Source organism: Pogonomyrmex barbatus, unplaced genomic scaffold, assembly GCF_055798465.1.
Source record: "Pogonomyrmex barbatus isolate J1 unplaced genomic scaffold, ASM5579846v1 scaffold2, whole genome shotgun sequence".
Taxonomy (NCBI): Eukaryota; Metazoa; Arthropoda; class Insecta; order Hymenoptera; family Formicidae; genus Pogonomyrmex; species Pogonomyrmex barbatus.
In genome coordinates, this window is record NW_028297116.1 from 15,683,387 (window position 1) to 15,791,321 (window position 107,935).

Here is a 107,935-nt window from a genome sequence, read left to right on the forward strand (position 1 = left end):
TGTTATTAACTTTAAAATATAATATAATACAGAGCACAGTTGTAAAAAGTTGCAAAATTTTTGATCAATCAATGCAAAATTTAATTTTGTGCGCTCAAATTAAAATATATTTTGTCACCTTTGTGCTTGTGTCCGAACTAATTTTATAACGCACAAAAACTCAGAGTAATGATGAAGAAGAGCGGGGTGATTAAATTTAATACACAATTTATATTACACATATGTTTTATTACGCATATGAGCGTTCTTTTAGAGAGACAAAATCAATCACGCTCGTACAATCGATCAATGCTTTTTTCTACTTTTATTCTCATACATGGATAACAGATTAATAGCATTCTACATTTCATTGAGCGCATCGGATGACCCACAGATTTGTTCAGTTTCGCTCAAACTTGGATACCAAAGAGGCCGTAACTCCATATATCATCAAACCCGCAAAAACCGAGTAATTAAAATTCGCGTATATATAGCAATACATATATATATAATACAGAAATTCATGATGCGGTGCAAAAAAATATTCATTACATAATAACAATCCTACAAATACATTTGTGATTAAATTAATTCGAAAAATAAATTTAGAGTATTTATTATTAATTAGCTTCGGAATCATATAATACTAACAACTTTTAATGATTTCGTCGGCATTAAAATGGAACAAAAAAAAATCTCATCCGATGATTCAAGTAAAAGTATATAAGAAATTCATGATTGTACTTATTATAATTTTCAGCAATAAACTTTCGATTTAAAAAAATTCATAAAATCTCAATATACTTTATACAATCCAATTTATACGGCATGATATTGTCGTTATTAAAAATCAATATTAAAAATATGGACGACATGAAAAATTGGCACGAAAGAAATAATCTGTCCAATATTAATTATTACGATAATTATCGCTACTGATAATTCTTCTATAAGTTTCTTCCATAAGTTACATTTTTATTTCTACCTTTGCAAACCTTTTTCTAACACACATAGTAACATCGTCAAATAAGACCAATTTAAACGAATATCACTTTTACAGTATACTATGTAACAAAAAAAAAAAAATTCTTGCAATTATACATAAATTTTGTGCTGACAACGGAATTTTTCTCCGATACATTGTCCATACTTCTGTAACTATATATCGTGCTTGATTCGGAATTATCCGAATAATTTCAGATCGTTGCTTCAAGGATATGCGCTACAATGAAACTTATATCGAGTCCAATATCGACATTTATAGTCGTGATTTTCATATTGAGATTAATTCTTTACAATTATTTACGTCTCGACACCGAGATTCGGGATCATTAACACCGCGTCTCATACAAGCCGCTGCGTCCTATATAACGGACCCATTTAATCACATCGTGATCGGAGTAATTTAATTTGGACTCGAAAACTTTCAAATAGCGCACTTTGAAACCGGACGGCGCGAACGGCACCTCGAAGTTCATCGATATCGGCGGCCTCGTCCACTTCTTTTTCGTGTCCGTCTCTAACAGATCGATTTCGGCGGACAGTTGTGTCTCCTTCATGCCGGCCATGCGCTTGATCTTCCATACAATTGCGTTCTCCGATGCTTTGTATTTCGCCTTACCCTTCAAACATATCAGCTGCACGCCGGCAGTATTTAATGGCGTCGGCACACGCACCTCTATTTTCTGCCCCAGCAATGATGGCTTAAAGTTTGATTTCAAAACCGCCTTGACTTCCATTTTCGTTCGGCCTACTTCACGCACTAACGGTATTACGCGGAAAGGCAATGATATATCCTTTGTGGTACGGTATCTGTAAAGACATTATACATATTTTTCTTACATCTGAAAATCGCGTTTATTTTCTTAATTATGTCTCACCTCATCAGCTCGAATTCACCATCCGGCGGTATAAAACTAATGGAATGTTCGGTCTCAAATTTACTAAGTTTAACGCACTGATGGAATTGGCAGTCATCAATAACGACAACCGGCTTGCCGGATCTAGCGCCAGTAGGATCATCGCCTCCACCTCCCAATCCGCCACCCCCTTTCATACCTTTCGCTTCCATAACGATCTTGTCGTTAATCCCAAATTTGCATTCCGGCATACCAGACAAGTAAGATTTCATTACCACCTAAAAAAATATTTAATAAACAAATCTGCAAAAACTGTAAAATTTAAATTTAAGAGAATTTACCTTTCCAGCAACATGTGCACTAAGAACCTGACCTTGAGGGCTCATCAATAGATTTACATATTCAAGTACATCTAAAAAGAGTTCATTGCGCCTATATTTGATACCCTCTCGTCTCCATCCAATCTGGCCTGTGACTTGCGATGTTATCTGAGCTTGTTCCTCCTTGGTGGCTGATTTCACGCCTTGTTGAGTGATAAATGTCTTCAGTACTCCTGTATCACAGTTCTGTGGATATCCAAAGTCAAGTATTTCTGTAAAAGAAAAAAAAATAATTTAATCTTAGAAAAGAAGTCATATGTAAGAAAGTTATTAAAACACAAGATTAATACTTACCATCGAGCAGCTCGTAGATAAGCACGAAATTGTTCTTGATGTTTTCTTCTGAAATCTTGCCGAAATAGGATTGCATAACATCTATGATTTTTAATAGTAACTCAAATACCATAGCTGCATTGACATTTTGTTTGGTTACAGCAGCTAACCAAATGTTAGCGCGTTTTATATGGAAAAATGATGTTCTGGCAATGTTGGTTACAGGCGAGCGCACTTGCTGTCGTGCATGAATGACATTAACTCGAAACGCATCTACTGCATTACGGCCAATATCATCTCGATACACTCGGGAAATGAGCACCTCTCCCTTATGATTATAAACAAATAAACCCCCTATCATCTTGACAGAGGGCAATGTCTAACTTTTTCAGTCAAAATCAATCTGTAACAAAGACCAAATTAAATTATAATTATAATTAATATATTAAAAATGATGAAATATTATAAAGATTTTAGTAATTCCAATAACAAAAAAATGCCAATGCAACAAAACTTCATTTTTAAATTCAGTTTTCCAAAAGTAATCACTTAATAAATTTATACAATGTTCAAAGAAACAATACACGAATTTCAGATTTCTAAAATATACTGAAATCAATAAAATATCCCAAAGCATATGTTCCAAAAATAACTCAGCTTTGCAATCGTGTATATTAAATAAAATAATTATAAACAATTTTTAGTATCCTTTCAGTGAAGAAATAGATATACAAGAAGTGTCAGCAAAAAAAGAAAGGAATTCGATGCTCTTTAATTAGACAGATAGGACAGCGTTGAAAAGATGTATGGCTTATGAGGGCATAGCGTCCAGAAAAATTTGTCGACGCATTCACGTCTATAACGAGTAACGACGGACGAAACGCCCCGTTTATCAAGTGACACTTAGATATTTGTCCGTCCGTCCGGTATGTCTTGCGAACGGTTAGTATTATCGATCGTACGTGGGACCCCCGCGTAACCCTTTATACCCGAATCACCGCCACGTCTTTCGGCTGTCGCCAAGGAACACGGGATCGAAATCTGACTTACGCATGGCTCTCTCGACAGTGATCCACTAGTTTTTCTCCTTCGTCGGCGATTCCGCTTTTTCGTTAGTCGTGACACAGTACTCTCGCCGCTCAACGCGAGCCGACGGATAGGTGACGGAAGCAACACCCACTTTCCGATATCGCCAACGAAAAATGCCACACGAACGACGTGGATGGAAAGGAGATCCTAGATCGCGCGAGAGAGAATACGAGCGCCATCTAGAATCACACGCGTTTTTGAAGTCGTACAGCAAAACCGAAATTGCCGTCGCTATCGGTAAAACATTTCGTTCTAGGCGCGCCAAAAAATAATTCTTCTTTGTCTTTTAGAGAAATATGGATTTCTAACATCTTCTTAAATCATCTTGGAAAATGCACAGTAGAGCGCTCTCCGATTTTCCTATAATTTTCTAAATTTGTGTAAATTTTCACGTATAGAATATATTCTAAGAAGAAAAATCGTCGCTAAAAACCACATTTTTTTCTTTTTTATTTCAAAGATTTTTTTGATATTTGAACTTTAATTCACGTAAAAAAATAAAAAAGGTATAAATTTTTAATCACAAAATATTCTCTGCTATAATTTAAATTATATAACAATAACATAATGTAACAATATATAATATTATATAACAATAACAATAACATAATTTGTGTTTTTAATTAATTAAAACAAAGAATGTATGATAAGTATGCAGCCATAAATTATTGAATTAATAATTATGCACATTTACACCATTTGTACATTAACGTTTGACATATTTGATGATTAAATAAATTACTATTATCTATTATATAATTTACTATTACTATTATCTTATATACATATATTCCTATCATTGAAGTACGTGATTGAAATGAATACAAGATGATATTGCAATTCTGAGCTCCATATGTATTCGTAACATTTGCAAACATTCGTAACATTTGCAACATCATCGTGCAAATGAATTATGACATATTTCAAAACACTTCAGTGATAAGAAACAGATGTATATAAGATAAAAATGTAATATTACTTTATATAAGACAATAGCAAATTTACCTGATCAGATATGTCAAATATTATTGTAAAATGATGTACATGTGTATAATTATTTGTTCAAAATCAATAGATTTGTAAAGTAAAAATTATATTAATATTTATGTTAAAAAAAGTTTTTATAAATTAATTTTTTAAAAAGGTTTAATAAACCTGCTTTTTAATATTTTGTGAATGTCTTAACAATATCAAATAAACGTAATAGTTTCATCATGTCGATTAAAAATAGTTAAACATAAATTCGATGCAAATAGAAACAAAATGCAATACATAAAATTATTAAGTTATATAAAGTTTGTACTCAGCAAACACAAAATGTGATTGCTATAAATGTAATAATTTTATACGTAATAACATACATATGATAACATATATACATATATGCAATACATAAAATTAATTTTTTTTTATATATTGTTTATATACATATATTTTATTTACTAAAAACTTGATTATTTAGATTATAAGACATAAAAGATTTATCAAAATTTATTATTTTTAATTTATCAAGCTTATAAATAGGAAATATAAATAAATATCTTAATTCTTATTATATTTTTTTCGCACATCAACAAAATTTTAATTATTGTGTTAAAAAATATATACATTAAATATCATATAAGTTTATGAAATAAAAAGTAGTAGTATAATAAAATTTTATTAAATCTTGAAACACAAATATAATATAGTAATAAAGAAAAAAAACCCATTTTTAATCATGCGTTATTTGTAAAATTAAAGATAGAGAAAACACATCTTTATAAATACGACAAGCAAAAGATAAAGATAACACATCTTTATAAATACATGCGACAAGCAACAACCATAAAGTAATGGCAATCTTTGATCAACAGTCATAAATGCAATCGCTCTTCACTTGTGTATAAAGTGTATAAAGTGTATTGTGTATAAAGTGTATAAAGTGTTCATAAGAAAAGATAAAAGTAGTACAAAACATTTTTATCTTTCAGATACGATTTTTTTCTTTATTGCAATTGTTGTCAAATTTTATTCAAGTTCGAGAACTTTTTTTTATTATATATAGGACATCTTGACATTTCAACACAAGGTATTGTGCATTTTATATAAGTTTAAATCTTTTTTACACGTAAAAAATATTTTATTATACCTTTATCGATATCTCTATCATTGTTTATAAGAACTTACATTATTTGGAAATTATATATATAATGGTTTCCTAACAGTTATTTTTTATAATAGATTTTGTTTATTAAATATTATGAACATTAAAATTTTTTTCTTTTTATACAATTGTTAAAAAAAATTTAATTCTGGCTTTAAATCACTACGTTATAAGTTTGTTAAAAAGAACGGCATGTGGTTCACGACATGAACATTTATTTGAAATATATAAATTTATATATATTTATATATATGTATATACACACACGCACAATATATAAAATGAAAGAATATTACAAGTGCCTCAAATTCTACCTGTCAAGTATTGCTATTATTTACAATATTCATATTTATATTATATATAATTTTTAAAATAAGTAATAATATAAAATATAATATAATATAATATAAAATAAGTAATAATATTAAATCTTTTTAAATCGTTTTAAATAAAAAAATATTAAAAATTAAAATTGTTCTAAGTGTTCCAGTTTTTTACGTATCAAGAGAAGAATATCTTCTGTTATAAGATTGCATATCAAGAGGAGAAAATATTTTGACGTAAGATTGTACATAGAGTAAGTCTCTCTTATGTTATAGTCATCTTATGTTAGTACTCAAATATGATTCAATAGAATAAGTTTAAATGGAAATACTCTATTACATATATTTTCTGAGTGTTACTGATTGCTAAAGTAAAAAATTAACAGCAAACAAGCTGTCATCACTGTCAATGTCACTTTGATTTCCTTCGCTTTACTTTGATTTTGATTTTGATTTTTATTATTTTTTTATCACATTGATAGTTGGATATATTATTTGCTCATTCTGATTATAACACGCTCTACTTATCATTGTAAATTGACATTATTGGATTATTTTCTGGAACGTACAATTACGATTTGATTGATTTTTAGCAAGATGATGAAGAATAATTCGAAGGTAAGTGCAAAAGTTTCCAAAAATTATTCCTTATAGACCATTTTATATGATAAAGAATAAGCTACAAATATGTGATTGATTATAAAGATCAAATATATAAAACGCAAAACTTTATAATAAACATTATAAACATGGTATAATGGTTATTTGACATTTACAGGATTTTACGGTCGAAAATGGTATTTATAAAGGTCCAATAAATCCCGATATAAACTACAAAAGTCTTGGAGAAATGATATGGTTTAACATTAAAAAGAATGGAGATAAAATTGCACATGTAAGTTGATGTTTTTACATGTGATATTAATACATAAAAGCTTCTAGAATGAAAACATGATTATTTAAAGCTTCCTATATAAGTTAAATGCAAAATGATTTTCCTTTAGATTCTGATAATTATGTACAAAAAATTTTTTATTACTATAATAATTATTTATATGATAAATTTAAAATAATACTAGATAACAGTAACAGATAGTAAAAAAGTTTGCTAGAATTACAAAATTTAAAAATAATTATGATAAAAAGAAAATTATGATGTTAACATAATTGCAAAATTAATTTGAATAGCTATAATTTATATTACTTGGTTTTACGTTGTCAAATAAACATAATAAATCTTTCTTTTTAAATTTTATTGTGGACAATAATCGCTAAGTAAATATTATAAATATTTTAAGACTATTATTTAGACAACATTATATGATATAAATTAAAGAACATTAATTTGAAACCATATCAAATATTAAATAAGAATCTAATTAATAAAAAATTGTAGTAATCTAAAGTTAATATTTTATTTAAAATTGTCTTTTTATATTTAATAAGTCTAAGTAATTTGATATCAATTTTTGTTTAATATTAGTAATAAATAAATATTTTCTAATTATAATTATATATAAGTATATAATTTTATTATATACTTATAACATAATTATAACATTAATTATAATATAATTTTTAATCATAATGTTTATTTATCCGCGATGATAATAGTGCTATAAAATAAATAATTATTTGTAATTTTAAAATGCTTAATAATAAAAATATTGCGCAGTTGGATGCGTGCACAGAAGAAACAACTACGTATACGCAACTTCAGGATAAAGTTATTCGATGTGCGTTGTGGCTGCAGAAATATGGAATTAAATCTGGTGATATTATCAGTCTATGCACGGGTAATCATATGAATTCTATCGTGCCCTGTTTATCGGCGGCATATATAAATGCAATTTTTAATACGTGGTACGAAGATATGGACTTGAGTAGGTTTATCTGCGATAATTATTATCATTTCTCCTTGCGTCACATTCGATTAGATTGATAAATTAAAAATAATATATTTCTGATATGAATATTTATTTCTTTATTAATAACAAGATTATTGCCAACAGGAAGTGCACTATACTATTTGAATCTGATTATGCCGAAAATAATTTTCTGTAGCGAGAAATCCGTACATGTCATCTTAAGCGCAGTAAAGGAGAAAAATTGCAATTCTACAGTAGTAGTTTTTGGCAAACATATTAACGCCATTTCATTCTCCGATATCTTGAAGACTGGCAGTGATGCAGAAGTGGCAAATTTTCATTATGAAGACCTTGACGATATTAGAAGGACGGCATGTATCGTACACTCCTCTGGCACCACAGGTTTGCCGAAAGGCATCGAAATATCCAATTATAATGTGATACTCACTAGCGAAAGATCAATATTGGACATGACTGATTCACCAGTATTATGGTTCTCTTGTCTTTGTTGGGTTACTGGCATAATGATGAACATGTTTTCGATTATACAGAGCTCTAAAGTAATTCTTTATCCGGAATTCGACGAGGAGATAATTTGTCAATTGATTGAAAAGTACAAAGTAATATTATTTAATTTTTAATTTTTTGTCTTATTTAAAAAAAAAAACTTTATTATCAATAACTATTATAACTGACAATTTTTAATTCTTATAATGTAGAAAGGAATAATGATTGAATTGACTGTTTGTATAGATATCTTGTTAGATTTTGTTTTACAAATAATTGTAATAACTTGGCTCTCTCATAATTTATATCTTAACATTTTGCAATTATAATAAAAAAATAAAATACCAAATAGGAATAAAATAAAATACAATTAAAAATAATATTATATTTAGGTATCATAATAATATCTACTTCGATAAATGCTGTTAAACATTGATAAAGTTGATATTTTTGAAATTTTTTATGGGAATCACGTTCAAAATTGTATTGTTATTGCATTTCTCTCTGATAAACTAAACTACAATGAAATGATAGCGTTAACATTATTTATAACACAATGATTGCAAAACACAATACAATTTTGTACTTCGAAAAAAGTTATTGTTATTTTTATCATTATTATGAATTATATAATTGTAGTCTTATATATAAATTTAATTGATTATCCTATGTGGATATAATGCATTGGAATATAAAAATAAATTTCTTTTTGATTTAGATAACAACTCTTTTTCTTAGCACAAGCATAACTAATCGACTTGTCAAAGCAGGTCATATAAAGAAATATTCATTATCATCTTTGAAAAACATAATGTTTGGTGGTGCAATGCTTAAACCGAAAATACAAGAAGAATTTAGGAATATTTTACCACATGTTGCTATATATCACGGTTATGGTAATAATATTGAACATTTACACATATACACATCATACACACATTACGTACGTGCACGTGATATAAAATTTCGAACTTATATGTATGTTTCTAGGAATGACAGAACTCAGTGGTCTCGCTGCATGTCAAAAAAAGCATCACAAAAATGGATCATGCGGAACAGTATTCGATAATGTGCAAATGAAGATCGTAGATCCAGAAAGTGGGAAAACACTTGGCCCGAATCAATCTGGAGAAATATATTTAAAATCTGCAACTTTTATGATTGGTTATTACAAAAATCCTGAGGCAACGAAAAATTCGATAGATAGTGAAGGTATAGAGATATTCTATCTATAATAATAATATAATTATATTGAAAAAATTTAATTATAAGAATTGATTAGCATCTAAACTAAATAAATTGTATTCCGTTAAATTAAAAAAAAAAGTTGTTGTGCAATATCATAAAATTCTTTATAAAAGAAGACTTGGAATTTTTTTCAGGATGGTTCCGCTCGGGTGATTTCGGTTATGTAGATGAAGACGGGGAATTATTTATTATTGGTAGATTAAAAGAGCTCATAAAATATAAAGGATACCAAGTCTCCCCTGGAGAAATTGAGAATGTCCTAATGTCGCATCCAGCAGTGCTAGAGTCTGCGGTAATAGGAATTCCTCATGAATTAGATGACGAACATCCTCTTGCATTTATCGTTAAGAAGCCTGGTGCCATGGTATTACTTTTTATTCAAAAATTACATTTACAAAGATAAAGACGCAACATAAAAATTAAATCGTATGATAAGGTAGAATTAAAATTATCAAAATATAACTCGATTTGCACGTTAATTCGAGTAAGATTAAAATACGTCAAATATTTGAGTCAGTTTAAAGTAAATAATTCAATATAAAAATGGAAGAGAGTAGAAAAAAAATAAGACGAAAGTATAGATATTGTTTTAACCAGCACTTTGAACTATAACTTTACGTGAAAAATCATAATTTGTCATAAAATCGATAGTAATAAAATTGAAAACTTTTTTTATACTATTTTTATAAAATATTTATCAATATATTATTATCTAAATGTATAGATATTTTAAGCATAAAATTAAAATTCATTATCTCTTAAATACATAAACTTCTAAATAGTAGGATATTGTATTAAATTGAGTAGTAAATTGAACAGTAAATTGAATTAGTATGTTGATAAAATATTATTATATTTATATATTACTATTTAATATAAAATAAACAATATTTTTTATGTACTAGATACCTTTCTTTCTGAAATAATTTAATTTTACTTGTGTAGGTGACTGAACAGGAATTAATAGATTTTGTGGCGAACAATATGACGGATCTCTACAAACTTCGTGCAGGAGTGATATTTGTAGACAATTTTCCTTATTTAGGTACGGGAAAAGTTTCGAAGAAAGATTTAAAAATAATGGCTAAACAAATGTTAAACTATACTGATTAATTATATTTTGTCTGCAATACAAAATTTATATATATATATATATATATATATATGTATATATTACATGCATTTACAAGTACTTGATAATTACAATAATTTGTAATTCTTTCATTAGCGAATTATATATATTATATATTATATTAGATGTGTAGAAAAGTATATTATACAAGGTGTCTTTTATTAGAAGTGGTACGGCTGTGTACATGTAAACTCTTACCAAACTCGCGAACGCGGAGCATTTGCACCTCGCTGAGCGTTTTATCGGCAAGCTGAACAGATACGCGATTATTCTGCGATTTTTTATTAATGATCCTATTTAGTAATTTGATAATTTAATAAATAATAATTATTAATTGCGAAAATTGTAAAATGATAGAGGATTTCTCTACACAGTTTGACCCATTTCTACACAAACTAACAGTTTTGCAATATCATTATTTTCTTTCTATATTAATCAAATTTCTTTTCATCTTTAATATCAGAGCACTACAAAGTGCGTTTCTTACACACGGCATTTAGTTTTGAACATATATTTTAATTGCAACAATAAACTTATCTTCTTAATTCTTAATTTTAGAAAACCCTTAACCATATTAAACTAAACTGTTAAAATTTACTATGATATCCGCTCGCGATACCAAATCAGATATTAATATACTTAAATCGAGATAACTATTACCATGAAAAAGGGTCAATAATGTATTTTATTTGATGTTATGTCTTTTCTAAGAAAGATTGGTTTATCATTTGCTAGGCATATCGTTGAGCTTTGCGAAAGTTAAATGTCGTATCTCTTTGTCAGTAAGAAAGATGTCAAATTCTCGTTGCAGAGTTTGCTTGATTTTTACAAATATTAAAGAGTCCATTCCAAGTTCGGCCAAAGATGCATATGGACTTACAACTTTCATATCTTTTATATCTACAATAAAAAATAAAAAATTATAATAATTTATATAGCGTAAAATAATTTAACGAAGAATATAATAAAGATATGTAATAAATGAATAAGTTTGTATATGTATATTACCTAATATATTGGCAACATTGTCCACCAAATTGTTAAATTTGGAAGATTTGACTTTCTTTTCAGCTACGAGCATACTGCATACAATTGGGCGGCTCTGAAGTAAAAATTTTTCAAGTTCGTCAAGGCAGCACAATATCTTTTGTTGCAACAAACCCTCCATAATCAATTCTTTATTGTTTTTCTGCATGTTGGCAACGATACCGACATCACCCACAAGACCCCATTGAATTGCCAATCCCGGTAATCTTTCTTGCACTCTTTTCTCGCATATTCTCTCCATAACGGAATTCGCCATGCCGTAATTAGTCTGTCCAGCGTATCCTCTGCCGCAGGTAGTTGAAGAGAAAACCACGAAGTGTCGCAATTTAAGACAAATTTTTCTAGAAAGTTTGTCCAACATTTGCGTTGCCCGGACTTTTGGTAGGAAAGATTCCGTAAAAGTTTCCGCGGTTTGATTTTTTAGAATGCTGTCTTTTAGTGCCACACCGAGATTAAATATTGCGTCTACTGATGCCTGTCTTTCCACAGTTTTTAAGAGATGTTCGCAATCCTTGTGGTTGTTAACATCGATATTTTTAATGATTTGTACGTTTATCCCGTACGATTTCCATAATCTTATTTTCATGCGCTGGTAACCATTTCTTATTCCAGTTCGCGAAATAAGTACAATGTTTCTGGCGCCTCGAAATACCAGCCAGTCGGCCAACTCCAAACCGAATCCACCTAGACCTCCTAGTATAATGTAACTCTTGTCTCTAACACAATAGTAGCGACGATATGCAACAATGGGCTTATCTAATGGTTCAGTTTCTTCTTGGATGCTTATAATTATCTGTAGAAATATTTATATATTAAAGAGACACTTTGTTACTTGCGATTTTTTTGTTTTTATTTGATTTTCATAAAGGAATACTTATTTTTACTATTAATTAATATTGCTCGCACCTTTTCCACATGTTTTCCACTCGTCATGTATTTAAAAGCTGCTTCAATCTCCGATTTCGGGAAAATCTTTGCTTGAATTGGTTTGATGGCTCCATTTTTAAGACCATTAGCCACCATGTTAGATAATAAAGCTTTACGCCTGCGATTGCTATTAAAGATATTATCAAGCAAGATGCCATAGAAACTAATACCTTTCTGAAATACGGACATTTCTAATGGATTATTAGAAACCATATTAACCCTGCCAATTTCTAAAAAACGACCGTTTTGCGCCAGACAGGAAATAGATGTGATTAGTTTTTCTTCCGCTAACGAATTTAACACGATGTCAACTCCTCGACCGTGCGTTTGCTGCATTATCATTTGTTCGAAACTCGTGTCTCGAGAATTTCCAATGTGTTCATCGAGAATAGTTGGAAATAATTTTTTAATAAGATCTCGCTTCTTGCGCGTGTCTGCGGTAGTAAATATGTCACATCCTTCATGGAGAGCGAGATGAATCGCTGCTTGTCCAACACTGTCGGTACCTGAATGTATAAGTATTTTATCGCTTTTCTTTATTTTCCCACAAATGTATAAAGCATAGTAAGCCATGCTGTAAACGTATGGGATTGTTGCCGCCTCCTCAAATACCCACGTATCAGGTATTTTCCAACAGAAATCTTTATCCTTATCAACTACATTTGCTATGCAACTAAAAAAATATAATTTTATTTTAATTTCAATTTTTCTGTAATATCACGCAGTATACTTACTTTTTGAAACATTACTTACTCAGTATCACGAAGTCCCATTACGCGTTGCCCGTCGGCATCAAATCCCACATATTCCATTCCAAGAGGAATATGTTGAAATAATCGCCCTTGCATCATAGCGTGATTAGATCCTAATTTACCAGTAACTAACATCAAATCTTTAAAGTTGAGAGATGAATAGATCACACGTATCAAATCTTCACGTCGAGATTCTATGGATCGATTATTCTCTATCCAACGAAATGTACTTAAGTCACCACGAATCTTTAAAAAAACATTATAATGCACATAAAACAATTTTAAATGACATGACAATAAATTTTACAAATTAAGATCACATATGTGTTACATTGATATCTATATTAAAAACGTTTGCACATACTATTTGACAAACATGAGCGGTGGGTACTAATTCTGGTTTTGGCTTTGATAGTCGTAAATGTCTGTAAGATCCCCAGGTCTTATTCGATCGTAATACATTAATAATCATATCTTTTTGTAATTGTTGTATATAAAAAGGATTTTGTAATGAAAACTTAGGCGCTTTTTCATCTTGAATGAGCACACCTCTAACAAGCTCACCACCAGGCTCTTTTTTCAAACAATTGATAAAACCCAACAAACCGCATTCAAAATCTCTTTCTCCTACAATTATAATTCTACTATTGTTTTTAATTTTATTCTCATCGCTCAGAAGTAGTTTTAAATCCTCCAGCCAATTAAAATTATGATTACTTATATAGACCGCAATTGTTTTTTCTATAAAAACTTTTCTTTTCAAAAGTACTATTGTTTCTTTATCAGTGCGTTTTTCTAAAATAACATTTAATTTATATTGCTGTAAATATTCATCAAAATCAATTGAATTGCAATTTTGACGCGTTAAAATATAACCATCTTCTTTCAAAAATGGCAAAACTCGTTTTTCTAAAGTTTGCTGTTTTAACAAAAGATTAAATCCGCAAACTATTAAAACTTTATCATTTATAGATGGTTTTGCTAAATCTCTTATTAAAATATTTGGCGGTAGATTTGCTGGATTGAAGCGATTTGGCGATGTTAATAAATTGATATTTGCTTGTATCAAGGGCATATCAGCAAAAGCTTCAATTAACGATAATAACAAAAGATCTTCTATTACGACATTATCGATATCTTCCACAAGCTCGATGATGTTTGCTTTAATGATTTGATGACTGTCAAACGCTAATTGTGCGCATATTCGTATTATTTCGTTTAACGACATCTTAGCATAATCATGATGAGCTACAAATATGTATTCTTCAATAATAGGATCTTGAGTTAATTTTTGACGAAAAATCTGAGTAGTTTTAAAACCTCGAATCTCTATTCCACCAGATATAATCGTGTCTATTTCTTTGTACAATTGTATTGGCAATTCTATAATAAAACAATTAACATAATACAATTTATTATATTAGTAATACAATATAATATTAGTAGTAACTTTTCGCATTTGTTATAAACATAATTATCCTATATAAAATTGATAATCACGTATAAAATTGTAAAATAAAAAATTGTAAAAAATAAAAAATTGTAAAAAAATAAAATTGTTCTTTAAATAATTAAATAATATTTACGTTTATCCTTTTCTGTTGTTATTTCTTGCAGTTTCTTCATGTGAAGTACAGGATTAATTACTAATTTTTGAAAACTTGTCGGAACATACAAGTCTCTCGTATCGTGTCTAATAATCTGCATCTGTAGCATGGTATCCATGAATGTTACCCAATTTTCTGCCCAAGCAACATGCCCTTTATTGCCTAAAATAGACATGCTTTTTAACCCACAAAACAAGCCGCTGTATTGATAACCGCGTAGCTTCAATTCTTTGTAGATATCTGATGTAGTCATATATTCTTCTTCATCATTGTTCTTAGGTAATAAATCTGCCGAGATCATTTCTTGTTCTGGATTCGATGTCTCGTACACTGTACCTGTCATCACAATGCTATCTTCTTTCGTCACTTCGAACTTTCCATCTGTAATATTTTCATATATTCAACCATACACATTTTTAACTTCATGCTATTTCAACATAAATCGTAATACCTTTTTGTATTGCAATTTTTAGACGTATAGTATCATCTTTCGATAATTGAATTGCACGAATATAGTTTACATCTTGGAATATTATTGGTATATTTGTATATATTTCCCGTTTAATCATGCCTATAGTTTGCCATACAAATGCAAGATAAGATGTCATGGGTAGCAAAATTCTTCCATCAATTATATAATCAGCCATATACTTGTAATTTTCATTGCTGAGAGCAATTTTGATATATCGTTCTCTAGATTTTATGTGTTTCTGTATTCCATAGGTCGGTACAAACCAATCTTCTGTATGATCCCATCTAATATGATATTAAAACGTTTGATTTCGATCATCGAATAATGTCATATAAATCATATCTTCATCATAATTATGATAACATTATATACCTGATCGATGGAGAAATCATAGGTGTTCCTCGGCTAACTGGAAAATGTACTTGCGGATATAAATTGGCAACTTGTGGCTGCAAGCCGCAATTGTAAAGTTTGCCAATTCCTTGTATAATTACATCTGTATTTTGTTTACTGCGTTGTGTTAATATGATATTTGTTATTTCTGGATGCAAAGATTTATTTAAAATGTCCTGCAGAATGCTGTCAGGTGCGATTTCGATAGTTATAGCATTATTTTGAATTAAATGCGTGGCTTGTTCAAAGAGAACAGTATTCATTATGCTATTTGTATGATATTCCGCCGATGATAACTTTGATACTGAAGTGGACCATTTGAAAAGAGGTATGGATGTACTGATCCATTTTGAACTTCGTTTTTTTGGCTGTGGTATTATTTCGTTCAACTTAAGCAAAAGCTGAGTTTTCACGGAAGAAATGTAATAACTATGATATGGTATGTTACAACAAATTTCTTTTACGTAAATATTATTATCCTGAAAATGAGAAAAAGTTATTAATATGAATATATAAAATTAAAGTATTCGAAAGGTTTAAGATAGAAGTTCAATATTTTATTTTATCAATTATCAATCAACCATTTATCAATTATAATAATTAATTATAATTTTACCTGTAATTTTGTTATAAATTCTTGAATGGATTCGGTAGGTCCGCTCACAATGTTATTGTATCGATTATTGCGGCATATTATTTGAATATTTGTTGGACACATATTTTTAAGATGTTCATAATCAAGAGAAATAATTGCCATAGAGTGACGAATTATTTTTTTGTTGGCACACATCACGCCAATAAAGTATGCTGATAAAATAGTTTGTTCAACGGTGAGGCATTTATCTGCGTACGCGCAACCGAGTTCACCAGCGGAATGACCAATCATGTAATCTGCAGTAATTCCTAAAGATGTTAAGAGGTCCACTAATCCAATCTACAAGTATTTTTAAATATATAATTTTATTATTTATTGTTGTATTAAAAATATCTTTTAGTATTATAAAAAGTAAGTAAGAATGTACTCTAAAGAAATTTAAAATGATAGATCCCAATACAATAGAATAAAATGACATAAAAACCTTTATTTTTTTTTTATCAGTAAACAATACGTAATTAATATAACGTACAAATATTGAAATATTTTACCTGAACTGCGACGATCCCAACAAATGCATGTAACTCATTTTTGTAAATGTTTTCATCTTCTTTTATCAAAATATCCGTTATACTTATATCATACGGTTTTAAAATTGTATCGCACGTTTGTATCGCATTTGCAAAGACATGATATTTCAATAAATTTTGACCTATGAACATTTGAGTTTAAAAATTATGTTATTTTTTTATTAAAATGTTTTATCATAAATGAAACATTAAATATTAAATATGTACCCATTCCGGACCATTGCGTGCCTAGGGAAGAAAATATAAACCAAACAGGCTGTTTCACTTTCTTCAATTTTTGTATTTCCTGAATTGAATCTCTCTGTTGCAGACCATTTAGTATAGTATATCCTCTCCATAAATGGTCATCTATATTGTCTGCATAGACATCGTGTAATAAACGTATATATTCTACATCTATCGAATGATTACCGATCTACAATCAAAAATATAGAGTTGTCATAAAACTAAAATGTAACATCCTTATTATATTAATTTAGTTTAATTTTAACGTTTCGAACATTTTATATTATAAAGATATAATGTTTATTGATATTAAAATTATTCTTGAACTTTACTTACATCGTTTAAAAACAATTTCACTGATTCTTCCGTTCGTCCAGACAAAATTACAAGTCTTGGCAAATCATCATTTGGTGCTCCATTGTTAATCTTCTGTTTGATGTTCCATTTTAATAACATGTGAGCAATACTGCCCCCGAAGCCAAAGGAATTTATTGCTATATATCCATTCTTAACTGGTGTTGCTTCTGTCACGACTTGAACAGTTCCATTGAATAAAGCATCTATATCTTTTCGTGGTGATGTATAGTGAATATTTGGTGGAATTAAACCGGTTTCGAATGCTATTATTACCTTAAAAAATCAAAAATTATCTTCAAGATGTAAAATAAATAAATAAATTTGAATTAATTGAATAGAAATTAGTTAGTTTTTTTGTCATTTTCAGAAATAAAGAAATCTTTTTATTAATAAACTTAGTTTCTTGTGCAACTATTACTGATTTGAATCATAAAAAAATCTTTGATTAAACATATGAATAATAATATTAGATCACTAATTTGCTTGAAAAATTTAGTTTTATATATTTAATAATAAACATAATTTTGAATCATAAGCTAATTATTTCAAAGTTTATCACACTAAACACACTAAACACATTAAATTTTGTATGATAATCGATCACCGTCAATATTATCAATACTATCAATATTCTTTGGCTAATTTGCGAGAAAAAATTTGCGGTGTCTACAAAATATTTTATAATTATGATAATGTGTAAAATAGCGATAGTTACATATTTTAGCTATTTGAACAATACCTTAGCTATTTGAACAATACCGCTAGCAGATTCAGGATGACCAAGATTAGATTTTACGGAGCCGATCATTAACGAACTTTTTCTGTTTTTGCACAAAACATTATGTATAGCGTTGACTTCCGAAGGATCATTGGCTTTGGTAGCGGTACCATGTGTTTCAATATAATCCAAGCAAGACGTCGATATTTTGCATTCATTGTAAAATTCCTTGTATAAAGTACTAAGCATAAATGTCGATGGAAACAATATTCCTTCTTCTATGTAGCCATTGTTATTTATTTTAATATTTGAACATGTGGCATAAATTCTTTTCGCATTTTTAGCTTTCTGGAGGTATATCACACCTACTGTTTCACTACGAACAAAACCGTTTGCAGCAATATCAAAAGGTCTGCAGTAATCATCGAATGACAAAACACCTAAAATTATACGTAAGTTTGTGTTTGTATGTATATAATTTATTGGTTCATGCTTCAAAAAATTAAAAAGATGATATTGCATTTACAAAAATAAGCGATGTGTTTAAATCTAATAAGTATTTTTTTTATCGTAAATATCTTTACTAAAATTATATTAATTTGTTTAAATTGTGCTTGTTTTAATATATAATATATATAATAATATATATAATAAAAATATAATATATATATATATAATATATATAATAATATATATAAAAATATAAAATATATAATATATATAATAATATATATAATAAAAATATAATAATTCTTTAATTTTTATATATATTATGAGAAAAATTAATTTCAATAGCAATACCAAGACCAGCGATTTGCATATTCAAGAATGGATGTAAGCATAGGTGTGCAGTTCCAATAATTGCATCTTCGCATATGCCCGACATAATGCAATAAAAACCAAGAGCTACAGCATATAAACTAGAACTACAGGACGTATCAACTGTATAAGATGGTCCTTTCAGATCCAAGTAACATGAAATCATATTTGCTGTTGCAAATGTGCTACATCCAACGATATTCACTCCACCTATCTAATTATAAAACGTCAGCGATTATAAATTTTAGCATTCGTATAATACATTTAATAATTATTACACATTAATTTATCAATAATTTTCTCTACCTGAAGATCCTCATAAAGAAATTTTGCTTGTGTTTCAAGTATAGTTATTCCCGTAATTACAGCAGTATTCTTTCCTCGCAATTGCTTCGGATTGATTCCCGCATCGATAATTGCTTCGTAAGAACGTTCCAGTAACATTCTTGTCTCAGGTGACAATACATGTGCTTCTTGGGAAGGGAATCCAAAAAAATCCGCATCAAATTTTTTTACATTTTTTATTGTTCCCAAGTACCTTGGTAAGTTCGAATTTTCTAAAAAAAATATAATTTTACGTAAAATATTATATAAATCTTTTGAGTTTATTTAAACATTTATAATCCACACAATACAAAGTTAAAAACTTAACTTTGTATTATATGGATTATAAATGTATCTTAAATACATAAGATGTCTTAAAAATGATTTGTAATTTAATTTTGTACTTTATGTTGTCTAGAATATATTCAGATTTATTAATCACTTATGCTAGTATATCTGAAGTATTTTTAATGTACAATAAAAATATTAACTTTGTTAGTTTTTTTAATGCATATAAATTAATTACCTATTTTCCAACGATCATGGTCTGGTCTAACAAGATTTACTTTGTTGAATAGATTTTCTCGTAATTGATTCATGTTGTCTGAATCTGGAAATTTCCCAGCGATTCCAGAAATGACGATTTCATCTCCAGAATTAATATCAGACTGTGATCCATATGTTTTTTTGTCATCCATATTTTCAATTATTTTCTTAACTAATTTAAAAAAAAGTATTATGTGTATTATATATTAATTTATTTTTATTTATAATGCTGCCAGCTATAGTATTTGATGTATAATGCTTGTAGTATTATTGTAGTATTGTTTAAGTTGTAGATGAGAAATGAGCTGAAGATGAAGTCATTTTAGATTAAATATTTATGCAGGAGAGAGCGTAAAATAGATATACAATATACATTATAATATACTATTTCTTTCTTTCAGTAAACTACGTTCGTTCTATATACTCGAACTTTCACCTATAGGATGATTAGTAGAATTCTAGAATGCTAAATAAATTTGTGTGTTATCGTTAATCTAATGAATTATTTTAACAATACAAAAAAAATACAATTCAATACAAAACAATACAAAATGATATTTCATTTCCCCCTTCTCTTCTCTATGCATAATATATGTATATGTGATACACAAACATTAAATTGGCTCATTAGATTCAGAGTCACTAGATTGGCATTAAATTCAATCTGTAAAAAACATGAATATGAACAATGAATATTCCGGATTCTTTTTGTGAACGTGAACTGTTCAGTCTTTTTTTATTTATAAAATATTTTGAGAAAACTATTAACTTTATTGGAAAAGACAAGCGACAACTCAGTGACAGACTGCACAACCGATATTAACTAATCCAATATGCACATACGCTGTATATTATTTAACTGTATTAATATTTATTAAATATTGCGTCATATATGTGAATTGGAAATACGGATTAATATTACAATAATCCTGTGCATTTTTTTTTAATAGTAACATGTTTTTCGTATTAATTTGATTTTGTCTTAATTCGATTCAATATGAACATGTTTGAGTTAATCTATTATACTATTACACTAAAAAAAAAAAGTGACATCTATAAAATGACATCTATAAAATAAAATTTGTCTTTTTGAAAAAAAATAAAAAAGGGATATCAAATACACAGACTGGATGTTAGATGAGGATGTTGTAGAACAAAGTTTTTAAAAACTTGAAAAACTTGATATCAAAGAACTGATATCAAAAACTGACGTTAATTTATATCAGTTATCCCTAATCACATCACACTTCTCCCATATGAAGCACAAAACTGATTATTAATCTATACTTATCAAAATGTACATTTTTTAATATTCAATAATGTTTAGTTTAAATTCAATAGAACGCGTTTGTAATTTTCTATTTGTGATTTGACTTTAAGATTTCATTAAGAATCAATTATGCATTAGCAATGCTCCGGATATCCTCTTTGATTATTTAACCTTTCCTAATTTAATAATTCCTTATAAAATAATGTAGTAAAAATGTTAATTTTGTTCATGCATATGAAAAAAGTTATGCTGATTTTCAATAAAATGATTTATATATTTTATTATATATTTTATTATATAAAATAAATGTTTATTAATCCTTTTCTCTAAACATCTTGTATATTCGTCGATAACGCATACAAGCTGGTGAAATGTCGTGCTTTATTAGATATACGTGCCAACTTTATATCAATTATGAAACATTTAACGTACATATAGCACACATCACTCAATGCGATTAAGCACTCAATCAAAAGGCATATGAATTATCAAATAATCCATATACTATATAGTTTCTCGAAAGATTTGATGGATGACAATATCAGTTGTCATGAATTTAAGGTAACCTTTCATCTAAAATTTTTCCGTGCAATTCGATAAAACTGCTTTTTAATTTTAGCAGTTTCTAAAATTAGCAGAGCCAGATTTTTCAATTTAAATCAATTTAGCTCGACATATAAATAATTATAAAATATACTACATACTAAGAAGATGTTCGAATGTTTTGGCTCATTTTTGGCCAATTTTCAACAAATAAATGCTATGTGAGAAGTGAGAACACTATATAGCTAACAATTATAATTTAAAAGTAAAGTCATGTAAGCCTCATGTAAGTCTAATGACTAATTTATAAAATGCGTATGATGAATATCATTAAAACTTGCAATTCATTACGCTTTCAATTGATGTAAGATCAGCCTTTAAAATTCTGCCAGAAATTTACTAATCGAATAGTAAGTAATCGCAAGAGGATGTATTCAAAGATATTCATCATGACAGTCAATAATATTATAAATGTGATGTAAAAATAAAAATAGTAACTTATTGACTTTTATAGCATATATATATATATATATATATATATATATATATATTTTGTCTTTAATATATTCCTTTCTTTATGTAATATAAATATATATTTTGCTATATAATTATAAATTATAAAAAAGATAAAATAATTAAAATAACCACAATATCAATTGCTTTTATCTATGAAATCAGATTTGTATCGGAATGCACCAGATGAGATATATGAAATTTCTATAACCTAAATTAAAATAAGTCATTTCAGTCCTATCCATATCTAAATTTTTATCCATCTCGTAGATAACAGGAGAAATTTTTTATACTTAATATAGGTTCAATATAGAATGAGTCTAAAATAATGATTAAATAATAATTATATATTAACTATCGTCAATAGAATTTTGTCTTTAATATATTCCTTTCTTTATGTAATATAAATATATATTTTGCTATATAATTATAAATTATAAAAAAGATAAAATAATTAAAATAACCACAATATCAGTAATATCAATAATGATAACAATTATACAATGTTATAATTATATGTGGCAAATTGGACATAGTTTATATTTGTGAAAGATTTTTATATTATGAGAATTAAAGATTATTATCTCTATCGTTTTTATTTTCATCCTTATATAATAGAATTTATTACTTTATATATATATATATATATATATATATATATATATATATATATAAAGTAATAAATAAGCAAAATATATATTTATATTACATAAAGAAAGGAATATATTAAAGACAAAATTCTATTGACGATAGTTAATATATAATTATTATTTAATCATTATTTTAGACTCATTCTATATTGAACCTATATTAAGTATAAAAAATTTCTCCTGTTATCTACGAGATGGATAAAAATTTAGATATGGATAGGACTGAAATGACTTATTTTAATTTAGGTTATAGAAATTTCATATATCTCATCTGGTGCATTCCGATACAAATCTGATTTCATAGATAGAAGCAATTGTCTCTGTCTCAATAGCTCATCTGCGTTGTAAAAACAACGCCAGAAAGCATCAAAATGTTCTATATCGAGTGAATAATCCACATTCGCGTAACAAGTTTATTCATCACACTCACATATAGCTTATTTACATATAGGTACAATCGATAATCGTTTTATGAATAGTAAATTCACAAATATTTGTTTGAATTACCGTGTATGAATATTTATTTTATCGGCGACGATATTTAGGAGTCCCAGCCTAGGCCGTGTTGTAGGATGTTCTAAGGTTCATAAACCTAAATCACACTTTACTTGAATTTACTTATATGTGTGAGTAAGCACGACGTGATAAGAGGCTGATAAGTCTTAAGTTGTACTACTTGGATACACTTTTTATAACGCTTTGAAGATCTTTTAGATATTAACGCTAAACAGTAATAGATAGGAAAATTTCATCAACTGCGATTTATATAGACCTATCCGGAACTTAGTGGTCTGTTTTTCTGCCTTGACCTTAGTAATTGACCTTAGTAATTATTTCATGACGACTTTTGAGGTGAAGTGACTCTGAATTTCTACAGTGTTACTAAAGTCTAGATATGTATGTGTGCATGCAGCGTGTGTGTCTGTGTGTGATTTATAAAAGTTATCTTCCCAATTTTTACATCTCTTCAATTCTAAAATTTGTCAAATTATAATAATTAATTATTTAGTACTTTTTAATTCTTATAAATAAAATTTATTTTGTAATAAAGAGACATCAAATATAGATATATTATAAAACTAACATAAAAACAACAAAATTACTTCGACAATTCCCTTATAAAAAATCAAAAATTTTTAAAAATATATTGCAAATTAATTTTAAAATAAATTAAAAAAAAACACTATCACTAATTCTTTCTATGTAAATTTTGCATAATGACTGTCTACATTTTATATTTATGATGTATCTGCTGCTTAAGAATAGCTTTAAATATCTAAAATCTAAATATCTAACAATATCTTCTGCTAGTATTACCGATAATAACTTCTCTACTTTCCTGCATACAATGGAATTTCATCAATCTGAATAATCCTTTTCGCGCTCTTTTTTTACATATCCTTTCAATAATGAAATTAGTCTGTCCAATGTTTCCTCAGCTACAGAAAAGAACATTACACAAGTGCCGTAATTTAAAGCAGATCTTTCTAGAAAGTTTATTCAACATTTACGTTCCACAGACTTCTGATTGGAAAATGGCAAAGATTTCCACAGTTTGATTTTTTAGAACACTGTCATTCAACACTATAAGAGATTAAACATTGCGTCCACTAGACTGCTTGTCTTTCCAATTTTTAAGAAATGTTCACAATCTTTGAAATCAGTGACATTGATATTTTTGATGATAAGCATGTGTATGTCATATGATTTTCACAGTCAAATTTTCATGCATTGATAATCATTTTTTATTTCAGTTCAGTTTTCTGGCGCCATGAAATATTGGCCAATTGTCAATTCTATCGAATCCATTAAGATTTTTTAAAATTTATTAATGATTTCTCATATTCACATACTTTTGGTATTAAAAATAAAAATTTTTATAATTCAAATATTTAAAAAATTTTATGCTATATATTAAAAGAGAAAATGATTCGTTAAACATATTAATTTAGTGTTAAATATATTACTTTATGTTTCTAATAATAATATATAAACCAATAAGAAACCAATAAGAAGTTTATTTTAACTGGAATAACTCCGTAGGATTTAAACAAACTTTATTTCTTTTTTTTTTGCATTTGATAACATAAATTAATTCAGTAGGATATTCTCGCTGTTGAATGTTTATTATAGCATTTGTTATAGTTTTGATAATGTTTCAGAGAAATATAAAAATTCGGAAAAATAGATGGTATCAGATGCCATCACCGATTAATCTTAAATTTAGCGTTAATGTTTCTTTTAAATATTTAATAAATATTTTGCTGACAAAAAAAATAAAAGACTTTCGTAAAACACTAGGAAATATTCACAAATAATTTCTATTGCCAAAGCATTCGATAATTGATGTAGTGAATCAATTGATCATATTACAAAAAATACAAAAAGCAAAAGAATCAAATAATATTAGTACGGAGAAATTAAGAAAGAAAAGATTGCGGCTTTATGATAAAAAATGAAGATATATCAACAAAGCATAACATTTCTTTGAAACTATTTTGATTACGATAAAAATCCAAAGAAACAATAATTTCTGATTTTCTAATTTTAAAATAATCTTATTGAAAAAATTAATATTTAACATAAAAATATTGCAAAAATAATATAAAAATCTTATAATTTTAGTCAAAATAGTAATTTTTAATAACATTTGGTAATGAAACATTGACTCTGATTTAATTTAGAATATTTTAAACATGAAAAAAGTAAAAATGAATATCTTAAAATATATATTTCACAAATATGTTAAATATATTAAATAATAGGTACAATGAACAGATAAAATGGACAGACAATGAGAACAGCAAATAGCAGCAACTATAGTTAAGAACAATTTCTTTAATGTATATAAACATGTCACAAAAGAAAACATTTAACATATTATGTATTATACATAATATACATATTATCTATCTAACATTAGACTTATAAGTTCAATCGTTATTATTTTGTTACTGGCTTTCAATTTGATCATCATTAAATCAGTATATAAAGTACAGATTTGATAAATTTTCTTTATTAAAATTTGTTTTTGAATTCATTTGGTAAGTATCATTGCTTCTTTGTGTCAATTGTATTTCTCTTAAATACTTTAAAATATTCTTACAAAAATATCCAAAAATCTTGTTAAATTCTAAATAATTTTAAATAATTCTGAATAATTCTAATAATATTATTTAAATTTGTATGCGAAGTTTTTATTTCACAACCTTTATTTTCTTTCTTTTAAAAGATAAGTGTAATCGATAAAATTGAAATATTCTGCTTTAATATTTTTCCGAACACATCGGAAATTTTGTACAAGAATTTAAAAACAAGTTTCCTTGATATTTGATATTCTGAAAGTTATAAAAAAAGAGTTTCAATCATTGGCCGTATTTATGAGTATTAAAATTGGGCATAATTGTAATAATGTAAATATAAGTATAATAATTATTAAGTAATTATTATGTAAGTATAAGTATTATAATTATTAAGATACACATATATTATAAAATTATCACCTTGCAATATTATAACATTTATAACTGTACGAAATATTTTTTACTGTAATTGACATATTCCCGTTTCTCCTGCAGTCGATAATAATAGCTAATGACATAGATTATAACCAATTGTTGTATGTAACCGCAGATTAAAAGAAGCAGTAAATGATGATTCTAAATACACTATGGCATCTCACACTTCTATAATATATATCAAGAATATATAAGTTATATCAAATTAAATAGGAAATTAGAAAATCAGGAAAGCAAGTAGATGAATAGCATTCAAACAAGACAGGTAACTTTTTTATAAATAAAGTGTTCGACTAGTTACTTAATTAATTAAAAACAGTTTCTTAATCAGACCTTTGTATGTCTTGATCAACAGATTATCTGAACAAGAAATGGCTAACAATAACGACGAAGGAGATCAAGTTTGTCCAGAACTGAAGGAAGAAAAGCGTACGCCAGAAACAGTCAAACGCGTATCCAAAGAAGAAATAAGAGTAAAAATTCCTAAGATATTCTCTTCATTAGAAAACCCTGTTCAGTCAACTCAAGGGGATAAATTACTATTCACAATAGATGCGGAACATTCAAATCAAAGCAGACAAATTTCACTGCAGACAAATAGTGAGATCTTTAATGATGAAGATTGTAAGTGGTTATTAAAATTATTAGAAAGATTTCCACCTTATTGTTTTTGTACGACTTGCGCAAGAGATCATCTTCGAGAACTGGCTTACGAATGGGCCGAAAAATTAAAAATTTGTCCAAAATCATGGAAGAAAGAGAAACGTGCGACAGAGGAATGGTTATCCAACTTCGAAGAAGAAATAAAAGATATTTTTGAGTTATTCCCTTTTTCAGATTGCCGATCTAATTCATCAAATTCTCAATTAGCGAAACAATCACAATTTTTATCGTTTATTACGAAAGATGTAACAGATGAAAACAATTCACTGCAGACAAATAGTAAGATCTTTAATGATAAAGATTGCAAATGGTTATTGAAATTATTAACAAGATTTCCTCCACAGTGTTTTTGTACAATTTGCGCAAGAAATCGTCTTCGAGAAATGGCTTACGAATGGGCTGAAAAACAATATGTTTGTCCAAAATCATGGAAGAAAGAGAAGCGTGCGACAGAGAAATGGTTACATACCTTCGAAAAAGAAATAATAAATATTTCTAAGATATTTCCTCTTTTTAAATGCGTATCTGATTTATCAACTTCTCAAACAAGCCAATCACAATCTTTATTACCTGCAAAAAATGTTATTCAGTTACAACAAAGTACAGCAGATATAAAAAGTAAAGAAAGTAATGAATTAAAAACAGTATTAAGTAACATTACTTCTAGAAAAAGAACATGGGAAGAAACTGTAGATTTTAATGAGATACCATTGTCTAAGGTTAAAGAAAAATTTCCGAAATTTGTAAAATCTATAAAAAGTCCAGAATCATCTAATAGCTCAGAATCGTTTGACAATTCAAAATCATCTATCGAGTCAGTTCCCCAGTCATCGCAAAATATGAAAGCTAAACAAAAGTGATAAATATGATAATAAATTGGATACGGCACTACTTGATATTGACTTTGAAAATGAATTGGAAGGAGTAGATTTTTATGGAATACCATAGAAAATCCTTCATATTGAATTGACGGAATTTCAAAAATAAAAACAGAAAAGACAACGTATAAACTGTTTATCTTGAAAAAATCTTGAAATTTTATATTTTATCTATTCTCTATTTTTTAATATTTTTTATTACTTGTTTATCTAATTTACATATTATCTTTCTTTATAAACTATTTTCTATAGACCAGCACTATTCAGGATTTATAAACTGTCAGAAGTTTTTAGTGTGTGTCAACTTTGTTTAAAATGTATATTAATATAAGATACTATTTTTAACTATTTATTAGATATTATTTTTTTAATTATAATATAATTATAATATAATTTATAATAATTATTGAAAGTTAAGAATATATATAATATTACATATATATAAAAGTAAAATTTTGTATGTATGTATTTTTATATGTATTCTAAGTGCATTGTATATGAGTGTATATGTCTGATTACAATATACAATTAGATATGCCAATATACAATGCATGCCATGAGAAAACAGCATATATGTGTATATGTGTAAATATATGTATATGTGTATGTACATATATATAATTTATGTACATGTATATATAATTTATGTACATTATGTAAATTATTTATATATATAAATGTAATTTATAAATATAAATAATAATAAATTTAAAATATTTTAAATTTTATATATACTATATATTTTATATATATATATATATATATATATATAAAATTTAAAATATTCTAAGTTGTGTCTGTATTATATATTATCTATATTATAATATGTTACGTAACAATATGTTTTGAATAATTTTATCATCATAATAAGAATAATATATAATACAATAAGAAATAATATATTTTCTTATAATATATCTTATAAGAAATTGATTTCTCCATTTTATGTTAATATAATTATAACATCTTTAATAATCTCTAATAATCATTATATGTATGAAAAGTAAGTCAGCATGTTCTATTTGCATCTTCTTTGACAAATCACAAGTATACAATACTCTTTTCGATAAGATTTCTTTTCACAATTCGTAAATAGATAGCTATTCATGTTATTTTATTTTGTAAAATTAATTACAAGTCGTTTCATTCCTAAAACGCATAATATGTAGTCACTATTATTGCAACATTTACTGACAAGTTAATAAAACGCAATGACAATATTATAAAGTCTGTTATTAATCTTGTTTTATGACAATATTATAAAATCTAATTTCTTAATCAAATAATGCTAATAGAGAGTATAATTTAAACGCTGAAAGAGATTGCAATTTCTTAGTCAAAAACTGAAAGAAAAATATTTCTTTGACAATGTTCTATTTTGCAGTAAGATTCTAAAAAAATATAAAATTTTTAACTTTTATAATAAAAAATTATTTTATGGAGCAAATTATAGAGCAAATTATTTCATAGAATATTCAAGAAATGATAAGAATATTATTATTCTAGTGAGGATAATAATTTTTACGACATTTAATAATTAAACAATGATTCTCATTTAATTTAGAACATTTTAATTACATAAGAAAGATAGAAACATAATATATTCTATAATACATTTAATAGAGACGTCAAATAAATGTTACGAGTAAAATAAACAGTTAAAAATCATCAACAACTAAAGATAATTTCTATTATGTTTATAAATGTACATGCTATGTGTCTGTCTAACGTTAGACTTTTAAGTTGGACTACTTTTGACATTACTTCACTACTTGCTTTTAATAGGAGCAGTATATAGGAGCAATGTTGCGGATTTGTTAAAAACTTTTTATTAAGATCTTATGGATTTAATTAGTAAGTATCTTTGCTTTTTTTGTGTTAACTCGTAAATTTCTCTTATATTCTTAAAAATGTTTTTATAATACTATCCGAAAATCTTCTCAAATCATACAGATAATTTTAAATTAATTATTCTGAACAATTCTATTCCATTTATATTTATATGCAAAGTTTTTATTCGGAAATCTCTATTTTCTCTCTTTTCAGAAAATACGTGTAATAGACAATTGAAACATTCTGCTTTAATCTTTTTCCAAATGTGTCGGAATTTCTATCTATAAACGAATTTCCCTGATTAACAGTTTTATTTAAGAGCTTCAAAAAAGTGTTTCCATCATTTAAATATTTGGAGAAATATTTTGAAGAAATTAAAATTGTTATATGTAAATATAAGAGTATATAACGTAAGTAATAAAATATACATGCATTAAAACTATCAATTTACAGTATTATAACATTTGTTTGTAAAATATTATTATCGTTATTAACATATTTCCTTTTTTTGTAGACGATAATAAAAGCTAGAAATATGAATTATAATTTACATGATGAATATATCCACAAACTCAAAGCAGTAGTAAATAATGTCTTAAATACAGAACTGTCAAAAACTGAGGTTGCACGTCTCTATAATATAAAACGTTGTTATATAAATGCGGCCCTCCAGGAATTCGCACAATCAAGCAAGGCAATAGACGAATGGCAACCGAAACCAAGGAATCTTTTTACAAATGAAGTGTTCGACCAATTAATTCAACAATTGTTTAATTCATCATGTTGTACTTGTACGTCTTGTGTAACTCATCATCTAGAAAAAATGGCTTACGATTGGATCCAAGAAACTCGAGAAGTTTGTCCAAAATCGTGGCAAGAAAAACGTGCAGCAATAGGATTCGCATCCATTTTCGAAAGAAAAATAAAAATAAAAATTTCTGAGTTATTCCATTCTTCAAAATGTATTTCTGATTCATCAATTTCTCAATTGGCAAATCAATCACAATCCTCATTGCTTGATGTGAAAAATATTTCCCAGGTACCGCAAAATATAGAAGATATAGATAAAAGTGATAAATATAAACGTGAATCGAAAGCAACAATTAGAAAAAGAACATGGAAAGAAACTACAGATTTTAAGGTTCCATCAACTACGCTTAAGGAAAAGTTTTCGAAATTCGCAAAATCTACTAAGATTTCAAAATCTAATAACTTAGAATCACCCAACAACTCAAGATTATTTAAGGATTCAATTTCTCAGTCACCGCAAAATATAAAAAAAGAAATGTATATAAAAGATACAAGTAATAATGCAGAAGATAAAATCAAAAGTGAGGAATATCATCGTACATTAATTGCAGCACTAGTTGATGTTAACTGTGGACAAAAAACTGTGAAAGAAGCTGCGGATTATTATGGGATATCAGAAAAAACTCTTCATATTGAGTTACTGGAATTTGTTAAATAAAAACAGAAAAGACAATGTATAAACCATCCATCTTGAAAAAAATTTGGAGTTTGATTTTTCCATCACATAAGAGCCAAAATAATGTACTTCATAAAATACTGATTTCTTTAATTTACGTTAATATTTCTCTAATTATATCTCTCTTTACATATATATATATATGTATGAAAAGTAATTTTACTTACATCTTCTTTGACAATTGCAAATGTGCAACATACATTCTTTTCTACATGAACTTTTTCTAGAATTTGTAAATGAACATATTATTTATATCATTTCATTTTCTAAAATTAATAAATCATGGTTTCATTCTTACAACGTATAATATATATTATTCTAATTTATTAATTTTATTAATAAGCTAATAAAATGCCTCTATCCTTTTTTCCTTTATTCACTGTCTTCGAGATAGACGATAGATTCTATCGTCTATCCTTTTTTGTTTTCGTTCTGTCTTCTTCAACTCAATAGCAACTGAAAGATAGACGAAAGTAGGAAGGTTTAGCTTCATGAGCCAAGTTTCACACAGCTAACGTACACCAGTAATCATCATATACGAATAACGTGCTATAGGAGAAACATGTGATTTCACTTTGTGCTAAAAGGAGAGTGTATATTGAATGTTAAATTATGACTTTATATATTCTGTTATTAAAATTTTTACTTCGCTTAAGAAAATGTTGAACGTAAAAAGTTCATTAAAATTAATAATCGTTGTGAATTGACTTGACGGAACTGAAAAATTCTTTTACAAATTTCAAGTACGTATATAAAAACAAAAAAGGCAGAAGAAAATTTTATGTAACGAACGAATATAGATTAAAAATACTCATTTAATATTATTTTTTTTTGATATTGCACAAAATGATGTCTTTCTAGAAGATTTCATCCATTCATTTCCATTCAATACTTCGAAATACGGTGTGATTGAAATTTGTAATAAATAAATTATGTCGCATCAGAATTATGGCGTATCAGAATAATTTATTATAAATCAAATATATCAAGAAAAATTTACCAAGTGAAAAGAAAAGTGTACATTAAGTTCTTATATACATATTTATACATGAAAATTTATTTTAGAAAGTAATTTTTTAACATCGTGATTTATTTCAACATTTAGACATTCAGCATTAAGCAGAATTATTTTATAAAACTTTGCATGTATCGTTGCGATTTTAAGATCAACTTATGTAAGAAGGTCAACTCTTCTACTCTCAGAAAAACATTGACTTTAGATGTAAACAGGAGCAACCAAGCAAAAAAAAAATATAGGTAATGTATCGTATGTTAGCTGTCAAATTATTTAGACAGATAATTATCTGAAATAAATAATTATTTTTTCCGTGAATTTATAATGTGGAGAGCAATAATTATATTTTATATATGAAAACATCGTAGAATGTGTTAAATATTTTAATTTAATTTTGCGAGGTGATAAACTACTTGTGAATTTTATAAATGTATGTTATTTTGAAAATATATTGAAAGGTAATGATTTTCTACACTGTGTTTTTCTAACATGTAATATTATTTCATTTTTAATATATATAAAATCATGTTGAATAATTATTATATCATTTTTTGCATACATTTATTATTTTAATTTTTTATTTTTATGCAGCTGATAGCTTTTGCTAGCAATAATCCCCCATGGACCATACGATGTTACCGTAATAAAATTTTGAAGAGGAATTTAATGTTCTGAGAGTTTCTGAATTCACAAATAAACTAATTGTAATCCGTTGTAATAGTAGTTATAATAATATTAATTTTCTTCTTCTCTATCTCTAATATACGTCTGTGATTCTAATCTTTTCTAAAGACCAACGTAGGCCATAAGTGAGTAATGAAATTGTGGTTGATAAAAATTTTATTCCTTTTTAATTAATTTAATCTTATATAATAATAATATAAAATAATAATAACAATAATATAAAATAATAATCTAATATGTATTTTATTTTCTGAATCTTATCATTTTTAATTTTTTTTAGCTATTTTGTCGATAATCTGTCAGAAATGCCAGAAATATCTATTTTGCTGACTGATTTTACTGGCAATTGTGTATATTAAAAAAAATCATACACATTCAGTCACGCATTTTCGAGCATTGATGATATTAATCCATTCGAATTTAACAAAATCTCGCAAATTTTGACATATTCTGAGAATCTTGTCGCCAGTAAGTGTGATGAATTACACGTTTATAATGAATAATTTAAACCTGACAAGAAATATCGCAATTACAAGTACCATCAGAATTATTACTAATGGAGTTTACAATTTTTGGACGCACAAGGTATAACTGCATTCTTTTTATTTCAGATAAATCCTTATATCCAGAAAATGGAATTGATGGAGTAGAATGTGCTCGGCACAATGTTTTGCAAATTATCTTGAAAAATGTCTTCATTGCTCTTGCCATTATCATAAGTAATTTGTCATTCGTAACACAGTTATTGGCTATCACTGCAAGAATAAATGTACAGTTGCACTGTAAATTTCAGGCATCAATGAATATATACATTACTAATTAATCTCAAGATTAATATTACCTGAACCATAAAATTTAATAAATACCATTTTCACTTACTCTTTTCTATTAACACTCTAGTAAAAAATTACGAAGGTTTAAATGCTATTCATGTTTAATGAGAAAGTATATGCCGATGCCATAACACCCTTAATATCTCTGACAAGAAAACTTCTCTGAATCAAAATAAACCAAACTTCAGCATTCATTACTGGCAATTAAATATGATCTTGTTATATAATTGATATTTAATATTATTATATATATATATATATATTATTATTAATATTATTACATATATGATACTATTATATTTATACTTACTTATATAATTGATACAATTTATGTTTTTTCCAAAGCATCAGGACGAATTTCTGTTTCATGCTACTTAGGATACTAAAAGTTATTAATCTTCCTTAACAAAGAATAATTTAAGACAATTTATTGTATTACAATTACTATATTTTCAAATTAACAATTATAAACAAATTTATATAAAATTAAATTATTACGAACATTAAATTCATAAGTAATAAATAGTAAGCTTCTTGATGCATAAGATGTATTAGTTTATTTCTTCATTTTAAGCATACCATTTTGGCAATTGTCCTAATCGCTCACTACATACCTCTAAAATAACTGTTTCCATTTTCCATTCTTACAATTTTTCTGCATTCCAGAAATTATTGTAAAAAAAGTGTTGCAACCTTCATAGGATCGATTATACATGTTTGTTATAAAAGTTTGGAAACAACTTTCAATATTAAATTAAAAATTTTTTAAATTTATTGATAACTTGTCAAATTCATTTTTGTCATTAAAACTAAAAATTTCAATAATCCTAAATATTTGAGAAATATTTGAGAAATTTTATATTAAATAGATTTTATAGTAAAAGAAAAACATTTATTTAATACATTCATTTAGCGTATTCTTTGTGTTTCTAATAATAAAATAAATAAATGTTAAATACATTTATTTTAACTGGAATAACTTCTTAAGATTTAAATAAATTTTATTTCTTCTTTCCATTATAACATAAATTAATCTCAAGTTTAACGTTAATGTTTCTCTTAAACATTTGATAAATATTCTGATATCTGATAAATAATAATTGCTTGTGCAGAAAAAATAAATCATTTAAACAAAATATTTTAAAATAGTGCTTTAAATGCTTTCTACTATAAAAGACTTAATAATTGCAAACATAGGATTAACATAATTGCAATAATGGATCAACATTACAAAAAACACAAAAATGAGAGACTCAAATAATATTAGTATGAAGAATTTAAATGTTGAGAGAGATTACGACTTCTTAGTTAAAAGCTGAAAAGAAAATATGACATTTTTTTTGATGAAATTGTTTTATTTTGCAATAAAATTTAAAAAATTTATTATTTTATTATTTTTTTTATTAAAAAATTATCTTATTGAGCAAATTAGTTTTACAGCACACATATTTCATAAAAATATTGAAAAACTTATACAAGAACATTATTTCAGTAAAGATAATAATTTTTACAATACTTAATAATAAGACAACGATTTAATTTAGAATATTTTGATCAAATAAAAAAAGATAAATACATAACATATTCTATATGTTTCACAGAGACGTTAAATAAATGTTACAAGTAAAATAGAAAATATTGAGAACAGTAAATAACATCAACAACTAAGGACAATTTCTATGATGTTTATAAATGTATATGCTATATATCTATCTAACGTTAAATTTTAGGTTTGATAACTGTTGACATTACTTCACGTTTGCTTTCAATATGAGCAGTATATTGTGGATTTGTTAAATTGGTTTTATTAAGATCTTATTTCGAATTTATTTAGTAAGTATCTTTGCTTTTTATGTTAATTATATATCTTTTATATTCTCGAAAATGTTTTTATAATAATATATACGAGAGTCTTGTCAAATCATGTAAATAATTTTAAATCATTCTAACCAAGTCTGCTCCATTTATCCATATATTTATATGCGAAGTCTTTATTCTGAAGTCTTTACTTTCTTTCTTTTAGAAAATACGTGTAATCGACAATTAAAATATTCTGCTTTCATCTTTTTTCAAGTGCGTCGGAATTGTAATCTATAAACAAGTTTTCCGGATTAAAAATTTAATTTAAGGATTTCCAGAAAAAGTGTTTCAATCATTTGAGTATTTGGCCTATCTTTGAGAAATTAAAATTGAGTATAATTGAAAGTATAAGAATATATAATGTAAGTATTAAAATATACATGTATTGTAAAGTTATCAACTTACAATATTAAAACATTTGTTTATAACTGTACAAAATATTTTTATTATTATTGACATATTTTCTTTTTTTTTTGTAGATAACAGTAACAACTAAAAATATGGATTATAATTTACATGATGATTATATCCATAGACTCAAAGCAGCAGTAAATAATGTCTTAAATATACAATTAACAAGAACTGAGGCTGCACGTCTCTATAATATAAACCTTCGTTATATAAACTCGGCCATCCAGGAATTCACACAATCAAACAAGGCAATAGATGAATGGCAGCCGAAACCAAGGAATCTTTTTACAAATGAAGTGTTCGATCAATTAATTCAACAATTGTTTAATTCATCATGTTGTAATTGTACGTCTTGTTCGACTCATCGTCTAGAAAAAATGGCTTACGATTGGATCCAAGGAAGTCAAGAATTTTGTCCAACAACATGGCAGAAAATAGGTACAGCGGTAGGATTCGTAAACATTTTCGAAAAAAGAAGAAAAGTAAAAATGTCTGTGCTATTTCCTTCTTCAAAATGCGTTTCTGCTTTATCAGTTTCTCAATTAGAAAATCAGTTACAATCCTCAGTTTCCTCAGTTTTACCACCAAATCTCACGAATGAGGCAGTTCTATTACCTCAACAAGTACCTTCTGTATTCCCCAATATGAAAAATGTTTCGGAACAAAGCGATTCGTTGCAGACAAGCAAGATTGTTAGTGATGAAGATTGTAAATTGATGCTTACACTGTTGAAAAGATTTCCTCCACCTTGTTCTTGTACGAATTGTGCCAAAAGTCGCCTTCGAAAAATGGCTTACCTATGGGCCACAAAATTAAAAATTTGTCCAGAATCATGGCAAAAGGAAAAATGTGCAGCACAGGAATGGTTAGATACTTTCGAAAAAGAAATAAAAAATATTTCTGAGGTATTTCCTTCTTCAGAGTGCGTATTTTCCGATTCAACATCTTCTCCATCGAATCAATCACAATCCTTATTGTTTGCTACGGAAGATGTAGATAAAAGCAAATTATTGCAGACAAGTAAAGTCTTTAATGATGAAGATTGTAAATGGTTATTAACATTATTAAAAAAATTTTTATCTCGTTGTCCTTGTACGACTTGTGCAAGAAAGTGTTTACGAGAATTAGCTTACGAATGCGCTAAAAAACTACATGTTTGTCCAAAATCATGGATGAAAGAGAAACGTGCGCCAAAAAAATGGTTACACATTTTCGAAAAAGAAATTAAAAATATTTCTGAAATATTCCCTTCTTCAAAATGCGTATCTAGTTTATCAGTTTCTCAATTAGCAAGCCAATCACAGTCTTCATTGTCTGATGCACAAAATGTTTCCCAGTTATCGCAAAGTACAGATAAATCAGAATTTCATATGGAAAGAGCACTATGTGACATTGGCTATAAGTTTAAAACCATAAAAGAGGCTGCAAATTATTATGGAATACCATTGCATGAGCTTAAGTACGAAGTTGTTTTCTTCATGGATAATATGAAAACTATAGAAATTGAGACTGACGATTCTGATGACTCTAATGATTTAATTTTCGAGTCATCGAAAAATATAGAACATACAAGCAAAAGTGATGAATATAATTGTGAATTGAAAACTAAGAAAAGAACACGGAAAGAAACTGAAGAAACTTGTATTGACATTTTATCGTCTACGCAAAAGGAAAAATTTACAGAATTCGACTAAGATTCCAAAATCATCTAATAATTTATAGTCATTCAACAACTCAGGGACGTTTGAGGATTCAATTTCTCAGAATAAAAACTAAGATGTATATAAAAGATAATACAAGTAATAGCAATGATATAGAAGATATAAGCAAAAATAATGATTATGATCACGTATTGGGAGCAGCACTACTTGACATTGGTTTTGGAAGAAGAACATTAAAATGAAATACCAGAGAAAATCAATCCTACTGTTGAAATTTCTTAAATAAAAACATGAGAACAACATATGAATAACAACATATAACTCCACCTTAAAAAAAATTTAGAGTTTAATATCTTTTTTATCTCTATTTTTTAATATTTTCCATTATTTTATTATGTAATCTATTATTTATATTATTATTCATATTAATATTGTCCAGGATTTATAGATTAATACTGATAAGTTTTGAATTATGTCAATTTTATTTAAAGTATATTATTAGTATATTATTATTATTATTATAAGATATGTGTTAGTTTCTTAATATATTTATAATATATTTTTATAATAATTATCATAATAATTAGAAGCATAGGAATATATATATATATATATATATATATATATATATATATATATATATATATATATAATAACGCATATATATAAACGTAAAATTTAAATTTTATATTTTAAATGTGTTGTATATGCATATGTTTGTATCTATTATATGTATATATATATATATATATATATATATATGTTCATATATATGTATATGTATATGTGTATACATATGTATATATATATATATATATATATATATATATATATATATACAATTTATATATATATATATAATTTAAAATATTCAAGATATATACAATTATATATTATATAATATATATTATGTATATATTTTGAATTTTTTCAATAAGAGTCCAAATAATATACCTTATAAAATACTGATTTCTCCAATTTGCGTTAATATTTCTATAATTATCTCTCTATTTCTTTCCATATATATATATTCTATATATATATATATATATATATATATATATATATATATATATATGAAACGTAATTCAGTATGTATTAATTATGTCTTCTGTGACAATTGCAAATGTACGTATTTTCATAAGATAAGAGTTCTTTTCACTATTCGTGAATGAATATGCTATTTATGTTATTTCATTTTATAAAATTAATTACTAATTGTTTCACTCCTAATCACATAATATGTAATTATTATTGCTATAATATTTATTGACAAGTTAATAAAACGCACTTTATAACAACAATAATATCTGTTATTAATCCTGAAGCAATTTCTTCAGTTTTTCTATCAAATTATAAATATAATGCCCTAATTTTAAAAATTCATATATTATCATAGGTTTTATGTATTGTGATCTATTTTGATTGAGTAATTTTTGCATTAAACAAGAATGGATTAGATCTACTGAGAATACTATTTTAAAAAGAATATTTCATGCTATCTGCCACACAAGATGATATGAAAATGATACAACAATAATTTTACATAAAATTATTTGTTTTAATTAAAGAAAACAAGAAAGTCATAATTATATTTTCATAATTAGTCATTGTTACTTTCATACAATTTTCCTTCTATTGACTTAATATGCGCATCTAATAATCGTGAACACGTAGAATGCTAATGAATTGTTCCTTCGCAAGAATACACGTTTATTTGTTTCATAAATTAATAATTCATTAATTATTGCAAAACTTGCAAGATGATAACAAATTTTTTAACTCAATAGCAACGTGCTATATTTGTTCACGAGAGACAATATGATTATTACCAAATATCCTTACATAGATCAAATATTTATATATTATATATAATTTTTATTTGTTTTTTCTGAAGACAGCTAAAGTTATAATAATGTTTTAAATTTAAAGTTACAGTTAAAATATACAATTAAATGATTTTAAATATAAAATTTAATAAAAAGAGAATAAAAGAGACATAAGAGAAAATAAATATAATTATTATGAAATGTTTAAAATCATCAAATGTTTAAAATCATTAGAATAATGTTTATTGTAAAATGTAAAAAAAACTATTTAAAACTATTCAAAAATATTTAAAATTTATCTTGAAGAAGAATTTATCTTGAAGAATTTATCTTGAAGAATTAATTCATCAGATATTAATTTTAAAAAATTAATATTTTTCAATCATTATTTAAATTTTTTTTAAATAGAAATAATGACAAGAAATTGATGATATTATTATAAAAATTTAGATTATTAATAAAAGTAAATATCATAAAACTTTTTTAAAAGTCAGAATGATAATCTTTTGATTTAAAAGATTTTTAATAAGCTCTTTAAAAAGTCATCTTAAAATTCTTTCTCTCTTACTTTCTATCAATGTTGAATTGAATTCTTGAAGGAATTATCAAATATCCAAAACTAAGAAATCATTTAATAACAGATATAAAAATGATATGATATATGTCGCGATTACTATCTCGACTATTCTATTACAAACTTGACACATTTGCAAGTAATTTACATTGTAATTATTTCCTCGATCGTAACGGATGTTAGAATTTCATAATCCTTCACTATGATTTATTCTATTTTTTAAAATATGTAAGAAGAATTAATTACGATTGTTATACATTGTGTATTATATATTTTCCGATTTTTTTCTCATTAAGAACAATAATTTTGTTGAATCCTCATCAAACGACATAATTTTTGTTCGACCATATCAAATTCAAAATACAATTCACTTCCGTCAGTCCTTCGTGATTTTTAATGCAGTATAAATCCTGTTCTCCTTTCAAAGATGCAGAAAATAGTTCCTCGATGACGTTACAATGTCGCCGACCTTGATTGACGACAATGGTGAACATCTTGTTGATCATGTTTCTTAGATTCTGCTATCTATGGCGATTCAATAAAAAAATTCTCTTTGTTCGCTATTTAGTTATCGCGACGAAAAAGACACGCGCGCAAAATAATAATTGCATTACACATTTTGTCTCGAATATATTTTTATTATACATACATTAATGAAAATATATACATGGTAGACTGCAGCTTCTCGAAGCAGCGAAGTGTCAATATAATCAGCTACAGTATTCGTATGCGAATCTGTTTCATTCTGTTTCTTTTATTTTTTTTTATTTTTTTTTCTTTTGTTTTTTGTTATACGACGACGTCCTCTCGATAGCCGAGATTGTCGAGGTTGTCGGGAGGCACGTGTAGGCCGACACGTGTAGACCATGAATGCTGTTGTACGTGAGAAACGTTTTTTGGAGTTTTTTCGTTATTTCTTAAAACGGTTAATTAACGCGATCTGATCTGATTCATTCGGAATCATCGTGGGTTTGTCGTGACTATTATTAGACTGACCGCGTCGATCTGTCGACGCAGCGGATCCCAGAATACTTTCGCTGACTTCGATTAATATCTTTATCTTTATCTTTCTCTCTCTCTCTCTCTCTCTCTCTCTCTCTCTCTCTCTTTCCTCTCTCTCTCTCTCTCTCTCTCTCTCTCTCTCTCTCTCACGCACCCTCTCGCCCTTTCATTCTTTAATCTCGCATTTTCTCTCTTTCTCGCTCGCTTTCTTTTCTTCGCATCCTATTCACAGCCTTCCTATTCAGACCCTAATCAGCTTTCTCTCCTGCACAGCCAAACACTTGCTCGATCACTCGGCATCAATGCTTCGATCTCTTATCTTCTTAATTACCGTTACAACACGAGTCAACGGTGACAATTGCGGATTATTACAATTGATTAAACTGTAAGTGGCGATCATTGAAAGTGTGATGGTACATATTTCATTTTCCAATTCTTAGAAATTCAGATGGATATCGCAGTTTTTGAAAATCGTTAGAGCAAATCTCGCGCGTTTCCAGGTCAAAGGGATTCCCGACCAGGTCCTCGCGTTTCTCGCGACGGTCGAGTCGTGTCGCAGGCTTAATGCGACGCGATCGACGATGGACAATAATGCGATATATTTCCGTTCGACGGCGATTCACAACGACTTAATGTAATAGACGTCGCCGCGAATTTCCTCCGGGGGGTATCGTCGGCGCGTTGTACGCGGCTTGCCGCTCATCGACGCACGTCCGAACGCTGCGCTAGACTTCGATTCAGCCAAACATCATTCTACATTAGCGTTACAATCTGTCGTGCGGGAAATCACGCGCTCGGCAACAATTTTGAATTTACACAGATTAGATTTCGTAACATTTCAGGCACTGCGATTGACTTTTATATTTTGAGTCTAGCTCGAGCATCGGATGATGATTGAGTGCGAGCTGTCGCAGTTATCGACCGCGAAATTCATCCCAAGGTATCGATCATCTTTTCCCCTAATATGAATTCATAAAGAATGAGCAGTTTGCATTGAATTCAAGTGAAATTTTTCACTTTTTACAAGTTACACCAGGGGATAAATTTCGTGATCGTTACCCTGGGCATCGCTAAAGATTTACTTGGCGCGAAAGAATCCTTTCCTCTTCTTTAAGAGGAGAATTCACGCGGTCAAATCCCCGTGATTCGCGAGGGACAATTCCGCTCGGAGGAACTCGGAAACGCAAATACTCAGACTGAGATTCGCGAAAAGTCGGAAAGCCTTGTATGAATGCAGACAGTATGTGTGTAATGGGTATTTGTATTTTCGTGTGTGTGTGTGTGTGTGTGTGTGGGGGGGGGGGGGGAGGGGTGAGTGGGTGGGTGGATGGATAGGTATATTCTGTATCATCGCGGTTACGTCATGCGCGCATATAATCGTACATCGCTTATAATTATTAACCTGACTTCGAACGACACGTTTACAATGATCATGTTATTCCTCTAGGGATGACATGCAGCGTATAAAACATATCTTATCTATATATTTATTTACTGTTGTATCATATATCTAGGTTGCCGCATCCGTTATGCCTGTGTTACACGCTATACTTCAATATATACGCGGTATGTCTCTTACACGCTACCAAAGGATTAACAATCGATACTTCGTGTTTCTTTTTCCTCCCTTCTTTTGCTTAATGCGACGACGCGCCGTGTCGCAATACTAACCAGGTTTTACGAATCACGAATCAAAGACAGAGGAAGGAAACAAGGCGCGTTTCGCGTCTGACGGATATTGCACTTCGAAACTGGACCGCTTAAAAATTTCGCGTTTTGGTCTTCGACCAGCCATTAAAACGCGTTCAAAATGCGTCCTCGACTCCTTTAGTAAAAATCTGGCAAGGGTACGCTTCTAAAAATATAGCCAATATATGTATTAGTTGTGTGTATGTATGTGTGTATGCACGTATGTATGTATGTGTATAGCGTCTTTTATATTCAAAATAAATTTTGTCGATTCGAAAACCCAAATCCGCCGTAAAGTTTCATCGTGAAAACTTTCGGAGAAACTACGTTGTGGAATTTTTTCGTACAATTAAATGGAAAATCGTAATCCACGTATATAGGGGTTGCTCGTCTTCCCGCGGTATATTTTCTGGCTTCGGAAAGCCAGGTTTTGATATTTCACATCTTGTAATGAACTGCTCGTCTCTCTTCTTGCGGCGCTCAATGCACCTACAAAGGTTCTGCAGCGAATCGGTCGCTTCATCAAACAATATCGTGATTTAATTGAAGGATTGCGCCGATCTTATGATCGGGACTTTACAAGCACTGGGTCGAAGATTAAACGTCTTTTCTGTTTATCTGTTTGTTCTTCACCATCGGGCACATTGTCACTGTAGTCACGGAGTATCCAGGATCAATTGGCGAAGATCGCACGCGGAGATCGCCGATCCATCATTCTTCGCGATACACCCGTGGCTTCATGATACTGCCGCCATTCCATTTTTAAACCTAGGCTTAAAAAGTAAAAACTTGCCAGCGATGTTCGCCGCCAGCACGAAGTTAATCGGTGTAACACATTAACGCTTTGATTCGTTTGTCAGTCTGTGCTCTCCTAGTCCATGACAAGTTATAAAAAAAAAGACAAGTAATAAAACAGAGAAAAGAAATAGTAGAATAGACGTCCGGGCTGTCAAGGAGAAGTGGTTTACGTTTACACGGGACTCGAGGGTACGATGCACGGGCGTAAACACCGTTTGCCCGCGAATCGAATGTAAAATGCATCTTTCATGCGCCACCGCTGTAAGTTGCGCCAGTGGCGGTAGAGTCGTACGAGTCTTCAAAGACGATACTCGAGCGATCCTCCTCATGTTCTCACGTCGAGTGTCCACGATCACAATACGTTGAAAGTTTGTCGTTAAAAGTTGAATTGTGCGCCCTTAATGCGAAAGATTTCTTCTTTTTATTCTTTCTTTCTATTTCTTCTTTTTTTCTTTTTTCTTCTGCATCTTTTTCTTTTTTACGAAAGGAAAGAAATTCGTAGGTGTCGTTCGGTAATCACGTACGCGCGATCCGTTAATACTTTTAAACAGACACCGAGAAGAAACACTTTCACCGAACCGTACTTTTTCGGTACGTTATATTCGGTACGTTTATGTCTATGTTATACGATAAAACGATAGTAATATCCTAAATATTACAACGAGATTCGATTCGCGGTCGCTATATCGTATTTATTTTTTTCCTTTTTTCTTCTTTTTTTCTCATTTATCAATAACGTTATAGGCAGTGTTCGTTGAGAAACTGCTACGATTACGAAATGTGTGTCGTCGAAATGTGTGTGAAATTCGACTTCTGGATACAATTGCACACATTATTACGCTTGATTCCGTATTGCCCCTAAAACTACCGTTTTCTTCCACGCCCCATCGATAGTACGCGCGCGGATGCTCATTAAGATATTTATAAGACATTTACGCGTATCTTAAAATAAGTATCTCGTGTTTATCGAGCAACGTAAATCGATAAACTTTGTTCGCGTAGCGCTAGGAAAATACGCGTCCGAACGCTAATCAAAATAAGCTCGTACGCTCGCGTTTAAATACGCCGCTCCATATGTATTGCGAGGAGCTTGGAAAACGCGCGAGCACGTCACTTCCCGCCGCGAAAGAGAAATGCCACACGCGCTAAATGAAGATCATAGAAACGATAATATTGCTAAGGAAACCTGAGAATTTCTTTCCTTTGCAGACTAACTTCCCGCACACAATATAACTGGGATAGTGGCGATGCACTTATTATCGAGATAACGGAGTACAAATAGAAATAATAATAATAACAATAAGTGTAGTAGTAACAGCGGTAGTAGTAGTAGTAATAGTAGTTATAGTAATAGCAGCAGCAGCAGTAGCAGCGGTCATAGTGGTAATTGCAGTAGTAGCATCAGTGGCTGTGTTGATGATGGTGATGTTACTTCACTCGTTGCATGTACAGCTTGAATCGCTTTAACGATTTGCAATTGACAACGAGTTCCCGTTCTCACTTATCAACGTGTGATGGGCAACCAGAGCGCTTCTCCGGTAACCACGAGAAAGAGAGGTCCCATAATCGCCGCGGGTAGCGACCATTGATAAAGGTCCACTATAATCCCGTGGGTGTGTATGTGTATATCGGACGATTTTTACTTCGAAGTTAGAAGTTGAAGGCAAAATCACAGAATGACGCAGCACCGACAGTATCGTTGTCGCGAGGCTCCCGCGCTGGGTGGCGGAGTCGGCGGTGCGAAATACGCGTGCACCTTTAAGTTCGGTAGATGGGCCTATAAAATAGCATAAATGACAGTTTAATAATCAATGTCCGTACATCAACGACGACAGGAACAAGTTCCATCTATGATCGCCGATAACGTACAATTGCGACTTGTTCCCATTCGTCAAACTGAACGGAGGAAAAGGCGAGTCTCTTGTAGTACATTGTAGCTATCTATGGTAATGTACTGTGAGCCGCAAGTTCTTTACACGACTCATTGTTAGGCGGAAAAAGCGGTATTAATTATACCCAACCGCCGGATGCAGAATCATGATTACACGAGATTGTGCTTTTTATGGAATGCGCGATCTATAGTTCATAAATACGATTGCGTGATACGCAAACGGCGTATCGGGCTAAATATAACGCGGCCGGAAAATGCGGCCGGATCTCTTTTTCCGCGTAACGCACGAAACGTAATGTCAGAAAATACGGTATGAAAAATGAGACAATACTCTGAGTTTACGTATGCCCTCTCTGGTAATGTGTAGGCAGTCGTATAGTTCGATACGCTCAAGATTGTGACAGGCCTGCATCAGGTGGTTCAGACCGTTGTCCGAGATGTTCGGGCAGTTGTCCAGTTCTAAGACGGCTAGGTGTTCCGCCGCGCATGGCGACAACGCGATCTGTCGGAGGCCTTCGTCGGTGATCAACTCGCAGTGTGACAGACTCTGCGCTCGGAAATGATAAAATACTCTCGATAAAGAGTGCGTGCGAGTTGGGCGGGTCAGAAAAGTAATGCACGGACGCTGAACTTCGGAAGCATTACTGTAACATCTAACGCGAATGCCGTGCATTAAATCGCTACTCACTAGTTTCTCCAATCTCGGACAACCCATTGCCAGATGAGTGAGGGTGGCGTCGGTGATTAAAAGGCACTCTTCCAGATCCATCTTCTCGAGTAGTTTGCAGTTCTGAAAGTCGAAAGTCGAGTAGAGTTTCGCGGCTTTGGTCGTTTACGCGATTCAAATGCATCGCCGATCAACTCACTCTCGCGAGAGCCTGAAAACCCGTATCCGTGAAATGGGTGCATGCGACGCACTCGAGTACATTGAGGAGTGGACAGTGTTGTGCCAGGCTAATCAACGTCGCGTCCGTTAAATTGGGGCAATTCGACAGGCAAACGTAATGCAGCCGTGGACACCGTTCGCTAAGTTCTCTGACTCCGTCGTCCGTTATATTCTGCAACGAAGATTCTAAAGTGATTTTTACTTATTAATGATTCGGCCAGATCGTTTCCCAAACCATGGGAATCGCTCTCTCTCTCTCTCTCGATACAAATTTACAAAATAAAATAAATATTTAAATAAATTGCCTTTTTTTTTCTCTATTATACCAGATCTGTTGCCAACGAAATATATGTGCAGAAAATCAGGATTCTTTAATATTGATACAGGTTATCGCGAGATTTTCTTCTTTGCTTCAATATATCTCGCTTTCTATCGAGAGGTGAAAGTCTTCAACGCGAGCATGTGCTATTGAATCAAATTGCAAATATTATTGTGCACATACGGCTTCTTTCCCAACTTCCTCGATATGGGGGAAAAAAAAAGAACGTCAATTCTATTTCAACGATACGAACGAGTCTTATCTCTTTGAGAAACACAGCGATATCTCGTCAGCGACAAATCCGTCGCGACCGCAGACGACTGCGGCGTCTGAGGCGCGCAATTGTTCCTCTTTGCGTAACACGCGGATTTGCGGAGTCAATGAGATAAGTACCCTGCATTCGTGTAGATTGATCGCTTCGAGATTAGGACAGTAGCGCGCTAAGCACATGACAGCCTTATCCGTCAGCTGACGGCATCCCTTGCTTAGGAAGCTGCGGAGTTCCGGGCAACCCTTGGCGAGCGCGTCGACCCCATTGTCGGTGAGCAACTCACACCACGAGAGATTGATGTGAGTGAGCAGAGGGCAACCGGCCGCGAGATCCTTCAGGGACATGTCCGTTATCTCGGGACAGGAGTCCAGATTCAGTCGCTGGAGCTTGGGACAATGACTGCTGAGAGCCGCGCATGTCGCATCCGAGATCCTCTTGCATTGACTCAAATTGAGTTCTTCGATATTAGGACACGACTGGGCTAAAGTGCGCATGGAGTTGTTGCCGATGCTCTGGCATCCCTTGAGCGAGAGCTGCCTGAGAAATCCGCCGCAACGCCTCGAAATATTTTCTATTACTGGTCCCTACGCACAAACATTCCCGACCATCCGATGTTAATCGCGAATCTATCTTTTCTTTCTTTTTCTATTCCTTTTTTTTTTTTTTTTTTTTTTTTTTTAAGTGTATCCGGAAAGCTCCGGAACGATCGATTCTCTATTTACCTCCACGTCTCGTTGAAAATCGAAGAGATCGATCCTCTGCCAATTGGACCCATCGAGTGCCAATACGTTCCAGGCCTTGCTTACTTGGGCACAACGGCATAGCGATACGACATCGAGATACGAAAAAATTCTGTCAATCACAGAAATTCGTTAGAGTTATTTACGCGATGCCGATTTTCGCGATTGCTTGACACCTTGCGAACGAGAAGAGATGGCCGTGTGGACTCAAGTTTTTCGCGATGAGACATAACGCGCTTTCGCGTCTTGCTTACCCATAAAAGACATCTCTGTCTCGAAAACAAAAATTTTTAAAGAGCAAATGTGATTACGTCTACTTTAAATATAAACGAATCTGACGCGTGAGATAAAAACCTCTTGAAATTAGATCTGTTTTAGCATTATCAAAGATTACACTAGGAACTTGTCCCGAATTCCCGCCTCTCTTATTCTATCATCTAAACCGATTCTGTCTTATCATCCAAATCTGTTCTGATAAGTTTCTCTAATCACGACGGGGACAACTCGCTTCCGACCGTGTTAAAATTGGAGCCGCGGGAGACGCGAAGCGTAAATGCCGCGCGTAAACGTGCGCCGTACCTGAGTAGCAATTCTTTTGGCAGTTTCTTGTTAATCTGCGCCTCGTCATCGTGAAACACCCATGTTAGCTGCAACCGAGAAAGACAGGTGATTAAATACAATATAGACACGACGTAGGCCGAGCTACGTTCGCATTGTCGCTCGCGGAGCGACGAACGTTTCGCAGAGAGGAGCCGAACAATTCGCCTCCGTTGTACGCACAAGTTGACGAGGACAGGGGAAGACAGAGAGTGAGAGAGAAAAAGAGAGAGAGATAGAAAGAAGACGCACGTTAGATACACGCTTTTCATTGCGGGACATCAGAGAGGCGCGGGGGGGGAGGGGGGGATCGCGATAGTAAAGCTCTAGCATTGGCATGCCCGGACAGAGTTCTCTAGATTGACTAACCTGCATGTAGGATTGCTTCATGGTAGTGACAGGGTTGTGAGTATGCGATTGCGTGTAATAACCGCCCTGATGATGATAGTGTTGTTGATGATGATGATGTTGGTGATAATGGTGATGATAGGATGGATGCTGCTGCTTCCACCATTGTCCACCGGTACCGCCGCTTCCTTTTTCCGTCTCCTCGATCGCCAGTACCCCTTGGCCGATCCCTTGGCCCCCTCCTCCCACTCCTAATTGTTGGAGACTTACTTTTTTCTAAAAAACATATTCCAATACGTGTCATCTCCATCGCGTTGACACCGCGACGCCGGTATTCATATATATACGCGACAAACGGAATCGCGCGGCCTTCGAGCAGTGTTTCCCCCTTTCGTTTTGTAACGCTTGAAATCGAAAGATTTCACAGAAGAACGAGTTGGATCCGCAGTTGATCCGTTCACGATTATTCATAAGGTCCGTATTCGAACCACGCCAATCATGAATTATGTGTCGAGATTCTTAATTTCCAACTTACTCGCTGTCGCGTTACTTAATAATTTGTATTTATTAATTATTAAGTACTAATATATGCCGAATCTCTCCAATTCTCGTAATCTCACTTAAATTTAGAGGTATGCTAATGATAATGGTAATTTTTATTAATTATAATAACAGAGTTATTGATTATAATAAAATCGATTCGAATTGTAGTCATGTCGAATGATCTTTTTCCATTTGCTAAATCGTGGAAACACCTACGACCTCGCCGTGTTCCAGACGTACGATTTCCTTTCGCCACGTACTGAATCGCCAATTAATGATTCATCGTCGATCCCGGTGTGAACAATAGCGTATGCAAAGTCGGGATTCAAATGATTGCACGTTATTCTGGTTGGAAAGTGATACAATTGTTAATTCGAAAGTAAACATCTTCATGTTCGGATAAAAAAGCGAGCGCTACCAGTTTTAGGATCAAACGTACACATTCATCTCTACATTCATCACTAATATAGTTCGTGTTGCATAGGAATCATTATTATTATCTATATATAAAGAGAGACTTAACATACTAACTACTCTAAATACTATTATAAATTTTCCCAATGTCGTGCAATTCAATTGTCGTTGGACTTTTTTTTAAATAATTTTTTTTCCCAGACCGACAGACAGACGACGGTCTTTGTGCTACAGATACTAAATGTATCTGCTCTTATCTGATGTATCGAACTTATATCCTTTATTAATTAGCGAAAAATGAAATGCCGATTTCTTTTCGATTATTCGCGTTCAAGCTCATCGAAAAGCTGTCGTGTGACTCGAGGTCGACCGGAGTGATATTTTTTTTTTTTTTTTTTTTTTTTACGACGATCGCTCGGCTCCGCGTCTCGTTGCATTTTCAATGAGGAAAGCCCGCTCGCGAAATGCTTGATTATCAGGGAGTTAATAGAAGTGGAAACAAGCGGCGAGGAAACGATGGCGCATGCAGAATAGCATAGCGCGAAATGGAATATTTTCAAGCGCAAGTCGTTCCCAAGTAAATCCCGAATATTGTCTTTCTTTTATTATGACTTAATGCTGTTTCATCTCGGAAAATGCATGATGCAACAGCATGTGTGCTTGTGTGCGCGTATTCATAGCATGCGCATATGTATCCCCATAAATAATGAATATATTGCAACAAAATTAATGAATTACTTATATGTATGTTTAATCATCTAAACATACATATAATGTATTGATTGATGAATGATGAGTTGATTGATGATGAATTGTTGATTAATATATATATATATATATATATATATATATATATATATATATATATCTACGATTATATATATGAATTATTTTAGCTACAGAAATTAAATGAATACTTATACTTAAAAGTTGAAAAATTAAATCGGCACAATATTAATAGTAACATTATTGGTAGAATTTAGAACGCGAGTAATGATTTGAGACAATTAAATTCCATATTTTGCAAGTCTCTTGAGATGCGAAAAGATATTATTTTGCTTTAAACACATAAAATTCGTCTATAAAGATAAAAATAGAAAGCTATTATCCCGTTCTAGATAACTGCAAAAGATGGTTTTTTTTTTTATATCTTTTCAATGCGATGTTTAATGTAATGTAGATGTTTTAATCGTATTTTAAAGATGTTAAAAATAAATGAATGAATTCGTTTATGTCTACAAGATACGTATAAAAACGGTCTATACACAATGAGACAACGATTTTCTCATTCTGCATAGTCATAAGGATAACAAGTAATTGTTGTAGATTGTAATCAGGTTATGAAATTACAATTCACAATGTACTACTTTTGTAAACGTTTATTTATTTAATGCCAATTGGTGAGATGAAAATTTATATTATATCTTCAGTTTCCTTCGCAATAAATAGAAACTAAAGTAACACATAAGAATATCTACAAAAAATTTGGAATAAGGTGAATTTGGAAAATAGTAGTGTATTTTATTATAATACATATTTACAATCGTTTCCTAAAAATTTAGAAGTTTGTCATCGAATTATGTTAATAATTAACCAATAATAGTAAACCAGTATCTTTTCTTTATAAATGCAGCGAGAATCCTGGATCTGGATAAGGATACTTATAAGTTCTTGTGAACTTAATAATAAAATTATTACGCCGCGACGTATACCTATAACATAAAAGAAAATTAAACAAATGATTGCTCAAGTTGTAAATAATTTTGCAATATTAAAATAAAAATTATCATGCAGATATGCTCATGTAAAACGACATTAGAAAACTTATGGAATAATTTTTTTATGTAAATTCTCATAATTCTACAGTGTCATGATAATTTGACCTTTTCCCAAAATTTAAATCGTTAAATTTTCACAATGAAATTCAGCGATTCCCAATTAATAAGCCATAATATACACATGCAAAATGATCTCAGGTGCTTACGGACGATGTTAAACGTGCGTTTAATGGGCAAATTTCACAGACGGGCGATTTTACTAGGTACAAGCGTCCGCTATGAGTTAGAAATGATCAATTCGCCCTCGAATTTCGCGTTTGGTATTCGCGTGCGAGGTAATGCGCGAAGGGTTTATTTTACTTCGGCCATGAAATTAGGATACGTTCATTTCGTCATTGTGTGTGCCCTTGAAATAAAGTCTGGAAGCGCTTTTATCAATAATGGCCGTGTGCATAGATCGCGAGAGGGGCGGCTTCTCTTCAAACTTCCATGCCTTATCACATGAAGTATGTAAGCGTTGCATAAAATTATACAGGATAACGAAGGCGGCCTGGCCGGCGATGGCCGGCGATGACCATCGATGTGACGAAGATACGCGATTGCGTTCGACCTTAAAATACGAGCGCAGTCTCGTGAATAATTATGACTCGTATAATCCAGAACAGTTCTCGGCACGAGTAAAACAACCAAAATAACCAACGCAAAAGATCCAGTCTCCATTTTATATTCTAAACGTATTGTAATTCAAACGTTATAATTCTCTCAGTTTTCGCTCTCCAAATGAACTTTGTATCTTCAGAGACCAAAAATAACTAGAAATCTTAATTCCCGCAAGAGTAATTTTAAATAGAGTCTCACTTGTATATATTACATAAAATAGTGACCCCAGTTTAATGACCACAATGGACAAAGATTTAAAAATCTAAATCGGATTTAAAAATAATGAATATCTATCCAGAAACGTAATTTAGATAAATATACCGATAAATTTATTGCTGATGAGCTGTACTCAAGATTAGATGGTCTTTGTGTCTGCCATTCTGTAAACAAGTCAAGACACGTGCGTCGACTTTAATTGTTCGGCGTTATTGTTCACCGCAAATTTTCTTGCTGAAAGTTAATGCGCATTTACGAGTCGAGTGGGAATTAATAATTTTATTACCTCTTAACTCGAGAAACTCATTATCGATATATGTTCTCATGTTTTTGCGATGTAAATATATATGTATCATTCTGTACCGAGGACCAACACTCCGACGACCAAGATTACACACGATTGTTTTTTAACTATCGTGTGTGCGCGATACGGCGAGAGTCATTCCTATTTGGCTCCGGGTCCGTGTTGCTATTTCATCGATTTCGTTCGTGGTGCGCGTACGGCGCGGCGAATTCCGCGGATTCAAAAGCGGCAAAATAAACGGCCATCGATTCGGCATTCGCCTTAAATACGCACACGGGCGCCAGCATTACCTTCGCACCGTGCAGCATGGCACGTACGTCATGGATGCGTATTAAAACGCGGAAGACAAATAGTAAGTGCGCGATGTGCGCGGGGGATGTCGCGCGCTTGTAAACAAAAGTGCGCAAATTGCATGCGACACTGACTCGCCGATGTGACGGCGACGTCGAGAAAGAGACAGAGGGAGAAAGAGAGAGAAAGAGAAGGGGAAAGGGGAGGCGCGAGGATTCAGACCCGATACGATTGCCTCCTATTATTTCTTATCTTTATCAGGGAGACCCGCGAGCGGGTGGTATCACGGCCGCAAGCGCGAGAGATCAATGCGGTCGTCGGGAATCCCGCTCCGCTTCGCGACCGGGAGAAAAAAAAGAAACAAGGACAGTACAATAAAAGGAACTGGTAGCTCGATAATAATAAAAGAAGCCGCTGGTAACTCGATAATAATAATGAAAAAAACTGCGTCTCGTATCTTTAGGATTCTATTTGATTTCATTTAACCATCGAATTGCAGAAAATACGACCTTTTGAACAAAATTACGGAATCAAATACAATATCACTCAAGAATTGCGATAAATTTTTTCTCCGCTATATTTGTTCGGTATTCCATAGATATTAATATTTATATTTATGTATAGATATTATCTACCCATATTTATGTAGTTATATCTTTTTTTATCGTCTTTTTACGTTATAAGCTCAATAATTAGACACGGATCGCGAAGAAAAAATTCGGTTATTCTACCGTGTCTTTCATCGTAGTATTCGGCGCAGATTCTAGCGCAGCTTTCGGTAGACCTCGTTGCATCATGCGTCGAAGCAACGCGACGTCATTTCGCGCGCGATCCGCACGATTTCTTGTTTACGCATCGGCCGCGACCATCCTCGCCACGCGATTTTCTCGAAATCCCGTTCGAGCGATATCTTCTTAATACCGTTATCCAATCCTACCAATGGATTGCTCAATCTCTTGAAATCTCTTGAAATCTAACACGATCGAAAAGACGCGGAAGAAAAAAAACCTAGCAAGATGCAGCGACGCACCGTTTAACTGCATCGATCGTAAAATGCATCCTTTCAGAAATTCGAGCAGTTCCGTGTCTTGTTGCGGGATTTTCGTTGTGGAATTTCAGGTGCAATGAAACTATGCAAACTATCCGGCATGGAAAGTTAGGATATCGAGAGGAATAGCGCGTGGGTGAAATAGTTATCTTTGTGCGGAACCGTCTCGGAGAAATTTAAGACTTCGCTATTATATTTTTAAATAGAAAGCGATTGAGATTACCGTTATCGAAGAAGTTTGCAGTTCATATAAATACATACATTATTTAAATTTCCACTTCATATACACGCATATCATGTAATATGTGTACATATATTACAGATAACGTACAAGCACTTTTTAGTTGCCTCACGATTCTTGCATGATATCAAATAAGAACAAATTACAATTATAAATCTCACCCATAAAAAAATATACTACTTCTAATTCGAGTAAGTCTAATTTACACACACACACACAACACACACACACACACACACACACACACACACACACACACACACCACGTACACAATGTATACTATCCCTCTTTTTTTGTGAAACATTAAGTAACAGTTTTGCAAATTAATTAAAGTTGGCAATAAAGAAAGAAAAGTGAAACCGAAAGGTGTTCAAACACTTGTTATTTCTAAATCAATAATAAATCCAAAAAGAAAAGTATAACCAATATGCACGACCGCCATCGTATTGCATCGCGCATCGTTGATATGCCGTTACGGCTTCTTGCTCTCGCGAAAAATCGCATCGCTCACGAGGAAGAACGCGGATGAAGTGGCCTAGGCAAGTTTATCTTAGAAAGTACTCAAATATATCTATAGAATCCACCGACTAATAATAAGTCACGATAAAAACATTGCGAATAACGAATATCTCGAGAGAATATTCCTGAGAAAATTGGCATCTATCCCGATTCGTCTTACAATACTTACAGCGATTTGTACGTGAGAAAATTGAGAAGTTTTCGAGGGCTATTTCAAAGCGTAAGACGAGACAACTAATACTCGATACGTTTCGATTAGAATCGTGTATACGACGTATAGGGAAAAGATCTGTCTGTCATCCTTGTGTGAACAGCTGAAGGGGACAGGTGAAGGAAGCTAATAAATACGAATCGTTGGCGATAAATATCCGTTAACGTCCTGTATTTATTCAATTTTCCGAGGGGAAATAAGAAATTAAGCGAGATCTCGATATCATGAAAAATCTGAAAAGTCCATTCCATTCGTGTCGACGGCCGAGGGAGAATCGTTCGTGACGGGCGACACGCGCCGATGCGCGCCCGCGCGCGCGTCCTCCTCATCGCGGGATCGCAAGCGCGTATTGCTAGGAAATTAAATTGCGGAGAATTGCGAACGATGCCATTTGCATTTCGGCGACGAGTACAATCGACGACGCGCGACGTGATTATCGGCGAACGCGGCAGATCGCGTCTCCGAGCGCCGCTCCGACGAGATTAGGACCTAGACGCAAGAGAGGAATACGGAACAAAGAATTAAACGTAGAGAATTAGAAATAGAGAATTAAATTTCGGCATATGGAAAACCATGATTCGATACGCAATCAACGAATAGCAAGATGTTCTTTTCATTGGTCGAAAGTAATTTTCTGTTCCTCTAATTCTCTTTATATTTAATTCCCTATTTCCTTATTTTCGTTCGTTGCATCTGGCCTTCAGACTCTGCTAATAATGGAGGAAACAGGAATAAATATTAAATTTTGGAAATAAAAATTCGGAATAAAAATTAATCTAACGCATAATGAATATAAGAAAGTGTAAGATATAGATATTATATACTTATTTGTGTTCACGCTTACGTATAATCTTTATTCTGAATTTTTATTTTCGAATTCATATTTATTATTGTTCCTAATATTTCCTCCATTATGCATGAATATTTTTATATTTATATATCAAAAAAAATGAAGAAGAATAGATGCGATTTCTTAAGCAAGATTGGGAGTCGATTTTTTTAGTCACGACTCAATGTCGAGATCTAACTGCTCTCCTGATTGAAGATGCTTACAAGTTAGTCTTCGGAAAATAAAAAAAAAAATACAAACATCGGGACATTGTGGAATTTAAAAAGCAAAAAATTTCGCTTTAACGCTTTTATTTTAATCCTTAATATCGGAGTGACATCACTTTTAAGAGAATCGCGAAAAATAATGATCTTCCACGATATTTTCCCTCGAAGAAAATTCACTCAGAGACTCACAAGGAATAACGTTACGTATGTCCATTTTCTGCCAATTCTAGGGCACCGTGTATGGATCTGTTTCTTTTAGCCGCGTTGTGTACAATTTCCTGCAAATTTGATCCTTTCCTCCTTCTCTTACAAAGCGCGAACACGTACAGGTTTTTGTTTTGTGTATAAAAAGCACGACAAAATACAGTTAAAAAGAGCATATCAAGCTTGAAAACGTGAAGGAAAACCGATGTGGAAAGAAGCATTGCGAAAGGAAAGAAAGGGAGGGAAGGGAGAACAAGGAGATAAATCAATTTGTGGAAAAGATCTAATTACCATTGATTAAGATAGATTCAGTCGTTAAAATCTAATCTCGTAGGGTAACGCTAATGTGTATGCACATGCAATCTCCAAGCCCAAATGCAAATTCCAATCTGTCAAATATTCGTGAAATAATTTTCGTATTTTAATTATTTATACGCTTTAATATGTGCTGAAGTGCACGCGCGATAATTCAACGTTCGACATGTGGCCGAATTAAGAGGCCTGTTGCGAGCCAATAATTTTTCGCAATTTACAACTCATGAATGAAGTAATAAAAATAGTCACAAAAAACGGATTATATTTGCCGAGATTGCAATAACACGGCGTTGAAGCATTGTGATGCACGTCTTTAGTTTCGGAGGCAATGAAACAATAAGGAACTATTCAGAGATGTTTCTTTAACAAAAAATGTATATAATGTATTAGCATGCATATAAATATCCTTTCTTTACAATAGAGTGATAAATGATAACCGTACACGTATACATGCACACACACATGCGCGCAATCAATCCAATTACCACGCTTTTTAAATAATCATATACCTGTCCTTTTAAATGAAAATATTTAGTTGAAATAAATAAGTTATTTAATGATACGATGATATTTTCTTCACGATTGAAAAGTGAAATTCAATTTCATATATCGGCAGACTGCCGCGATTATATAAAGATAGGATGATAAATTATACATATGATATTCGCGCTATTTGAATATCCAACACAGTAAAGTCCCCAGTAATGTATGTCTTATCAATATGTCCGAATTATCTAATCCAAACAGCAAGATAGGAAAGCACACACACACACACACACACACACACACACACACACACACACAGTCCGCAATAAAAATACGATCCATTATTACTATTATCGTACCCTATTCCCGATGTTATTAACATCAAGCGCAATCTTTAATCGTAGGCGCGCCATGCCTGATGATGCATGACGAAAGAAAAAAAAAAAGAAAAAAGATATGAAACATAAAAATGAAAGGGAAACAGAGATATGCGCTCTCACACCAACAAATACACATATCCCGGATGGATTGTTCGAGCTGCTGTTGAAAAACAGCGAGGTGTAATGCTGCGGAAATGCGCGGTTCATTCACAGCTTCTTACTTATCGCGCTCGCAAACACACGCCCCTCGTCCAAGAGCCACGGCCACGCGCGCGTCCACCCGCTTGTTTATGCCTCTACGTTTCTGCGTTTTACTGTCGTTGTCGTTATGGTCGTCGTCGCGACGCCAAGAGAGCGACGTCCGAGGAAGCGCGCGCGCAAAGTAGAATGACGAGATTCTCAACGTCGCGTCGCGAACAACGACGCTCATTGACATTCCGCTCGCGCGCTTCAACATCATCGTCATCGTCATTCGTCCTCGTCGTTGTCGAGAATCGTTTCCGTACGCCAGAAAGCGCGAAGGGATTTTTGCGCGTCGTCGTCGTTGCTCGGACGCCGCCGGAGCGAAGAACAAAGAAGAGGATAGTAGCCAGGGCAGGGAGAGGGGGCGGCATGCATTTAACAACGAGAACGCAACGCTGGCGACGTAGCCACTGCTGGCGACCGCGAGAAGGAGAGAGAAGAGAGACAGGGGGAGAAAGAGAGAGAGCGCGCGAAAGAGAGAGGGGGAGAAAGAGAGGTGGAGTGTGAAAAAGAGAGGAGTAAAGAAAGAAAGGAAGGAAGGAAGGAAGGACGGACGGAAGAAAAGAGGAAAGACAGGACAAAGAACGAAGCTGGCTCTGGCTGGTTAGCTAACTGCTTGACTCGCCAGCTAGCTAAGCTCGTCTGCACGATTGCTTGGTTGGTCGATGAGAATAATACATATATGTAGCACGCAATAAAAAGATACGAGAAGAATGACAGCGTGTTGCCAACTAGTCTGCTATCCAGACAGCGAGCTATCCAGCCAGCCAGCTAGCCAGCCGTCCATGCATCCGTCCATCCAGCCAGCCATTCAGCCAGCTAGCCAGCCAGCCAGCCAGCTAGCCACAGTCAGTCAGCCACAATAACGAGAGAATGTCTGGCGCATGACGCCTCCACCGTCGTCGTCCTTGTCGTAGGTCATAACTGTCGTTTTGGTCACGATAGGGATGCGAAACGGCGGTGCCGAGGCTACCCGTGACGGCCGCCGCGCTTCGCGGAGGCCAGGGGAGCGAATCAGCTGTTCGCCTCGGCAATGACAACATTGAACACGCACGACCCCCCCGGACTGTGTGTGGCAGCACTTCGACGCGCGTTTCCGCGGTCGCGTACGCGACCGTGGACGGAGACGTGCATCGCCGTTGACTTACCTCGAGCCTGGTGCGCCCGGAGTGTATCATCCTTTTGCGTCGCGTTATTTTGCAAAACTTCCGGGAGTACCCGCACGGTAAGTTCGCGAAAAAAAAACCCCGTCGCGCGGCTAAGCGAGTCGCTACACTTCGCGAGAGAAATGGCCGAGTCTACTGAATGCCCGACGTGCAATCGCAATCGGGGGAGGGAGGGGTACTGAACGGTGTGCGCCGCTGCTTTCCGTCGGCGCCGGGACGCGCGGCGCGCGGATTCGCCGTCGACGGCTGACTTGACGACAGCGCGGCCAACCGGCGCGCCCGCAACCATTGTTTACACGCTTCCCATTGGATCGTTATTTTTGCAGTGGTAGGGCGATGACGTAGAGACGACGGCGACGTGCACTTTGTGTGCAACGGCGTGAGAGCGGCGCAACTCTCGCGGCCGCGCTCCGAAAACAAGGGGGACATTTCGCGAGAGAGGCTGCGCGCGCACGTGCAGTCGGTGTGCAATTTCGCGTTAACGGCAGGCAGCGTCGTTACCGACGTAGGATCCGAGCGGTTACCAAGTGCATCTGCCTCCTCCGCTCCCGCCAACCCGTCGTAAATAATAATCGCGCGCGCGCAGTCCGGAGTTCGAAGTTAAGATCGGCGCGTGTTGCTAGGTTCGCTTTGATTCGCACTTCGGCCGAAGAGAACGCGGTCGGGAAATAGCTCCGTTGACCTGGATTCAATTATGACTCGACCGAAATATTTAATTTACGTACGAGAGAGACCGGAAATGGGATAGAGGAATAGAAGCGACACGCAAGATCTCGCTGATTTGAACAATAATGGGACTGATTACTGTTCGGTCGCTTAACTCGGGATATCGATTGATTCAATGCGAACTTTTCACGCCAAGGGAAATGTTCCATGATCGCCATCCAGAAAGTTTCTTCGTGCAATAAATGAGAATAAATGGAAACATAGCGATTGAACAATGGGAGAAGATATATTTACGTTGTTGTACCGATGACGAATGATTGATGGCGCATGAGGATATTGCGTAATCGATGATGATCAATCGGATAACCATTTTACTATTGCATGTAATAATAAGATATATTTTGTGGTAGATGAATGAACAATATTTCAAAGTTGTTTTTAATGTTATTTTTGAATTAATATAACATAATAGTATCCCACATATATATGTTTTATCCGTCAGATATCCTTAGGATGTAGGGCACTTTTTGGGCGTTCTTAGGATATCCTGCGTCCTAAGGAGGTTCCTCAAATAAAGTACTGTGTGGAATATCACACAATTACTAAAATAATTATATAAATAAAATATTAGATAACTCTTCACAGAATTAATTCTATATAAAATCAATAATTGCATGAGAAAAATTGAATGTTGAATTTGAAAAAGATTTTATTAAATAATTTACCTCACATTAATAAATATAATTCCAAAGTGCTAATAAAAGAATTGAAATTAAATTTCTCATATTTTTTGAATATCCTTTAAAACCTTAAATTTGGAAATCTCTTTGAAAAAAGTGATTTCCAAGTTTTGGTGATCTTGAATTAAAAATCCTGGTGAAAGAGTAATTTTGCTGAAGCATCTAAAAGTTTTGCTAGATATAGATCTGAAAATAATTTTGTTAACTCGTCAGAATGTAGGGCGCTTACGCAAAAATTTTTGATATCTTGGCAACTGAAATTTGAACGTTCTATATAATTTTGACCCAAGAAAATATTATTTTCAGATGTATCTATGATTCGATCAAATTTTTAAATACTTCAACAAATTTGTTATTTTCATATAGCTAAATTTTTAAAAGATATATTTTTGTCTTTAGCAATTATGTATATTATTATACAATTATGCCAATTGCGTCGAATTATAAGCAAAAGTAATATCGATAAGCCATGATATCTGCGTACTTTTTAGTTGCTGAACATGTTAGTTGTATTCAATAGAAGGTCAGTGTGACATTATCATAACATTAGATCAAGACCGACAAAAGAAATAAGAATTTATGGTATGTCGCAATCGCGGATGATTTCATTCATTTCAGAAACTTTCCTAATCATTTTGATGGAATCATCCGTCCAATAAAACATCAAATATATGATCTTTTGCCATATTTAATGAAATGTTTATTACATATATACTGTAAATTTGTCGTCAATAAGAAATAAAAAATAATTATATTCATATACAAAAAGAATGATGAGAATATTTTATTGAAATATCTGTATTTGGCCAAATATTTAATTACAGATTTAAAGATATGTAATTTTATTGAGTTATCAAAATTTTATAGGACGCTTAAGAATAAAATAATACTAAAAATAAAAAATTTATTGTATTCTACCAATCTCGTTAATTTAAATATTCCATATAATTATTTTATATCAATCAATTCAAAATTTTTAGATTTGTATTTAATCAAATTTTTAGATACTTCTGCAAAATTATTCCGTGTATATTTTATATATACATATTTATATACATATTTAAAACATTTATATACATATTTACATTTATATACATTTATATACATTTATATACATATTTATAAACATTTATATACATATTTACATTTATATACATATTTAAAAAAAATAAATTTTTATCTAACGAATTAAAAAACGGAAGCTTTATTTATATCTTTGACTGCGACTCATACGATGCTTAATATGTAAATTACAATTTTGTACTCTGATAGAAATTTATAGCATCAATTCGTATTCTATCGTAATAATTTTTAATATGTAATAAAGATTTATAACATGATGATTTCAAGCGTCTTTGAATCTCTTTTAATTGGAGAACCTTGTATATTTACAAAAATTCAGACGTAGTTCATGCAATTTTATCGTTATCGATAACATAACGTCGATATTAATTTCAATTGTCAGCATTGATAAAGCAACCGAAATCGGGAAATATGTGTGTTTAATTAGACATCTTCTAAAAATAAATTTGTTTTATTCCTACAAAATAAAACGCGTATACGTATTACTTGCTTTTATGATTAACGTTTTATTATAAGATTGTTTCAAAAGTAAAAGTCAAAAAGGAGATGATTGGGGATCACCTCCTCCACAAAAACAAGAAAAAAGATGATATGAACATAGGTTCAAAAATGTTGTTTTCGAGTTATCGTTTCGAGTTATCATTTTTATGCTGAATTTTTAAATTGCTTTATTTTCAAATTTTTTTGTCAAAATTAAAAAAAAGATGGTTTGTATGAGTTTTACAACATACTTAAGGTCAAATTACAGGCTTTAACACTCAAGAGCACAACTGTAGAGTCCAGATCTTTGCCAAGGGATGCTAAGCGAGTTGTATCTTCATGTGGTTTTGAATTTTGAAATCATTTTGAAAAGATTATTATTAAATTATGTATCAATAAAAAAATTTCTTGTATATCTTAGATCTTGTTTGTTTTTATTTTGACAAATTTCATATCAATGATTGATTTGACTTTTATTTATTACTTTTTATCAGAAAACAGAGTAAAGGAGAGATTTTCGTACATCCAATCTTTAATAATAAAAATAAGTTAATCTATAATATATAATTATATAGTATATTTTCAAATTAAGCATGTATGCAGGTGCACATGTGTATCAAAATTTCATTTTATCATCTATTTTTAAAAGTCAAAAGATAAAAAGTTTTATCAAGTATATAATGCAATGATTATTGTTTTAGATTATGATTTTTATAATTATGATTTATGTTGCATAATGTTGCATTTAATTATGTATTTGTGTATGTTAACTGACATACTGACTGATTTTTTTTCTCTTCTCTTGTTTTTGTCGCAAAAATCTGTATTGCTATTCCTCCTACAAAACTTCTATTTTGACATAAGTTACTCTTTAAATTCCGCAATTTCAAAAATGCAGATATATTTGTTCGACAATATTAATCCTAAAAGATCCTAAAAGATCCTAAAAGATTTAATTTAAATCGTTCGCTTTGTGACTTCATTCTTTATTTTTATCGATGTCGTTGAGACTTCGCACGTCAACAATTATTATCATCCTGAACATTATCTGAAAACATTTTTAGATTTTAAATGATAACGCAATGTTAATGTATGGAAATATATGTATGATATATATAATATTATGCTCACCCTTCAGTAAAATTCTATGATACATTGGTATTTACACAATTTTGTTGTTAAATTCCGACAATTTTATTAAATGATTTAATCAGCTATTATCAGTATTATTTAATTAAATTGTACATAAATCTCGGCACAATCTTTCGATTTCGTTTGCGAAATAGATATATGAATTCTTTTAGGATATGATACTTCACGTAAGATATTATCAAACGATAAGATGATCGATATAAAAATCGATACGCCTATTGCAAACGTCGGTTATTGTATTTTTAACTGTCGAATGTGATACGTTTTGATATACGAAATTAATAATGAAAAGTGAGTCTTTGAAAATTCTGTGCTATCTTGATACCATGGCTAAGTAACGTGACGCGATTCAATTTTTTTTGACATTACGTGCAAAGTTTGATGTCGAATTAAATGCTAAAATGCGCCTTGTGTTATACGTGATTAAGTTTGTTTTTCTATCTTATTTTTTTCATAAATGCGACGCATCCGTTTTGAACGTGGACAAGATTTAACCATTAACTCTAAGTAAATTAAATTTCCGGTAAGAGATAGTCTTTTTATCGTCGATGTTTATTTAACGCGTATTTGCGAGAACAAGTCTTGCACTATCGTGCGGTAGCGTCCTCAATTATAAAAGCCGATAAAAGTTATTCCTTGCTAGCGAAATTAAAATGCTTTCGTGATGTTATCAAAAAATGAAAAAAATGTAAATGTATCTATGCTACAGAATTTAAACTGTCGATACTTGAAAATACATTTTCTAATTTAACAGGGTACTGTACGGTGATCGCATTAGCGATCATCGTGTCCATCGGAGTAGCAGAGAACCAAATGCCGAAGAAAGTATTTGTGAAGCAGCCTAAATGTCCTTCCTCAGGTAGCGACAGGCTGCCTCATCCGAATAAATGCACTCTGTACTACATTTGTCAAGATGGCAAGAGTGAAATTCACGAATGTCCCGAGGGTCTGCATTTCAATGTAGCCATTAAACAGTGTGACTGGCCGTCCGCGGGATGCTTCGTGGGAAGTCGACCGGAGACTCAACCTAATATCCCTGACAGCGAGGAAGCCGATATGTCTTATTGCGTCGGCACATGTCCACTTCCGGATCCAATGGACAAAACGATACATCTGCCGTACAGTGGCGATTGCAACAAATTCTGCAAATGCAGCAATGGCGTTCCGTACATTATGAACTGCCCGGCCAACTTGCACTTCGACACGAAGTGGGAAGTTTGCAATTGGCCCTGGGCAGCCAATTGTCAGTGGAAGAGATGAAAGCGCAATTCTGCCGAGTCTTCAGTATCTTCTTCGATTCGATTGTTCGTATATTGAATTGGATAAATTCGACGGAAAAAGGCATTCGGACAAACATTTATCTCTCATTTAGATTTCTTGCAAATAATGAATGTATTATACAAAATTTGAGTAGAATAAATTGAAATTTATATAACGCATTTTTGTTTGTACGTTAATTAGGCAAAAAATTTATAGTGATTTTTATTATACCGAATTGATAAACGATATCAATTGATAACATAGATCGATACTTATATCTATATCTTATATCTGATTATTAAAAAAATAATAATAAAATTAATCTAAGCATTATATTGTCATATTTTATATGTCAGCACGTTTAATCGATTGTTTCTTCATAATAGTGTTAGCACTGTTATTTCATAGTAGTCTTATAATTTATAATTTTACTCGCAAATCTTATGAAATATTCACTCGTCGCAATTTTTTAATTGTTATACATTTTTGTAACTAGGCTCAAATGTAATCGAAATAAAATAAAATTAAGTTAATTTGATTTAATAAAACTAAAACCGCATACAATATACAAGTTGAAAACTTATCGTATAAAATATACTTGATTTGTTATATAATTTTTTCAATAAATTAACAAATAAAAAAGATTACTTTTATTAATATAATAATTTATTAATTTGTTAATAAATAAGAATCATAATAAAGCAAAGTCTAGCTTTTACAAATTCAATATCGTAAGGAAAGAATGGTTTTGTTGAAGTTTCAAAAAATTTGGCCAGATACAGATAAAAAAATAATTTTATTGGATCATCAAAATAATTACATAAGATGATTAAATATAATAATATTATATATTGCAAAATATTTTTTATATCCTAATAACTACAGTATAAAGATCCTAGTCTTTACATATTATTCAAGAAAATTATTTTCAGTATTTTTATTGTTTTTTTTGTATTTGGCCAAATTTTGAAATACTTTAGTAAAAATTCTTTTATCGACAACATATCTGCACCTGTATCTACAACATACAAATATATTCGCACCTGCTTTGATATGCTTAATTGATTTTTCTAAGAGGAAGGATTTTGTCAAAATGTTAGATATGATAAGCGCTTGCTAGGCGATAACGCTCCGTGCGCTTATAAAAATCATTTCGTAGAAGCAAATTCGTCAGTTATCAGTAAGTAAAGGAATAGAATTTGGTTTTCAATTTTAAACGAATGGATTCTTCATAATGAAAGGTGAGTGTTTGTGATCGATAAAATTCCAATGTAGTGATAAAACGAAAATAAATAAGGAAACAACGAAGACATATTGAATCCAATTGTTGAGTGCTGAATAATTATTTGTGCATGTGAAAAAAGAAAAAAAAATTTGTGCAGTGCATATAGTTGTGTTTAACTGTGCGTAGATATTGATAAGAAGAAACATTAAAAATAGTGATATGTAGATATATGTACATATACGCAAGTATAAAATATTTTTAATACGTTTAATACATTAATTTTTAAATTTTTTTTGTAGTTTTTCTATATTTAATTGAATTAAATGCAAAATACTAAAAAATTTTTAGAATATATACGTATATACATAAGGTGTCTAGTAATAATTGTATCATTAAAAAGAGGAAGAACAGATTATATTGAATAGAAAAGTCCTATATTATTTTGCAATCTTTGCAATAATTAAAAGATTATTGATTTATACAGATCCATGAATGAGAATGCGATCCACTTGGTGCTACAAATACTTTGAAGTGTCTGATTGACTAATCAGAATTTTATGAATTAACCAATTAAAAAAATGTTTTGAAGTATTTGTAGCACCAAGTGGATCTTGAATGAGCATTCATGGGGGACAACCCAGCGTTATGTTTATGGTAAACGCGCGACAAGATATAATATTTGGAAGTGTATATTGTAAATGGATGCTCTATCATTTGTAGATCACATCCAAACATTATACCGCCAAGCAATCGTAAACATGCACTAAAAAAAAAAAATGAAATTGACAACTATAATTTTATATTTCTAAAATTTAAGTTTTTGCAACTAGTTTTATAAAGTAATAAAGAATTAAATTTATACTGAAAATTATAAAAATATAATAACAGCAACAACATATGTAAACTATTAATTGATAGTGATAAACTATTAATTAATAGAAATGATTAATTGGCCATTCAATTATAATTATACAATTATATAGACTTCAACAAACAAGACATAACATTTTTCTAGTTTAGATTCTAAATTCTTTTAAAATAATGCTTTGAAATAATGCCAAAATATTATCAAGATAATTTTAAAAAATACACTCTGACGACAATATATTAAATAATAATTTTAATAATTAATATATTTTTTATATTTTCATATATTATTTATTTATTATTCTTATTACAGCTTTATAATACATAGCTGAGATATTATTTATTCTCAAGTTTTTCAAAATTCAAATTAATTACTAATACGATTTTTTCCTAAATGTACGTAACACTATCCCTTCGCGCAAACATTCGCTCATTTAAATATGAAATTAATTTATTAAAATTACAAATAACTAACATATTGTTTTTATTTACAGGTATATATTTAATGATTGTTTTGTACGTGCCCACGTTGGGTATTCTTGCACTCAATGAATCACCAGTGGCTGATATTCCAACAAAATGTCCTGTGAATCCACGAAATGAAACAGTTCTTCTACCTCATGAAACTGACTGCACAAAATTCTACAATTGTCACTTGGGAAAGAAAGGGGAACCAATAAATTGTCCTTTCATGGATACTAATGGCAATAGATTGCACTTCAATCCCAGACTTCAAGTATGTGATTGGCCATGGAGTGCAGGTTGTCAATCATCATCGACATCAACAATTACGTCACCGACGATTCCGTCGCCGACTACTCCAATGCCAACTACTCCGTCACCGACTACTCCGACACCGACGACTCCGTCACCGACGACTCCGTCACCAACGACTCCGTCACCGACTACTCCGATACCGACGACTCCGTCATCGACTACTCCGACACCGACGACTCCGTCACCGACTACTCCGACACCGACGACTCCGTCACCGACTAGTCCGACCCCGACGACTCCGTCACCGACGACTCCGTCACCGACTACTCCGACACCGACGACTCCGTCATCGACTACTCCGACACCGACGACTCCGTCACCAACTACTCCGACACCGACGACTCCGTCACCGACTACTCCGACCCCGACGACTCCGACACCAACGACTCCATCACCGACTACTCCACCACCGACGACTCCGTCATCGACTACTCCGACACCGACGACTCCGTCACCAACTACTCCGACACCGACGACTCCGTCACCGACTACTCCGACACCGACGACTCCGTCACCGACTAGTCCGACCCCGACGACTCCGACACCGACGACTCCAACACCGACGACTCCGTCACCGACTACTCCGACCCCGACGACTCCGACACCAACGACTCCATCACCGACTACTCCATCACCGACTACTCCGACACCGACGACTCCATCATCGACTACTCCGACACCGACCACTCCGTCACCAACTACTCCGACACCGACGACTCCGTCACCGACTACTCCGACATTGACTACTCCGACACCGACGACTCTACCATCGAATTCTTCATCAACTACGGAAAGTACATCAACTCTACCGGGGTCTTGCGCATCCGATGGCAGACTACATATGATTCCCCATAAGAATATGTGCGATTATTATTATTTGTGCTTTAATGGCATTATAAATCCAGTCCCACGGAAATGTGATCGCGATTTACTTTTCAATCCATTGCTGCGTGTATGTGATTATCCAGAAAATGTAAATTGCCACAATATCATTCCGCCAAGTAAAAATAACGTACCATCAACCCGTTCATTAATTACAACTTCAATGCCATCATATTCGCCGTCGAATACGGTGCCAGCAAAATTGACTTCAGTAGGTCCAGCTGCTTGGACGTGCGAACGCAACGGTAGACGGTACAAAGTTCCTCATGAGAGATGGTGTAATTATTATTATTGGTGCGTAGATGGCAAATTAGGCACAGAGCCAGTGAAATGCGAAAGCTATTTATTATTTAATCCAGTGATTGGTGAATGTGATTTTCCGGAAAATGTAGATTGTAATGACAGAATTATTTCCCCAACAACACCCACACCACTTCCCACAAGACCAACTACACCATCAACAAAACTGACTACACCACCAACAAAACCAACTACACCATCAACAAAACCGACTATACCAACAAAACCGACTACACCATCAACAAAACCGACTATACCAACAAAACCGACTACACCATCAACAAAACCGACTATACCAACAAAACCGACTACACCATCAACAAAACCAACTACACCATCAACAAAACCGACTACACCATCAACAAAACTAACTACACCATCAACAAAACCGACTACACCATCAACAAAACCAACTACACCATCAACAAAACCGACTGCACCATCAACAAAACCAACTACACTGCCTACAACAACAAGAGATCCTACCAAACCTCGCGAAAAGTGTCCTCCAAAAGGATCAACGGAGAAAGCGCGACTTCCTCATCCATGTCTATGCAATCAATATTATGAATGCGTAGACGGCGAGCCAATATTAGAAACATGCCCAATCGGCGATCATTTTGATTACATTCGAGAAGTTTGCGATATGGCTTCAATAGTAAAGTGTGTTCGACCGATTCCAACTAATGATATTACAAGTGATGACTATGATGATTATGACACTATGTATACGTGTGCTCCGGAAGGCAGAGCATTTCAACATGAAACAGATTGTACCGCATATTATGTATGCTCCAAAGGTGAGAAAATCTTAAAACATTGCGTAGAAGGACTTCACTTTAATATTACTATCCAGATGTGTGATTATCCGTTGAAGAAATGCGCTCTCTCTACATCTCTGCCAATAATCAGTCTAGATGCTTGCCCTCCCATAGGTTTCGTAATGAAAGCATTATTGCCTCACGAGTGTGAATGCACACAGTATTACGAGTGCAATGATGGAAAACAAATTCTCCGGAATTGCCCAGCTGGATTGCATTATGATCACGTTCGGCAAATCTGCAACAAGCCGACCGAAGCTAAATGCACCACTTTTGTACCGATCGTTCCCACTACAATGAAAATGCCTACATCTGATCCGAGTAAGTGTTATGATGAGAATAGCAAAATGCCTCACGAATACAATTGCGGATCTTATTATACGTGCAGCAGTGGCAAGAAAATCCTAAAGACATGTCCTAAAAATTTACATTTTAATCCGATGCTTTACGTCTGTGACTATCCGGAGAATGTTAATTGCAACGCTGAATCTGAAAACGAACCTGTTGCACCGAAAGATACCAAATGTCGCACATCAACAGGAATTATCAAAATTCCTCATGAGACCGACTGTAATTTATATTACGTTTGCGAAAATGGCATCAGTACGCTTAAGAAATGCCATTCCGCAGAACTCGTTTTCAATCCTGTTCTCAAAGTCTGCGATTTCCCAGAGAATTCTTTCTGCAGTATGACACGTGTAAAGAACGACCTTAAACAAATCGATAGAGCAATGATTCCCAACCTCGATCCATCTACTTGTATCGGTACTTGTCCTGATGAAGATCCCGAGTATGCGGTGTTACTGCCAAACGACGATTGCAAAAAGTATTGTATGTGCAGCAATGGTGTAGCATGGGTCATGCCTTGCCCTGAGCCCCTTTATTTCGATTCTGTTGAGAAGATTTGTAAGCTAAAGAAAAATGCCGTATGTGGAAAACGTTCATCCGATCAAGATGGCACGATTGATAAAATCGATAATAATAATTCGATGAAATCTCTAATCAATGAAAATAATTATGAACGCAAAACATATGACAATCTCGATCCATCTACTTGTATTGGTACATGTCCTGATGAAGATCCTGAATATGCGGTGCTACTGCCAAATGACGATTGTAAAAAGTATTGTATGTGCAGCAATGGTGTAGCATGGGTCATGCCTTGCCCTGAGCCCCTTTACTTCGATTCTGTTGAGAAGATTTGTAAGCTAAAGAAAAATGCCGTATGTGGAAAACGTTCATCCGATCAAGATGACACGATTGATAAAATCGATAATGATAATTCAATGAAATCTATGACCAATGAGAACAATAATGAATACAGAACGTATGACAACCTCGATCCATCTACTTGTATTGGTACATGTCCTGATGAAGATCCTGAATATGCGGTGCTACTGCCAAATGACGATTGCAAAAAGTATTGTATGTGCAGCAATGGTGTAGCATGGGTCATGCCTTGCCCTGAGCCCCTTTATTTCGATTCTGTTGAGAAGATTTGTAAGCTAAAGAAAAATGCCGTATGTGGAAAACGTTCATCCGATCAAGATGGCACGATTGATAAAATCGATAATAATAATTCGATGAAATCTCTAATCAATGAAAATAATTATGAACGCAAAACATATGACAATCTCGATCCATCTACTTGTATTGGTACATGTCCTGATGAAGATCCTGAATATGCGATGCTACTGCCAAACGACGATTGCAAAAAGTATTGTATGTGCAGCAATGGTGTAGCATGGGTCATGCCTTGCCCTGAGCCCCTTTACTTCGATTCTGTTGAGAAGATTTGTAAGCTAAAGAAAAATGCCGTATGTGGAAAACGTTCATCCGATCAAGATGACACGATTGATAAAATCGATAATGATAATTCAATGAAATCTATGACCAATGAGAACAATAATGAATACAGAACGTATGACAACCTCGATCCATCTACTTGTATTGGTACATGTCCTGATGAAGATCCTGAATATGCGGTGCTACTGCCAAATGACGATTGCAAAAAGTATTGTATGTGCAGCAATGGTGTAGCATGGGTCATGCCTTGCCCTGAGCCCCTTTACTTCGATTCTGTTGAGAAGATTTGTAAGCTAAAGAAAAATGCCGTATGTGGAAAACGTTCATCCGATCAAGATGGCACGATTGATAAAATCGATAATAATAATTCGATGAAATCTCTAATCAATGAAAATAATTATGAACGCAAAACATATGACAATCTCGATCCATCTACTTGTATTGGTACATGTCCTGATGAAGATCCTGAATATGCGGTGCTACTGCCAAATGACGATTGTAAAAAGTATTGTATGTGCAGCAATGGTGTAGCATGGGTCATGCCTTGCCCTGAGCCCCTTTACTTCGATTCTGTTGAGAAGATTTGTAAGCTAAAGAAAAATGCCGTATGTGGGAAACGTTCATCCAATCAAGATGACATTCTCACTATTGATAATATGGTCGACAATGACAATTTAATTCTCTCGAGAAAATTTGTAAGCTAAAGAAAAATGCTGTATATGAAGTATGTTCATTCAATGAAGATGATCCGATTAATAAAATGGTTGATAATGGCAATTAGTAAAACCTTTAATCGATGAAAATAAATGGACGCGAAACATCTCCATCCATCTGTTCATATCGATATTTGTCCTGAAGAAGGTCCTGAATACATAGTATTACTATCAAATGATAACTGCCAAAAATTTCGTATGTGCAGCAACAGCATAGATTTAGTCATATTCTTAACTTCTGTATTTTGATTTTGTGAATATTCTTGATTTTAGAAGATTTGGAAGTAGGATGTGTATGCAGCATGACTGTTTAATAAAGACCGTTCTTTCATGATTGATAGAAAATGATAATTAATAAAGATAAATTTGTTATATCTTTGCGAATGAGGAACAAGGCGACAAACATGGAATAATTTTTCCATTAAATTTGAATTTATTTTGAATTTTAATTCATTATTACATTATTACTTTTTTGATAATTTAGCGTTTTCTTATGTAATAATATTAAAATTAAAGATAACATTAGAGTTTTGATTGTAATAAAAAAATTCTATTTTTTAAATAAGAAAAAATTATTTGTCGATAACTATTTATTTAAACTTTTATGATTTAATAGTATCATTACTAGTATCATTACTATAATAGTATCATTACTATAATTTATTAATTGTTTATCATTATTTTCATTTTCACATTAACATTATTATGTTATAATGAATTAGTAGATGATCTACTAATCTGTTATATCTTCTTCTGTATAGATGCTTAAGTCTATATTTCTGTCTATATTTCTTTATCTATTCCAGCATTCAGATTTTGATAGATTCTAGTACCATATAACTTCCAATTTTCTCATTAAATAATTTTGTAATAAAAAATGTTGAAAGTTTAAATAAAGTTATCTACATATTTTATAACATTAAATTTATATCCAATAAAAATATAATTTTAGAATTTATCTTTTCTATTGTCTTTTACAACTATAATTTTATTTATTTCTGTTACAAATAAATTTGACACAATCCTCTTAATCACTTTTCTATACATTTCTTAAAACAGACTTCGCTATTCAAATAATTATATATCTTTAAAAAAAATAAACATTTTCATTCAATTCAATTCAGCTTTATTATATCTTAAATATTATTAACAAAATTATCTTTATGCATAAGTTGAATTTATATCTATGCAAGATTAAATAAAATTATTTACGTAATAATACGTATTATATAAATAATAAGTAGAATTATTAATACATATTACATTTATATAATCCATATAATATTCAATCCATATTCAGTTTTTTCAGTTTTAACATCCCCACATGTGTCTCGACAAGAAATTTAAAATTTCTCCAGCATCCTGACACGTTCTTTGTCATCTTCAATATTCTGTCATATTCTCATATATTATTTTTATCTAAATGTTGCTAAAATATTCGAAAAATTACGAAAAGAAGGGAACAGAATTTAGCATTGATAAGCATTGCGAATATTCATAAGCGTGTCAAGATAATAGAGAACTTTGATTCACTTCGGGGTCGAAACAAAATTAATTATCTCGATGTTAGGAGAGGGTGAACGCCACATGAGAGTATTTTTATTGAACATCATCGTAATATTTGCCGATTACGTCCGGAAGAAAGCCAGCAATGTGTGACATGCGCTCATCGGCATCCGAGCTCGGAAAGTCGCGGAACAGGATTTGCTCTTTGTTCTGCCTGATGTTCTCTTGCCTTTGCTGTTCGTTTTGCCGTTGCGCATCTTGAATCATCTTCAGGATCTCCCAAGCAGCGTTCGACTCCGTCATCGGCGCAGCGTCACCTCGCTTGCCAAGCCTGCGAATGATTGTCAATTCTTAATTTCCGCACTAATTCGCATTAATTCTATTTTTACAGTTATGTATAGACAGATTAATCTCAACGTTCCTTCTTTTATATTTCAATATAATCTTTTATGCAATATAATTAACTATTTATTGAGACCACTAGTTTTCTCGCGTATGTATTACTTTATCATAATTACATATTATTTATTATTTTCACGTAAAACTTGTTTTGTAATTTGAGATGTTTCTAAAGCAATTAATATATACGTATGTGTACTAATTTAGTAATTATATTTAAAGCAACTTTATTACACATTGATTTATGTCACGAAAAGACATGTATTAGTGCTTCAGATGTGATCGTTACCTCGGTTTTCCAAACGTGTAATGATAATTTCTGATAAGATCGGCGTATCTCTTTAGCTGGATGTCCGAGTCGGTCTCTTCTGATCTGGTCAAACTAGCCATGGGTTCTGGCTTGGCATTAGTAGTTATCACTCCAATAAAAGTGGCAACGAGTAAACAACAGAAGGAGCGAGCCAGATTTATCCGTGTCCGCATTTCGAATGGTTTAAAATAACAATGCTGCAAAGATATGGCGAAACTTACACGATGAATTTAACTTTATTACCGTCATTATTTATTATTATGTATTATCTATCCGTATTAAAATATCACATCTTTTAATATTTTCTTATATTATGTAAAAGTATAACACGTCGGCTTTTCGCTCTTGCTCTTTTACGTATGTAAATTCTTTCCGCTTTGTATTCGTAACTTTAATTACAAATTGTTGGAAGAAAATAAAAATATTTAACTGTGACTGACAAGGAACAAAGAATGGTAATTTTAATTTGCTTATGGAATAAAATAAGTGATAAGCAAGCACAACTCATCAAAATAAATTCGTTAAAATATAAATCTGTCACGTGAAATGTGAAATAGCAAGAAAGGTCGCGAGTTCAATTAAATATATAAAATTTATTGTGTCGTATTTTACATGCGATTATATGTATAAGTTACGACAATAATGATACGAAATACGAACATTATCAAATCGTAAAATTTAATTTTTATATGCACTTTTCTATGTATTTTTACACGTTTGTCACACGTTGATTGGTCGCACAAAAAAATATATTGCACAACATTACTTGCAATGAGATTCTTAGGCTTTGTTAACAAAATTGAACCTAACTGATGAAACGTAATATCCATATATGAAATATTTATATTTGTTATGAATTATATTTGTTTTTAAAAAATTGAATTTCATTTTCCTAATATATTCTTATTACGTTCCTAGTTCTAAAACAATATTTTTTTATATTACATGTACCAAAAATGTACTGTATACTTTTAAAATCAGTCATGCACAAGTTATTGTATTAAAACGTTAAATATGTATAAAACTATCAAAAATATTCATTTTTAAATACATGTCGATAAGTTCAATTGCATCGTTGATATTAAATAATGAATTTATTTCAAGTTTTAAATCATAGCTATTTAAAAAAATTACAATATATATCAATAACTATAAATTATTATATCTCGCTATCTCAAAAAATTCATTGTTTTGTTATAATTTATTTTAGTAAACGATAATATTAAACAAATTGCAATTAAATTCTAAAATCGTTAATATACATACAAGCAAGAATAATAATTAAAATAATAATTAAGACAATAATTATAAGTTTAATAACAATTCCATGATCTAAAATAAACATTGATCTAAAAGAATATTTCAGAGTACTGTGTGATAAATTCAGTAGTTCTTTGAAATGTTGAAATCATTGTATTAGAAATTTTTCACAGGCTTTTTCAAATCAAGCAAACTTGATAACACCAAAGTTACAATTTTTTTAAATTCACTTAATAAGTCAGAACTTCGAGTATATTCTCCAATTAGTAAACAAGCCTTTGTGACAAGTTAGATAGCAAGATAGTAATACTTGAGCAATCAACAATAAATATCACACGTTAAAAAGTTTAAGTTCGATCACTGCACTTGACAATTTTTTTCTCACCCTCGCGATCTTCTGATGTATCTTCTTGATATACTGACGAACGTTTCAGTAGTTCAGATCGGCCGCTACACCGCCGATCAGGAATATATATACCTGCGAAAACACCCTCCGACGCATCCCCTTGGCTACAAACCGCAACCAATCCTCGAAGTCTAACCCCACCAGTTGTCCTATTCATTGTGACTTACGATATTGATATAAAAGGATTGTTTCCTCTCTAGTGTTGAAATATGAATAGAATGATTAGAAAATAATATGAATTTTAATTGGCTTAGTTTTAATAATTTATCGAAAAATATATATGTTTTTGTGCTTTTTTTTCTTCTTTTATCTATTTTTCGTCAATTAGAAATTTATGGACTAAAATATTTTTACAAAGATAATAAGGAGAAATTTCAGTAACTATATAAATTTCAGTAATTCTCGCTAAATAATAAAAAAATATAATGCTCTTATAATCAATTGATCAAAATCGAATATTATTACATTAAATTAAGATTAGATATAAAGAACATTTTAGATAAAAATATTAAGATTAATAGATAAAAATATTAAGATTACGTGCAAATCATGATAGCTTCATTATCTTGATAACCTACATATTATATTGTATTAAATTGATGCTTTTACGAGAAAATATATAGGAATACAGTATTAATTATTTTTCAATTATTATCAATTTAGTATGACCTAAAAAAACACAAACGCTGTAAATTTATAATAATAGAATTTATCGACAAGAATCAAGAAATCTAAAACTAAATAGTATAAAATTGGAACTGCATTGGAATAAAGCAAAGTTCAAAAATAATATTAAATGAAAAGGTTCATGATTATATACAAATTTAACGCAATGCATTATAAAAATGTTTTATTGTTATTTTTTAAGTAAAAAAATATTAATGATGTACTTGATGTACTTGCAATTTAACTCAATAATATCAATCTGCACTTTAGTAAATTATTTCCTGTTTTATCAAAAATATATAAAAAAATATTATTAATATAAATTTTATTATATTTCTCTTATTATTATTTATTATTTCAAGAATTTCTTTAGTTGATTCTTCTCAGCTGTTATCATGATTAAACATGACGATGGCGACCATTCACCATATGGTTCTACAGGTAAAGACTTACCTGATGCAGGTAAATTGAAAAGAAACGTAAGTAGATCACAGCGTCTGCTGTGATCTACTTACTGCTGTGAAAATTTATTTACCAAATTATTTTTTATGTATTATTTGTAAAAATTAATGAAATATTTTCATATAAAATAAAACCAATATTATTTTATATTAATATTAAATGTTTGATTCGTATTATTTACTTTTGCGATGTATTATATTTTGTTGTTTTACAATAAAAGTTTGAATTATTATTATGTTCATAAAAAGAAGATCAAATTTCTTTTCAGGAGACTTGATTTACATTCATTACTTAAATATCTTGCTCAATTTTATAGATAAGATAAATTTTTATTTTAAAACTTTGATTTACTATATAAAAAATCATTTAATAATAAAAAAAATTTCTTTAAAATTTATCAGTCGTCCATATTGCAAGCTTTTATAGACAAATCATTCAAGTATATATATATCTACGTATTGAAATTCTCAAGTTTTTAAGATATAGTTTCAAGCCTAGTTTTTCAAGATTGTAGCCTCAAGCTAGATCGATTTCCAACCGCATTGTTATCCCAATTATCGTTGCTGTCTAAAATTGTAAATATACGCGTAAAAGGACCATCGATGTTCATCTTCATTAATCACGATCTTGTTTATGTGGTCAAATCGCAATCGCAGGAAATATCGCTATCCCCTAATGAACATCACGAATTCGAGGAGGAATCGGGAGGAAAAAATAAAAAAAAAAAAAAGGAAATTGGAGAACTGAGATACGTAGAGAAAACACCGTCGGCGAGGTACGAGCGATCATCCGCCGGCGACCTGCGAACAGCGACGTGGTGGGGAAGACGGGCAAAACAGCCGAGGGTGAGGGAAACAACACACGGGCAGGAGAGGAAGCTAACTACAGTGATGATGCCGATGGTGGTGGTGATGATGGTAGTGGTGGCGGTAGAAGAGGGAACCTCCGCAACAGGTAGAAGGAAGAGGGGCCGTGGAGAAGGAGGAGCAGGTCGGGACGTTCCGGGCGCGCGAGGGAGACGAAGAAGAAACGGGAGAGAACGGTCATTGCCACCACCTCACCTCGAGAAGTGCCCGAACACTAGAGTCCCCGTCGGCACGAAAACCACCGGCCCCGACACGGTCTACCGTCCGCGGCTGTCCCGCAGTTTAGCCTGCCGTCGTTTGTACCTACTCGGCTTTACCTCCTACCTGTGGGAGGGGGGGTGGGGGTGGGGGGAGGGGAGGCTAACTCTTCTCTCACGAGGACGCGAACGAGCGCGCGCGCTCGGCCGATGCGTGTCGTCGTGGCCTGCCGATTCTTCGTGCAGGGGGAGCGAGCCCGCGAGCGAGCACCTGGATCGGGGGATCGGTTGATCCAGAAGTCGTGAACCGAGCAAAACCAGTTCGATAGGTGCCAGCCGTGGCGAGCAGGTCGAGCCGGCGACTGCCCGAGTCCTGAGTATATACTCCGTGAAGTAGCCTCCTCTTCCCATTCTCGAATCATTGTCGCGAAATTTGATTGTCGTCCGCGACATAGAATACCTCGTGCCTGCTGGAGTGGGTGGTCCCGAGATCTCGGCCGAAGGAGCGTTCTCCAAAGCTCGAGGAGACCGCGGGGTCATCACAGATGAGACGGGGAGGCGCCGGGCGCGGAGATACCACTCAACAGGCTTCGACCACGTGGCCGCAGCTGTTCACCGGGGATTCACGATCGGGGGTGCGAGATCTGGATCTGATTGACACCAGGTGGTCCAGGTCCATCTCGTGATCAACGCGTCGGGACTCGAAATTCGGTGGTCACATTATCGCGAACGAGGCATTATCAAGGACGACGATGCATCGCCGCGAAGTCTAACAACTTGGAGGAGCTCGGAGTAGCGATATTTTGCGGTAGAAGCAGAGGCCAACAGCAGCGGTCTGTCGAGCGGTGTCAGTCAAGGTATGCTTACGGCTCTGTCTCAAGGTCCTGAAATGTGAAGAAGCCTCGTACTTTCTTGCGCGAGTGGCCTTCGTCGAGATTACAACGGTCGATGGTCGATGGTATCGTTTTTTGTCAGGGGGCGACGCACCTTTACGCGGATAATTCGGGATAATTAAGCGTTCCGATCGCGCGACTGACGGTTCGTGCGCTGCCGCGGGGTTCCTAGTCACGACGGATGCTGAACAGGTGGTTTCCTCTGCGGTCTGTCGTCCTTGATCCTCAGAGTCAGCACCAGAACGATTAAATGTTTTTTATCGTTTCCACGGTCGGCTGAGTATTGATCGATAACTACTGATGATTGACTGACGGCAATCAGTTCTTCCTTAAACGGAAGAATATATTAATATCTTACGACATTTTGCAACATTTAATCAACTCTCACATTAACGATATCTTCAATTTTTTTTGAAATAAAAACACGACTCCGAACTGATTAACAAACTTATACATATCTAATATCTACTATTTACGTAACAGATTTGAACATTTACTCTTCTACTTAGATACATAGTTTACTACATTTACTCTTGTACTCGTTCTAACAAGGTAAATTTCAAATGAGCTGTGAAATAAAAGTTTCATTAACTCGCCTCGAAGATAGATCGGCCATGTATTAATTTTGTAAATAGATAAATCTTGTTTAATATAATAAAATTAAATAAAAGAGAGACGGAAGTGCAAAGACGCGCTGACCACACTTGGTTAAGCTTAAGCCAAGCAAAACACATGAACAACAGATTACGGTGGTTGCACTTCGGTACATACCAATATTATCCGCTTGATGAACACAGTTTATGGCGCGAATAATCAATCTGGGGATTTATTCGTGTATACGTTGTGTTGTGTGTATCGACGAGCGGCACATATTGCAAATCCGTTGTCGAAGTTAGCCGCATGTTCCTTAGAATAGCGGTATATTAGCTCGTTTCAACTGAATTTCATTCGTACACGATCGGGCACACGTGTGTGCGCGCGCGTGTATACGTGTAAACTAATGTCTGCCTCTATTTTACGCAGCTTCATGCATAATTCACGATAGTTTACCGAGAAAATTCTGATATTCTCCGAATGAATCTGTCTATTTCGCCGAGAGAGAGAGAGAGAGAGCTGTTAAAAATGGTGTTTCTTTAGGAACGATATGAATTATCGCTGAAATATTCCGGGTATACCGCGAGATTGCTCGAAAAAAAAATAGGTGGGACCGAGATGAACATAAAAGTTCCATACCATTTTTGTGATATTCGCAATAGTAATCGAGATATTAATTATTAAAAATCACCCCGTATTAGCCCGGCAAGCGATAAGACACGGTGATCATTGTTGATAGGCGCGTGAGAAATTGTTTACTTCAAGCGGCTCGTATGTAGCTATTGCCGTTTGAAGTAAACAATTTCTCACGCACCTATCAACAATGAGAAGTAATGTAGGAATGTAGTAATGTATAAGGAGTATCTTACCGCGCTCTTGCATTTGCCAGTGGGCCGGGTGATTTTTAATAATTAATATCTCGATTATTATTGCGAATATCACAAAATGGTATGAAACTTTTATGTTCATCTCGGTCCCTATCTATTTTTTTTTTACGAGCGGTGGCAGAAGTCTCGCGGAACACCCTGTATAATATAATAATTATTGTTTTTCTAGAAACATTTTTCGTATAAATCTGTTACGAGGTAATATGAAAAAAATTTACGGTTTAAAAAAGCCGTCAGAGCCGTTGAGATGCGTTTGAATATGAAAGTAATATATTTTTTAATTGGTTCCCTATGTGGAAATTCGGATTAAAATTCGGATTTATTAAATACGGCCGGATTGTTCCGTAATAATCTCGAATAATTTTTCACGGATGTGAGCTAAAAAAATACCGGTGCCGTTTGAACTTTCTGGTTTTACGCGCACTGCCATATCTAATACGCCCATAAATATTTTATACTCGTTGAAAAGAACTCATATAATATACAGCGCGGTTCGTAGCTCGTGGATTGAGACTTACGGTTTTATTTGCCCATTTGGTGTATCTCGGCGCCAACCCACATGTGTGGCTCACATTAGATACGTGAGTACAAATGAAAGTGGCAGGTACCGTTACCTGCGCGAGTGCTACGTTACGACAAAAGCTTTTTCTACGTGCGTATATGCGCCATGCACGGTACGCACGTGCGTTCTAGTCGCTTTCGTCTGCCAATTAAGATATGGCATTGTACGGCGACGTACAATGTTTTTTTTTTTTTTGAAGGAGAGCATCAATTCCATAAATATCTAAAAGTGTAATTAATGCAAATGCAAGCAAACGAACAAGGAATACTGATTGCGACAAGTTGTGTCTTAACAATCATAGTAAAGACACAAAAATGGAGACCAAAGGGATAAGTAATAATAGTAATAATGATTAGATTACATTACTAATTTTACTATAAAATTGCAAAAGTCAAAGTGAAAAAGTGAATTTTTTTATATTAAAAAAATTTCAAAAATTGTAATTAGCGCACTTCGCAGATTCTCATTTGTTCTATTTATATTAATTGTTTTTATGTTATAAATTATATTATTAATTAATGAAGAATTAAGCTTTTTCAAAAATCTTTCTCGTTTTATAAAGCATGATTATACATGTCACTTTTGCTGAAAAAGCGTGAAAAGAATTCCTGAGTCATCTAGCTTAAAAAATAAGAGTTTACTAAGTTTATTTAATGAAAAAAAAATTGAAACTCGCTTAGCATTTGTCGGATTATATACATTTGTTCTAGTCAATTAACATGGGTACCATGTGCTCGGACTTTGAGTGAAGAAAGATACTAATATACTAATTAGAAATGCATCGATTACGAGATATAATTGTCCAGCGTTTTAGAAACAGGGAGACCGGTGACCTGACCATCGACAAGCCAACGCAACTCACGTCAACATTTATTCGTTGCTTTATCCACCCGAATTCCTGCCTCTGCATAACTGTAACGGTTTTTATCACTTCCTCAAGACGTGGCGGATTCTACACTGGATGAAATCACTGCATTTCCTTCACGATCTGCCAGCGAAAGGCTAGCGACTCTAACTAGAAATATCCGATCCTCGACACATCGCGTTGCGAATCATTTTTTAAACTTTAACTTACTCATCATCGAAATAAGAATATTATATTCTATAAAATTATTTATTAATAAATTATATATCGAGAACACTGAATTATAAAAATATAAAATAAGAATAGAAGAAAAATGTGCGTATAATAATATAAAAACACACGCACAGAGTTTACTTTTAAGCGTAGCGATATAAAAATTGTCATATATACAAATAAAATATTGAACATATTGTTAAAAATAACAATTTTTTAACAAATTAAATTTTGTTCGATTAAATTCATAATTATTTGTAATAATAATCAGCTACAAACGACTGTCAATCGATTTTCAATGTAAAGAGCATTATACAAGCGGATTGACTCGATCAACGACAGATGATCACCGTTCACTGTTATGTGATTCAAGCTCGGCGAAGTATAACGTTACATCCAAATTCCTGCCTCCGAATAACTGTAACCCGATGTTCTCGCCGATTGCACGGCTACGAACGACTACACCGCCAATGATTCCCTGAATAATTAACATCGTAAGATAACCGCGAGGGAATGATGAAAGATGCGAAGAAATCTAGGGATTGAAAATGAGATCTCGACATCGTGGTCCAGAAGTGAACCAATTGAGACATACTTTTGTCGATAGGCTGAAAGGATTTCTCTTCTTCTTCTTTCTCTTCTTCATTCTTGTTGACGACAGATCTGCTAAATGAATCCATGAACATTTTTCGCAACAAGGTTATTGACCGAGCCAGAATCTCTCGCTAAATGCAAATTGTGCAAAAGGCGAGAAAAATCGTCTCTTGGAATTATTTCATCATATAGCATGCAATTAGCTGTGCATTCCATCAAAATTTTTTTTCTCTATCGAACTTCTGGACATGACCGAACGAATCCTACCTGATTATAAGAAGCATTACGTGCTCGTGAAATAATTATCTTTCTATTTTAATTCTCAATCAACCTTATGAATCATATTAATATTGAACATCTCAAATGTTCGCATTTCAAACGTGTTACACGGATAAACAAGAATATGAATTCTGAGTTAATTAAATCCGGATCTAATTTCACGCTCGACGAGCACTTGGTTCCGCCTTATCATTTATTCATTAATAGTTTTTACAACTTTGATAGCTAGTAATCGAGCTGTTACTAAAGGAATCGTGTTTAATCATCAATTAATCACAATTAATTACGTAATGTTCGCGGTTAATTCTGCACCATGAGAGGATTTTACAGTTGGCTTGACGTGTGTGATATGCACAATTGTGCTTATTTCCGTTTATTTATTTTGTTTGTTGCGAAAGATAAATGAGCTTTGCACCCTTCGGCGTAACAAGACGGCGAGTGATTCAATATCACTTTGACACCGAGGGCATTAATCTGCACCAAAATTATCCTCGTAATTGTAAGAGGTATAAATGACACGTCCGTCGAGAGAGTGGCTCGGCTAAGCAGCATCCGGTGGCGAATTGAAACGAGCCGTCTACGAGTCGCGCCGCTAAGAACGAGCGTTAAAGCGTAGTCATCAGTACACTGACGTCTCGCTATAATCAAATGCAATTATATCATGTAATTACGTCCAGACGGAGAGACGTCAGTTCCTCGCCCCGTCCATTCTTCGTGAAAATCTTCCCAGATTTATCATTGTAGCGTGAATGTCAAGGACTACGTTGTCTAAATTGCACGAAAATGGCCCTGTTTTGTAAATATTGATTGAATGAACATTGTTAATGACGAATAATGATTAGCGATGGATCAAATCAACGCGAAAGAAGAAATTGTAACTTTATAAAATTTTATTTCTCTTATCCTTATATATATCATGTTTTTCGCGAAAGAGCAAAAATCGAAATGCGGCGAAAAGGGTTGCAAATAGCAACCCTTTAGTTAAGTGTCTCGGAAAAATAAAGTCTCTATTCGAAGAATAAATCTAATCTTTTCGCATTTTCGTCTGTATTTCAGATGTGTGACCGACGGAAACAGACCTGGGCTGCCGTTTTCATCGGCAATGTGTTGATCCACACCGTTGCTATCGCCAGTCCGATCTATGTTCCTCAATTTCAACCAGGAAGTAAGTACTTTAGGTCACTCTATTATTCCCGGGAAGAGTATCAATAGTTTATTTCTAGATAACATCTGTGCAGTTGAGAGAGTTTCTCTGTAACACACGATATTTAATGATCATAATTCGCTGATTAAATTGCCGATACGTCGTCTTACGGAAATTACGTGGTGCCTCCTCCGGCGTATCGACCTCCGATTATAAGTAACTTTAATTAGATGTAATTGCGAATTAAAATCAATGGAATCAATTTGGGAGAACTAGCCGAGTTTTTTCAAAGTTGTGCCTCTTATATTCCATCGATTGAAGACGATATTAAAAGGCTATTTAAAGTTATGTTAGACTACCATATATTACCGGCAATATCTCGAGATACAAATTTATGTGACATTAATATCTTCAAGCTACATTATATTTTCAAATAAAAATCGAACGTAATAGAAACCTCGTGACTTTTTTTTTTAAATTTAATGTGGAAAAAAATATTTTATGCTCGTTTAAGAATTCGTTTTAGCGTAAATAAATTATCTTTTATCGGCATTTTTCTCAATTTTTCCGATTTTTCAGCATTGCAAAATGCACATGTTTACGACTTAAAAACGATTCAGTTGCGACAAGAATCTCAAGTCCATTCCTATAAACCTGCGACATATCCGCGCTTGTCCTCTTCTTTCACGCTCGCTGCATTTTCCTCGTGTGTCAGCTGAGTAACGGATCGGTACACAAATACCAGTAACCGGCACAGCGAGATCTACTCGTGTCCCCAGCTCGATCTACGCGTGTGCGTAAGCGCTCGCTTGTCTTCATCGCATGCAGCGGCATTGAACCTACCTTGAATTCGTGTTCGAACGGGACGTGGGCGGACTGGTCAGTTTTCTGTAGAAGTGGGTCAACCACGGTCATCGAGCCGCGTGACTTACGGCGATTTTTCCATTCCCCGATTCCGACGATTTTCGCGTGATCATTCCCATCTGCAGGGGATCCGCGAGATGATCCCCGATCGTTATCTTTTATTTTCTCGACTTATTTTTTTTCCACTCGACTTTTATTTTAATGCACGCACACAATACGCATAAGGCGTATTAGATTCGTTCAGATTCGTCTTATGTAAACCTAATATTACGACACCATTTCTGGTAGCTGCGATTGTAACGCAATTGTTATATGACAATACGATGACGTCGATCGCTTTCGACGACCCCGGTCTTCTCCTTCCCTCTACGAATCACGCGGAGACTTCCGTATCCGCGTGACGTTTGTCGCGATCAGATAAAGCACTTTCCTACAATGAGCTATGCCGCGAGTGAAATTCTTCGCGCGCGATCGCGAAGTGTAGGCGTGCACACGCACGCACACACGCTTACGCGCGTAATCTTCTATGGCGCGGCACCGCTTGAAATTCCGTCAGCTACATAAAGGCGTCGCCAACTTTCTTTCGCGTCGGTGACTAACTAAACGCGTCACTTCCGCCAGCACACATTTTCTACGCGGACGGGATGACCGAGGCCTGCGGAACTTTTTGGGCGAGCGGGTCTGACCGACTGACCCGATAGCGGGAGCACCGGGACCGCAAACAATTTTACGGTTGATTTTCACTAGCCACGAAACGTCCGTCGACCCGACGAGCCAGGCAAAAGAAAGTAAACAGTCGCGGAAAAACTATGACACTTTAACGATCCGTTCGTGCCAGTTTTTGAAGTACGGAAACACAACGGTGTGCCTGGTTGTACATTCATTGTCAATCTTCATGTCACTGCCGATTAATGATTTGCGCGTTTACGCAATTTGCAAAATTAAAATAAAGCGCAAATTGGACGTTTAATTTCACAATAGATATCTCCGAATTTCTGTTTGATATCATAACTATCTACTTTTTCTCTCTCGCACTCTTTTCGAAACACGACGTACGTAGCGTCATTCGATGTAAAGTCTCATGTTTACTATGCTAAGTGATCTGTCACTTTCTTTGATGCGGTGTACACAGAGTATACCGAGAATACCGTTCGCGGGTTTTCCATGTTTATACCGGGAACACGCCTGGTCCATCCAAGCATCTCAGGTCAGATATGCTCGTTTAATCACGCCAAGCCAGAGCACCTTGGAATGTATACGATGATTTTGTTGAGCCGAAGACCTCGGAGGAGGAGAGAAGGGAAGAGAGAAGAAGAGAGAAAGAGAGAGAGAGAGAGAGAGAGAGAGAGAGAGAGAGAGAGAGAGAGGGGGGGGGGACAGAGATGAAGCAAGAGAGGGAGATCGTGAGGTATCTTAGAGGGAAACAGGCTGTTACATTAGGCTATGACTGTGACCCACTTTTGGGTCGGGCAACTAGCTCATACATTGAAACTTAACGGTACCGAGATGCTTCGCCTCGCCTGACATCAATTCGTTCTCCGATATAATACGGCATACGCCGTATACGCATTAGCGGTGTTTTACAATCGATCGCCGATATAAAACCGCGATTGCAAATCCAAGTTGGAGTAAGTCTCGTTTCCAACGAGAATTACGATCCCGTCAGGATTTTTGATGGCCAGAGATGGCATTCGTCGCATGCAAGTTGCACGCGTTACGTTTTCTTTTTTTTTTTTATGGATTTGTTATGTCGGTGAATTTTATACATTTTATTTCATTGTCTAAGATATTGATTGATTTGATTAACTGAAATTATTACTACAATGCACGTCATATCCGTTTTTTTTTTTTTTTTTTTTATTTTCTATAATCTTAACGCAAAGATATTTTTTTATAAAATCTTGAAAGTTTTATTTCGTTTTATTTCACGGAGAGCACGCTTCCTTTATCTTCTTCTGACACTGTGCGTTGCTCTTTCGTGGCTAACTGTATCGCACGACCGTATGAATCATTGTCAAAGCAGACTTCTGTCATTCCGTTATACGCCTCTGATATTCCCGATTTTTTAAGTTTAACATGACATCTGTTTGTTTATCCACTTTCCGTTGTGTCGACACACGCAATGCGTGGAAAGACTTGGCAAAGATTCCTGTTATTCCTTATTAATGCATATGCGATTCTCAATTTTCTATCATAAGCAACAAGATTCAATCCATTCAACAACAAATTCTATCGATAAACCTGTAGTATCCAATTTCGCAGGTTGGACAAATGTCTTGTCGAGCTAATAATTTCCATATAAAATTTGATATGAAATATTACGATTGTCTACTTCACACGTCCGTCTTATATTGACACCTCGCGCCGGAGCTGTCCGTCACATTTCCAACGTATTTCCTTTTCGTGATTTCGTTTCGCAATTATACGCCGTTCCGCGCCATTATCTGCATGGCGCTCGGCAAGATTATCAAGAGGGAATTATAAGCAGATAGTGTTGACGATACGAGAGCGAAGTGTTACGGGCGGGAATGTAGAACGTATATATCGTGAATGAACAGTTATAGATACCGGGTGAAGGTTGATATACACTTCGGAGGAGATCACGGAAGCGTTTATCTAATCACCGTTGACGATCATTCAGAGGGGAATTTCACCTCAAGGCGATCACTTCGTAATGTTTTATTTCATGAATGTTTCTCCCCGCGGTGAAGAAATCTTTACTTTCGCATTAAATTGTGTGAGATAATCTCTCGAAACGGAAGAATCCTGTCTATCGCCTGGGAGAATCGCGTATCACCATGAGGTATCGCAACGACAGGTTTCCGACAAATTATGAGACATTAGATGAAAGAAACGAGAGTTATATAAAAAGACGTTGATACGACGATTTCGAGTTATATAAGTCAGAAATCGAACACCGATGATTGTACACTGTGGATGCAAAATAATATTTTTAAAGCAACGTTATTTCGACGACGTTTAAGTATAGAGAATTAATGGAGGATCGACTTCTTACTTAGACATACGTAATAATGGTTGTTTCCTCGTTCGTTTTTTGCAGGCACGGGAAGAAACATCAGGCACTTACCCTGCGTGTCACGCAGGAGCGGCGAGACCGGCGTGTGCATGTTCGCGTTTACCTGCGCGAAGGCTAATGGCACGCATCTCGGCACCTGCATCGATCGCTTCTACTTCGGTAGCTGTTGCAAGATCGACGACGAGCCGGACATCTTCCCGCAGGACAACAGCATCGACGATGGTCCACCGCCGCCAAGGCCGTTCATCACGACGCACGAACCTAGCGGGAGTAGCGGCATACCGGAATACTTCGCGAGGCCCAAGCCGACCGACGCGAAGAAACCGGCCGAAGCTTCGCAAATCACGGCAAGTAGACACGATCGCCTAATGAAGCAGCGAGCCGGCTTAGACACGTTTCGCCATGTGTCAATTCGTACGAACAGCGTGACAGCTCGAGGCTCTTAGAGTCGGTTCGATGAAGTCAAAGTCGTAACATCCTTCCAAAAATAATTATTCCGTCAAATTATCCGCAGAGAGCTTAATGTTCGATAAAGTAAATGTGGCCTGATAATAAATGATCCTCACGATCTTTTTGATAGAAGGTTAATTTAATTTTTATATTATATTTAGTCATATTTTTATATTGTCATATTGTTAATTTTTTTATTATTATATTTTTTATATTATCATATTTTTATATTGACGATAGTAGGTGACCAAAATTCTATCTTATTTAATAAATGTTAGTTTTAGAAAAAAAATGAAATTTTTAAATGACAGTGAATAATGGTGTAGAGTTACAATAGTGGAGTTTGAATTATGATACGAGAGAAAGAACGAGATATGATATTTTCTCATTCAGCTCATTCAGATATGTTATAATAACTTTCTCTGAGTGAGATCATCGAGATAAGTGCAGTAGCTCGTGTGATCTCACAATTGATTCATGGATTTAAGAAAGAAAGTTGCTCATTAAAGCACTTAATCATCGATATATCGTGTGTGTAAGAACCTAATTTACGGATGTATGAGAATCTTGCAACTTTTCATATATCATTATAATGTATAATTAACTAAATTCAGTTGAAAGAAAATCTTCATTTTTTTATTTATGTTCAAGATTCACACATAATGATAATCTTTATTCAAAATCTATTAGAATATTTGTCATAGTTTGCATTATATATAATTCGTTAAATCTTAATGTTGTTTATCAGAAAAAAACTAGGATCATTGTCTTATTTAATAAATTGTAGATAAACTAATTGATTTAATTATATAATTACTTAAAAAAAATTAGATATTTATCAAAACATTTTATGTCTATATTAATAATCAATTTAATAATTTTATAGACAACACCTATCTTTTTGAGTACGCAAAGTACTCAAACTTCGGCGAATACGATGAAAGATGCAACCAAGTTTATAACAAAGAAACCAACGATTACGACGATAGAAATGACTACGCAGACTACTCGCCTCTCAACGTTCCAAACCGTGCAAAGTACTGGCCCGAGTACAGAAGCCACGTCATTAAAAAAGACCAACAGTACTGTAAATATGCCATCAAGTATATCATCAAGTACGACAGGACAACCTACGAAGCCGTCCACTTTGGCCTCTACCCTACGACCTAACGGCGGGAATATAACAAAACTGACATCTACCACAACAGTTTCGAAACCGACAACGAAGAAACCTGTTGTTTCTACGACCACAGTGCAAAGACCAACGGCGCAAGTCTCTCAGAAACCGCTCTCTTCGACTACTCGCAAGCCGATTCTTCAATCAACCACGACTACAATAAAAAATGTTCTCGCGACTACCACGCAGAAAATAGCTCCTTCAACTAGATTTCCACCGAGAAATACGACGTCGGTCAAACCACTGACTCAGACGATCACGAGGAAACCAAGCACCAAAAGACCTAGCACCACAGTAATAACGAAACGCCCGGTGGTGACCACGAAGAAACCGACCACATTGACAAAGAGACCGTCGACTCCGTCGAAGCTTCCCACGAACTCCAGTTTTGGCACTACTCTGCCAGTAACGACCAAGCCTCACTCAACCTCCAGTTTGTTCAGCAGCGTGGGATCTTCCAGTGCGAACGTCACGGAGAGTACTTTAGCTTCTACCGGGATTAAACCATTAACGACGACGACGAGTGCAACTAGTGAAAAAACCACCACTACGACAAAGAATACAGATCAGAAGACGACCACCACAAAAACGACAACGCCAAAGACAACTTCGAAAACGACAACAAAATCATCGACAATCAGAACGACCACTGCCAGGCCGACGACAGTTAAAACAACGACTGGCAGCAGAACGACCACGTCTAGACCGTCGTCATCTGCCACGACGAAGTTGAAACCCACTAAGATTACTAGTACGACAACAAAAACTACTAAACCCGAGTATATCAGCACTACGACGACGGAGAGGACGAGACCTTTGTCGTCAACTGTCGGTTCAACGATTGGCATTACGAAACCTAGACCCAGCACGACGAAGCCAACACCCTTGACGAAGGTTCCTGTGAACACGTCCAGTATAGTCGAGGTCACCACGAGTATCTCAAGTTCGATATCCACGTTTATCGTTAAGAACGAGAGCACCTCGACCCACGTGCCTCCTACTAAGGGTCAGAATGTTAATCACACCCTCGAGGAGATCCCGTTGACTACCTATTCACCAGGATTGGTGACGTGGAGTTCCAACTCCGATGAAGTTTCCACGAAGGCGTCCGAAACATCATCGTCAACGTCAACGATAACTACATCATCAGGTGAATATTATCAATTTTTTTTTTTTAATCTTCTCACCTTATATATCTTAAATTTGGAAAATGTTATAAATCAATTACAATTACGTGATCAATAATTTAAATATAATTTAATTACGATATTAAAATAATCATAATGTTAATTATAACATTAATAAATATATTGTACTTTTGTTACGTTTTGATTCTCATAAAAGGAGAAAGGAGAAAGATCTTGGGTCTTCATGGCTAATATTGCTGATTTGAAACGAAAGGCGAAAGCAAAAGACGATAGATTTACACAGCAATTTGTCAATTTGGACTTTCGCTATTCTCAGCGTTTTGATGCATGCCGCGCAACACACACACACACACACACACACACACACACACACACACAAAACGTGGATTGCTATCATGATTTCCTATTGACAGTAAGGGCGTCACTTACACAATGAACGTCCGTTTTCTTCGATTTCACCGGTTAGCATACAGACACAAAACGAATAAAGCCGCTAATCACGTTTCCGATAATTCCTCGAAGGATCGATCGATGCCGACGAAGGGAACATATTTAAAATCCGCGAATGACCATCGTCGTATGAATAAAAAAAAAAAAAAACACATTAACACGCTACTAAAAATTTATTGAGTAAAGAGTCAAATATAAACTAAAATGATTTTTTGTTATCGTTTATAAAATAAAAAGGGCAAAATTAAATTTGCAATTTGTAAAGTTTACTTTAATTATAAAATCTGAAATAAACTTTTGATTTTTCAAATGTATCTGTTCTGCTTTTTTCAATATTTTTGATGGCTTTTTACATCTTTCTTTACAACTTTTGAATTTTAGTATCATATTTACAATTTGACAAAATACATTGTCCATCGCTTTTCTAAACACAAATTTACGTATTTTCAATCAAAATTAACGATTCGACACAATTGTTTAAATCAGTTTTTACCAAATATCGTCAGACACACGTCAGATTCAAAAAAAATGTCACACATCTTTAAATGGTATAATTGCATCTCGAACGTATGTAACGCAAAACTGAGCAAGGCCGAGCTACATAAGTAGGTAATTCGTCCCGGATTCTGCGTTTATTCGACGAGCGGATATTTTATTTTATCCGAATGAGCCACATTTCGCGGACCAAGATTGCTTCTCGGACCCTATGAAAGATAATCTCATAGAAATGCTATTTCTTATAGAAATGTGGATCATGCTGTTCCTTCAATAGCATGGCACTGCGATACATCATCAGGATTAAATGTCGTAACGGTTCACAAACCAGCCATCCGAAGCTCTCCACCGACGCAATTACGGTCATATTCCTTGCATATCTCTAGCCATCTTATTGCGCGAACAAGACTTTAATTATCTTCTAATAACTATGATCCAGCTTGCTATACCTCGCAAAAGAAAAAAAAAAAAAACAGAACTCGCACTTCTCTCGGCCACCCCAAATTGGAGAATCAAACCGGTTCGCGCTGTTTCAAATTAGCATAGTATATCTATTCGAAACTAACAGTCTCTGAAAAATACAGGTCCACAAAACTGAAGAAAAAATTCCCCCGATATTTTTTTTTTTTTTTCCGTTACATGTACATCGTGGACAAAAATATCCTGCTAGATGAGCTTTCGAGTCGATTTTGAATTATTTATTTTTTTCAATGAATTATCTCTATCGCAATGAATTATTTATTCTCCTGACTTTCTTAGATATAAAGGATCACAGCGTTTTAGTTTTAGTAAATTACGACTAATTAAAGCACAATTAGGTATTTATATTATGTCTGTTCGCTTCGCAGAGCAAGCGGAAACTGATTGGTCGCCGATAACGACCCCGGATGGTTGGATAATGATTCAGTCGCCTACCACCGAAAACTTACCGCAGACTCAAGAGTCGACGACCGAGCCGGTTGCGGAATCCACTATACAGTCTTTGACTTCTGGTAAGGTATATTAATTGTAACCTTTGTGAGAACTCCGCGAGTTTACAAGTTTGCTCGCGATTAAAGAACTTCCAAGAGTTGGCAAACGTAATCATGCAAATGAGCAACAACCTGGAAAGGAATATCTTCTAACAAGTCATAATATAGGAATCACCTCTGTTCTAGGAAACTCTCACTAAATTTTAATTGCGACAACAATCTACTTCTGATTGAAGAATTTTCTTCCATTGGAACTCCTCGCAATAGCACGCACAATTTTAATTTTATCATACATCACTCTTTATCTTGTGAGATCTAACGATAATTTAATTAATTAAATCATAATGACTAAATTATATCAGTACTTTTTAATAAAATGAGTTTAGTTAATTAAGTAAAATGAAATTTTTCGTTACTTTGGATTTTCAGCCAAACCGATAACAGAGAGCACCATTATGGCCAACGCCACGAAGAGACCAATGGTGCCATCGACCACTCTGCCGTCAACGATCCACGGTGTTACGATCGATACGGAACTTCCGGTACCGATGGAGACTCTCAATATGTCTGACTACAAACAAGGTTAATACTTAAATGTTGAACGGATTACGATGTAATATTACGAGCGCTTCACATGCACGAGCGGGTGAATAAAAGAAATTAGATCGTTCCCAGGCTGGGTGACCGGAACGAATCGTTACTCGACTAGAACTAGTCTCGGGACTAAAAACAAAATGACGGGTGAAATGCGGAACTGGATTTGGGTCACTGTCGGAATTCACGTTATTCCTTCATTCGATTTTGTCCCAGTTAAAAACTCCGAAGATGATTCAACTTTTAATCGTGACAGTAACGCTTTCACCTTCTTGCGATATTATTAAACTTCTTGCTTAATAAAGTGGACATTTCTAATTCTAATATAGAAATCGCATATACAATCGCATTTTACAATCAGAAGACTGTTTCTAAGAAAAGGATTTATATCCTTACAGAAGAATGTCTGTTTTCTCCCTGATTGTCTTGCTTGCTTGAATTGTTGATATTGAAATTTTCCATTACTGAAGTTATTCCGCAGTCTTCAATTAATTTTCAAGATTATCATTTGTATTACATATATTTTACTTAAGTATCTCATTTGATTAATCTCGTGCGGTTACTTAGAATATAACAAATATTATAATTTATAAATTAACGACTATCTTTTATATCTGAGTTACCATTATACAAGTTGCACGATCGATAGACAACTTAATTTAAATAATGACAGTATAGTCATAAATTTTAACGCCAGTGATTTCCTGCAATCACCGCGATACGCGACGAGTGTCGCGGTTATGTGGATAATATTGTCGATACAAAAACTTTAATTCCGCCTACGGGCAGACACAAAAGAATTATGTGAGCGACGTATCCGCACAACGGTACTGGTTTATCCAGTCGAACATACGCAATACATCCATTCTCCAACATGACCGTCCAATTGAGACTTGCGAATTTAGTAATGCGACTTAACTCGACGATGTTTATCCTTGCAGTGTGCGGGCGAAGGCTGTTTCCGGAACCCAAAATCGTCGGTGGTGATCGAAGCTCCTTCGGAAAATGGCCTTGGCAGGTGAGAATCTCAAAATTATTAACTCTTTACAGTTAGAGTATTAAGATTTTGTCGGATTATGTAAACATGTCGGATTATGCTATTCCGTCATGATGCAATTTTATCTGCACATTATATTTAATGTATTTATTGTATTTAATGTATTTCATTAATATATAATCCAGTTTTTTGAAATACTTACTCATTGCGTACTCTGTTTACATAACATTTATATCGTTGTATATAATTAATGTTAAATAATATATATAATTTTAGAAATCAAAAAAGAGATATTGTAAATATATTGTAATCTTTCTAATACTCACGAATAAATACGCATCGTTATTTCATATCCGTCTGCAGAATGAAAATTATAATAATAAAATAGCTTAGGAAGACGTAATCATAACGATAAGCCTTTCACATTAACAACGATCACTTTGTTACGTATTAGAGATAATGTACAGATCGATCGTCGCATAACACGACATACGCGGCGATTGATTTCCTCACGTGGCGGATTTCCTTGCAGATCTCATTACGTCAATGGCGATCACAGACGTATCTACACAAATGTGGCGCGGCATTGTTGAACGAGAACTGGGCTATTACCGCGGCGCACTGCGTTGAAAGGTGAGTGTTTGCCGTCGCTGCAACACACATAAATCGAATTTTCTCCCACTCGCACGATCATCTCATCCCATGGTGTTCCTTCAACCTTGCGATGCGAAGTATCCGTACGTTCGCGCTTATGATATCCCCGCATGATGAAAAGAGATTGTCTCTACCTGTACAAACATTTTCTCATCTGGTATATTTGAGAAGCAAGGAAGAATCAAGACTATGAATTGTCGTATCTCTAAGTATGAAAACATACTTAGAGATAATTATATATCATACTAACTTAGAGATAATATAATAATTTAGAGCTCACAAAAAGCTCTATATTATATTTCAAGAGAATTAAAGTGTTGAGATTTATAAAACTTTGTTATTTTATATTATATTATATATTTTCAATATTTTATTAATTTTTTTTAAACTTATCATTGCATATTTTTTTTTTCTAACTTTTCGTTGGCATATATATATATATATATATATGTATAAAATTATTGTTTTTAATCGATGATCCATGATAAAAGATAATAAAATAACAAGAATTATGTATAGAACTTGTTTATTAAATAAATTATTTTTCTAAAAATAAAAATGATTTTACGAATTATTCTATTTTTTTATGGAATAGATTATAATAGTAGATCTTTATAATAGTAGATGTTTCTCACAGAATCATTGATAATTTAATTAATAATAAATATGTACTATTTTGTATTATTTTTTAAATCGGTTTTTATACGTTTTTTATACGATTTTAAATCCTAGCTATATTAACTAGAACTTAACTAAAATCAAATAAATTGAACGTTAGAGTTATTTAAAAAAATTACTTTTTATGAAAATTGTAAAAACTCACGAAAATTGTAAAAACAAAATAATATTATAATAATAAATATATCATGATGTATGTTATTTGCAAAAGTTTCAATTTTGCAAAACTTTTTTTTAATATTTACTTATCTTTATTTATATCTCTATCTCTTATCCGTCTACTATCTATTTTACTCATTTCTATCTATCTCTTATTTATCTTAGATATGCAAATAATTTTATCTTTTATATATGCTTAAAATACTGCAAAAATTATTTATCTCACTTAAATCTCATTTCTTTCTCTTATTTACATAATTATTCTGTCTTCTAACACATTAGACCTCACAGGCCCAATAATAATTGCATATGCTCTCTCTCTATGTAAGATAAAAACAAATGAAAAATTTAATTATTGTAAGTTTACCAAGTTACTCTAATTTTTTATGCAGAAATCCCAATCTTGAAAGTTCAACGTTTTTGAAAATACGTGCCTATAAATTTTTTGCTTGAATCAATTTCCTCCATGAATACTAAACTAGGTTTAATGTAACTAAAGATTGTAAATAACGTTTTGTTTTCAGACGAAGATTTGTCTGATACATTAATACATTAATATATTTTTCAGCGTACCACCCAGCGATCTATTGTTAAGAATCGGCGAGCACGATTTGGCGAACGAAGATGAGCCGTACGGCTATCAGGAGAGAAGGGTGCAGATCGTGGCAAGCCACCCGCAATTCGACGCGCGTACTTTCGAGTACGATCTTGCCCTGTTGCGATTCTACGAACCCCTTCTGCCCTTCCAACCAAACGTTTTGCCAATCTGTTTGCCCGACGATGATGAAACCTACGTTGGACGTACCGCCTATGTTACTGGCTGGGGGAGACTTTACGATGGTATTAAAATGCACAATATAAGTAACTAGAATCAAGAATAATCTTATATTTTACATGTTGCGTACATTTGATATACGCTGATTAAAATTGCAGATTTATTTTAGGATGAATTTTATTAGACTACAAAATAAACCTTTTTGTAATAAATTCATCATGCAAACGTTAAAAAATATTTTTATTTTTACTTTTGTAGAGGGTCCACTGCCGTCCGTGTTACAAGAGGTTGCAGTACCGGTTATCAATAATAGCGTATGCGAAGCGATGTACAGAAATGCGGGTTACATTGAACATATCCCACACATATTTATCTGTGCCGGTTGGAGGAACGGCGGATTTGATTCTTGTGAGGTCAGTTTCAATTTTTTTATACAATAGAATTTTACACAGATTAAGAAAATTGTCATTTGCGTTTTCATTCAAATTTTTCAAGATTTAGAATAACAATTAAATGTAGTACTTACCATTAATTTATATCGACACAACTCTAATAATCACATATCATTATATCACAATAAAGATATTTTAGATTGAAGATCTTAAAAGATCGAATCCTATTTTAAAAGAATATTTCAATATCTTTCAATTTCATTATATTTATTTCATTATAGTTACCTGTAGTTACCATAGTTAATTTACTATGAAAGCTTATAGCATTAACACATTTCTAACTTGTCTTTTACTCCTTTTAGGGTGACAGCGGTGGTCCAATGGTCATCCAAAGAGCGCGAGATAAACGATGGATTCTGGCTGGAATTATCAGTTGGGGAATTGGCTGCGCCGCGCCCAACCAGCCTGGCGTTTACACGCGTATCTCGGAGTTTCGCGAATGGATTAATCAGATTCTGCAGTTCTAAGCATCTCGGTGAAAAAGCGTGCCCACGCTCGAAATTCGCGCTTTCATGTTGCGCCGACTCCTACGAACGTTTGTAACGATCGCCAGGCGGACGGACGGCACCATCTGCCGGAGCTGCGAGCCAAGTGCAATTTAGTGGAAAAATGTAAGAGATCCCAGCGCGGGATTCACAAAGAGAGAGAGAGAGAGAGAGAGAGATCTGTGCGCGTGTTGCAAACTCGGACGACATGTGGAGCCACTGATTCGATTTTCGCGAGTGATACCGCGACGTAGCGATTTTCCCGGGCAAATCCCGTTGTGTTACAACAACACGATAAAGGGATAGAAAAGCGGTATTGATGAAAAGCGATATCGGAGAGATTGTAAAACCAGTGACAAGCATCTTGGACTTTATAACAAAGAGTCGAAATTTTTGATCAATTTAAACTTCTTTATTTAGAATCGATTTAATCGTTAGTTCCAGATTTATGGAATGTGGAATTACATTTTTAACATAATTAATTATATTTTTAAATTATTCTTTTAGATACCCTTGTTTCCAACAGCATTAATTCTTTAAGTTTTTTCTTCAATCAAACATGTGTTCTTTGGTTGTTCTTTTTTTAACATATTCAGTTTGCTGAACACCTGATCTATATTAATTTAATAATAAAAAAATATTTGAATTATTTGTTAATTGAATCTCCATCAATTATTAATTGAATCAATTTTTTTAAATGATCAGCAACTTGACTGTTGTATTTTAATGTGAATTAAAATACGATATATTATTTTAAATTTAACAAATAAATCATTTCTAAGCAATTCGACTAGAATTGAGATATAACTATTCAATTCTTGTAAAAAAATTTGCAATTAAATATTTTATAGTTTTCTCATATCTCATATCGTTTAAAAAGATTAATCATAAAGCTATTGTGATTCAGAATATACATATTTTTTTTAAATATGTATTCATATAAAGAAAAATAAGGTAGAATAAATTTTTGAATCAGTTCATCTATGTAAATATTATTACGCGATATAACAAATTTTTTGTTGTGGTATCGCTGACAAATATTTAAAATGAGAATTTCAACATTGTCAAATGAATATATACCTATAAAAATCCATATTTTTTCATGATTTTTCCAACTTTTATGACAAAATATAAAATTGTTCGTCAACTCTCTAAATATTTTCTAGATACAGAAAACCTGCGAAGCAACTTTACACGAATCAACTCGTATATAAAACGGAATTAAAAATTCCGTCTGTACATTCGTAAATCGAAATATGCACATAGCCAAGCGCAGGATAAACAGAATATCTTAAAATCGTTGAATAAAAGAAAGATTGACTATTTCCATTCAACTTCCTCAGATTATATAAAATTTTTTATGTAATTATATTAGATTAATCGAATAAAACGAATAATCAATATGCGCAACGTATATATATCACCGTTTATCAATTGTTTACGGAAAGATTCATTGTCTGTCAATATTTGCGATAATCTAATTTCAACTATTATTGTGATTTAAAGTTTTGACGTCGATTGTATGTGGTTTCCCTTATCATAGATTTACATAATAATTTCCGATAAAGTCTAATGGGAATTTCAATGCATTCTTCAAAGCTCATGAATATCGAGTTATCCCGATTGATCCTGAGAAGAATCGAGAGAAATGCGCCCGACTGTGCAGCTTTTCGTATAAATTCTACCTCTTTCTCTTCATTACCGTGACGAGTACTTTGCTTCAAACTTACTTGAATCTCGAGCGAAAACGACTTGACAGTGCGTTACGATGATGACAAAAAGGTGCTCATTAATTTCAATGGCTCGTTCGTGAATCATTAAGCGACTCGTTATGTATATTTTGTTCTAAAAAAATGTATGTTCGATGTAAAAATTGTTGAATGTCAAGCTTGATCGGGAAGATGAACCGCGATATCGCGATATCGCGATATACGTACCGAAAAATATTATTTAACTTAATTTATAATAAAAATCTATATCTATAAGTACATTATATATATATACATTATATATATATATATATATATATATTATATACATATTTACACAGGGCGACGCATGTGCGCGTATGCGTGTAATTTAATCGCGTACGTTTCAGATAGGGTTACGAAGTATGTCATGTAATTTAATCGCGTACGTTTAGATTTCAGATAGGATTATAAAGAGAGATACTCTGTACCGTGAATTTCAACGACATTTGCGCCTTAATTATCCAGAAACACTTCGCATGATTACGTCGTCAATCTGATTGCAGTCTCGCACGTTCGCCGAAAAATATATATCATTACTCGCTCGCTAGCCTTCTCGTTATCGCGCGAAAGATGTTTCTCGTTAATTAAAAGGCATCGGCAAATGTCACAGCGAGACACTGAAATCGGAATAATAATGCAATTCCATTGCACATGTAAATATTTGGTATCGATCGGATCGGATGGTGCGGTTCGTGGCGGCGTGTTCTCGCACCTCTGTCACGTACCAACTTTTCATCCCCCACCACCACGTCCGCCTTTGTACTTATCAGACGAGCATTAAAAAGCGATCGTTCGCATCCGCAAAAGCTGTCGATTGTGTCCGTCTGTCTGTCTATCTGTGCATCTTTCTCTCTGCCACTCCCTTTTCTTTTTCCCTCCCCTCCGCTGCATATGTATACATTATATCCCTCTTTTGCGTCATCGCCCCGTGCATCCCCCCCCCCCCCGCGAACGATGCGTGGCACCGCGAACAATGTGTGGGCGTTTGATATTTGCGCACCAAGGGAGTTCGTGATTTCGAATATTCGCCCACGCGTCGCAAACGCCCACACGCCTCTCTGGCTCGGCGCCAGCGCAAATAGGTATAGACGACGAGAGACAGAATTTTGCAAAATTGAGTTCGCCGCTTTAATGAACGGCACTCGATAAACTTTTAACGAGGTGAGATCGCAATACGATGCCGCGAGTGTCGCGTGAAAACTTTGACATCGTTAAAGTTATATTGCGAAAATTCGAGATATATGTTCGTTTATCTCTCATCCATTAGGATGAGATACATTGCAGCTTTCGATATTGGATATCAGCTAAAGCAGTAATGGAGTATGTATATATTTTAAAACTTTCTTGAAAATAAGAAAAATCTGCAAAGCCAGAATTAAAATTTATAATCGAAATGAATGTTAAATTTAATTTTATTTTTTTAAGTTTTTACAGAACTATAGATATATAAATGGGAAAATTAGATGAAGCTATATACGTCATACAGGAAATGAGAACTTTCGCGGCATACCGAATTCGGTTTTACTTACGCACCTATTTGATGTGTTTCCCACGCTGGGTATTAAAATGCTAAACGCGTACAGCACGGAATTAACATCCTAGGCTATAAATTTTCTCGATGCTAACGGTGCATTGTCAGTCATTAAATATCGAGCTCGCATTCGACAGAATTGGCTATCCTTCTCGTGTAAAGGTACTCGTGTAAAGGTTGATCAGCTATGAAGCGTCTCTCAGAGTGATTTAAATTCAATAGTTTCATCTCAAAGCTCCTAATCCGTTATCATTGTTTCATCAAGACAAATGTATTTAACCAGACACGGTTAATTATTACTGCGGATATCGATCGCGATGTACATTCGACAGTTATATTGTCATTATAATCGTGCTGATATCCGTATGCTAATTACGAAATCGGCTTCGCATCAATATGGCAGAATAAATTTGACTTCCTCGAATTATAAAATTCCTGCGTGAAATGTAAATATGCAAAGAAAAAAATTTCTTCTAATAAAATCTATTTTAAATACATCATTTTTTTTTTAATGAGACACAAAAAAAGCACAATAAAAAAATTTTCTCTTCTTTATTACATTATTTTCTTGTCGAAAAGATACTTGAGAGTGCTTTACAAAAGAATTAAAATAAAAATCGTGAAATATAATATACTAGAATATTATTCTGTGGATAAATGTATAAAGAATTTTCGCGATTTCAAATGGAGACGGACTGAAGTGTGCGAACGTTATTCAAATGCACTCTTTTTGTTGCATGCAAAAATATCACGTTGAAAAGTGTAGTAAGCGAGTTAAGTTGTAATTTTATATAGGTAAAAAAAGAGTTTGTTTTTCAAAGTAAACATCATGTTAACAAAATTTTAATTTGCGCGTTTGCAGCAAAGAAGAATTACTACGCAAGGTTTATAAAAACATAAAATGCATAATATTTTTAGTATATGTTGTAGATATCACGATGAAACAACGAAGAGAGTAACATTAATGAGAATCGGGATTGAAAAGCTTGTTGTTTTACTCAATGCAAATAAAAAAGAGGAAGAGATCACACAGTTTCCATTGTAATTTTTAGACTGAAGGCAAAAAAATTATATCCGTTTCTCTGATTATATTTACCACCAGTAATATTTGAGATGAAGTTATGACTAATTTTCCGCTTTTCTACACAAAATTCACAAATAAATGCCCAGGTAATATCTTTCAGGTATATTAATTAATATTTCTCATAATTTATAAATTCACAGAAAAATTCTCGATAAAAATATTTCTCAGAATCTTTTTGGTTTGTCTTTTTAATTCTATTTTAATTAATTTATTTATAGCGGTTTTTTAATAATCAAATAATAATTGTAATAGCTTTTCAGAACTTCTAATTGGAGTAAAATAGAATCAAAAAACATTTTATATTTGTAAAGGGAACGCAACTTTCATTTTACTGTCCGCAAATGAAATGTATACAAAGATAAATGATCGCGCTTTATGTATTCTCTCAACTAAAGTACGAATCGGCCTAGAAAAGAAAGAGAGAGAATCGCGGGTTTTAAATTATATTTAATAGGGTAAACATACAATCGTTGCGGTCGATTCGTGCGGCAGTACAATTCCGGAATATGACTCTCTCTCTCTCTCTCTCTCTCTCTCTCTCTCTCTCTCTCTCTCTCTCTCTCTTCTCCTTTCTCATGATTTCATTAGCACGCTGTGACTCGGATGCTCAGCAAAATAAGCTTGTTAAAATAATGTTTGCGTTCGAACGCGATTTATGTGAACAACTTTTTCTCGGCACAATGTCGTAATAGAATCGAACGATACAATTCAAGTCTAGTGGATAGACGCCAATTGATTCTACTTGCCTTTTTGAAATCCGTTATATTCGCCTAAAGAAAATATAATTTTCTAAACATTACTATAAGATTTCTTCGATCCAATTTTTTTATTCACAATGATGAGCCTATCGATCTACACTTATTACTTTTCTCTCTACTTTCTTTCATGTCTTTTTCAGATTGAAACTTCCGGAATGTTGCCTTCATCTACCTATCATTTCCGGCTTTTACGTGCACGCATAATTATCGAGTCTACAGTGCGAAAAATAAGCAAATTATAATCACTAAATTAATTAACACGATTGATATCGCTTGATGCACGTAATCAACAAGTTAAATTAGCGAATAAATTTATTTCAAATCTAGATAAGCATTCGCAATATCGGCATTGAAAAATTAAAGAATAAACATCAGAAATTAGGTCAATGTCCGTATAATTAAACTCGACATTAATAAACTTGCTTAAAAAAATAAGAATTATCTCTGAGTGTTATTAAATTACAACGTTATTGAAAAATCCCTTATGCTCGTTATCCCCATCTAATTTAGTTATCTTTAATTTTACTCAGACACTTTTTACCTTATATTCAAGATACGTTAAGCATAATATTTTCAAACCTGTAATAAAAGATAGTCAAGGTTATAATTACGTATTTAAAACGCTATTGTGCCAAGAAAAAATTGTTGTCATAAATATGAAAGGAAATGAAAAGCTCTCGCTAATATAACATATTCCAAATTATAAGTTCCAAATTACAGTTCTCGATATTTTCACAAATCCATCATGAAACTTGTTCAAAAATTTAAAGAAATAAAAAAAAAATTAGAGGCGCTATGTAATATCAATATTAACACACTACCTGCGATCATAGGTGAGTTCAAGCGAATCTTGTTAGCAAAACTGACGAGGTAGAAGCCGCGGTACTATTTTGCGTAGTACAAAATCTCTCTTGGCACTCGACGATCGGAACGTAATTATCCGATCGCGCAGGGACAAACGCACGATTTTTCCTGATTATTACGACCAATGTTAAACTACTGAAAATATCACAGGCGTGACGGGCCCGGTAGATGGATGTTACTGGATCGGGTTAAGTGGCTTTGGAGAAAGCCAGCTACCTCCGCCTTTTCCTTATGCAGTCACGAAACCGCCGGTGTACTCGTCAGCAAACCATCACGTCGACCTTCACCCGACGATTGCGTCGTGTCGCGTCGCCGATGCAAATCAACGAGGAATAATAACGCCGCGCGGTCGTAAGTCGAGAGATTTTATTCCCCTAATCGGGACAGCGGATAAGTCTCCGAGACGCGCGATCTTACTATTCGCGGGGATCTCACCTCTCTCGCACGCGTCTCCTGGATTTATCGTGACGTACGTGAAAGTTGTATTCGAGCTTGCCGATTCGCCGATTAACAGCGACGCGAAAGCATCTCGATGATCGGGATATACGACGGCATTTAATCGCAGTAGTCGGACAGCCAACTCTGATATCTTGAAGGAACAGCATATAATCTTTAATTCTTAATCTTCCTTATTCCAAAATAAGAATGTAATTAATAAAATTAATGGAAAAAATATTAATACTTTTTTGGGGAATTATTATAATTATTTTTAGTCTTTTATCATTTTAATTGTTTGCATAAAAATAATGGAATAATACCTAATGTAAAAATATTGCATATATAATAGTGATATAATTTGTGATCAAGTTTCGTGTTTTTAAAACGTAAATTATAATTAAAAAATCTGTAATTTACTGTTGACGGCGGGTCAATGTTAATTATAAACTCGCGGTAGTAATACTGACATTGCAATGCGGAGAGAAACTCAGAAGGAAAAGATGTAAATTAATTGTTGCTGAAAAATGAAAATCACCTGCGTGGAATAAAACAGCTCGAAACTGCGAAGTGTGACAGTAAAGTGCGCTGTCACGAGTTTTTTCAAGGACTTGCAAATTAAAAGGAACTCCGCTGATCGCGCAATCATGTTATTTATTCTTGAAAGTATATGCATTTCCTCGACACTAAGTAATCACAAGTATGTATCTTATTATTGGTCTTATTATTACCGCTCTCAATTTCTCGTGAACGCATGACTGAAAAAGGCGTCGCGGTTCAATTCTAACTCAAAAGATCAGAATGATCTGCATATTTTGAAAAAAAGATTCAACAGGAAATATATAATCATTCTACACATCTTCGATCTTTACGTTCGTTTACTTATATATCGGCTTATCACATGAAGAAAACTAATTGTTCAGAAAATTATCAACAACATATTTAAAATGGCTAAATTAAAAAAAGTAAAATAAAAAACTTAACACACACACACACACACACACACACACACACACACACACATCATAAACAAACACACATAATCATAAATAAGAAAAATATTTTCAATTCAAATTCTAAATAAATTCAGAACGGGAATAAGAACTGTGATATTAAGTGCGAAAATGTACTACGGAAATCGTACCTTTTGTTGGGCACATTAAAATCTCATTAGTTCGCTTTTTATAGTTTGAAGAAAAAAAAAAAAAAAAGAAGAGAGAATAAACTTTCGATTCGGTTTAACGGTGATTTAAATTGCGTGTGGCGACTAGCGTGATCACGGGTGACCAATCCGCCGTGTAAAAATAGCGAAGGTTGCGAGAAACGGCCGGTTGTTCCTGGTGGTTGCTGCTGCCGATAGAACCAGCGAGATAGCGAGCGCCTGGGAGCGCGAAGTGCGTCGGCGCTACGACGTCGCTGCGCCGCTGTACCGTGTGATCGATCAACGGATTTTCTTCAGGATCAGCGTGACCTGGCGTAGCCGCGGCGCAGGGTCACGGTCTGACCTTGGTAATTCTCGATGACGTCGCAGGAACAACCTGATACGTGTCCGGGATGACGCTCGACGATTCGTTTTTAATCGTGCGTCTTTACCGATTTCCCAAAGAAGCGCGATGTCTAATAATGATTTATGAGCTTCAGAAAGCTCGCTTCTGTAAAGCGATGTTTCGTTTGGAAGATAAATTTTGATAAAAGTAGCTAGTAAAAAAACGATTGACGCTCACTTGACGCTCGATGGGCTGAGCGAAAAGCGAGAATACAATAAGCGCAAGGAGACTCATTCTTTTCGTTTCTTTTACGAGAAAAAAGACGGAGGAGACGTGTAAATTGTGTGAAGTTAGAGTGAGTTATGTATGAGGAAGAAATTGATATGCACGATGAGGACGAAATTTTTTGCTCGTCCTCATAAGATGCCGCCGCGAGCATCTGCGCGACGAAAAATGTACGTGCACACGTGATGTGAAAGGGCACGAGCAATCCTGACCCAGTTTTCCAGCCGTGTCCTGGGTCATGACCATCGATTGTTTCCCCCTCCCCCCCTCCCCCTCTGGTCATGGCGTCGCGACCCAAATGTTTCGGATCCTTCCCTGGGATTAGGCGCTGTAACGATCGCCGGGAATTTATGGCGTTGCGAGGTGTCGTGCGCGCGGCGTGTAACTCTACCGTCAAGGGAATACCATCTCCCGTCGTACTCGTAGTTTACATCGTATCTTGGATCTGGCCGGATCGGGTTACAGGTGCCTCTAATCGGCGCGTATGAGGCGGTTTAATTGGGATTTATGTCGCCGGTATACGTAGTCTTTCCGAATATTTAGCTGATAGCCACTTTCCAAATTTTTTTTCTCAGCGTCTCTTTCCTCAGATATAGATTCGAGTCTGCGTGTAAATCGTGAATTAATCTGAACACTCGAGTCACGAAGGAAAGCAAGGGTGTCTTGTTAAAATCATTTAGTCCTTATCGGCTAGCGTGTTATTTATGTATTGAAAAATAGCAAATATCTTATAAGTCGTTTTGTTGACTAGGCGGGCAATAATCTTATTTATATTGAAAAACTCATGATATCGTAAGCATTTACGAGAGGCAGATAAGATAATAAATAAAGTCGAATGTACTTTCATTAAAGCGTTCGGTGTAACTTGATATTATTAACCGGCCGATATAATAAGTACAGATACATGCTGACTGAAGCGTAATAATTTGTAACGCAATAGTGTTACTACTTCGAATCTATTAGTGATTCGAATCGGCATGGGTAACGTCGTTATCATGTAAATTGCCATAGAGGCAAAGTAATATAATGCGTCGATCTCTGTTGGCTATTGTCCATATATGTCGTCCCATGCGGTACGATCAAGGCATCGAGTTTCAGCGATAATAAACGTAACGTCGTGTTACTTTCTACATTTCTTTTCGGTTCTATAAAATACATTTATACAGAGCCACGGGCCTTAACCCACTTACCGAAAGTCACGATCACGGTCAATGCTTGTGTGCTCGATCTTGCAGCATGCGTCATGTTACGGAGAGAAAAGAATCGTTCACATCAGCTGGAGAGAATCATCCGATAATTCGTAGTTTCACTTGGCGACGGATCGACTGTAACAAATTACATCAGTAACTTAGTATCTTTAATTCATAATAACGTTAAGCATCACACGCGACTGGCTCAAACTCGACTCGATGTAGTTAAGCTAATTAATGTATGTTTATTACGTTAATACTAGTGATGACGAGGAAATGAGAGACATTATGCCCGGCAATTTATCGTGTGTCTTATGTTAGATAAAACACACGGTTACGAGGCGCTCATATGGCGCACCTGTACCTGCGAATAAATGAGATTCCATTCAGCGGTGGACGGTACCGTGCACCAAAAGATACAGGTCCTGACCTACTTCAAACCAGTCACGTTCCATGACCAAGGACCGAACCTCTCGTGCTCTCCAAGAAGGCGTATTCTTAAAGCGGAACCTGATCTCAACGATAATGATTATTCAATAGGACTTTGCACGGTGACTCGGTCTTCGTAATTATTCCCCATAGGCTAAAACAGGAACTAAATGAGATGTCATCTCTCTGGAATTCTCTTGCAGTCGAAAGTTACTGAGTGAGACTAAAGTACCGTAATGAATCTAACACAACTGGGAGATTATAAATTCCTCTTCCTAAAATTGTCATAATTGAAAATAGTGACCGTATCCTTGTTTCATTATTCGCTGTCGCACAAATTATGTTTTTGTATTAATATGAAAATCAAGCACTATTATTTTAATTTCAGATCCACCTCAGATGTACAGATACCGTTTAAATTAATAGATATTTATAGTGGAGATTTTATTTAGTAGTGAATATATTGACATTTAAAAATGTACAGAGAGAATAAGAAGATATATAAAAAAAGAAATTCAAAGAAGTTCAAAACATAACACGTTTGTTTCAGTCAATGCAGTTTTTGGAGCATGACACAAGAACATCACATCTATGTGTGAATATAAATAAATTGTGGGACCTTTTCTTCATGGTATATCTTATCGATAACTCTGGTCAGGTTCATACTATTTTTATATAAATTTTTTTTTGTTATTTTATTGTGCATTATTAATAAAACTCAAGTGAATAAACAACATAAAAATACAAGATCGATTGCGTAAGATTGAATTTCAAAGTTATTTTAAAATTATTAGCAGATAATTTATATAATCTCTATATTATATGTACCTCATTTTTCTAAACTTT

The 107,935-nt window shown here is 33.2% G+C and overlaps 10 protein-coding genes and 3 long non-coding RNA genes across 18 annotated transcripts; 8 read left to right on the forward strand and 5 right to left on the reverse strand.

Moving 5' to 3' along the window:
• Positions 1–207: 207 nt before the first annotated feature.
• On the reverse strand, positions 208–3,709 carry AP-2mu (adaptor protein complex 2, mu subunit). The gene is made up of 5 exons (XM_011638182.3): positions 3,542–3,709; positions 2,513–2,894; positions 2,180–2,430; positions 1,860–2,116; positions 208–1,791 (listed from the first exon to the last, which is right to left on the reverse strand). The coding sequence occupies exons 2-5, from the start codon at positions 2,850–2,852 to the stop codon at positions 1,311–1,313; spliced, it is 1,329 nt and encodes a 442-aa protein (XP_011636484.1). The 5' UTR covers positions 2,853–2,894; positions 3,542–3,709; the 3' UTR covers positions 208–1,310.
• A 1,567-nt stretch (positions 3,710–5,276) lies between these two features.
• LOC105426793 (uncharacterized) lies at positions 5,277–10,944 on the forward strand. 2 transcript variants are annotated; one of them, XM_011638183.3, is made up of 10 exons: positions 5,277–5,651; positions 6,209–6,303; positions 6,532–6,667; positions 6,828–6,944; positions 7,725–7,932; positions 8,062–8,537; positions 9,143–9,320; positions 9,415–9,636; positions 9,807–10,036; positions 10,618–10,944. In XM_011638183.3, the coding sequence occupies exons 3-10, from the start codon at positions 6,647–6,649 to the stop codon at positions 10,783–10,785; spliced, it is 1,620 nt and encodes a 539-aa protein (XP_011636485.2). In that variant the 5' UTR covers positions 5,277–5,651; positions 6,209–6,303; positions 6,532–6,646; the 3' UTR covers positions 10,786–10,944. The 2 variants fall into 2 exon arrangements, with proteins under 2 accessions (XP_011636485.2, XP_011636486.2); XM_011638184.2 differs by having other exon boundaries at positions 6,643–6,667.
• Positions 10,945–11,307: 363 nt separating this feature from the next.
• Positions 11,308–21,216, reverse strand: LOC105426819 (fatty acid synthase-like). The gene is made up of 16 exons (XM_089076986.1): positions 20,157–21,216; positions 19,613–19,863; positions 19,289–19,520; positions 18,509–18,927; positions 17,749–18,042; positions 17,395–17,602; positions 17,149–17,309; positions 16,619–16,936; positions 15,982–16,481; positions 15,589–15,893; positions 15,117–15,518; positions 13,895–14,913; positions 13,532–13,776; positions 12,758–13,451; positions 11,813–12,644; positions 11,308–11,704 (listed from the first exon to the last, which is right to left on the reverse strand). Exons 1-16 carry the CDS (start codon positions 20,326–20,328, stop codon positions 11,529–11,531), a joined length of 6,228 nt encoding a protein of 2,075 aa, XP_088933112.1. The 5' UTR covers positions 20,329–21,216; the 3' UTR covers positions 11,308–11,528.
• A 3,354-nt stretch (positions 21,217–24,570) lies between these two features.
• On the forward strand, positions 24,571–28,604 carry LOC148936709 (uncharacterized). Of its 2 annotated transcripts, XM_089076495.1 has the most exons (3): positions 24,571–26,935; positions 27,026–27,612; positions 27,678–28,604. In XM_089076495.1, exons 2-3 carry the CDS (start codon positions 27,042–27,044, stop codon positions 27,734–27,736), a joined length of 630 nt encoding a protein of 209 aa, XP_088932621.1. In that variant the 5' UTR covers positions 24,571–26,935; positions 27,026–27,041; the 3' UTR covers positions 27,737–28,604. The 2 variants fall into 2 exon arrangements, with proteins under 2 accessions (XP_088932621.1, XP_088932620.1); XM_089076494.1 differs by having other exon boundaries at positions 27,026–28,604.
• Positions 28,605–29,180: 576 nt separating this feature from the next.
• LOC105426794 (uncharacterized) lies at positions 29,181–31,330 on the forward strand. Its single transcript, XR_016139125.1, has 3 exons — positions 29,181–30,065; positions 30,258–30,454; positions 30,559–31,330. It is a non-coding gene; the product is annotated as an uncharacterized LOC105426794 (long non-coding RNA).
• Positions 31,331–32,022: 692 nt separating this feature from the next.
• On the forward strand, positions 32,023–34,052 carry LOC105426795 (uncharacterized). Its single transcript, XR_967807.3, has 5 exons — positions 32,023–32,273; positions 32,636–32,787; positions 33,137–33,354; positions 33,510–33,697; positions 33,841–34,052. It is a non-coding gene; the product is annotated as an uncharacterized LOC105426795 (long non-coding RNA).
• Positions 34,053–35,702: 1,650 nt separating this feature from the next.
• On the forward strand, positions 35,703–38,169 carry LOC105426796 (uncharacterized). 2 transcript variants are annotated; one of them, XM_011638186.2, is made up of 3 exons: positions 35,703–35,895; positions 36,086–36,284; positions 36,402–38,169. In XM_011638186.2, the coding sequence occupies exon 3, from the start codon at positions 36,423–36,425 to the stop codon at positions 38,025–38,027; it is 1,605 nt and encodes a 534-aa protein (XP_011636488.2). In that variant the 5' UTR covers positions 35,703–35,895; positions 36,086–36,284; positions 36,402–36,422; the 3' UTR covers positions 38,028–38,169. The 2 variants fall into 2 exon arrangements, with proteins under 2 accessions (XP_011636488.2, XP_088932958.1); XM_089076832.1 differs by having other exon boundaries at positions 36,137–36,284.
• A 2,845-nt stretch (positions 38,170–41,014) lies between these two features.
• LOC105426799 (uncharacterized) lies at positions 41,015–59,182 on the reverse strand. Of its 2 annotated transcripts, XM_089075974.1 has the most exons (9): positions 58,997–59,182; positions 48,960–49,214; positions 48,573–48,640; positions 47,976–48,105; positions 47,376–47,837; positions 46,644–46,835; positions 46,466–46,567; positions 46,109–46,324; positions 41,015–45,663 (listed from the first exon to the last, which is right to left on the reverse strand). In XM_089075974.1, exons 1-9 carry the CDS (start codon positions 59,024–59,026, stop codon positions 45,556–45,558), a joined length of 1,563 nt encoding a protein of 520 aa, XP_088932100.1. In that variant the 5' UTR covers positions 59,027–59,182; the 3' UTR covers positions 41,015–45,555. The 2 variants fall into 2 exon arrangements, with proteins under 2 accessions (XP_088932100.1, XP_088932101.1); XM_089075975.1 differs by lacking the exon at positions 48,960–49,214 and having other exon boundaries at positions 58,997–59,181.
• LOC105426798 (uncharacterized) lies at positions 50,720–58,990 on the reverse strand. Its single transcript, XR_016139024.1, has 2 exons — positions 57,827–58,990; positions 50,720–51,607 (listed from the first exon to the last, which is right to left on the reverse strand). It is a non-coding gene; the product is annotated as an uncharacterized LOC105426798 (long non-coding RNA).
• Positions 59,183–63,340: 4,158 nt separating the features above from the next.
• LOC105426821 (peritrophin-1-like) lies at positions 63,341–64,966 on the forward strand. The gene is made up of 2 exons (XM_025218194.2): positions 63,341–63,426; positions 63,890–64,966. Exons 1-2 carry the CDS (start codon positions 63,420–63,422, stop codon positions 64,393–64,395), a joined length of 513 nt encoding a protein of 170 aa, XP_025073979.2. The 5' UTR covers positions 63,341–63,419; the 3' UTR covers positions 64,396–64,966.
• A 2,020-nt stretch (positions 64,967–66,986) lies between these two features.
• On the forward strand, positions 66,987–72,120 carry LOC148936710 (uncharacterized). The gene is given in 2 exon segments (XM_089075905.1): positions 66,987–71,802; positions 71,899–72,120. Coding segments are annotated over 2 exon segments (4,947 nt in total). The 5' UTR covers positions 66,987–66,992; the 3' UTR covers positions 72,036–72,120.
• Positions 72,121–72,889: 769 nt separating this feature from the next.
• On the reverse strand, positions 72,890–106,764 carry NPF (neuropeptide F). Of its 2 annotated transcripts, none has more exons than XM_025218188.2 (3): positions 106,661–106,764; positions 73,981–74,198; positions 72,890–73,623 (listed from the first exon to the last, which is right to left on the reverse strand). In XM_025218188.2, the coding sequence occupies exons 2-3, from the start codon at positions 74,172–74,174 to the stop codon at positions 73,386–73,388; spliced, it is 432 nt and encodes a 143-aa protein (XP_025073973.1). In that variant the 5' UTR covers positions 74,175–74,198; positions 106,661–106,764; the 3' UTR covers positions 72,890–73,385. The 2 variants fall into 2 exon arrangements, with proteins under 2 accessions (XP_025073973.1, XP_011636491.1); XM_011638189.3 differs by lacking the exon at positions 106,661–106,764 and adding an exon at positions 75,647–75,900.
• On the forward strand, positions 78,075–101,052 carry Np (serine protease notopleural). The gene is made up of 11 exons (XM_011638191.2): positions 78,075–78,715; positions 83,802–83,910; positions 87,815–88,137; positions 89,127–90,567; positions 92,359–92,502; positions 92,911–93,063; positions 94,017–94,093; positions 94,605–94,705; positions 96,132–96,403; positions 96,597–96,751; positions 97,093–101,052. Exons 2-11 carry the CDS (start codon positions 83,802–83,804, stop codon positions 97,255–97,257), a joined length of 2,940 nt encoding a protein of 979 aa, XP_011636493.2. The 5' UTR covers positions 78,075–78,715; the 3' UTR covers positions 97,258–101,052.
• Positions 106,765–107,935: the final 1,171 nt, after the last annotated feature.

Coding starts and splice junctions, on each gene's coding strand:
- AP-2mu (XM_011638182.3), bottom strand. CDS start 2,852: ATGATAGGGGGTTTATTTGTTTATAATCATAAGGGAGAGGTGCTCATT. Junction 2,431..2,512: donor TATCTACGAGCTGCTCGATG/GTAAGTATTAAT, acceptor TTTCTTTTACAG/AAATACTTGACTTTGGATAT. Junction 2,117..2,179: donor GTGCACATGTTGCTGGAAAG/GTAAATTCTCTT, acceptor ATATTTTTTTAG/GTGGTAATGAAATCTTACTT.
- LOC105426793 (XM_011638183.3), top strand. CDS start 6,647: ATGATGAAGAATAATTCGAAG. Junction 7,933..8,061: donor GTACGAAGATATGGACTTGA/GTAGGTTTATCT, acceptor TATTGCCAACAG/GAAGTGCACTATACTATTTG. Junction 10,037..10,617: donor TTAAGAAGCCTGGTGCCATG/GTATTACTTTTT, acceptor TTACTTGTGTAG/GTGACTGAACAGGAATTAAT.
- LOC105426819 (XM_089076986.1), bottom strand. CDS start 20,328: ATGGATGACAAAAAAACATATGGATCACAGTCTGATATTAATTCTGGA. Junction 18,043..18,508: donor GTATTGTTCAAATAGCTAAG/GTATTGTTCAAA, acceptor TGATTTTTTAAG/GTAATAATAGCATTCGAAAC. Junction 13,777..13,894: donor CCGCTCATGTTTGTCAAATA/GTATGTGCAAAC, acceptor GTTTTTTTAAAG/ATTCGTGGTGACTTAAGTAC.
- LOC148936709 (XM_089076494.1), top strand. CDS start 27,042: ATGGCTAACAATAACGACGAAGGAGATCAAGTTTGTCCAGAACTGAAG.
- LOC105426796 (XM_011638186.2), top strand. CDS start 36,423: ATGGATTATAATTTACATGATGATTATATCCATAGACTCAAAGCAGCA.
- LOC105426799 (XM_089075974.1), bottom strand. CDS start 59,026: ATGATACACTCCGGGCGCACCAGGCTCGAG. Junction 49,215..58,996: donor CCGGGCGCACCAGGCTCGAG/GTAAGTCAACGG, acceptor TATGTTTTTTAG/AAAAAAGTAAGTCTCCAACA. Junction 45,664..46,108: donor AGGGCATACGTAAACTCAGA/GTATTGTCTCAT, acceptor GCTATTTTATAG/GCCCATCTACCGAACTTAAA.
- NPF (XM_025218188.2), bottom strand. CDS start 74,174: ATGCGGACACGGATAAATCTGGCTCGCTCCTTCTGTTGTTTACTCGTT. Junction 73,624..73,980: donor TACACGTTTGGAAAACCGAG/GTAACGATCACA, acceptor AATCATTCGCAG/GCTTGGCAAGCGAGGTGACG.
- Np (XM_011638191.2), top strand. CDS start 83,802: ATGTGTGACCGACGGAAACAGACCTGGGCTGCCGTTTTCATCGGCAAT. Junction 88,138..89,126: donor CCGAAGCTTCGCAAATCACG/GCAAGTAGACAC, acceptor ATAATTTTATAG/ACAACACCTATCTTTTTGAG. Junction 93,064..94,016: donor TATGTCTGACTACAAACAAG/GTTAATACTTAA, acceptor TTATCCTTGCAG/TGTGCGGGCGAAGGCTGTTT.